This window comes from Periplaneta americana, chromosome 3 (genome assembly GCF_040183065.1).
Source record: "Periplaneta americana isolate PAMFEO1 chromosome 3, P.americana_PAMFEO1_priV1, whole genome shotgun sequence".
NCBI classification, from domain to species: domain Eukaryota; kingdom Metazoa; phylum Arthropoda; class Insecta; order Blattodea; family Blattidae; genus Periplaneta; species Periplaneta americana.
The window spans coordinates 98230973-98362281 of NC_091119.1; the positions used below are offsets into that span (position 1 = coordinate 98230973).

Here is a 131309-nt window from a genome sequence, read left to right on the forward strand (position 1 = left end):
ATCTTATTATCATAGAACACTGTGATGTCTGAGTAATGTCTGTGCTATCATCAACTTCAATAGCAAAAAAAGTTGTGTTATGAATCTCAATTTCCACATGGTCATTGATGTAGTCAGATATACAGTCTAGCACTTCATTTTGTATGGTCTTAGAATCACCGGTGAACACATTGCTAATTTTAGAGTAGTGGTTTTGAATTTCCAGCTGACTCCTAGATATTAATAATGCAAGTAGTTCCTTGAAATTGCCTCGATTTATTGAAGAAACACTTTCATCGTGACCCCTAAATCCAAGTTCTTGTTTGCTTAAATATAGCACTGAATCAATTATAAGTTGGAAAAAAATCCTATTTAAGCGAACATTTTCATTGAAATGGACAAGATGTAACCTTGCATTTTCCCGAATGGCGTCAGCAATTGTATTCCTATTCTTCAGGAAAGTGTTGAGTTGCAATTTGCATTTCAGATGTTGGGCAGAATCTTTGTGTTTGTTTAGAGCCCGCGTTATGTTCTTAAAATCTGAAAATCCTTCTTTATTCCAAACATTGTGATTATTGCTAAAAAGCAAACAGGGCCAACAAAATAATTTCCCTAAATAGGGGCTACTGCATAGCCATGGAAATTCAGAAAACCAAGAGTTTTTTTTTAAGTTAACATTATAAGATTTACCGGTTTTTTTTCTTTTTTACACTAATACTTAATGATGTCAAAATGTCTTTTTTGTCTTCGTCTTTCCATCTGGAAAACGGTGTCTCAAGTAACGCACATACAGTATCACTAACTGGATTCATTATCACAGACACACACTTAACAAACTTTCACTTAAAACTAACACCCGCACAAGGAAAAAGGCAGAGCCATACTGTGTGTGTGGGTGGAGGCGTCAAGGCGAGGAGCGAACAATATTGAGAAGGTGGCCTTTGCTAAAAACTGGTTCGGAAGTCCACAGCACTGATGCGGGGATGCTTAGTTGTTGAAAACATCCCTTCACACGGGTAGTAAAATCACAGTTTTCTGAGAGAACTTGACGTCACGTTGTCATGGTAACCAGCTGTTAGGGGAACGACGAGGTTTGGAGGACACGTTCTGTTCATGTCCACTGACAGGTATACTGCTAGAGAGAAAGAGCATGATGAACCCTCGCTCGCTCTTTGTCTTCTTCCCTTCACTCGGTAAGTCGAGTCTCGCTAAAGAGTGTCACAAAATACAGTAGATATACATTGCAACAGTATTATAAACAAGTATACTGAGACTTAGGAATGAAATATTACATTTGCGATTCGTTAATGTATCTTATAGCATTTAATTTTAAATTTTAGGTGAAGGGCCCCTTCACTCCCTGCACTCGGCGAGCCGCGCCTGGCGAGGTGGATACTGTAAAAGATTATGAATAACGAGATGTTCTATGAAGAGGTATACTTAACGCGCCACAGATAAGTGATCTGGTATTTGCGTTTTGCGTCGTGGTTAGAGTATAGATAAGAGAAACGAGACGAAAGGTAATTTGGTGTTAAAGTGTGCAGAATTCGAAAGAGCAATGACAAGGAGTGTAAAGTTCTACGTTCTTTAAGTCGGAGCCACGAAAGACTTGCGAAGGACGGTGATATGTGATCATATAGTCGGATGTTGCATACGTATCTGACGCACATATTCTGAACTCGCTATAACTTGACTGACAGTTCAGAACTTAGGTCACTTAACAAAACGTCACAATAATCGAAATGCGGCATTACTAGGGTTTGTACTAGGGTAAGTTTTAGTTGCTGGGGCAAGAAGTTTCTAAGCGACCCAAACAGTGAATGGAGGAACAGATTTTTTTATCGTTTCTTTAACTTGAAAATTCCAATTTAGATTATTATCGAAAAAGAAGCCAAGATTTTTTTACGACAGATGAATAAGGGATTAGCGTGTTGTTAAGGGTAACAACTGAAAGATTACTGTTATTAAGAGGGTTGACTAAACGCTTATGGCCAATAATTATAGCTTGAGTCTTACTTGGATACTTACTTATATTCAGATGAGGAAAACCACGGAAAAAACCTCAATCGGATTGGTCGGCACCGGAGATCGAATTCGGGACCTTCCGGCTGCGAGTTCAGTGCGTTACCAGTGAGCCACGTCGCTCGAAGAGTGGCTTTTTGTCTGTGATTTACAGAAATCATTACTTTATAATATGAAATTCGCTTTTAATTGTGCGTTTTGGAAATTAAATAGTTAGTAACCTCATATTTTTATGGATGTATTAAGGACCTTTTCGTTAGTATAGTTATCTTTCGCAACCATTCTTTTTATTCTCCATAAAGTAACCTCATTTACATTCTTTATATAGCCTTTGTATAGTCTATTATATCAAGCGATCCAAATTTTCCAATATTCAACACAGAAAGCTTGTATCTGTTTCTTATATAGATATGCAGATATACGAATATTATTCAGTGTAAGGAATATAAGTGTCATTATTTTAACTGATTATTATCATAAGGAAGAAAAAATGTCCTTACAATTTTTTTATAATTGCAATATTTAACTACTTATTAAAGTTTACAATATTAGACGTTTTGCAACGTTGCTGGATGGGAGGCTAGGGTTTGTAAGTACACAATACAGCTCAAGCGGGTACAGACATACCAATACAGAACAGATGCTCTGTTCTATTGCAGGAGTGGACCATGATAATACTGTTGTTTACATAAAAGAAGCAACAAATACAAACTTTCAATCTCATTAATAGAACATTATGGTAGATTTACATTTTATATAACAATATTACACCATTTTTATTGTACGTCTAAAAAATAAACAATAATGGTTTTTTGTACAAAATCACATGAACTTTTTTTCTAATGCAAAATTTTAATCTATCCCGTTTCCGTAAAGCAGTATCATAATAATCGTTGAGAAACTACTACAAAAGTTCGCCGATTAGATAACCTTCTTTGAGGAAAACGTTGATGGTACATCCTTCTTGCCTCACTTGAATTACGATGACTTTCTCCAAAAATTAATAACATATGATATTCCTAAACTGAACTGTCATCCGCTCTGCAGTAGAGCTATGGACAGGGAGCATGAACTCAGCTAACTCGTACTTACGTCTGTGCAGAGTACTGCCTGCTGAACACGTTGCCACGTCTCTCATGCCAGAATATTAACAAATCTAAGCATGCATTTTTATTTAATTTCACGAAAACGTAATAGAACACACAACACACACACATATTTATTTTAGCTAATATTAACTCTTTTCTAGATATACATACTGATGTAATTGTTTTCGTAATTTTACTAACGATATAGGCAGTATAACGCAAATAAAATAAGAAAAGAATTTTTTTTTCTGGAAAAACTATCAAGTTTTGACACTATGTTGTATGGACATTTTTTGATCCTGTAAACAGTCACCGACGACTGTGGAAAGGACGGCACTTATACCCCTTACCCCCTGTATAATTGTGGGCCACTGCCTTAGCGCGTTTGATTGCTGATCCGGAGTTGCGCTTGGGCGTGGGTTCGATTCCCGCTTTGGCTGATTATCTGGTCCGTAAGGCGAATGCCAGGTAATATAATCTATGGCGAATCCTCGGCCTCATCTCGCCAAATTCCATCTTCACAAAATAACCCAGTAGTTGATACAGCGTCGTTAAATAACCAAATACAAATAATAAATTGTGTTTAAATTTTGATCTTCCAAATACACTATATTTCCCTTAAAATTATTATCGTATAATTTCTGTGATAGTTAAATGCAAATTTGTAGTTACAATCTCATATAAAATGGCAACTGGACAATTGTTGTCAGTCAATGTTGTTTCTGTTGTGTACGAAACACTACCTGGGTACGAAAAGTATGAGTTTTATGTGTAATAGGCTATGCCAAGTGCCTCGTGGGTTTCCAAACGGTCCGTCTCGCTCCAATAATAGGGTATATTTGGACTATTACGGTTGGGAATTGATTTCATTTATTTAATTTAGTACCCAGACACTTGGCATAAGGCCATTAATCTTCGTACTTCCCAATACAATTTCTTCAACCAACTTGTTCAAATGTTGATAGTTAAAAATCACAAACCACATATATGAGAATTTTTTACGTAAATATAGCTATATCGAAGGAGCACTAGGCCTAACAAGTAATTTTAATATGAAACATACTTAATAGAAAACTAAGGTTCCACTGTCAGTTTTCCCGTCTTCTTAGAAAATACCACGTCTGGCAAATGGTGTAAAAAATGAAGCATGAATTTGTGAACTGTTAAATTAAACCGCTTCACTTTACTTGTTCGTTAAGACTGGTTAAAGCTGGTTCACAATAAACCAGGAATGGAAACGACAACGAGAACGGAAAAATTGTTAAAATAAATGTATTTCCGTTCTCGTTGCCGTTTCCGTTCCCAGTTTATTGTGAACCAGCCTTTATACGTGTACGAAGTCATTATCTTCCATCTAATCTTTTATTATTCAAAACTGATGGATGAAAATAATACCAATTTCGTGACACATAACAACATTTGCTCCATTGCTCGAGAAACGTCATTTAGGCTACGTAAGTCACAATTTACGTACGAGTATATGTTATATAAACATGGCGCATTCTACAACTTATAGCAATGCACTGGTCCAAATTCAAGCAAATTAGACTTGTTACTTTGTTCTGTGAAACGTCTGACACCCAGAATCCCGATGTCTCGATGCTGTCTGGTTCGATATTTTTCGTGTGCTTTTTATACAGGGACATCATTTTATTTTTACTAACATTTTTAATATTAACCTTTAACCTTTAGAGAACCGGAAACACCGTTCGCTACCCCCTTCCACGACTGGAATTCGATGATACTGGCGTAAAACACAAACAAATCACTTTACTAGGTATAGGAGGGAAGAAAAATACTTCATCTATTTACGTAAACTAGGAAATATCGCGATTTTGAGTTCGATAATTTTCATTAGGTTTTTGTTTAATCAAAATGCAGTACTGTATTAAGAATAACTGTTTTTACTCCCGAACTGAGCTATCCATACGAACATATTCATTATGCAGTGTATATTATACTGTCTATACTGTCTACAGCACATTAGCGTACAATATAGAGAATGAAGTTAAATTGAAAAATAATCATAATATGGATATTTAAACACATTTTTGAAAATGGTGGCCGTTCATTTCGATACAGGCTTCAGTTCTTTTGTGCATATTATCGCACTATAGACTATTGCATCTAATTCCAATTGCCAGTTTCGTCCTTCGTACTAGTAACTCATGTTGAAATAATTCTGCACCTACTCTATAAAAGAGTACCTTACTTACTTACTTACTTGCAAATGGCTTTTAAGGAACCCGAAGGTTCATTGCCGCCCTCACATAAGCCCGCCATCGGTCCCTATCCTGTGCAAGATTAATCCAGTCTCTATCATCATACCCCACATCCCTCAAATCCATTTTAATATTATCCTCCCATCTACGTCTCGGCCTCCCTAAAGGTCTTTTTCCCTCCGGTCTCCCAACTAACACTCTATATGCATTTCTGGATTCGCCCATACGTGCTACATGCCCTGCCCATCTCAAACGTCTGGATTTTAAGTTCCTAATTATGTTAGGTGAAGAATACAATGCGTGCAGTTCTGTGTTGTGTAACTTTCTCCATTCTCATGTAGCTTCATCCCGCTTAGCCCCAAATATTTTCCTAAGCACCTTATTCTCAAACACCCTTAACTTATGTTCCTCTCTCAGAGTGAGAGTCTAAGTTTCACAACCATACAGAAGAACCGGTAATATAACTGTTTTATAAATTATAACTTTCAGATTTTTGGACAGCAGACTGGATGATAAGAGCTTCTCAACCGAATAATAACACGCATTTCCCATATTTATTCTGCATTTAATTTCCTCCCGAGTATCATTTATATTTGTTACTGTTGGTCCAAGGTATTTGAATTTTTCCACCTCTTCGAAGGATAAATCTCCAATTTTTATATTTCCATTTCGTACAATATTCTGATCACGAGACATAATCATATACTTCGTCTTTTCGGGATTTACTTCCAAACCTATCGCTTTACTTGCTTCAAGTAAAATTTCCGTGTTTTCCCTAATCGTTTGTGTATTTTCTCCTAACATATTCACGTCATCTGCATAGACAAGAAGCTGATGTAACCCGTTCAATTCCAAACCCTGCCTGTTATCCTGAACTTTCCTAATGGCATATTCTAGAGCGAAGTTAAAAAGTAAAGGTGATAGTGCATCTCCCTGCTTTAGCCCGCAGTGAATTGGAAAAGGATCAGATAGAAACTGACCTATACGGACTCTGCTGTATGTTTCACTGAGACACATTTTAATTAATCGAACTAGTTTCTTGGGAATACCAAATTCAATAAGAATATCATATAATACTTCCCTCTTAACCGAGTCATATGCCTTTTTGAAATCCATGAATAACTGATGTATTGTACCCTTATACTCCCATTTTTTCTCCATTATCTGTCGAATACAAAAAATCTGATCAATAGTCGATCTATTACGCCGAAAACCGCACTGATGATCCCCAATAATTTTATCTACGTACGGAGTTAATCTTCTCAAAAGAATATTGGACAAAATTTTGTACGACGTCAACAAAAGTGATATTCCTCGAAAGTTACCACAGTTGGTTTTGTCCCCCTTTTTAAAAATAGGTACAATTATGGACTCCTTCCATTGTTCTGATACAATTTCCTTTTCCCAAATAGCAACTACAAGTTTATAAAATTCGCTATATAATGCACTTCCACCCTCTTGTATTAATTCTGCTGGAATTTGATCGATACCTGGAGACTTGTACTTTTTCAGATTTTCTATCGCAATTTCGATTTCTGAAAGCGTGGGTTCGGGCATAAATGGCTCAGCAGTTTGTATTTCAATTTCGTCCCGATCATTTCTATTTGGCCTATGTACAGTTACCCTTAAAAGGAATGAGACGACTCTTGGTCGTCGGAAGTTAAAGTTCTACAGCGCGGTTCACTCGATATCGACGTAACGATACGTTTCATGACAATACAACAAGAATTGTCACAAGGACCACAACAAGGACAAGGACCAGAATAAGGATCGCGAAGAAGACAGCCATTTAAGGCCAGGATTTCACAAGATAGCTCGGGTCACAAAATATCATTGCTTCTCTGTATCGAATGGCAAATGCCTGCTATGGGATCTACATTCTAGACTGGTGCTATCACTGTCTTTTCTCGGTAGCTCATATAGTAGCGTGTCGGTTCCACTGCTTAACCGAAATGTCTCGTGTTCGATCCCAGGTAAAACTTTTTTTTATTGAGGTGTAATTAATTCCTTCACAGTTCCTCGACTATCTAATTTGTCGAAAAATATGAATAATTTATGCCCAATTTCTGGGTCTTACAAGTGGGCTGAACCTCGTCAAAAAAAAAAAAAAATCTTACTTGGAAGTTAAAAGTATTCTTCCTCAAACAAAAATCATACGAAACAAAAAGAGACCTGTTAACTTAAAATCTTGTCCACATGCCATCAGCTTCTATTACAGCTCTAAGTCAGTCCGGCATGGATGTCACGAGATTGTGGAATAAGTTCTAATCCCCGGCGAGATCTTCCCAGGTGTCAACAACTTGATCCCACAATTCGTCTCGAATTTCGATGGCGTCGGTGGGCATAGGTGGCTATCCTTCTCTTTTTAAATTATAAAAGAGGGAAATAGAATACATTTGAATAGAAAATTATAAAATTCAGATAATGCAATTAAAGCTATTCGGAATATTATTAAAGTTGAACTTGTAGATATCCTAAGAAAGAAAATATTTTTTCATTAAAACCAGTGATTATAAAGTAGAGGATCCCAAATCTATTGAAAATTCTTTTAACGTCTTATAGTATATAGTACAGAAATATTATTGACAACTTAAACATTCAAGATTTTGTAAAAGATACTGCAATTAGTTACTTAACAGATGCATTTAATAATTAGTATTAATATATGTAATCAGTCAATAACTGCAACAGTCCTTTTTCATTCAATCATAATATGAATAAAGTTGAAAGCACATTAAATTAAACACTGTTGCAAACACGTAGATAAAATAGTTAAAATCAACTGAAGGGGTGAGAATAAAATAATCCAAAGCCACACTTTTAACAAAAATTGTTTCGTGCGAGTGCATTTATTACACATTTGGGAAAGCTACTAATAAAATATTGTAATAATTACTCAACAAATGACATAGCCTAAGGACTCTAAACCTTTGTAAAAGTTTGTCTGTGTGGCTTAGGAATATTTTTTAGTTTCATTTTAATTGTTAGTCTTTTAATATATATGCATTTACATTGTATATGTGTGTATATAAATGCATTCATTAGATTAACGTTTATAATATTATAACTTGTAATTTTGTACTGTCTGTGATCATTAACACTTAATCTCAGGACTTTGTAAAACTCTATTTCAACGTTACTTAGCTATTTCAACGTTATTTAGACAAAAAAAATCGTTGATGTAGACTAAGAATCGAACTCGCACTCTTCTACACGAGACGCAGAAGTCTTAGCGTCTGAGCTATTGAAACGGCACGAAAGTTTTTCTTTCTGTGCGGAGTATCGATCTAGTCATGAAGGTCCATTGTCGATTTAACTACACGATTTATGTATATAATTATCTTTTATTTACGTAATATTATCATATTTTTTGCCGTTTTTGAAGTGAATTTCGGAACGATGCTAGTAACAAACCAAATAGCCTGAATCTAAGTAACTCAATATTCGTTATCTTGTGTATCAGTGCTCTGGTCTCTGATCATGCGCAGTGTTTTACATCTGAGACTTAGGAATATTCAATCGTCTCATTATTTTCCAGGGAAACTGTACATTTAGTAGTTGCGCAAAATAGTTTTCCCATCTGTTTAGGATTGATGGAGAGTCTGCAAGCAAGTCACCATTCTCATCCTTGATCACGTTTACCCTTGGCTGATATCCGTTCTTAAATTCCTTTATACCAGTTGCGGCTCCTACTCAAACAAGGAGGTGAAGGGCTAAATGGGGTTAGTATAGCATGATAATAGAGTTTAAAAATACACTCCAATAAAAATTGGACATGCAAGACTCACCTATTTCTTGTATATTAAGTCAATCCTACGGTTCTTGAGAGCAGCAAACCTATCCGTGATGTCTTCATAAAATGGCTGCTCTTTCATCAGTTCACACAAAAGTTCTTTCTGAATAGAAATATTTGCCAATGCTGTGAGTCTTTCTTGTGAAATTGTATTCCTCCTAAAAGACTTAATTCTATTTAAACACGAAAAGCTTCTTTCCACAGATGCACTTGTAGATGGAATTGTTAAAACTAAGGCAAATAATTTGTATGTTTCCTCAAATACGTCCTTATTTTCTTGGCACAATTTGAAACACTCCGCGGTAGATAACGACCTATTCACCTCATCTGCATACAGTAGCCGCAGTTCGTTCTTCAAACGGTCAATTTTGTTGAATATCAATGGATAGCAGTGTTGTAAATTTTCAAGTGCTGTAGAAGGGAAATCTTCAGCATACTTATCAAATTTTGAAGTATCCACAAGGCCGAGAAATTGCAAATTATCACTTTCATTTCCATTGAAATAGTATCCAAAATCTCGAAAAACAAAATTCTGAAATTTCGAAAAATCTCATCCTCTGTCATGGTACTGTACTCTCTTCTCCGAGTTAGGCTGGTCATTCCTTTAACTTTCTCAAATAATTCCGAGAAATACTGGTTATTTCTTTTATTGTTTATTAGAGCACAAGTACTTTTTATCTTGGATATGCAGTATGTAATGTCCAGCGATTTTTTCTGTAGAACATCAAATAGAACATCGGTCAATGAAAAAATATCATTGAATACTACAGCCAGAAAAGTAAATTCAAAATTATTCATATCGCTCAGAAACCCCTTACTAAATTGAATAGATTTCTTGTCAGACAGTTTGTCATTCATAATTAGCTCAAAAGCTTGTTTCAAGTTTTCCCAGTCCTCTACAATTACATTGAGTAATTTTGAATTAGAACACCAGCGAGTTTCTGCTAAGGTTGGTATACGTCTAGCTGAGAGTGAATCTATAACGTGTGTTCTTCTTGATGAATGGTGGAAAAATGACGGAATCCCACTGATACTCGCAAAAAATATGCGACATTTAGAATTGCATTCTAAACTCTGCTGCAACACCAAGTTTAACCGATGGGCTAAACAATGCACGAAAACAGATTGAGATGCTTTGTCCTTAACTTTCTTCTGGAGACCGTTCAAGTGACCCGCCATTACGCTTGCTCCGTCATAGCACTGTGCTACCAATTTGTTCTCATAACCAAATTCTGATAAAACCCCATTCAAAAGGCTGAACAATGCTTCAGAGGATCTATCAGCACTAACATTATGAAACCCCAGGAAACGTTCAACAATAATTCCTTCAGAATTTACATATCTTATTATCATAGAACACTGTGATGTCTGAGTAATGTCTGTGCTATCATCAACTTCAATAGCAAAAAAAGTTGTGTTATGAATCTCATTTTCCACATGGTCATTGATGTAGTCAGATATACAGTCTAGCACTTCATTTTGTATGGTCTTAGAATCACCGGTGAACACATTGCTAATTTTAGAGTAGTGGTTTTGAATTTCCAGCTGACTCCTAGATATTAATAATGCAAGTAGTTCCTTGAAATTGCCTCGATTTATTGAAGAAACACTTTCATCGTGACCCCTAAATCCAAGTTCTTGTTTGCTTAAATATAGCACTGAATCAATTATAAGTTGGAAAAAAATCCTATTTAAGCGAACATTTTCATTGAAATGGACAAGATGTAACCTTGCATTTTCCCGAATGGCGTCAGCAATTGTATTCCTATTCTTCAGGAAAGTGTTGAGTTGCAATTTGCATTTCAGATGTTGGGCAGAATCTTTGTGTTTGTTTAGAGCCCGCGTTATGTTCTTAAAATCTGAAAATCCTTCTTTATTCCAAACATTGTGATTATTGCTAAAAAGCAAACAGGGCCAACAAAATAATTTCCCTAAATAGGGGCTACTGCATAGCCATGGAAATTCAGAAAACCAAGAGTTTTTTTTTAAGTTAACATTATAAGATTTACCGGTTTTTTTTCTTTTTTACACTAATACTTAATGATGTCAAAATGTCTTTTTTGTCTTCGTCTTTCCATCTGGAAAACGGTGTCTCAAGTAACGCACATACAGTATCACTAACTGGATTCATTATCACAGACACACACTTAACAAACTTTCACTTAAAACTAACACCCGCACAAGGAAAAAGGCAGAGCCATACTGTGTGTGTGGGTGGAGGCGTCAAGGCGAGGAGCGAACAATATTGAGAAGGTGGCCTTTGCTAAAAACTGGTTCGGAAGTCCACAGCACTGATGCGGGGATGCTTAGTTGTTGAAAACATCCCTTCACACGGGTAGTAAAATCACAGTTTTCTGAGAGAACTTGACGTCACGTTGTCATGGTAACCAGCTGTTAGGGGAACGACGAGGTTTGGAGGACACGTTCTGTTCATGTCCACTGACAGGTATACTGCTAGAGAGAAAGAGCATGATGAACCCTCGCTCGCTCTTTGTCTTCTTCCCTTCACTCGGTAAGTCGAGTCTCGCTAAAGGATGTCACAAAATACAGTAGATATACATTGCAACAGTATTATAAACAAGTATACTGAGACTTAGGAATGAAATATTACATTTGCGATTCGTTAATGTATCTTATAGCATTTAATTTTAAATTTTAGGTGAAGGGCCCCTTCACTCCCTGCACTCGGCGAGCCGCGCCTGCTTTATACCCTTATATAAATCTCGAATGTTTTTATTCTTACTATTTGTTTCTACCTCATTCAGTTTTTCCTTCAAGTAATCTCTCTTTTTATTCCTAAGTGTACGACTTGCTTCCCGTCTTTCATTGAAATAATTATCTCTCTTCTCCTCAACTGGATCCTGTAAGAATTTCAATTTTGCCTGTTTCCTTCTTTCTACTACCATGCAACAATCTTCATCAAACCTCGGTTTCTTTTTCTTAGTTTCATAATAACCTATGCTCTGCTCAGCTGCAATTTTGATACTATCTCTGATATTTTCCCACACGCTATTAACATCTAATTCTTTCTCAACTTCGTCGGAACTTTCTAAAGTGGCAAACCTATTCGAAATTTCGACCTGATAATTTTGCTTAGCTTCCTCGTCCTTTAATTTCAAAATATTGAATTTAGTAATATTAACTTGTTGCTCTACTCGCTTGGCTACTGATAATCTTTCTCTTAATGTTCCAATCACCAAATAATGGTCAGAATTACAGTCTGCACCCCTGAAAGTTCGAATATCTACTATACTAGTATGTCTCCGTTTATATATCAAGATGTGATCTATTTGGTTGTGTGTCAATCCATCTGGAGAAATAAAAGAGTACCTTATGTACTGTAAATTCAATCTTCACTTCTGCCCGACCCGCACAGATAAAATTACTCAGACATGCTATCTGCTGTCCGTCCAAGTGGTTATGCCGCAGGATCGTAGAAAGGGGGGAAATCACGTGACAGTTAATTACTTAACGAGATCCTTTTTTTTTAAGTTATTTTAAACAGTTGTATAATATTACGTAAACGTCAAATTCCTAACAGAAATTAATGTTTTCAGAAAAGAGCTAAGACAGTCCATCTTTTACAGAGGGGCAAGCAGAAGCAGGTGGGGGAAATCGGGATGCGAAATAGGCAAACGGACAGTACCTGTGCGAAAATATGATTCAATATTGAAAGCTCTTTCGTCACTGGAAAACGCGAACACATTTCTGGAACGTACTATAATCACTAACTCAGTGCCGTTTACTACATGCGGCTTTGATTCTGTGTGGACAGTTGGAACTTCATTAGTAGAAGGGATGGGAGTGAAGTACATTAACTCAGGTACAATAAAAATTGTAGTAAAAATAAAATGATGTCCCTGTAGAACATGTACTGTACTTGCATTAAGAAGAATATGTTAAGAGAACTTCTCAACACCTTCATCCACAACATATTTAGTGTTGCTACTTTTGATTCACGACTTGAAAAAACGTTACTTCCCAGCCAGATGCAGCATTAGCATTTTTTAATTTGGAGATTCTACAGAGTGATTTATATAGAACTGACACATTTCTTTCATTAATTGTTTCAAAACGAATTGTGTTAGCGACAACTTATGATACCTAAAATGTAGAGGAATTTTGGGAGATTATTTACCTCTATAGAAAATGTTGAAAATGTCCTCCATCCTGCATAAGGCACAACTCAACACGTCGTTCCATGTTACTGGCCACTCGTTGGAGGACTCTGATGTCAATAGCTTGAGTCTCCTGTGTGATGTTGTGCTTCAGATCGTCCAATGTCTGGGTACGTGTGGCGTAAACCCTGTCTTTTAAGTAACCCCATAGAAAGAAGTCCGGCGTTGTCAAATCCGGAGATCTCGGTGGCCACAGGTTCCTGGAAATTATTCGGTCGTCAAAGAAACTTACAATTAGTTCCATGGATTCATTTGATGTATGGCATGTAGCGCCATCTTGCTGAAAATATCCTTGACTCAGCTCTACATCGTCCAGTTGCTCAACAAACTCCATGAAAATCAGTCGGTACTCTGCAGTGTTCACAGTCTGGTTAAAAAAAATGGCCCTTTTCACTCACCAGAGATCCAGTTGTTTCCAATTTGTTTACCAGTCCCAGTATTGTGTTTCTTTTGGGAGGATTGCGAACACCAAATTCTCTCTGGTATGCCCTTTGAATAGCTGTAATTGAATTCGTAATCCAGTATTGCTTCACAAGGAAGAGTCGTTGATTTAATGTGTACTGCATTTTCACGTTGACACAAAATGTCGAAAACAGCTGCCAACAGTAGGAATAAAACATAAACATCTGCGCATCTAGTGACAAGGTATCGAAACTCCAGAACATTCTGCTTAATTTGGTGCTAAAATTGGGTCAGTGCTGCCAACAATAGGAATAAAACATAAACATCTGCGCATATAGTGACAAGGAATCGAAACTCCAGAACATTCTGCTTAATTTGGTGCTAAAATTGGGTCATTGAATGAATTTCCAACGGAATAATTAAAGAAATAAATGTGTCAGTTTTATATAAATCACTCTGTATTTGTCCGCCTAGAGGGAAGGGGCACGGGCTGGGGACTGCTGATGCACGTAGGCCGCTTGGGTGGGTCCATTGTACTACCCGGAATGGAATGATGTGCATGCCCTAAGGCCCCCCGCACTACAGATTCTCCTTCGATCCGTCCCTGAACTCCCCTACAATCTGCAGAATCCTTTAACTTTCCACGTAGGCATCACCGCTGTCCCAAAACCCCGATCAAACGAGCTACTTTGAGCCCCAGAGAAGAGCCCATGGCACTATCACCAGCAACCACGGGTTCCAAGTTCGGTGGCCGACCGACTCTAGATCGGAGCGAAGCCTGAAATATGGGAAAGAAACGGAAATGATTATGAAAGCGCGAGAATGCAATTATGATGGCGAAATGACTCCGAGATCCAAAGCCGAAAGTTATGCTTGAGTTAATTGAGGAAGAAACTCGGGAAAATCCCCAACCAGGTAGTAGTAACTTGTCCTGTTCGTTTCACGGTCAGACGAGCTAACCATTACTCCACAGCAGTGGACTAATTTGGGAGGGGGGGGGTCAAGAAAAATGTTTACAATATTATGAGTAGGATGACAAATTGGAACCAAATGTGGATGAATAGTGAAAATAGTGAACTAACAAAAACATTATTTTTTCCAACGTGATGCTGGTTAATTAATAAGATATGATAGTAAGTAGACTTCGTTGAATTGCCACACGCAGTATGCAATCAGGTTGCCGATGTACGGCAGTATAGAGGAGGTGAGCGACCGCCCGGTCTCGTAGGATAAGCAGTTCATGTTATGAGTTGTGACCGGTCCAAATAGATAGAGCACCTCAGCTAATGTATACCTAAGTAAGTACTTGTTTTTGCATTACTGTCAAAGCTTAACATTTGTTCAGTGCAGACAAGAATTCAATCAAAGATACTACAATGAGAGTGTTGCCCCTGGAATACTCTTACCCCCGCAGCCAGTCTTGACCCGTTGGGGAACGTGGTTGGATGCTGTTAATTATTATGCAGAACATTACGGCAAAATAATGGAGGTAATTGATGCATTGGATAGCACAGACAGTTTCGCTGTTGCAGCTGTAAAATCATTGCCTTCTGAACAGCTATTGGAATATATTCTGTTCATTGATTCTAATTTTAAAATTGTGTCGAAAAGCATCATCCTGTTAGAATCGTCTAAACTACAACTCTCAGAAGCCCTTAATATAGTGGATAAAGTATCAAAAACCGTTATCCAAAATAACAATTCACTAATTTCAGAAAAAAATGAAATATAAGTTGAGAAACATTATTACTAAAAATTCTGTCTATTCACAACCTCGTACTGTAAATGATGTACCATCAGGTCACGACAAGACGTCTGAAGTTGGTGTACTAAAAAGTAGTGACTTCCCGTTCTTCAAATATGCACCTACTACATCGTGTGATGTTGAACGTACATTTTCCCAAATTAAAAACAGTTTAAGTGACTATCGGACGAGGTTACTTTGCAGTCGCTCAAAATGTACGTAACTTTTCACTGCACTATATCTCACTATAAAATAATTGTGTATGTACATGTTTAGACATTTCCTACTTCAATGATCATTCATTATATTTCTTGAATGCATGGTACAGGTTTTATTGGAACCGCAGTATACTGCTCAGTGTTTACATCAGAGGCATACTCCATCCTTTGCTCGCCCGCTCCTCATACAGTCTATACCGCGTGCGCAGTAAACCTTGCGATTCTCGTGGCAATTCCACGAAGTCTAATACGATAATAAGTTATAGGAATTTTCATATACGAAATATTAACTCAATTCATGACAGGCCATGGCAAATTCAAGTCATATTTTGTCAGATTTAATATTAACTCTCCTGATTCACTATGTGTTCATTTGGGCATCTGAATGTAACTGTTAAATCTTGTCCTACTTGAATACTTTCAGTTTCACCGGAAAAGACAAGCACTTCTATAACATTTGAACGTCTTATATACTGTATTATTTTTGTTTTTTACATTAGTATTTATACTAAAATTAATTATTTATTTATTGTCCCATGTCTTGTCTCTTTCGGTCATGGAGAATTACTTCGCTTCAGTCGCCACAAAACAGTTCTCTCTTTGATTCCTGGTTCACTACGTCGTAATTGTATTTATGAAGTTTACAAAGAAATTGCCTGTCTTTCAACTGATGGTTCTTAACGTCGAGTACAGCTCATGCATTTTGTGAAGATACTCGCGATGTGCAGTACGGGAACAACGTTTCTGTGGGGGGGGGTTAGGAGTAAGGGAAGGTTCTTAACGTCGAGTACAGCTCATGCATTTTGTGAAGATACTCGCGATGTGCAGTACGGGAACAACGTTTCTGTGGGGGGGGGGGGTTAGGAGTAAGGGAAGGTCGGGCGTGTGTCTACTGAGTTCAAGGTAAATGCTAACCCATTCCCCTATAATTCGTAAGTAGACTCATCCGATCTCGTGCGTAGCTCTGCAGGAAGAGTGGGGGAATGTCTTGACAAAATGCATGAACTGTAGATATCATTGTACTAGATCACCAGAAAGATTTGGGCTTAATTCTCGACCCCAAAGTTCGCTTCGTACTGAACGAACAGCAGCCAGCGAAGTCTGCCGTGAGAAGCAATAATTTTATGAGCCTTACACTCAACATTTGAGTAGGATATCGAGTACATTTCCACCGAGAAGGTTTATTGGCCTTATGTGTGAGGCAAGAGCATGTGTTCTTAGAGAACTCTGGAGGTTCTCAAAAGGTTTAGAGCGTATTCCGAATCTCAGCACTGAGCAGTCTGATGTCATCACGGTGTTCCGAATTTCAACGATGACGTCACTGATGCTCCACCGGTGTCGCACAGGTTCCATCAGCTTGCAGAGGTGGTGATAGTCTCCATCACAATCTAATTGGTTCTTGTATACGGCTGGAATTAGCAGACGAATGACATCGTGCACTATTGTGTCATGGCGGTGTGTTCTGCTTGGTTGTGCTGTATTGTTTGTAATGAGCACAACGTAAAACACAACATGTTAATGACTTATGAACGAACATGTCAACGGACCAGTTATTACTACCGGTTCAAGAAATAAATTGTTTATGCTCTCTTTTCTTTGAACGAGATGGCAGTAAAAAAATTTCGCAAAATCTTGCTAGCGTAGCACAGACAACAACTTGTACAGCCCCCATGATAGCCATCGAACCTTCCAGCAGTTTTGTTCCTATTTCGCTACAGCGTGACGTCATTGTTGTCCACCGGTCCAGTGAGATTCGGAATACGCTGTATAAGTCTGTGATAGGACTGTTGGTATTATTGCGTCATCATTCTTGAAGTCATCACTGGCTGTCATTAGTCATCATTAGAGTCCTGCATTTGGTTACTTTGAATATAAGTTACATGTACATTGATCATACTACCTTCGTACGGAGAGCAAGTTGGAAGTCAAATGCATCGATACAGTGTATCTACATCTGTTTATTCGTGTACCTGTGTGTGTAAGTCGGTGAACAACAGGAATACCACTTGGATTTAATAACAATAACGAATTATATGTGTTTAAAAGCAGCTTATATGCAGTAAAAGATCAGTTTTACTACGGATAGACGAAACAAAAAAGAAAGGCGCCACTACATTTCGTCATCAGACATGCAATAAGGAAACCATTCAAGCTAAGATAAAGAAACATTTACTGAAATATATTAAACAATATTAAATATGTGTGCAATGCGAACACACGCTTTCAAAAACGCTCTGAAGCAATAAATTTGTAACAAATATAACAATATTAATTTAAAAAACGCATTCGAATTTCTTTGTACAACCACTTTTCTTAACATTATGGCATGTATTATAGTCATAGTGACATAAAAGAAATCGAAATCTTAAAATATTTTGAATTTAATAGATTATTCAGGCGCTACATACAGTTTTCAGTCGCCATGGCTACCTGACGTCCGGAATTTGTCTAACCCTGATTTTTACAATAAGTCAAACGCTTCTAGATACTTTAGATCAGGGACGCCCAAACTAGGGCCCGCGGGCCACATACGGCTTGCCATGATCGTTTCAGTGTCTTGCCATGATCTGAATATTAATTCGTTAATTTTAAACAACTTTATAAAATTCAATTTCCAGCAGCATAATATGTTTTGAGTATGACTCGTAAGTTTGAAGGCTGTAACTGTTACTTCCTGTAAAATGAAGACTATCGCATTCGTTTCATTGAGTAAGCTACATATATACCAGAACCTTACCGAATTAACCAGCATCATTCATCCCATACATTCCGTTATCCACCATCTCTACAACTTCCATTGTCATTCTTCGTCAGTGTCCCACTGTTCGTGCGGTAGTGTGGTGTCAGGTTTACTTAAGTACAGAATGTTTTCGAAACAACGTAAAGTCGATAGTCAGTATAGAAAGTATAATGAATCTTGGATCGGTAATTATTTTGTGAAAGAACATGGAAACAAAGTGAGCACATAGAGCAGAGACCGTATATCGACAATTTATTCTCTTCAAAACACCAGGTCCACACTTCTCATTAGGTGATTAATTATGCATACCCTTTTATTTAAGTATTTTTCAAAATTAAGTTATCCAAATTTTATAAAATTAATTAATTAAATTATAGTCTGTTTTGTAATGAATAAATAAATAAACACATAAACAAATAAATAAATAAACAAATAAATAAATAATTAAATAAAAATAAATAAAAGTCCACTACATCCTATTAGGGCAAGGGCCTCCTGCATCAAGGAGGGTGAGCTCTTATACTCGCCTGGGGAGCTATTCCTGACGAGTCTATTGTACTAGTTAAAAAAGTTATTACCCTCATGCTTAACGATTGTTCATTTATTGCAGTCATGTCAACTGACGCCCACAGGCGCAAGCGCGCGCTTTAGAGCTCAGGAGAGCCTGAGCGCTTTACAGCGGAAAGGAAAGAGACAGACGAAAGATATAGTAATGCATTTTTTAAAATTACACTGTAATGTGGCCCGAGGTCAATCACTAGAGTAATAAATTATTGGCCCCTCATGGTAGAAAGTTTGGGCGCCCCTGCTTTGGATCTAATTAAAGTTTGGAATTAACAAATGGAAGAATTATAAATTTCACCACGAACTTGATCTCTATTACAATCAATGACTCTAAATAATTCAAATGATTTTTTTTCCTGATAAAATACATTTTCTTCTTTCCTAATGACGTGCTCGCTACCAAATCCTTCTGTTGTAGCGCTCATTTCCAGTCACCTAGCTTTGCTTTGTTTTCTTAAGCTCACTGAACAGCAGATCTGAACTACTGTAAGTAGCGTTGAATGCCGTCAAGCTACACTCCGTACATATCTACACTGTTGCGGGTTGCTTCGAGGCTTTAGGTAACCAAACGCAGGACTCTAGTCATCATTATATTCTCCATGACACTTTTCAATTATATTTGACACTTTTTTCAAATTGTATTTTTGACATTGTTCTTAACCCGAATTGATAAGGAGGTCGTTCTTCTGGAACCCTATTAGAGACGACTGTAATATTGTATGTATATTCTTTGTAATTATTTTTTTAATAATTATAGTTGATTTTTACTGTGTAGGCCTAATCTACATTTCTATAATATGAAGAGTACAGGAAAAAAAACTGATAAGTCACGTTTTACTGTTTTTACAAGAGAGAAAGTCAAACGTTTCAAGACCCATTATAGTCTATTGCAGCCATGTCAATTGATGCCCATAGACGCAAGCACACGCTCTAGAGCTCATTATGCCTGCTCTCTTCGGGAGATTAGACAGGAACAAACTAAACGAACGGGCTAGTCTACTAATAGGGGCTAGTGAAAGCCGTAGACCAGGGGTGTGCAACACGTACATAGATTATATGCAAGAGAACATACAGTAAATTTAACCCAGTATGGAGATTTATTTTTGAGTAAAAAAAAATGGTGGGGCACACAGTGCATAATATGCAGAAAATATCATCACCAAAAACTGTAACCTGGAAAGACATTATGAAAAATGTTACGAAGAAAATTATAAAAATATTGAAGGTGATCACAAACTGTAACTTAACAAAGAATGTACTTTGAAAGTATATGAAATGAATTACGATTTGTATTTTCATTTCTAATTATTTTTAAATATTAATCATCTCATAATGTTTTATTATGTACTTTCCTTATTTTGCAGACTGCAATATCTGATGAAATCTGTATGACATTATCAGTTAGCTATGATATATCCCTCAAACTTGCAAAGACGTGTCATTCTTTCTCTGATGGACCTTTTATTAAGAGATGTATTCTAGACTCTGTAGCCAAAATATCTCCCAATGATATAAGAAGGTATGAAGAAATATATTTTTTATCCAGAAACATTGTAGACAAGAGGATACTGAAGAAAAAAGTAAATAGGCTACTTATGTAAAGAATCTATTATTTTGTTTCTCATTATTTCTTGATGAAAGCAGAGACGTGTCTGACAACTCGCAGATTGTAGCTTTTGTTCGCGGTATAAATTAAAACCTCATGCTTACAGAAGAACTATTATTGTATTTCGAAATCGGTGGAAAAAGATAATTTAGAATTTATGTAGTGCAAATACAGTATAGTGTATAACTGTTACGTTAAAGTACTTGGTATGTTATAATGTGGCATTATTATTTTTGAGAGAAAGTTGTTTATTTATGTCACTAATTTCAATCGTGTCATATTCAGCTATTACTTATATTTTTACAAAGCAATGCAGAAAATAGCCATAGATATCTACGTATTTAGAAATGCTGTTGTTCTTATCACAATTTGTCTACACGCATGACGCCCGCCTACTATTTGTACACCAGTGATTTCCTATCCCTCTGCAATCAGAAGGTTTCTGCACGATTCATCTTGTCAATCTCCTGGCCGTGTCCTAGCGCCTGGCGCCCGCGAGTGATTTCAAGGTCATAAAATGTGCTTGCTTTTGACATCACTGGTATTGCCTTTGGGTTATCATTTTTCAAATTTCTTGGGGCTAATGAGTTTGTTATTCTGTATAGTAACACTAGATAAATCTACATAACCTGAGCTATTACATAACATCTAAAACAGAAAATCGATAATTTTGGATTTATCAAGGTTTTCCCCCGTGCTCAAATGTTAAGGGAAATATATTACTCAAGTCGTTTCGTTGAATTCGTTAGGAATATCTGGCGATTAATACAAATTTAGCCTTTTAAATTTATTATTTTTCATTGCTACCATTTTAACTGTTATTTATTTACTTATTAATAGTGTTTTCAATATGTATTCTGTACGATATTGTGTTTCGTATGTCTTTGTAAACTAAATCAAAGTCCTAGGATACAGTTTGTGAAACAATATTATTTTAAGTTGGATGATGATGATAATAATAATAATAATAATAATAATAATAATAATACTAATAATAATAATAATAATAATAATAATAATAATAATAATAATAATAATGGAACATGATGGATTTTCTAAAACAAAAAGAAATAAGTTGAAGCTAAAATTGAAAAAATTACAGAATTAAAACATTGTCAAATTATGCTCAATTGTAAAAGAAGTTGTGAAGTAATTTCTAAGTAAAAGTAGAGAGTAGTTAGATAAATATAACAATAATTACAATAGTATGTAGAGTTACAAATTTGTTCTGAAGTGGGGGGAGCCAGAAGGGTGGACATGATGGTACCGGTATATACCTGCGGACACCCCTGCGCCTATGTTGCTTAGAGCAGTGGTATTCAATATATAGTAGGGTGTTGTCTCAAGTGGTACGCATCCCACTGATTAGGTATGTAAAAATGCTGACATACTATATTTATTTTACTTCTTGATAATTATTGCAGTTTACATATTTTCTTTTACAATATAAATTCTTGTTTTTCCTTGCTTCAATAACATTTTTACGTAATTCATTGGTAGGCCTATTCATACTACTGCATCAATAACTACTACATTTGTAATAATAATAATAATAATAATAATAATAATAATAATAATAATAATAATAATAATAATAATAATAATTTATTTTGCATACATCAATCATAGTATTTTGTTACTTTTTATACGTACAGTATAACTGCCATGCAGTTTGAAGGTACGGAGGTAAAAAGAATGTATTTTGGGGATACGCAAGCAAAAAAGAAAAAAAAAATACCACTGGCTTACAATACTGTACAGTACATTCTGATATTGCGTTTCCTCACAAATCTGGATGCAGAAAGAAACGATTTAAGGATCATAGATGCTAGCATTCAGACAGAACGATCTAACCATCTTATCAAGTGCTCCGGCCGACCGAAACGGATAGGCAGAGCTCAGTCCCACGCACAGGGTAAACAGTCGTGTCAGTCTTTCCTCCGATAGAGCACAAAAATATGTTTATGTAACTCACGTGATAGATCTCGTCTCAGTTGATAAACAATCAACAGTCGGGATCCAGAACTGCGCGCAGATAAGCGTTGTGTGTGGAGATGGGACCAGAAACAATATTGTGGTAACAATGTAGGCCGTGTCTTTTGTGCAATAAAGGGGCAAGTTGTGTCCTCTGTCCTGAGTTCTGTGTGCTGTAACGGTGAATATTTCAAAATGACACAGGCAAAATCAGTTACCACTAATGTGGGCTACTATCACTCGTACGAGTACAGCTCTCTACAACAGCTGCAACGTGAGTACCCGATTTATATAACGTGTTGTATCTTGATTGGTCGAAGGTACCATTTTTATCTATCACGTTGAATGATTGCGGGCATGTACATTGATTCTACTAGAAGATTAAAAGGTTCCACCTATGAGATCGAACGGGGTTCATTTTAAATAGGCGGCTGATTAGCATTACGGGTACCTCCTTCAGCAGGACGCTGAGCCGACCCCGCGTCGTTCTTAAATTGAGATTAAGAGAAAAATCCTTTGCCTCCAGACTAGGTTAGAAACTGTATTCAATCGTTCTATCAACTGAGTAAACCGTCTGTAGGCCTACTTAATATGTTGAGTGCAAAGAAAAATTAAATTTAGTCATTATTAGGATCGTGACATCAGTATATTTGTATTAGACTGAAGGTGAACACACGACGCCGGACAGAATGTAGCTTAGTCGACGTGTTTCAAGTACAGGCAGCGAAAGCGAATTTGCCACACGCCTAAGCGAGCACGTTCCGTGTTTTGTATACGATTATTGCGTATTATAACATCAAGACAGTACAATCAATGTATATCGTCGTTGTTCCTGCAATAACTTCTATGTGACATATTTATTGATTTTCAGATTTTTGCTCTATTAAGTAACTTAAATAGTGATAGAGCGAATAATAAAATATCCTGTATGTAATTATATTTCTTTGTAAGAATTCATAGTCTTCTATATACGGCTGCCATAGGATGAATAAATAATGTGTATTTTCTTCCTACTGAAAACGTTTATATTTTGCACATAGGAGTTATTGCAGGAACAACGACAATATAAGGGTTAATATCGGAAAGGTTTAAAATGCTGGTGAGAATAATTGTTGGAAATCATACTTTAATTTTCAAAAATGTGGTAAAACATAAGGCTGAAATATTTTTTTTAATATTTAAAGTTTTGTATTACAGTTTTGCAATGCCGAAAACGTATGTGGCGTACATTACTGTTACATTAATTTATTATCGCATCTATTCCGTACCTTACTTTTCTTGTATATTGTTTGCCTGGTTTCGTTTCCTGCTGCAGTAAACAACAACATTAATTTTCAAAGTTTCAAATGAAAATGACCGCCGAGTGTCGGATAGTGCAACCTTGTATGCAGAAAAACTGCGTTCAGCATCAGCTGAAACCAAGGGCGCATATGTTAAATATTTCAAATCATCCATTTCTACATCAAGTTGATAACAATCGCACTTGTCAGCTGACAAAACTGTTGCAATTTTGCATAATGAATTGAAATCACCGGTTTTTTTTTTTTTTTTTTTTTTTTTTTTTGTACTGTGTTCATTTTCGCATACACCTTTTTGCTTATATATCATCTTGCAGATCATTCACTTTTGAGATGAGATTAATGAGATTATTTACTATCGAAATTTGCTCCACCAATTTCACACCAGTCTTTTCGAGACATTCGATTGTAGAGGGGATAAATCCAAAATTAGATGAAATATATTCATTTTTTAATATTTGGGTCATCAAGAAGAGTTTAGGCATTACTTGTGGAAGCTGCATCATTTCCGTCAAAGATCTGTATGACTCCTCTTACCCTTATATACAATTATTGTATTGTCTTGATTTTATAATACGCAATAATCATATACAAAATGCTTTCTTAGGTGTGTGTCAAATTCGCTTCCGCTGCCTGTACTTTAAACACGTCCGGCTTCTTGTGTTCACCTTCAATCGCCCTGAAACTAATACAAATGTACCGATGTCACGGCCTTTGTCATTATATCTCCAAACGTACTCTGGATGAAGAACGGGTATACTTTGTCAAAGGCACATATTTCTTACTCGAAAACCAAACAGTTATTTTATGGAAATTTTCTTTATTTTAAAATTTCTTAAGGAAGCCTGATGAATTACATTGTCACTACAAAAGTACATCAGTTGCAAGAGTGGGTCGTGTGTAGACAACCTTCTACTAGAAATTAGTTCCAGCTCTTAAACTGCTAACTTGTGTTAGTGTTTGTTAAGCAGTTACACACAATTACGTAATATATTTGGTAAATAGATTGTAGAGAAACAGCAATGCGACAACTTGGCTCTCGGTCGCGCCTCTCGCAGACTCTTCCTAGGCACACACCTTGTTATCGGTGATAAATACGCAGCGCAATGTCAGTAATTAGACACATCTTACTTGCTTACTTACAAATGGCTTTTAAGGAACCCGAAGGTTCATTGCCGCCCTCACATAAGCCCGCCATCGGTCCCTATCCTGTGCAAGATTAATCCAGTCTCTATCATCATACCCCACATCCCTCAAATCCATTTTAATATTATCCTCCCATCTACGTCTCGGCCTCCCTAAAGGTCTTTTTCCCTCCGGTCTCCCAACTAACACTCTATATGCATTTCTGGATTCGCCCATACGTGCTACATGCCCTGCCCATCTCAAACGTCTGGATTTTAAGTTCCTAATTATGTCAGGTGAAGAATACAATGCGTGCAGTTCTGTGTTGTGTAACTTTCTCCATTCTCCTGTAACTTCATCCCGCTTAGCCCCAAATATTTTCCTAAGCACCTTATTCTCAAACACCCTTAACCTATGTTTCCTCTCTCAGAGTGAGAGTCCAAGTTTCACAACCATACAGAAGAACCGGTAATATAACTGTTTTATAAATTCTAACTTTCAGATTTTTGGACAGCAGACTGGATGATAAGAGCTTCTCAACCGAATAATAACACGCATTTCCCATATTTATTCTGCGTTTAATTTCCTCCCGAGTGTCATTTATATTTGTTACTGTTGCTCCAAGATATTTGAATTTTTCCACCTCTTCGAAGGATAAATCTCCAATTTTTATATTTCCATTTCGTACAATATTCTGGTCACGAGACATAATCATATACTTTGTCTTTTCGGGATTTACTTCTAAACCGATCGCTTTACTTGCTTCAAGTAAAATTTTCGTGTTTTCCCTAATCGTTTGTGTATTTTCTTCTAACATATTCGTGTCATCTGCATAGACAAGAAGCTGATGTAACCCGTTCAATTCCAAACCCTGCCTGTTATCCTGAACTTTCCTAATGGCATATTCTAGAGCGAAGTTAAAAAGTAAAGGTGATAGTGCATCTCCCTGCTTTAGCCCGCAGTGAATTGGAAAAGGATCAGATAGAAACTGACCTATACGGACTCTGCTGTATGTTTCACTGAGACACATTTTAATTAATCGAACTAGTTTCTTGGGAATACCAAATTCAATAAGAATATCATATAATACTTCCCTCTTAACCGAGTCATATGCCTTTTTTAAATCTATGAATAACTGATGTACTGTACCCTTATACTCCCATTTTTTCTCCATTATCTGTCGAATACAAAAAATCTGATTAATAGTCGATCTATTACGCCGAAAACCGCACTGATGATCCCCAATAATTTCATCTACGTACGGAGTTAATCTTCTCAAAACAATATTGGACAAAATTTTGTACGACGTCAACAAAAGTGATATTCCTCGAAAGTTACCACAGTTGGTTTTGTCCCCCTTTTTAAAAATAGGTACAATTATGGACTCCTTCCATTGTTCTGGTACAATTTCCTTTTCCCAAATAGCAAGTACAAGTTTATAAATTTCGCTATATAATGCACTTCCACCCTCTTGTATTAATTCTGCTGGAATTTGATCGATACCTGGAGACTTGTACTTTTTCAGATTTTCTATCGAAATTTCGACTTCTGAAAGCGTGGGTTCGGGTATAAATGGCTCAGCAGTTTGTATTTCAATTTCGTCCCGATCATTTCTATTTGGCCTATGTACATTTAGTAGTTGCGCAAAATAGTTTTTCCATCTGTTTAGGATTGATGGAGAGTCTGCAAGCAAGTCACCATTCTCATCCTTGATCACGTTTACCCTTGGCTGATATCCGTTCTTAAATTCCTTTATACCCTTATATAAATCTCGAATGTTTTTATTCTTACTATTTGTTTCTACCTCATTCAGTTTTTCCTTCAAGTAATCTCTCTTTTTATTCCTAAGTGTACGACTTGCTTCCCGTCTTTCATTGAAATAATTATCTCTCTTCTCAATTGGATCCTGTAAGAATTTCAATTTTGCCTGTTTCCTTCTTTCTACTACCATGCAACAATCTTCATCAAACCACGGTTTCTTTTTCTTAGTTTCATAATAACCTATGCTCTGCTCAGCTGCAATCTTGATACTATCTCTGATATTTTCCCACACGCTATTAACATCTAATTCTTTCTCAACTTCGTCGGAACTTTCTAAAGTGGCAAACCTATTCGAAATTTCGACCTGATAATTTTGCTTAGCTTCCTCGTCCTTTAATTTCAAAATATTGAATTTAGTAATATTGACTTGTTGCTCTACTCGCTTGGCTACTGATAGTCTTTCTCTTAATGTTCCAATCACCAAATAATGGTCAGAATTACAGTCTGCACCCCTGAAAGTTCGAATATCTACTAAACTAATATGTCTCCGTTTATCTATCAAGATGTGATCTATTTGGTTGTGTGTCAATCCATCTGGAGAAGTCCAAGTATATTTATGTATATCCTTATGGGGGAATGTTGTACTTTTGACAATTAAATTTTTCGATGTGGCAAAGTTGACTAATCTAACTCCATTGTCGCTACTAATTGCGTGTAGGCTCTCTTTTCCAATAGTTGGTCTAAAAATATCCTCCCGTCCTACTTTAGCGTTGAAATCCCCCAATAAAATTTTCATGTGCTATCTAGGGAACTGATCAAAAATATGTTCCAATTCTTCATAGAAGCTATCCTTTATATGGTCGTCTTTTTCTTCTGTAGGGGCGTGAGCATTTATAACTATGATGTCGCACTATCTACCCTTAAGTACTAAATATGATAACCTGTCACTGATAAATTCGACCTTTTTTACTGCTGATTTTATTCTTTTATGAACAAAGAATCCTGTTCCTAATTGGTGATTATTGTTTCCTTCCCCATAATATAACAAGTAATCTCCTATTTGTGATATGCCATTCCCATCTAACATAACAACTTGTACTCCCACAAAGTCTATTCTATATCTAGCTAGTTCTTTTGCTACTAATGTTACCCCTCCTGTTCTATAAAGACTAGTTACGTTCCAAGTGCCAAATGTCAAAACCTTATTCCTTTGCTGTGGTCGTGCCAGAGAATCAGTCCTATTCCGAGACTTATTGTAGGGATTCGTAACAAGCTGTTTTTTACGGTGATGGGTTGTTAGCCCTTCGCCCAACCCCCAAGCTGGAGGACCACCCCTTATCGGCTGTCCACGACTGCTTATTCAATATATTCGCAGCTACCCTCCATATCTGGAGGCCATCTCCTCTATCCGCAACCTGAGGATGCGCCATGCCGTGGTGATAGGGACCCACCATACATGGAATTAGACACATCACAATTATTAATATAAAATGACTAAACATAATCAGTTAAAACATCTGTGTCGGCAATTCGGCACATCACAAATTATTAATGTAAAAATTACTAGATATAAACAGTTGTAGTTAAAACATCAGTGTCGGCAATTCGACACATCGCAAATTATTAATGTAAAACTCACTCAATATAAGCAGTTAAAATATCATCCTCTCACCAAGATTAAGAAAGAAAATGCTAAGAATGTCTGTGTACGTGTTTCAAACATTTGTCGAACCTGTTGTCGAAGTAACGCATCACTCGCTGCAGTTTCCGTTCAGAAATGGATATTTTCCCGGGTGTTATTTTTCTGTTCTTCTAGACACTGTGAATTATTTTTATGCAAAGAAAAATTAAATTTGGTCATTATGTCTCCAAACGTACTCTGGATGAACGGGTACATTGTCTTTTACAGTTCTCTGGGGATTAAAGTCACAAAGGATTAGTCGGGGGATTGAGAGGGCTACACTCCTGATAATTTTATCCTCGAATATTCTATGAAGCTCGTTCATAGAATGCTGCGTGTGCTGTCACAAAATCAGGTAGGAAAAAGGTAAAAGCTCGCTCTCTTTCCAAGAGGATTCTGCAACACCACTTACAGCGGACTATTTTATGGACAAACTTCATAGAGCATTCGAGGATAGGATTATTATTAGTAGGAATGTGTGGTCTTGTCGTCCTCCCGATCTAAACCCTTATGACTAAGGCGAGGAAGTTCATACCCTGAAAATCTAATAAATATGCATGCAAGTATGCATTTAAAAACGTTAAAATATGCCATAAATATTAAATATGCATTAATAAGATTCTATATTTCTTGACATCACTAATAAATGAGTAATAAATAATAATAATAAAAATAAAATAACAATAATAATAATAATAATAATAATAATAATAATAATAATAATAATAATAATAATAATAATAATAATAATAATAAGCAATAAATTTAATTATATTATTGATCAAATAAATGAGATTAAAACGTACATTTATTGTTGAGAACGACACACTACTATGCCGTGAGATTCTTTAGGTGTGCCACGAAATTTTCAATACTTTTCTGGTAAAAATAATACCAGTTTTCAAAAATAGAATATGATGCTTTTGTTTTAAAAATTCAGAAATGCATTTTTATGCAACAAAATTTTTACTGAGCTTAAAAGTGAAAATATGCCACATTAATATAAATATAATGAAATATTATGCGTTTATAAAAAGGCAAAATACAGTGTTGCCAGAAAAATTAGGGACACTTTATAACTTTTTATAAAATGCTGCCCTAGCCTTAAATTATTAGAGAAACTAACAATGTTCTTAACTGTTCATTAACAATAGGAAAGACTAATTTTTAGTACAATTTTGGTATTTACTTATATGATGACTGTTAGTCCTTGTAGAGAACTTATAAGTTTTTCAAACAAAATAAAAAATATTACTTTCTTAGTATTAAAGCTGAAAATGAATAACTAATTGGTGGACGATTCTCAACTGGAGGCAGTTATAGCTATGAGGTTTGCACAACTGCGTCCTTCTTACCACTGTAATCCAAAGGAACGCAGCTCCATTCAACAGTTACAGATAAACCGACCAATAACAAAATTTCCTCATTTTTTTTAATCTTCAAACCTTAGAAACTGCTAGGACATTCACAAAGAAAATTTTTTACAAATATTTGATCTTTACTAATTTAAAGAGACATATCCTACATCATCCAGCAACAAAATATGATTTATTTGTTGAAAGATACTCCGAATTGTGGTTAATGGTTTCCTCTTGATGAATACAGATGTTTCATTATATCTCTGTTAGTCAGTGACCGTTAAATTTTAAGTGGCTTATCTTAGTCATGGGTATGAGCATATTAAAAGCATACAACCTTTTTGCTGTCTCATTTCCCCCTCACTGTAAACTGTGATGTTGCACAGAGGCAGAGATAAAAGGTTTGTTCCAGCAAACAAGTTATTCATTCATTTTCAAACTAGTACTGAAAATGTAAGATTTTTTATTTTATTTGAAAAACTTATAAATTCTCTATTATAAGGACCAACAGTCATCATATAAATACCGAAATTGCACTAAAAATTAGTCTTTCTTATTGTTAATCAACAGTTAAAAACATTGTTAGTTTCTCTAATATTTATAGGCCAGGGCAGCATTTTATGAGAATTATAAGGTGTCCCTAAACTTTCTTGCAACACTGTATGCAAATATATGTAACATAAAATTTGGTTAGATAAGCTTAAATGTTGATGATTCGTGAAGATAATTAATCAGCAATTAATTACAAGCAATGAAAACACATATACAAATACATGTACTTCCTGGCCCTACTCATGACATATATTTATAATCCACATACTCAGAAAGAACTATAACGTATACCGAGAAAAATATCGTCTCCATATATTAACGGAAGCTGCAGCGAGTGATGCGTCACTTCTTAACAGGCGTGACAAAAATTCGGAAGAAGAAGACAAAGAGTTTCAGAGTCTCCTTTCTTAATTTGGATCAGGAAATTACGTTTTTAGTACGGTAATACTTTACATTAATAGTTTGTGGTGTGTCGGAATACCGGTTCTATATTGCGTATCGTCGATAACAAGCTATCTGCATGACTGGAATATACTGGCGGCTCGGCCGAGAATCGGGTCGCTGGTTTAGCTACTATCTGTTGACCCAGTGTATGTATTTTAATTAACGCCTAATTTGCTTGAGGTAGGCCTGCAATTTATCTATTTCACAATATGAATAGGCCTACTCATAAAGCAACTTTTTGAAGACATACCCTTTTATGTTATTAGGCCTATTTCGAGGCTTTTTTATGTAAGGAAGGAACATTGAGAGTTGATTATTTATAAGAACATCGTTATAGTGTACTGATTTGCTAACGACTTCAAATAATCTACTGTTACTCTATGATATTAATGTTTGACATTATAGCTAGTAGGACCTACCTGTGTTCCTAATAAATCATATTGTAAATATTTAATAAGAATAAAAACATATAACCAGTGACGTCGCCAGGATCAGAGCTAAGAGCAAGGGGGATGCGGATGGGGTGCGAGATTTAAAAATGGAGTGCGAGCTGTAAAAATGTGGTACATAAAAAATCCAAAATGTTCCTTCATGCACTTGCGCGCATACTATACATCTGTTTATTAATATATTACTATGTATTATTATTATTATTATTATTATTATTATTATTATTATTATTATTATTATTATTATTATTATTATTGCTCATCACATCCATTACGATACACTAAGGGACGTAGTTTTTTCACATCCAAGAAATTGTTTGTTTTTGTTCTTCAAAATAATTTATGCCTAGTATTTTGTTAATAAATTGCCCTTTGGGGTGCAGAAAGAGGTGCTCCGATTTTTATGGGGTCCTTGCGCACCCTTTTGCACTCCCCTAGCGACATCCCTGCATCTAACACATTTTAAATAGGTTGTATACATATCGACAGACAGTGTTCTAAAAATAGGTTTTCCTCTCTTCGGTGTGCTGATTTCTGTACAGGTTAGCAAAGAAATAAAAGTACAAAGTTGTTATCTGACTTCCATAATTTCTTCATTGCCGTCAAATTATAGTGAGGCCTACATAATCTGAAATTGTAATTATAATTATATAAGAGATTTAAGCTCACTTTTCAACTACAGAGACTCTTGAGAGGCACTAAAGTAGCGTACTTGAAGAAAACGTACCCCACAGTTCCTTTTCTCGCTACAAATCTCGGATGTCGTATCGATTACATCGTCAGCTCAGGTTATCTGTCACCGCTTCTGTGGTTCAACGCTATCACTTGGTCTTCTTTCTGGGTTCGATCCTTGCCCCGTTGCAGGGGATTTTCTTAGGGTACTCCCGTTTCTCACTTTCATTTCACTAACACTTGCCGCTTTCCCCTCACTTCATCTATCATCTGAAATAGTTATAGGCCTAAACAGGCTGAGGTGAAGCCTTGTGGATGGAACGAGTCTCTGATGCTGATATAGAATATAAGGTCTTGGGGTTCCGTGCCCTCGGATTTGTTAGGTACTCGTCTGGGAATGGAATCTGGCACTGTCAGGACTGAGGCAGATGACCCACCTGTCGGACTGAAACAGTTACGCATATATGATGCATAATGAGCCAATGTGAGCCTAAGTGAATGAATCCGTCCCGGATCTGTCCCTCGAAAAGCCAGCCAGATTATTTGTCTACTGTGAAAGGATCGTATGGAAGAAAACTGCCGTCTAATATTAATACAGGTGAAGCAGAAATAACTATGCGAAAACGTCAAATGAATCCCCACATATTCATATTGTCGGTATAAAAACCTGCGCTAGTCAAACGGCACGATATAGCGTGTTTGCAGAGTTTCGGGATTCAGTCTGTGGCGTATTTCTCTTAAATTTTCATAGTCTCCAAGAACAATGTAATTAATTTGTGTGGAAAAGTAACCGTGATGCCAACCACTTTAGACTTCCTTGACTTTGACATTCCGCCTTATCAGATCATCGTCTGTGAATAGGCCTAGTCTTTGTTATGAGGCAGTATGGCGATGCACCTTCACCTTATCTCCTCCATTTAACGCATGTCTCATGTTTGCATTCAAGTTCGCAACTTGTTCATTTTATGAAAACTTAAAACATTACCCTTGAGATTAAAGATTGTGTTTTACTTGTCTTGCCTTGGCTACCCTGAGATTAAAGATTGTGTTTTACTTGTCTTGCCTTGGCTACCCTGAGATTAAAGATTGTGCTTTACTTGTCTTGCCTTGGCTACCCTGAGATTAAAGATTGTGTTTTACTTGTCTTGCCTTGGCTACCCTGAGATTAAAGATTGTGTTTTACTTGTCTTGCCTTGGTTCTTCTAGGGCTGAACTTGTAACGGGCCTTGCACTTAGACACGCTTTGGCCTATTATGCGCCCTATATATGCGACGAATGTCTAAGTCCGACAGGTAACATGGGTGGCATTCGTAAATCCGACGCTGAAAGGTGGTCATTCTGCCTCAGTTCCTGACAGAACCAGTTCCAATCAGCAGACAAGTAGCCTTATAAGCCCCAAGGGCCCGGAGCCCAAAGCCCTTCTTATATCAGCATCAGAAACTTGTACTACCCCCAAGTCTTCAGTCCAGCCTATTTTTACTATTGCAGATGATAAATGAAATGAGTACCCCGAGAAAAACCCTCTGCAATGTCTGCTTTGTCCATCACAAATTCCACCACGTCTGTCTGTTATGAGTTATATATATTCGTTAGTAACATTTGTGTACTTATTTGTATCTGAAATGTATTTAATTATAACCCTAATATACATTATTGTAAAATAGGGTTCAATAAATTTGAATATAAAAAAAAAAAACTGGCCAGGATAGAACACGGGCCGCCTGGATGGAAGACTAGCGCTCTAGCGCTCGAATCACAGATGCGGCGAAGCTTACATCTTATAGAGCAACGCAGCTTTATTTACAATGTCATTGCCACGATAACTGATATGTACAGTATATTAAGTAGTGGCGAAGCGTAACAAAAAGTATGGGTAGACGCAAAATATCTAAATCATTCTGAGAGCAATAATATCTTTTCCTTTACAGCATTAATGACAGACTGTATCAAATCGTTCAGAATATCTTGAGATGTGTCTTTATAAACAGGACTGCTTTCAAGTTTATCTTTCATGGAAGGCTTCTTCTATTCCCATTAAGACCCTTCTAAATAACTATATTTACTTACTGATTCTTGGTCTTCTTGATTTCCTCTAAAACCTAATTTATTCTTGCCGTCCGAGGTGCCATACTACTCGTATATCAACAGTGTGGGGCTGAATGGATTGTGGCATTCCTTCTCTTCACTGTACGCCACCATCTCTGTACAAGAACAACGAAATTCCACATTTCATAGCGTGCAGCAATCTGCACTTGCTAGCGAACAGACAGGCGATCGGCCATCTTTGCTATTGTTGCGCGTACTTCCACTCACGGCCACCGTGTATACTACCGACGTGCGAAAGTTTAAATTGTATTTAATGACCTATATGTATACACTATTTTCATTATGATTCCATCGATATTAAAAATTCTACAGCCATTTAATAATACCTAGTTACTTCCCGCCCACACAGTATACTCAAAAAATTTGGCGTGAGTATTAGAACTAAACTAATTCCCGTCATCAAGACTCCGGCATAGATTGTCTCACTCCGAATGTAAATTATGAATATGTAATTGTATTAGGCTCTAAAATTTATTAGTTGGAAACTAGCAAATATATTTTATTGAAATTGTTTCGTGAACTAAATAATACCTGTATGTTTTTTCCTAATAACACAAACTGGGTCATTCAGCTTCACTTTTGTAATCATGATGATTGCAAGCTTACCATATTTGAAAAGTGAAAATCCGGAACATTTTACTTCCATCTTTAAAATGTGCGATATGAAAAACGGGCAAAAAAACGTTATTTGACTTCTAGCATTGGAGAGTATAGTAATTATAAAATTTTTCCCAGTCTTCCGCAATATCTCTGCCAGGATTCACTTCTTAAGAGCACTTCCAAGGACGCTTTGACACTTTGGAAGGGCCGTTGGAATGGATTCTGTGTTGCTTGTTCACCTTGGCGGTATGAACTTAGAGCGGGGTAGGGTGGGAGAGCCTCCCATTAGATGAGCGGATGACGGATCACATGCGGCCGGTGAGCTAGTACACCCTCATTCTCATTCATTCCATATACTTTGGGGTGCACAATAGACCTCAGTATGGCCGATGTGCAAAGGGTCGTCCTAACCCGTCCGTAGCCACCGTGACCTAATCTAATTATAAAATTACGCACAATTCTAAAACAAACCAAGTATTTTCATATAGGCCTATTAACATACAAATTCATATATAGCATCAATACAGAACATATTTCCACCTCATAATTTTCCGTTTTTCAATATTTTCCAAAATGTTTCATTGTTGCGTTTCCGACATAGGCTAATAATAAATGTGTAACTAAAATTTTTCTGGTAATTATCGCTTTTTAAGAAATAATTGGTGTTAACAATTGGAAGAAGAGCAGTTTGGCTTCAGGAAGGGAAAAGGTACGAAAGATGACATTGGACTGCTACGGACAATCAGTGAAAGATACCTACAGAAGAATAAAAAAGTGTATGTAGTATTTGTGAACTTAGAAAAGCTTTTGACAGAGTGGATTGGAATAAATTGATGGGGATTGTAAAGAAAATTGGTGTGAATTGGAAAGAGAGAAGACTGTTCAGTAATCTTTATATGAAACAACGAGTCAAAGTTAGGATAGAAGAAGAAATGTCAAAAGGAAGTGAAATTGGGAGAGGAGTACGTCAAGGATGTCCTTTATCACCTACCCTGTTCAACATCTACTTGGAGGATTTAGTAAAGACCTGTTTTCAGAACATTGGAGGAGTGCTAGTAGGAGGAAGAAGAATGAAGTGCATAAGATTTATTAATGATATGGGTTGTTAGCAGAAGAGGAAATGATACTAAAGGATATGCTACTGGAGCTAAATGACAGCTGTGAGCAGTATGGGATGAAGATAAATGCAAATAAGACGAAGACCATGGTCGTAGGAAGAAAAGTACAGAAGGTAAACTTGCGAATTCTAAATGAGGCAGTAGAGCAAGTGAACAGCTTCAAATAGGCCTACTTAGGGTGTACTATAAGCAGTAACATGAGCTGCTATGAGGAAGTCAGAAGGAGGATAGCAATGGCAAAGGAAGCTTTTAATAGAAAAAGGAGCACCTTCTGCGGACCTCTGGAAAAAGAACTATGGAAGAGACTACTGAAGTGCTTTGTATGGAGTGTGGCATTGTATGGGGCAGAAACGTGAACATTACGACGAAGTGAGGAGAAGCGAATAGAAGCATTTGAAATGTGGATATGGAGAAGAATGAAACGTGTGAAATGGACAGAGAGAATACGAAATAAAGCTGTGTTAGAAAGAATGGGTGAAGAAAAAATGATGCTGAAACTGATCAGGAAGAGGAAAAGGAATTGGTTGGATCACTGGCTGAGAAGAAACTGTCTACTGAAGGATGCACAGGAGTAATGGTGAACGGGAGAAGAATTCGGGGTAGAAGAAGATATCAGATGATAGACGACATTAAGATATATGGATCGTATGAGGAAATAAAGAGGAAGGCAGAAAATAGGAAAGATTGGAGAAAGCTGGGTTTGCAGTGAAAGACCTGCCTTTGGGCAGAACACTAAATGAATGAATGAATGAATGAATGAATGAATGAATGAATGAATGAATGAATGAATGAATGAATGAATGGCATGTATAATTAACTATCCTGAGACCATAAGTCGCATTTTTTACATTTTTGTCTGTCTGTCTATTGTCCGCGCAACTTATCTAGGCACCTGGGTTCCCTAGTGCTCTCTCGCTGCCCCGTAGCTATCTGCTGGCTCCTGACCGTCGCTGCAGTACTAGTACGTAATTTCAGTGCATTCTATTGGATATGGTAGGTGAAAGTATATGGTTTCACAAAATAGCAGACATAAATAAATTACATTTTTCTTCTTCTGTGTGATATACAGTATGATCACAACTCCAATTATTACAATATTCGTATCTGGCCATGAGCTCCTGATGGTAAGCGATGCATGAAGTCTTTAATTAGAAGCACAGATCTGTGTTGTTGGGTTTCCAAAAAGTTCACTTTCACATACAGTCATTATCAATATTCTTCTTCTTCCTTCGCTTCCCTTCTTCTTCTTCTTCATCATCATCATCATCATCATCATCATCATAGTCATCACTGCTGGTGTAGTCTAGACGTATTATAAAATCCATAAATTATTAGGGAAAACACTTGAAGCAAGTAAAGAGATACGTTTCCAAATAAATCCCGAAAAGACAAAGTATATGATTACGTCTCGTGACTAGAACATAGTACAGCAACAGTAACAAATGTAAATTACACTCGGAGGAAATTAAAAGCAGAATAAATAGGAGAAATGCCTGCTATTATTAGGTTGAGAAGATTTTGTCATCCAGTCAGCTCTCAAAAAAGCTGAAAGTCAGAATTTATAAAACAGTATCGGTTGTTCTGTATGGTTGTGAAACTTGGACTCTCACTTTGAGAGAGAAACAGAGGTTAAGGGTGTTTGAGAATAAAGTGCTTAGGAAAATATTTGGGGCTAACAGGGGTGAAGTTACAAGAAAGTAGAGAAAGTTCCACAACACAGAACTGGACGCATTTTATTCTTCACCTGACATAATTAGAAACATTAAATCCAAACGTTTGAGATGGGCAGGACATGTAGAACGTATGGGCGAATCCAGAAATGTATATAGATTATTAGTGGGATGCTGGAGGGAAAACACCTTTGGGGAAGCCGAGACATTGATGGGAGGGTAATATTAAAATGGATTTGAAGGAGGTGTGATATGATTACTGTAGAGACTGGATTAATCTTGCTCAGGATAGGGACCGATGGCGGGCTTATGTGATGGCGGCAATGAACCTCCGGGTTTCTTAAAAGTCGTAAGTAAGTAAGTAAGTAAGACATTTCTCTTTTGCCTCTTGATCGCAACAAACAACCACTGAACTTATTATCTCCCATTCCTTATTGTGTACGCTATATTAAAATTAAATTGTGGTTTATTTAATGACGCTCGCAACTGCAGAGGTTATATCAGCGTCGCCGGTGTGCCGGAATTTTGTCCTGCAGGAGTCCTTTTACATGCCAGTAAATCTATGACATGAGCTTGTCGCATTTACACACACTTAAATGCCATCGACCTCGGCCGGGATCGAACCGGCAATCTCGAGTATAGAAGGCGCGTATAATCTTGTTGCATCTCGTATTACTATCGGCCATTGCATAAATATATCTTCACAGAACGCAAAATTACTGTAAGTATAGATCACACTAAGCAAGCAAATGTATTTTACCCGCCTAGTAGAACATCCTTCCCTCTCCTGCCCCGCTACCGCTACAAGCAACCCCGCTACACCCCGCTGCCCCGCTCTTTTAGCTGCCCAGATAAGTTGCGCGAACAGTAGATGTCTGTTACCTTTTCACGCGATAATGGCTAAACCGATTTCTATGAAAATTGGTATATAAATTAAGTTGGGTCTCACTTAAAATTTAGGCTATATTGCATTCAAAATACTTTATTTAAAAGGGGGTTGCAAGGGAGCCTGAAGAAATATCTCGCTTATTATTGATTTTTTTTAGAAATAAAATATTATATTACAAAAGTTGTTTTAAAAATGTTTTTGATCAGTTTTATTCTGTAAAGAATTTCGAAAGGTAGTTTGTAGTATTGTAGTATTAGTAAGGAAGCGGATTTCGAGCCTCATCCCAGCGAGTTTTTTATTTCCTGAATAAAGTTAAAATGTAGTTTTACAGTCTTGGGCTTGATGTTTCAGTTTGTTTAACAAATATTTGAATGATTACTGTCCAACTTCTATGGACTGTTATTAGGCTAGACTTAGAAATAATGTTACAGAGATTAGTGGTAGAAAATTCAGCTGCATCTTTTCGTCACTTTCGCATATATATTCATTTTCAGATTTAGGGGCGCAGATTACTCGTAGAGAACTGTTATATGCTAGACGAGGACAAAGTGGTTTTTCTGAAAGAAAAAAAAAAAAAGAAACAAGTTTTTGATTATATATAGTCGTATTGAAAAAACAAGATTTAGTGAACTGTACTGATGAAATTATGTCATTATAAGGAATATTAATAATAATTTATATAAGAGTATTTGGAAAAAAAATGTATCGAACTCTTAGGAAAATTTTAGCAAGACAGGCCAGTGATTAGATTGTACTGTAACTTTCCTGGAAACGTGTCAAATGCATTATTATACCTTGTGAAACTTGTCCTGAATTGACATTTGGTTCAGTTGAGATACGTCCTAGGTAACTATTTGAGGAGAGCATAAAGAAATCTAAGAGACGAAAAGTGGAGGCATTATTAGCAAGTACGAGTAGATACAAACTAACTTATGCTGGTCAGATTATATTATTTTCCGGTCGGAATAACGTTAAAATGGTGTTTTAGATTACTTTTTTTTTTTCGCAAATATGTTTGTTTATCTTTTTTTTTTTGTTTGAGGAAGACAAACTATTTCCCAAGTCATAGTTTTTTTTTGGGGGGGGGACAAGTCATGACTAATGATAACTGATAGAGTTGAGCAATAATTAGTCCAGTTTTTGGTAAGCAAACTGAAACATCCCATCCTATCACCAACCACTCCTCTTCGTTCTCTCTTCTTTTTCATCACTATTTCTCTCCGCCGGCCGCCATTGCATGCGGAACGCCCACCACATCATCACAACCATTTTCACATCTCCATCCCCGCTGTTTGTTTTGCCACGTCCGCCACCATGACGGGATTAGTTAACAATGCCTGTTGAGGCTTCATTCTTCTTCCCCTTCTAATTCTTATATCTATTATTAAGTTAAGTTTCTTAGGTTTATAACTCCCGTCTCACCAGCGGGGATCTTTCCTATCTCCGTGGTCCTGTCCCACGGTTTCGAGCGCGACTTCCGACTTGTGTGGCCCGACAGGGCGCCCAGCAACGAAGAAATAGTGGACCCTTGATACTGCCCCTATATGCAAGTCTAGGTGCGGAGCCCGGACCAGTAGTCATGTACACTCACGTAGAGCCCCAATGGGGGCTCGGAGCGACTTAAACGTCCCGGTGACCGAATCTGCTCGCCGGGGCGGATATATCGCTCCGACGTGTTACCGCTGACGTATGGGTGTCGCAGTGTAATCAACCACAAGTCCCCTGAAGCTGCGTGCGATCTCGGATTGCTCCGGCTTTGGGAGGGTAGGTCGGAGTTAGCCGAAGTAGTCTGGCGGTTCACGGGCGGTTATTCCCGTGGTAGGGGCATAAAACTGCGACACGTCTCTGGTGTAAGACTTGCCATTAGGTGTGTAATGACCAGTTTGAAGGGTAACTTGCGTGAAGTGGGTTGCTTGGGATCGGGCTGTGGGGGGGTCCCCACGGCCGGCACAGACCGCGAAGAATTCTTAGGTGTCTTTTTCTTCCGCCCCCCCCGGTGGCAGGCTGACGCCGACGGTTCCATAGGGGTGGCCAGTTCAAAATGGCCTCTTCGCGCTCCTCTTCCCCTCCAGAAAAAAGCAACAAAAGAAAATGAAAATAGTAAAAGACAGCACAACTGAAGTTAATAAGACGAATGCTGCAATGGAATTGGACCCTGAGAAGGTAATAATTAAAGTGCCGCCTACAAAGTTTATTAGTATCACGTTGGATGGGACGGAAAAAACAATGAAAAACATTAGTCCATTTTACGTGAGACGCGCGCTCGACGGACTAGTAGGCAAGGTCAGAAATGCAACTCGACTCCGGAACGGCAGTCTCCTTGTTGAGACTGCATCTGCAAAACAGAGTGAAACACTGTTGAGAGCGAAGTTGCTGGGATCATACCCAATCAGAGTAGAGCGACACTCCTCGCTGAACACCACGCGAGGAGTTGTGCATACGGATTCTCTAGATGGTATGTCCGATGAAGAGATCCAATTAGAGCTGGCGGAACAGTCCGTGTCTAAGGCTTACCGTTTACTGCGTAAGCGGGACGGACGGACTGAACCACTGAGCACAGTCTTTCTGACCTTTGAAACGTCTCTCTTGCCAGAATATATCTTTGTTGGGTACGAGCGTGTCCCTGTGCGTGCGTATGTGCCGAATCCAATGCGGTGCTTTAGGTGCCAACGGTTCGGACAAACGCAAAAACGTTGCACAAACAACATCATATGTGCAAAGTGCGGCGGTGCTGACCATGGGGAATCCCCATGTGCCGGCCCCGAGTACTGTGTGAATTGTTCTGGGGACCACGCTTCTAATTCCAAAAATTGCCCGAAGTATTTGGTAGAGAAGAATATCCAAGAGCTCCGAGTCCGAGAAAATATTACTTTTTTTCGAGGCGCGTAAGCGTATTCTAGACCAACAAAAACAGCGACAGAAAAATCTTATTCCTCAGTATTGCAGAAGGCAACAGAGAGAATTGATGCATCCACGCAGACGCCACCTCTCGCAAGTATGCATGGGAAGCGAATTGAGACCGCGACCCAGACATACGTTGACTCTGCGACACAGACTGCTGAGTCAGACGACTCGTGTGGGCTGGATATCAGGCCTTACGTACCTAGAAAGATCGCTGCCGTGACAGCAGAGAAAGATTCTAGGCCTGGTAGAACACCGGAACGTCGCGCTCCTAGTTCGGGTGGCGGATCGAGATCACGCTCTCGATCACGTCCTCGATCAAGATCACGATCAGTAGTGCAACGATCTGCGAGTGAGTCGCCACAGTCCAAGATTAAGCAGTCGCAGACAAAGGCATCAATCTATAGAAAAGAAAAAAAGAGAAGATCGTCTGTGAAGCCACCATCATGATTTAGCTTCTCGCGATGATAGATATTGTACAGTGGAATGTGAACGGTGTACGCAGCAGATATACAGAACTACAACAATTGATCTATCATGAGAACCCTGCTATTTTATGTCTTCAGGAGACACACCTCCGACCCGAACATTCCCTGAATATTTCAGGATACAATATTTACCGGTACGATCATCTTGCCGGTATTCGGGCCAATGGAGGTTGTGCCATCCTACTCCGTCAAAGTATCTTTTCCTCCATCATCAATATTAACACTCCTCACCAATGTATAGCAGCTAGAATATCTTTATCTAGCGTCCAGTTCTCTATAGTTTGTGTCTATATGCCCCCTGATATACCTTACACAGTTAATGACGTGGAACACATTCTATCGCAGGTACCTGCTCCATATTTGTTAGTCGGAGATTTTAATGCATCTCACCACTCTTGGGGCTCTAATTCTGATGATGACAAAGGAAATAAAATAGCAGAGGTATGTACCCGCCTTAATCTGATTACCCTAAATTCCGGGGAAGCAACACATCTATCCTCGGCTTACGGTATTTCTCCATGATAGACATCTCCATTTGTAGCCCAGTTTTGTCCACGCATTTCGAATGGTCAGTTATTCATGACCTTCATGGTAGTGACCACTACCCCATTCGAATGCGTATGTCCGCTTTACGTCCTGCGGAAACTCGCTCTTCAAACTGGGTTATTAAAAAGGCGGACTGGGTCGGATTTTCGGAGTCCATATCATTCGATGATATTGGATATGAAAGTGTGGACTCCGTCGTAGAGCACTTTTCAAATGTGGTTATTAAGTCTGCGGAATTATCTATCCCCCGGTCGTCCTGCAGGCCAAAACGCTTCCCTGTCCTTTGGTGGACGGACGCCTGTAGAGATGCAATCCGAGACCGCAAACGTGCTTTACGCCAATTTGAGCGCCATCCGACCCAAGAAAACTTTGTCCAGTTTAAACGTCTTCGAGCCATAGCTCGTCGCACTGTATGCTATGCTAAGAAGACGTCCTGGACAAATTACGTCAATTCATTGAAAAAGAAGGTCCAAGCTAACATCGTGTGGGACAAAGTCCGTCGGATAATGGGGAAACGTAGTTCTGTAATTCCGGGTCTTCTGAACAACGGCGTAACGACCACCAGTCACATAGAAATTGCAGAGATATTCGCTCACTCATTTGCACAGATAAGCAGCTCAAACGATAATTATGACCCGGAATTTTTAAAAATTAAGGATACTGCGGAGAAACTAACTCTGAACTTTACATCTAATAACACTGAACAATACAATGCACCGTTCACATCCGAGGAGCTGGAGGCGGCACTGGACGCATCCCCTGACACCTCTCCTGGCCCTGATAACATCCATGACCGTATGCTTCGCCATCTTCCGCCAGCTGGAAAATCCTTTCTTCTGGCAATGTACAACAAGATCTGGACTGAGGGTGTATTTCCATCTGCTTGGCGTTCCGCCATTGTAATCCCAGTCCAGAAACCAGGAAAGGATCCTTCTTTACCTGGCAGTTATAGGCCAATTTGTCTTACCAGCTGCGTATGCAAGGTTATGGAAAAGATGATAAGCAAACGCCTGATGTGGGTACTCGAAACGGAAAACCGATTATCTAATATCCAATGTGGTTTTCGTAAGCACAGATCAGCCGCAGACCATCTTGTTCGGCTAGAGACCGCCATTAGAGATGCTTTCCTCAAGAAGGAACATCTTGTGGCGGTCTTCTTTGATCTAGAAAAGGCTTACGATACCACATGGCGGTATGGCATTCTACAAACTCTGCATGATTGGGGACTTCGTGGCAGTCTACCAACATTTATTGCGAAGTTCATGGCAGAGCGGTATTTCCGAGTTCGAGTAGGCACCACACTTTCTAACGAACATCTCCAAGAAAATGGCGTTCCACAGGGGTCTGTATTAACTGTTCTTTTCTGCATTGCGATCAATGGGTGGCCGAGTATCTTCTCTCTTGTACGTTGATGACTTCAGTCTATTTTACAGCTCCCGATATCTTCCATCCATCGGTCGACAGTTGCAACTGGTCATCAACGTACTATCAGAGTGGGCTGTTCGCAATGGCTTTAAATTCTCCACTCAGAAGACGCAGTGTGTCCACTTTTACAACCAACGTGGACTACATCCACATCCTGAACTGCGTCTTAATGGAGTGGAGTTGCAATATACAGACACTGCGACATTTTTGGGCCTTATCTTTGATTATAAATTAACGTGGGAGGCTCATATACGTGATTTGAGAAGGCGTTGCGAGAAATCCTTAAACGTTTTACGCCTTTTGTCAGGGGTTCGCTGGGGTGCAGACCGTACAGTGCTTTTACGTCTTTACCGAGCTCTTATACGATCAAAGCTGGATTATGGCTGTTTTATTTATGGCTCAGCAAATAAATCTAAATTACGTCTTTTAGATACTATCCATCACCATGGGATACGACTCGCTACAGGGGCCTTCCGACCTAGTCGGATAGCGAGTCTTTATTGTGAAGCAGGAGAACCATCACTGTATCGGCGACGTAATGTGTTGTTGTGCTCATATGCTGTTAAGTTCCGCTCGCAGCCTGAGCACAATTCTTACGACTCTTTCCATCATTCGTCTCTTTACGGCCGATACAGTGAAAATCCACGGAGACTTCGTCCAGCAGGTGTGCGGTTTCGTGAACTGCTCTCTGAGCTGGATATACATCTACCATCAGTTCGCACCACTCCACCGTGGATTATGCGACGTCCCATGTTTGATGTAAGTCTGAGCCGTTGTTTTAAGAATTTTACACCAGCTTTTGTTTATAGACTTCGTTTTAGTGAACTTTTATCCCGATATCCAAATTATTCATTAGTTTTTACTGACGGATCCCGGATAAATGATTGTGTTGGTTGTTCCTTCGTTACAAATGGATAGATATTTAAATACAGACTAAGCCAATATACTAGTGTTTTTACTGCTGAACTCTATGCTTTTTACAGAGTTTTATTGTTTTTAATTAGGCAACCTCGAGGCAGATTCCTTATCTCTTCCGACTCTTTAAGTGCCATCCAGTCCTTGCAGTCTTTTAATTTGATGATCCGCTTGTCTTAAGAACTCAGCAGCTGTTCCATACTCTCCTTTGCTCTGATTATGAGATTGGAGTAGTGTGGATTCCTGGTCATGTAGGGATTCCAGGAAATAAGGCCGCGGATGCTGCAGCCAGGGCTGGCGCACTGAATGGCTCTCTGGTATATTGGCGCGAGATGTGGCAGGACATTCGAAACTACTTGAAATATAAAATATGGTGGCAAGGGGAAGGAGAATGGTCTGCACAAGAGGGAAACAAATTACGAAATATAAAGAATACTGTTCGAGTTTGGGATTCGTCTACAAGAGCGTCGCGACACGAGGAGGTTTTACTCACCCGGTTGAGAATTGGCCATTGTCATCTGACACACGGCCATCTCCTACGTGGCGAACCTCAGCAGGAGTGCGATATGTGCCATGTTCCACTTACGGTGGAACACTTTTTATTGCGTTGCAGGAAATATGACCATGCACGGAGGCAATATGGAATTCGGCCGACATTACGTGACGCTCTTGAAAATGATTTTATTTGTACAAATGCAGTTCTGAGATTTTTATCAAATACAGGTTTGGATAAGGTGATTTAGTTTTTTATTGATCCGTTTTACTTATCCTCCGGACTCTTTACATCCGGAGGTTACATTTGTTGTTTTATATTTGATTTTACATTGTTGACATTTCGGACTTTATACATCCGAATATTTTATAAAATTTTATGGTTTTAAAATATGATTCACAAGTTATCTCTGGTGGCCTTAGTTTTATTGTTTTATTTGTTCGTCTTGAATACCACCTAGTGTGGTAGAATTGCTCACTTTTATGATTGTGTAGAAATCACCTTATGTATACTGCATTTGTGTGCCTCGTTTTATCGTGACAACGCTTTTTAGTTTGTTTATCACTCTGATTATTATATTATTTATGTCTTTGTTATAGTAAGAATTTTAGATAAGGGCGCAAATAGCCTTAGTAGCTGACGCGCCCTTATTAAACCCTACTACTACTACTGAAACATCCCAGTATCGATTTTGTAAAAACTCCATTTTAACGTTATTCAGGAAATAAAAAATATCTCTGGGATGATGCTCAATTCTTCTCCCTTCTCCCTTCCGCATGATGTTGACAATAATTTAATAGTGAAACATTTCTTTTACTTATGGTGAGTAAGTACTTGACTTCGTCATTCACCACATAAAGCCAATCATGTAGAGACCATTTACCAACAGAGTCGTTGCCAAAAGTCCACCATAGGAGAGCTCAATCATAGTAATGATTAATTAATAATTTATAAATTCATATTTGTATTTATAATTTACATTTTTTTTTTACTATACCATAATCATTCAAATCGAGCTTTCAGGTATAACTCCCTGTGAAGTTGATCTGTATAATTTCGAGGGAAAAATTGTTTCGGGACCGGGTATCGAACCCGGGACCTTTGGTTAAACATACTAACGCTCTACCAACTGGGCTACCCAGGAACTCTACCGGGCACCGACCCAATTTTTCCCTCTATATCCACAGACCTCAACGTGGACTGACAATCGTCAAACAACCAACATTGAGTGCACACAATCTCTGTGTGACTTAAATTGTGGTTTTACTTTTAACGAACAGTGACGTATTATGCAAATCGAACTTTCAGGTATAACTCCCTGTAAAGTTGTTTTGTATAATTTCGAGGGAAAATCATACCATAATCATATTTATTAGGCCTATACTATTTTTAAATGCATGTCCATTTTCAACACTGACTTGCTTGTACTGTGCTGTGTGTTACCACGCCCAGAAATGTTACGCGGGAATGAACGACCAATAAAATATATCAGAAATGACCACGTGCGTTTGTTGATATGAGGTACCGAGCATGAGTTACCGTTCTAAGAGCGTGTTAACTATACATATATACAAGCAATAATTTCATATTCGCATCTTTGTATTTTTATCAGCCCTTCAGAATATCATAACATTGTTATAGTACAGAAATGTTACTAAAGAATCTACCTATATGAAATTTGAGTCATTTAACATCTACTAAGGTTCAATATTTCAAAGTTAATAATTTTCTTCCTTTAGGAAAGCTTTCATTCTTAAAAGCCTACATTTAATAGCAATATTTGTCAAAACTAATTTAATTCATATTTCATTACTACGAAATACTCTAGGAACTTTTATATTAGCTAGTATTAATAGATGAGTAGTTCCAATAAACATAAATAGGCTATTAATAGTTTAAATTAACCCTTACGAATTCGCGCATTCTTCCTATAACCCTACCATCATATCACACTTCCCTCAAATCCATTTCAGTATTAACTCCGGACTCCCCAAAGGTCTTTCTATATTAGTACTCGCGTGTGGTGTCATTACTTCTCTATAATCAATGTCTTGGATATAATATTTTTATTTTATTATGCGATATTTGTCTAGATAATGTTAAAATAACTGACTTGCAGTTAATTTTCAAATTTTAAATATATTTCTATAGGATTAATTAGCAAAAATCTATCTATATACCTAGCAGACACTGTTCCATCAAGTCGTCTTTGTTGCCCATGCATACTTAGAGAATACATGTACACATAAACAGGATAATTTTATTAATTACAAGCGAATATCACTAATATCCTTACTTGCAGGACAAAATCCTCCTAGACTTCAGCGTCGGCATCATCTCTGTCTTTCTTCTCTTGAAGGACGCATTATAACAAAATCGAAGAAAAGTTTCCGAGATTCTGTTACGCACTTAACACATGTGTATTGTACAGTAGCACTCAAAAATATTTTGTAGAAAGCATGTCACAATTACATAAAGATAAGTATTGAATAGAAAAAAGTCATTGGATAATTGAAAAGTATGCATTTCTAATCCATTTAGTATGAAAATACATTTAGTTTAAATAGAGTTATCTTGCCTAAAAAATAATTGAACATTCTTCTGGATCAAAAGTAATTTGTAAGTCCAAGTATGTAATAATAAAAAAAAAAAAAAAATCAGTATTTCGTTGCATTCCCCGAGCTTTGATCACAGCAGCACATCTATTTGGCATTGAATCCACAAGATTTTGCAATTGCTTGTGTGGAAGTTGTGACCATTCCTCCAATAAGGCAGTAAAGAACTTATCCTTATTTGAGTAACTTCTATGACGAACACGTCGATCCAATTCACCCCAGAGATGTTCAATAGGATTAAGATCCGGATTCTGACTTGGCCAATCCAAAAGTTTGATTTTTTTTATCTGCAAAGAATTTTTTAATTGGCTGGAAGTGTGTTTTTTTATCATTGTCCTACTGAAAAATCCAATTACGTGACATATTCTTCCTCCCATATGAAACCATATTTTTTTTCTAAACTGTCACTATACATGAAACCATCCATATTACCTTCTGTTTGGACTAGAGGACCAACTCCACTTCTAGAGAAACATGCCCACACCATGATGCTACTACCACTGTGCTTAATAGTCGGTACCTGGTATTTTGGTCGACGTACATACTATACACCATCAGAAGAATATAAATTAAATTTACTCTCATTACTCCATAACACCTTATATTATCAGTCTGCAGTGTTGCAAACTCTAACCTAGCCTTCCTATTTTTTGGATTTACGAGTGGTTTTCGTGATGATCGTCTACCATTTAATCACCAGCTACTAGACGACTTTTCGCAGTAGAGACATGTAGGTTCAGTCCATGGTGCTGCTCTTGATCATCCCTAATTTTTCGAGCCGATTTTCGTCGATCAGCAACCGACTGCTTACAAATCATTCTGTCCTCCCTCACTGTTGTTTTCTGAGGACGACCAGACTTTGGCTTATTGTCTACTGACCCTTACTATAGTAAGGTATTTGGCAGTGGCGTAGCGTAATGTATGCTAAAAAGCTTAGCTTCCCCAGTTAATAATAATTTCATAATAAACCTGCAGTTTATGGAGAAAATTATTTATTAATTTTAATAGAATTTATATTGACGCGTTAAATATTGTCATGCGGCAGCTCAGGATGATTTGTGATGCAGCAGTAAACAAGAAGCCTGCACACACCAGCTTCCAAGCAGACTGGTTTCTTCTGTGTAATCCACCCCGCAGATTTTCCATCCCTTTCTAACTAAACTACCCTAGTCGCAAGGCTCGCAAGAAGCTAGCTTTAACATTTAAAATAAGTAGTTTCCGAGTTATCCCTTTTCGTCAGTTGTGTTCAGTTGAAGTGTTAGTGTGCATTGTAGCTGATATAATAAATAATGAGCGAAATAACAGTTCCTGACAATAATTTACTTGAATTGTTTTAGGACAATTGTATTATCAAGACTGACTTACGAACAAAAGTGTGATTTAAAAAACAAATGACCGACTCCCTTGCTGTCAGTGAAGGACACAACCAAAAGACAGACGCATACTTACGTAATGATACTAATATTGTGATTTCTCTAAGTATGACAGGGAGTGAGCTAATGTTATACGTATACGTGTCTATTTGTTAAGAGATATGTGTAAACCGTGAAATCATATTTTACTACGTATCATTTGAGGTCATGCCTTATTTGTGTTACTTACGATGTTACAATCAATCAGGGGCTGCTTTCGAAGGGGGGCTGCGGAGCTGCAGCACCCCCAGACATTCGTGGCTCTTGTCTCGTTTTATGTTGTAAAATACATTTATTATACAGTCTCTATTTAGCGGCTCGAATTTTTTTTTAATTTCGCTCTCATTGACATGCACGCAATCGTTAGTGAAGTCACTTCCTTCCCTGGTGCTGCCAGAGCGAAACGAGAGATAAGGACGGATTGGTGAAGCCACTTTCTCCTCTGGAGCTGCTAGTCACGTCTCGGATGCTTTGCGCGTAGTTTTACTCCTCCCCCTGCTACTCCCCTCGCCGTGAATCCAGTTTCCAGGCGCTGCAAAATTTGCAGCAGTTTGTCAGTAGTGCGCAGTTTTAAATACATTTTCTTTAATGTTGTGAGTATAACAAGTGCAGCTATGTTTAATTCTGTACATTATTTACAGTCTATTCAGTTCAGTACCTTAACAATTCAGGAGAAATGTGAAATTAAGTGCCCATCAGTTGAATCTCATAATGGAAAGAGCCGCTAAACAAAATAGCCTACAAACCCCGCATATTTTTTGCTAATTTATCCAGTATCCCTGCTTTCTTCTCTCGATCTCCACACAGTCTATATTAGATTAATGTGTTTCAAAGACAATTCCATCAGCTGGGACAACAAGAAGGAGTTTTAAAATAAGTAAATATTGTTCATGAGAAGAAGGAATCATTGCTAGAATGTTTTCAAACCATAATGGAATCTGAAACAACTATCAACAACACAATAAACGAGGCAAGCGCCCTGGTGCGTACTCTTGAAGATCCTGAATTCAATTTCTGGCTCAGTTTTTTTTTTATTGATGTATCATGTAGATATATTATACAGCCAACTACAACATCGCCAGTTAGACATTTCTAAGGTTCAAATGTGCATATAAAAAATTAAATTATGGTTTATTTCACGACACTCGCAACTGCAAGGGTTTAATCAGGGATCGAACCCGCAACCGATTAAGCTACGGAGGCCGACTCTGCATATCAAGCTTCGTTAATGCCATACAGACAATACGGAACAGTGCACAGTTGAGCAGCGAGATCTGTGAAAATGAAAACCATAAAAAGCGTCGTAAGGTCGAAGGGATTCAGACAAGGGTTGCGGCAGCCAAGGAAGTGTGTGACCTCATTATCACACAAGCTAACACCCAGTAGCGGCCGGTGATCGAAATCCTCGGTGAGGCCAGATGCAACTAGTTTAAGTGCCTCCGATAGGAAATGTTTATTTATGATATTAATTATTGTTATATTATCAATATCATGATTACTGTATTATTATTATTTTTATTAGTCTATTATTATTAGCCTACTATTGATGAAAAATAATGTCACTCACCAAATAAGCTGTTATGCTGTGAGTTTCAGTGATTGTTTCAGTGTGATGAAGCAACCCACATTATGTGTTGAAAATCCCCTCCTTTCTGTTCTTTTTATTTTTTTCCCTTGACTGCAACGAACAAGGCCAACAGAGAACTTTATTTTGCACCACATTACCACTTAACCATTTATGTTGCCCATACCAGGATGCAATAGAAACTCGCGTTTTAAGATTATCTGTCAGAAAAATTGTCAGCGATGTCGTAGGTATCTCGGTAGACTCTCTCTTTATTTAAAACTTCCTTTCTTTCAATATTATTTCTTCTTGAAAAAAGGACACTTTAACAATGAATTAACTACACCAGCATTATTTCTCGCATTTGTTTCTGTTTATATTTTCCCGAAATACATAACAACATTGGCCCAGATTCACTACTCAAGTACAATAGTACAACACCCTCGCTTAAGTCATAAACTGAGACATAAGGGGAGGGAATAGTGTGGGTCTCCGCCTGCCAAAGAGCTGAATTTGTGTTATTTATGACCTATTTAGGAAGACAAGTCACCATTGCTATTCCCACCCCACTCTACCCTTGAGGTCGGCCCATGGATGTGAGGAGTGAAACCTGACCAGGCCACGAGGCCAGACGAATTGTGCCTCGGCTACAACGCTTTAAGCGCAAGCTCAAACCCCGCGAAAATACAGAAAATTTAGAAGAGAGACCCGGCACGAACGATTCTGGCCTCAGGAACAAATTTTACTGCAAAACAGGTCTATATACACCACAACCGGACCCGGCACGAGCGATTCTGGCCTCAGGAGTAAATGTTACTGCAAAACAGGTCTATATACATCACAAAGTTTTAAAATGCTTCTACAGCGATGCTTCATTCAAATAACTAATACATTATATAAAAACACAAAATTTGATTTCTGTTAGCCAAGTGACTGAGGCCCGGCCTCACTTGCCTCAGTCAATCAGCCGCCACTGCTAACACCCGATTCCAGTTCAAGATCATCTGACATTATCATCTCTTCTGTGTCAAGAAAAATTTGAATGCTACAAAAGCTCATTTCCTGAAAATGACCTAAATGTATGTGTAAACCTTTTTCCAATGTTCGATAAAGACAAACTCAAAACGGAACTCACTGTGTTGTATCAGAGACAAGAATTCAGAAATATCAGTGACGCAGTCAAACTCTTACAGTTTCTTCTATCTGAGAACTTGCAGGCCTCATTTTCAGAAGATGTGGAACTGCTACGCATAGCTATCACCATACCAATGACAACTTCCGAACCAAAACGTTGCTTTTCGTGTTTGAAGAGTAAAATCCTAGCTCAGAAATACGATGAGAGAAGAGAGACTGACCGCATTAGCTATGTTTTCCATTGTAAAGACTATGTTAAACGACATATCGGATTTTAATAAGATGATTCAAAAGTTTATAACCCACAAGACAAAGCGCATGGAACTAATCTATACTAATAATAAATCTGTAGCCAAATTTGTTCTGGTAATTTTAGATTTTCCAAAAATAATTGGTGTTAACGTGTATAATTAACCATCCTGAAACCGAAAATCGCTTTTTTGAAATTTTTGTTTGTATGTCTGTCTGTCTGTCTGTTTGTTACCTTTTCACGCGATAATGGCTGAAAGGATTTCGGTGAAAATTGGAATATAAATTAAGTTCGTTGTAACTTAGATTTTAGGCTATATGTCATTCAAAATACGTTATTTAAAGGGGGGTTATAAGGGGGCCTGAATTAAATACATCGAAATATCTCGCTTATTATTGCTTTTTGTGAAAAATGTTACATAACAAAAGTTTCTTTAAAAATGATTTCCGATAAGTGTTATTCTGTGTAAAATTTTGATAGGACTGATATTTAAGGATATACAGGACTTTTAATATAACAATACAATACATTTTCACCGCCGCCTCAGATTATAGCGTTGTTGTTCCTGCAGTAACTCCTATGTGCAAAATATAAAATTTTTGAGTAGGAAAAAACACGTTTAGTCATTCCATGGCAATGGTACATAGGAGATCGTGAATTCTTACATTTTCAAAAGAAAGAAATATAATCACATATCAAATGCTGTATCACTATTTAAGTTATTTGAAGGGTTCATAACCATAGTGGGCCAAGCGCCATTTACTGAAGATGTAGAAAACAATGGTTAAAATTAAGTTATTACCATAATTCAATTGAAACATATAGCAAGTAATATAAAGTTTACGCATTAAAACTAAATGATATGTCAATCTTCATTAAACTATGGTTGCATGTAATAACAAATAAGAAACATGTTAAAGGAATTGTCATTGCACCAAATGAGTGCTCTCTGGGCCAAAATTATCTCATTTTAATTATTTAAATACAATTTAAATTAAGTGACATATTAAACGATTTATCCTTCTATCAAACACGAATGTTCCCTGGATCAAACGTCCTATTTTAATTGTGTAAATACTTTATATATATATATATATATATATATATATATATATATATATATATATATATATATTTCTAACAAGTGCAGCGGAGCGCACGGGTACGGCTAGTCTTTAAATAAGGTAAGTTGCATGGTTTATTTTTTTATGCAGCCCCCCTGAATTCAATACCCACGAGCCGCCACTGCAACCAATCTTCGACTGCTGACTTGAAATTGACTACTATTTATTTTAAGACTGTATTTTTGTAATACGTTTTCTCATATTGCATGAAAGACAACTTGAGTTAGCTTTCCCTGCTCACAATTTCATGCTACGCCACTGGTATTTGGCTAGACTGCAATTTTCCCTTCTTCAGAGCGTTTAAAACGTGTCACATCCACAGAATTGTAACTGCATGCAAACAGTACTGACAACATATACGAGTACTTTTTAGCGCTACTGTAGGCTATATTATTTTTGCACGATCTACAACTGCAAATGTATAAATTTTACAATACCTATTGTTTGCATTGAAAATGCATTTTAGTGAATGTAACTATTATACAATCAAGGGAGTATTAGTTTGTTAAAAAGCTTAATAAAAATCGGTATGGTTCTGTTTTTGTGTCTAATGATGAAAATTAAACACTTGAAAAATATGTTATTGAGGGGGGATTAGATGCATTACATTACATTATAATAGAAACACGGACATTTAAAGTAAAATAATTGTTTCACTACTAAGATTTATTTAAAACCATCCGTCCTCAAGTGAGGTTGACCACTGGGATCCGGAATTAACAAACATAAAAAGATAAAGGGAAATGAAACGAGTAAAATAATTATTCGATTTGTACATTAAAACGAAAATCTATGTGTTAACATATAAATGATAGTGTAGAATTTGAAGAGAGGCCTTCAAAATTTCAATCACAATTTTCTGAACCTCATAAAAGGGAATTTTAAAGGATTTAAGGATATTACAAGTAAATTTTGGTAAACAACCCCTCGCTCCAAATAGTAAGCCTGTAACATCCTAGTTGTAAAGCGAAATTCCATATTTTTCACTGAGAAGACATCATTTATCTGCAGTGCCTGATTCGTGTCTCGTTCAAAGCCAATCGTAGGATTTAAGACCATCGCTTTCTGGTTTCTTCTATTGACGCCAATTATATCCACCCTTCTATGGGAATCATCTTCAGACTCACAATGAATCTCCTCATGTATTTCCCATCCTCTGTTTCTTAGCAGGTTGGCAATTGCTGTACGGCATGATAGTGTCCGTTGTTACGCAGTAGCTCTCTCTCAGTACGTGGCCACTGGCCAAGTGTTTGTCTCGCTGCAGCCGGGATGGCGACAACGGGTAGTACTGAAGGTTCTGCCAGGGACAGAACTCACTGCGGTGACGTTGCAAGATATCTTGATGGAATTGATGTATTCCGAGGACGAAAGACACTTTTTAGAGGAGATCCAGGAGTTCGCTTTGGGGCATTCTTCATATGTATTGATTTTACGGCACTAACATGATTTATAGGCCTATCGTGTTAGAAGTTCGTTGAACGCATTCTCATCAATTCCCAGAAAATTCCTAAATGATCGAGAATCTTCCAATGCCATTTCTCTGAGTAGGAATAAAAAAATATTAATAAAGGATCTTCTTTCATTTGCATTTCACTATTTTCAGTTATATATGTGTTGGGATGATAATTCATGTTATGAGAGATTCTCAGGATATTCGTTTTATAGGTAATTTATCTTTAACTTTTTGTTTCCGATGCACATATTATTTTTCTACATAGACTCGACTTTCTCACCAACACATTTCTTTTCTCTACATGTTCTATCCTCCAGAGCTATCAGTTCTTTGACAATATTTGCAATCGCAAGCACAAATTTATTATTACATTTCAGAACTCATGATTAACTATATATATATATATATATATATATATATATATATATATATATATATATATATATATATCGTAAGCCGATTTGAAATCAACGCGAAGATTTCTGTAACAATCCACCTTTTCTTTCCTTTAACAGACGAAAGGTTGTCTTGAGTTCTTCGCCAAGCGAAAACGCTCGTTTAACTCGCCGTAACTCGAAAACCAGCTTAAAGATTTTAAATAGTGGCAAGTTTTAAAAGTAATTTCCATTCTTCCTCAACATTTCACTCGCTTTGACCCCCCCCCCATATAACGAGAAAAATAAAGAAGTTTGCTGGTAACCAACTTTTGAAAGTGTACATGTCTATTTTTAACAAATCACTTCGAAGTTAGTAATTTTTTTCCTCACGTTTCAAAAAAGATTTTGATTTCGAATTTTTTCCTATGCTTTCCTCAGATATTAATCTGCCAATCACAAAAATAACAGTACGATTGATTGACTATCATAGGAGCTACGACATGATATGCCCCTGCATACGTGAAATTTTCGTCTCCGTCACCAAGGACGTTATAGTTATTTACCGCCACCGCTGAGAATATTTCGCGTTGGTGTGTGGAAACGTGCGAATTTCGTTTCCACTGTACATGCGAAATATTCGTCGCCGACACCGTTTCGAATATTTCGCGTTGGTGTGGGTAGGCCAGTGGCCGCTACTCCCTACGTGCTAACGTGCTGTAGCACGCCATAAAATTATCGTCGAAATAATACTGTTAAAAAAACGCACATAATACAAATTCTACTTATAATAGTTCACTATTTTCGATAACTTGGTGCTATAGACTCGATGGAATCCATCCTTACTTTACGTGCTAATTCCCAATTTAGCCCGGCTAGCAATGTCTGCTCATTCGCAGAACAGCACTTCACCTCGCCCCTCCTTGATATTTTATCCTGCTTTTTGACACAACACCGTGAGCTATAGACTCGATGGAATCCATCCTTACTTTACATGCTAATTCCCTTCAAAAATTAGGAGAGTCTAAAAATATTTTTAGCACGCTATTATTTTCAGGTACGAGCCGCCACTGGGGTAGGCCTACAGCATTCTATACAGAAAACTGGTTTGTTCAAAGATCTTTGATGTAGTGTAATAGCATATATATATATATATATATATATATATATATATATATATATATATATATATATTGATTCAAACTTCGCGTCAAATCATGGTCAAATTTTTAGTCAAAATTTTATCAAAGAATTTTGATAGTGTAATACCGGCCTAACAAACACGAGAGCCAGCAACAAGAAAACAAGCACCATGGGAACCGGGCTGTCTTCCTACTTCACCTATTTGTAAATTTGTCCCTGAAGGATACTGAAAATGGATGGAGACTTATTCTACAGTTGAGCCGATGATGTTAAGAAACATGGATCACAGACCAGATTACTAATTTATTAACACAGAGCAGGATCTTCTAAAAATACTATAGAAGTTGTGTTTAGTTTGATTTATCATTTTCTGCATAAGAAGGGGAAATGTAAATGTCATTTATAAGAAGTCATCAATAGTGAATATTTTTACTGTAGAAAGCCTTTCTTAATTTCATCAGGATTTACAATGGGCTTTGTACATTACTGCATTCTGTTCGTTCTTTATACCATTTTTATCGATGTTGTGCAATTACTGAATTTATTAATGTCATTGAATAAATATGATTTCAAATTGAACATTTGCACATGAATAATTTATATATCCCGCAACTTGTAAAATTAATGCTGCCAATGTTTGTCCTGAGATAATCACAGATCATATTATCGATTCTATTTTGTTTTTGGCTGTTTAATGTTTGCAACACTGGTAAAGACGAGCCAGACGATCAGATGGGCTGGAGGCTGGCGGTATTGCGCAAATTTTGTGGTGTGGTTCTTATCACAGACTAGATCGAGAATTGTTGCTGTCTGCTTTATGTTCATCTCCAATTATAGTTATTGAACTAAATACTTCTGTGACGTTGGATCAAGTTTATGCGTCCATTCTTTATGTAAGTTTTTTACTGTAAATACGTATAATGTCCAAATGGGTATCTAATAATTATGTCACAAACTTGCCACTCCTGCATTGATTGTAATATGACAAAATATAACACATATGAGTTAATTTGTGTAGTAAATAATTACGTATAAATCCTCATGTACATTTTAAGGTTATGTCGTATGATCTTACTGCAAAATGTTAACTGCAGTTATGAAATATTCACTAACAACGCATATATATATATATATATATATATATATATATATATATATATATATATATATATATATATATATATAGACCATACCGTTCGTATCCATTATATCCATACTTCTTCTTGTGTGATTTCCGTCTAGCTATGCTTTAGTCTACTCCTCACTCTCCGGAAGTTAGGTTAATTTAGGTTATGTTCGCCCTGAAGCCTTCCAATCACACTTTCTCGATTGGCTTTTTGGCAGTGTAGGCTATAATATTTGCCGCTGTGTCCGGAACTCAGTGTCTTGCTGGTAAGCTCCGTCTAGTATCCCCTCCACCAGACAGTCAGACACCGTATGGAACACGTTGGAATTAGGTGTATATACAGGATGCTAATTAACGGGGAGGATGGGGGATTTCCCCCCTGTTGGAAAGTTATCCCCCTCACATAAATTCATATTTACATCCTTACCAGGGATAACTTCTATCCCCCTCACAAAATATAATTGTTTTAATACGAGTATGCTTTAAAAAAAAGTTAAAGATATCCCCGTAACATGCCATGAAGGCACTTGGGGGGGCATGGAGGTAGAGCCCCATGCTTTCCATGACCTCGGCACTAGAATGAGGTGATGTGGTCGGCACCGCGCTCTGACCGCCTTTTACCCCCGGGAAAGACCCGGTACTCAAGTTTATAGGAGGCTGAGTGAACCTTGGGGCCGTTCTGAAAGTTTGGCAACGAGAAAAAATCCTGTTACCATCTGGGATCGAATCCCGGACCTTTCAGTATAAAGGTGTAAAACAAGCAAATAAAATAATATTGATGTATTATCATCACTGGCAAGCTGACAACAATCACTAACTTAGGAATTGGACCTACACATCTTATCTTAAGCCTGCTCATGGATATAATAATAATAATAATAATAGTAATAATAATAATAATAATAATTATTATTATTATTATTATCATTATTATTATTAACTGCACGCATTGTATTCTTCACCTGACATAATTAGGAACATTAAAATCAGACGTTTGAGATGGGCAGGGCATGTAGCACGTATGGGCGAATCCAGAAATGCATATAGAGTGTTAGTTGGGAGACCGGAGGGAAAAAGACCTTTAGGGAGGCCGAGACGTAGATGGGAGGATAATATTAAAATGAATTTGAGGGAGGTGGGATATGATGATAGAGACTGGATTAATCTTGCACAGGATAGGGACCGCTGGCGGGCTTATGTGAGGGCGGCAATGAACCTTCAGGTTCCTTAAAAGCCATTTGTAAGTAAGTAATAATAATAATAATAATAATAATAATTATTATTATTATTATTATTATTATTATTATTATTTTATGTATGGTATTCTCTATCTAGGATTCTATCATCCCCCTCATCAGAAATCTTAATTCGCACCGTGGGTATATATCATCTATGTAGTAGGTACCCTATTCTGGTCTAAGAGGTATTCCCTTAGCTGAGAAATCAGCGTTCGTCTTTTGTATTAACGGAGTCAGGGTAAAATTTCGCTATCCTTCAGTGAGCCACTGTTTTTACTTTTCCTTGGTAGGCCTACTGTAATTCAGTGAATGGGAGAATAAAATACCATGAACCGAAAATACAATACAAATGGAGTAAAAATTGCTATTTTATCATGGAACAAAAATAATAAAAATAGACTATTTTCCCTCTGCATATGTGCTAAAACGATGTAAGTGCATATTTTCATGGATCACTGAAGCTGTTCCTAAAATTATTTGAAAGCCAAGTTATGGACAAAACCAGCAGTAGGCTCAGGTTTTCGCGGATACTATAGTTTTTTTTTATCATTCCACGATATCTTCAGAACCATTTTATCACACTATCCAGAAGAGAGTAAGACTAATTGTTATACTATCATGAACATTTCATTTCAAATGAAGCTAACGACTGAAGAGTACTGCAATTTCAAGAAATTCATGTTGTGCGCGTTATATTTACTGTTTTAGGGAAAAGTAAGTTGTAATAAGCCAATCCCAAATAAAGAAGGATACTATACTATTAGACTCTACGAAAACACGGTAAAGCTTCATACTTTTATGTCCTTGGCACTAAAATAAGGTGCCTTTTATCCCGGGAAAGATCCGGTACTACAGTACACAATTGACAGGAGACTGAGTGGACCCGGGGGCAATTCTGGAAAATTGGCATCAATGAAAATCATGCTACAATCCAGGATTGGATCTGGGGTCTTTCAGTTCATAGCCAGTTGCTGTACGAAACTGATTTATTTGACTGCCGACATCCCAAAAGTAAATCTGAATTAAATAAGATACGTATGACACATATTTCTTGTCATTTATATATTGTTTGAAATGTTTTCTGGAATAAGCCAATACCGGTAAAATTTTTTGACATTCCTGCAGCTGAAACTACCTATAATATTCTTCTCTGCCTGCATTAATTGCAGTAGCCATTTCGAGCTACAGTTGGCCTGGGTAGTGTAGTCGGTATAGTAATAGCTTCTGTGCTCGAGGTTGCGGGTTCAGTGGCATTTAAGTGTGTTTAAATGCGACAAGCTCATGTCAGTAGATTTACTGGCATGTAAAAGAACTTCTGTGAGACAAAATTCCGGCACACCGGTGATGCTGATATGACCTCAGCATTTGCTAGCGTCGTTAAATAAACCATAATTTAATTTCGAGCTACACATATTTTTAGTTAGATTGATATGTAAATACTTAATAAAATGTTACTGGTGATTGTAAAACTTGGTTTACTTTCACTGGACGACCTTCGACCTTTAGGTTAAAGTGTACAAACCAATGCGATCCTTAGGCCTTTTTGCATTAAAGATTAATATTTTCCCTGGATTAAAAAAAAAAAAACATACTATCAGTTTGTGAATAAAAGATGAGTATCTCCACTAGACCAAACAAATAAAAATGGATATATTTTCCTCGATATAATTAGTGACGTGTATACTTTTGAAATCTTTGATGCTGGTTTCTTTAGAAAAAAAATGACGCATGTTAATTTGCTTTCTTAGTTGTAATATCACTGTAATTGCCTTATGGTTGCAGGGCGTGGCAAGATGCATGGGGCACGCCGTGTGATCATGTTCTGTCTGCTGACGGCTGTACTGCCCACCATCCTGCTCGTCATTCCCCTCTACCTGCGCCACAGTGTCTATGCAGATGTCACATATGCTGTAGCTGAATCTGATGTGCTGGAAATTGTCGATGGCATATCCACGGTGTTTTGTCAGGTCTGCATGAAGCAAACAATACTTTGAAAGTATTGGGCATTATCATAGAATAGATTTTTCTTAAGAATTCAGTTATAATAACAACTTTCTGCTGTTCAATGTAAAAACTAAGTCTTAAATTACCTTGGCAGACTAGTTCCGACCGCACTGTTAATCATCTTCGGAACTATAGGTAATTATCTTCAAAAAGTTCTGAAGATGACTAACAGTGCAGTCGAATCTAGTCAGCTAAGGTAATTTACTACTTACTTTTCAGTTCAACACTAGAAAGTTGTTATTATAACTGAATTCGTAAGTGATATAAAGTGTGTAATCAAGGTGCATAGATTTTGATTATATAGGCCAATATGGTATTATGCAGAAAAATTTCGATTAGAGTAAAATCTTTAAAGTCCAAATCAAGCAAATTTGATGTAGATACATACTGTTTTGTTTGGTGAATTAACTTCACATAGACCTAAAAGTACTATTATACCTCGATAAAATTTTGTCTAGTATTTGAATTCATTGTTACAGCCTTCACAATAGATGTATCATCACAATTCTGTAAATGATCATTACAAAGTTTATGAGAAATACTTTTATCATTGTTTTGACTGTAGTCACTGGCTGCTGATAAGGTTTCCCATTCAACCTTTTTTGTTGAGTATTTACAACACACTGAATATTTTAATTTTTCATTAGATTGGCTTACAACAGATTGAATACTTCTGCTTTCACTAGACTTTAATGACAGTTAAAATGGACTGATTTTCCTCTTGCAGACATAGTAATTTTAAAGACATGATGAAAGGTCCTTGATATCACGAACATGTATGTAACTAATATGACAGCCAAACTGAATTAAATATAGTCGCCATTTTCTTACGGTAACCAATTTTATGAAATTCACAGGATATAAAAGTATACAAACGTATTAAATTATAAGGGGCTAAACCTAAACCCTCAAATATACATTGCACTAACAAAACTTCTAAACATCATAGACCACAACATAAAAAAATACATCACACAAAAAACAAAACAAAAATCATGTGGTTTTCATAAATTTGCTTATGAAAATGACGACTATATCAAATCAATCCAATATGACCACCTTATAGGATATAAAAATATTCACGATGTCAACAAAGTCATGGCACTCCATTTTACACAAAACACATGTGAAAGCGGTAGGCCTACACAAAAAAGTGAAGAAAAATTACTCAGCCATAACAAAATTCAAAATCACTGTATTAATATTTAAATCAATGTCAAAATATGCAACTTCTAGCGTACACTAAACAATGCATCTATGTACAAACCAATGCATTATTCTATTGAACATAAAAAATCCAACAACCAAATCATCCTTCCCAGCCCACCCATCACACCCCTACTTCTGATACTCTTCTTGATATTATTGCTCTTGAAGATCATAGGTAATAGGAAATGGGGATCAGATATCACGACAATGCGTCTGTTTTATAATGCTTATATACGATCAAAATTGACCTATGGATGTGAAATATGGGGAGGAGCATCAGCAACTCATCTACGAAAAATTTCTGTTCTTCAAAACTCACCCTTAAGATTATGCCTAGGAGTACCAAAAACCACGTCAACTGTTTCCCTAGAAAAACCACTCAGACACTATATATTACAAAAGGATCTAAAAATACAATTAAAATTGCAAGCCTCATCCAGATCTCAGATGTTCTTCAAACTGTCGGATGATATCCTGTGTAATTTCTATAAAATAAAACAAGAAGAAATATCAATCTATATCATAGACACACCCATTGCTAAAACTCCAGTTGTGAACGAAATTCCTCCATGGAAATGCGTGATTCCAGAACATAGCATACAAATTCCAGGAAGTCATTCCAAAAATGGTCCTCCATACATTCTTAAGTTAGATTCCATGGAACTACTCTGCAGTACATATAAGGATCACCTTCAAATTTATACAGATGGATCTCTAAATCCTAATGATGGAACATCAAGAGCAGGGTATTATATTCCAAAATATCGAGAAAGTTATTTCATACCATGTTCATCCTCCTCCAGTCTTGACACTGAATTGCTAGCTATTGATGCTGCTCTTCAGTGTGTTACTCAAATTTCTGAAAAATCTATTTGCATACTTACCGATTCCAAGGGGGCTATATTTAATATGATTAAATATGTACCAAACCTATATGCACATAGAATTATTCCAATTCAGAAACAACTAAGGAAACTAAAAGAACTCCATAAGGAAATAACATTTCAATGGATACCTAGTCAATGTGGTATACCTGGAAACGAGAAAGTCGATAATATTGCAAAACAGGCAACATATTTGCAACCAAGACCTCTTCTAGTGATATCTCTATCCAGTGCTTTTGCTTCAGTAAAGTCTAATTTTACAAACCTATGGATCAACAATTGGCTCTCTTCTGACAAAGGAAAAATTTTACAGTCTGTACAAAAGAAAACAAATGACCTGGAAATGTACAAAAACTTACCCAGACATGTTCAAACATTTTTAACAAGAGTCAGAACAGGTCACATTGTCACTCAATTGTACCTACACCGATTTCACATTTCTGATAATCCTACTTGTCTGTGGTGTAATAATCATGATGAAGATCTGGAACACATTCTTCTATACTGTCCATCCATAAACCACAGAAGAAGTACATTAAAATCTTCAGTACCAGTTGCAGAAGACATTGCCCTGCAGTATATATTGACTACACCCCACCTCTGGCTACTAGCAACAGGCATCTATAATGAACACCGATCAAAATAGCCCTCATTTCTTGTGAAAAACAACTGAATAGACTACAGTGGACTATAGTGGACTTTATGTTATCAGCAAACAGCTGGATACATTAAGAAGATTGATTGATATTATTGCCACGACAAATTCTGACAAAGTACTTTTAAATGGTCATCAAGATGCTCCTGGAATATCAGGACATGACATCATATATATATATATATATATATATATATATATATATATATATATATATAGAGAGAGAGAGAGAGGGGGGGGGTCCTTCTTACATTGCCCCAAGAAACAGTAAAAAATTAGGGCATACAAAGACATAAATAATATTAATCTTGATCAATTATTAAACAATGCAAGTAACCTTCCCTGGAATTTAGTTTGGACATCGCGAAGAATAGATGAAAAAATTGATAAATTCAACAAGTTACTTATCCATCTTTATGACAAGCATGCACCCCTAAAAACTAAATGGATAACCAAACCCCTGGCTCCATGGATGTCCGAAGCCTTACATTCCTTTATGACAGCAAGAGGTGCCGCTTATCGCAAATATCACCGGAGCAAACTATTGACTGACTTCGAAGATAAACACCTGCATAACAAAACTAGCCAAACTATCAGAAATGCAAACTTACATCACGGGCACTCTCTTATTCATCCTTCTGTTAGTATGAAAGAAACGTAGAAAAATATCAACTCTATGGGTTAACGAAGGAGAAATCTTGGGTAGAAGCCACTAAATTGCCACTTGACAGCTTGAATGAACATTTCACTTCCCCTCCTCCAGATCCCATGTTGAAAGAAGAAACTCTTTTGGAATTATATTCTTGTCCTGTACCTGACAGAGAAAAATTCTTTTCCAAGTACATAACCCTAGCTGAAGTGAGAAAATCATTGAGAAGTATTAAGTCAAAATCCCAAGGTATAGACAACTTTTCTGAATAAAATTATAGACGTAATCCTACCCACTGTAACTCACATATTTTATGCCTCTATTATATCAGGTTCTTATCTGAACATACGGAAAAATGGAAATAATATAGCCTTTACCGAAAACTAATCTCTAGATAAAATTATAGACATAATCCTACCCACTGTAACTCACATATTTTATGCCTCTATTATATCAGGTACTTATCTGAACAAATGGAAAATGGCAATAATAAAGCCTTTACCTAAAATCAGTTCTCCTTCTACACTGAACGAGTACAGACCTATAAATATCCTTCTCACTCTTTCGAAAGCTCTAGAAAAAATCATACATCAACAGCTGACGGACTAGCTGAATGAATATAAACTTTTAGATAGACTTCAATCTGGATTGAGATCAGGTCACAGCACTGCTACAGCCCTACTTAATGTAACTGAAGACATTCGAAATGCAATGGACAGAGGAGAGGGGACGGCTTTATGCCTCCTCGATCTGAGTAATGCTTTTAATTCTGTGAATATCTAATTACTCTTAGCCAAATTAAAGACCATACACTCTTCGACAATACTATGAGCTGGATGGAATCATACCTGCATGGCCATCAACAATGCATCACTAATGACAATCGGTTTTCTTCTTGACTATCCACAAAAGGAGGCATTTAACAGAGCTCAGTTCTCGCTCTGCTACTCTTTTCAATATAATTATATAAATGATGTGTCAACGAACATAGTACATTGTCACTACAATCTGTATGCTCTGTTTACATTTCCGACCTGATACGTTAAATGGTTCAATCCACAAATTAAACAGCATTCTCATTTCAGTTTCGACATGGGCCAGCAGACTCGGACTTAGACTTAACACAGTTAAGATGCAGGCCATAATCATTGGAGCCAAAATATTATTGAACACTTAGAACAATAGTCAAATTCCAGTCACACTTAATAATATTGAAATTCCCTACTGACCTATCGTGAAAAATCTAGGAATATATTTTGATAATGAATTAAGTTGGAATTATCAAGTAACTTGTAAAAAAATCTGCTCGTCTATTCATTTGTTAATCCAGTTCAATAATTTCTTTCCCACACCACTGAAACAGACATTAGTTCAAACACTTGTAATATTGCACTTTGACTATTGTGACGTGTTCATTGACTTAAGCACCAAACTCTCGAACAAATTACAACGTGTTCATAATATGTGTATAACATATGTGCCCAATGTCCAATGATATGATCATATTTCACCATTTTTCGAATCTTTATCTTGGTTCTGGCTCAACGATGCCAGAACTTTACACTGTCTTCCTCTTCTATTTCAAATTCTGCGCACCTCAGCCCCAAGTTATCTGTCGTCTCGTCTTGTGTATTTATGCTCCAACCATAATCTAAATACTCGATCTCAGATCACCAGTACATTGAGTATACCTCATCATAACACTTCCTGATACTATTCATCATTCACTGTTTCAATTTCTCATCATTGGAACTCCCTACCTCACACCTTAAGGGGCTGTCAGACATTTACTAATTTCAAAACTCGGTTGTCAGTTAGACTGCCTAGTCTGTGAGCTTTCCTAAAATATAATTTTTTCTAATATATGATTTTTATTTTTAATATATAAATCGTCTTTATTATTTTAACAATTACTTCGATTCACATTATTGTAATTATTTGATTCTTAGAAGTACATGTAACTAAACTTGTTTTCATTTTGTTGTTGTTGTTATTATTATTATTATTAATTGTATATTGTTCCTGTATTTCTGCCATTTTTTATATTTGCTATTCTTAATAATGGTTGAGGGAAGAGAAGGTTTTATGGCCTTAACTCTGCCAGTAGAAATAAATCTACTAAATAAGTAAATAAATAAATCATATATTTTTCATAGCAGCGATTCTCTTTCCTCAAACAACACAAGTACATTCATAGAGGTATAATGAAACCTCGATTCTGGGTTTTTCAGGGGACCAGACAAATTATACCCAGAGGTTTTGCCAAAATTGAAAAAGAAACACATGAACATATTTAAAAACTAATTTTTATGGTGTAACCGTAACTAAAAGAACAAAAATATTTTAAAGAGCTTCACAACATTAAGTTCACTGGTTGATTGCATTAAGTTTACCTGTCACTTCTTGAAGAAATCAAGAATGGATGTCTGCTTTGCAGTCCAGGCAGTCTTGCTCTTGTAACTGCATTGCAGTGTGTGAACATTTTTAAAACACCGTGGTTTTTCATATTTGCCAATTACCAAGGGTTTCAACTTCTCAGAACCATCTGCATTTGTACAGAGAAGAACAGTAAGCCTCTCCTTACTTTTCTTCCCACCATGGCAGGTCCCTCCTTTCATGTGGAGGCTCTTATCTGGCATCAGGGAGTAGAAGAGTCTCGTCTCATCGGCATTAAAGATATCTTTGGCATCATAGCCTTCAATGAGACATGGAAGCACGTCATCTTTCCAATGATCCACTGACTCATCTGGAACACCTGCACTTTCACCACACACATTGTATGTGATGTCATGTCGCTGCTTAAAGCGATGTAGCTATTCCTTAGAAGCCTTAAAACTGTCCACTTTCAATCTTAATGTGATGCTTTGTTGTGAACTGATACTCACGCACTGCAGCACATGATTAACACATAGTTTGTGACTAGTGTGTGACATCAGGTATCTTGTGTGGGTATATGTGGCAGATAAGGAGAGAGATGGGAACTGTTACTGAAACGATCTTAAACAAGGATATAAGCATTTAGGGCTGGAAAAACACACAGTCGAAGCTAGTTTGCCTTGTTAGGACAAAAAATTTGTTTCTTAAATACCGGTAAAACACGAAATCGAGAAACATTAAATTGGGATAAAAAAGTATTGAATATATGGGACTTCTGCCAGGACCGCAAAATAAGAACGCAAAATGGGTGTAAATCTTAAATCGAGAAACCCAAAATCAAGATTCCACTGTAGTTACATTTCTCAGACCGCTTGCAAACCTTTACCATGCACTTCACTGCACAAAACATAAAAACCTTCAGATATTACGATGCAATAAATTCCATAGACCTTTCGAAAAATAAAACGCTCTCCACACTCCTCGAATTATGAGTTGACCTTAACTAAGTAATCAGTCCATCAAATGCCATGTCCAACTCCCAATCAACGAACTTCCGAATGTTAAAATCATTCGAACTTCAAATATCAAAACGACTGCAATATACCATGCATCTTCACTTACTGATTATTATTGATCACAATACCACCATCTTATAACATATTATCTTACATCGCCAACGATGTCATAATTTCCATCGTATCTTTACATTTACCGCAACACTTAAATAAGTAGTTCATTATGACTATTTAGCAAACTTACTTTTCATTTATTTATTACAAGACCCTTGAACAGCATTCATAATTAGGGCAGTACATATAATTTGTAGCGGCTACACAATTTGAGTGTATTACATAGGTATATAACAAATCTATGAACTACTGTAATATTATAAACAATTTAATTACTACTAATTTACCAATATAATTTTAAATATAACCTTAAACTAAATTATCATCTGTATCAATTATTTTGATTATATTATTTCCAGCAATACTTAACAAGTTGTTCTTTACATTTATCATTTGTATTAATCAGTCTCATGCAATTTGGTAATGAATTATATTATTTTGATGCTACATACTTTCTCACAAAGTGAAGCAATAATATCTTCTTTCGGCTTAATAAGATCATCTTATTGCTTAAAGATAGATAATTTGTAGAAACAAAAGCCGCCCTAAATAAGGGTTCGATAGATCGGCCTACTAATCAATTCATAAAGAATAATAAGTAAACAAAACAATTTTGTGACACTTGGAAAGAAAAAGAAAAAACATTAAGATAAGAAAACGTAGGAAATCATTTACAATAAAAATTTTGTTGGGTACAAATGATTACTAATTATAGCTAAGGATGATTTTCTTAAGTATGTGAACATCACGTTTGTTACCAGATACTTAAGCTTTATTAAGAGCATTAAAAAATCAATATCAATAAGTTGTCACATCACAGTCAGAAATATCACAACATTTTATATTATTGTCCTCCAGAAACTAAATATTATTCATTAATTTAGCACAACTAGCATGTAGAATACTTTGACAATTTGTACATTTCAAGGCATTTACGATATTAGCAACTTCAACCTTACAGTGTATAATAATGAGTTTGATGCATTAAGTAGACCAGACATTCCACCCAGTGCAACTAAAACAGCGTGAAGCAAACAGAACAGTAGGAAGTATCCAAGCATCTCCAATGCTAGGTCTAGACACATTTTCAGTATTGGAGAATACTTTAACATAGTGCCAGAATAGGCATGTTTAATTCGTATGTGGAATAAATTCTCTCAAGTATTTTTAGTGAACATCTGAATGGAAGATTACTTCTGTGGCTTCATTGCCAGCTCAAAGTGATTGAAGTGATGGGCTTTTTTATTATTAATATTTATTATTATTTTTATTATTATTATTATTATTATTATTATTATTATTATTATTATTATTATTTCTCGTGAAAAACAACAACTGAATAGACTACAGTGGACTTTCTGTTGTCAGCAAACAGCTGGATACATTAAGAAGATTGATTATTATTATTATTATTATTATTATTATTATTATTATTATTATTATTATTTACATAAAATCTTGTAAACTTCTATATGAGACGAGTATAGTAGTCCAAGTGGGACTGCTAGGGCAGAAAAGTTTTATTTCATGGGAAGTTATATTAAGCTGTGACTTGGTTTTCCAATATACATTTGATAGGAATTTGAAATTAATTATATAGTAATTATATATTATTGCATACCTCTTGCCAGTCATTTTCATCAGTGTCAGTCATTCTCATAGTTTAAGAATAAAATACTAAAAGATTAAATATATAAAAAATGACATGCATAACTGGCGCACACATAGCTGATGGAGAGCATGCATCTGTGACTTGTGAATGTGTTGTGTTGCAGTCCCATTCCCTGAAGATGAACTCGTCATTTCATGCATTCCAACTGTCGGGACTGCCTGAGCTCAGCTCCAACAGAAAACACATCCGCCTCAAGAAAAGTATGTCGCTGCCAGATGACACTCTAGAGTACTGGGGCTTCTATCTGCTGAAGGGTTCCACTGTTGTGCTGTCTGTGTGTTCCAGGTGATTGATTCATAAATATGTTATTTGTCAATTTACTTTTGATCTAGCCTTTCTGGCCAGTAAAATATCAAGTTACCAAATGGTAGAGTATCAGTTTCTGAGTTCATTGAAGATTGAAATTGATTTCTATTGTTACATTTCTAGTGTAAGTTCATCAATTCTCTACTCTTATCTCATTGTCATTGCCACACATGAAGATGTCAGTCATTGTCACAATAGGGATTTGAAATCTGATCAGCTAACATATTCTCAATTCTAATTCAGATTTATTTTAAACAAAAAACTGCTAGAGAGCCCAAAAGTTTGACTAGTGTGGTGTGACAGGTTCCAGGGATCTAGGGTCATGGTGGTAAAGGGGGAGAAGAACTTGAAGACTTGTGGCTTGCTGGATCACAAAAAGGAGGGAGCAGTGCATCCGCATATGGCAAGTGGACAAGGCCATGTACGCGTCACATTTGATACAGAGGCACAGGAAATCCACTCGAGACAGCAGCCTACAGAACTCAAGCCCAGTGCACAGCAACTTCGTGACGAAGACTTTGAGGGAGAAGATGTATCTGATGGGAATGTAAGTCTGTACGAGAACTTTGCAGTGAACTACATCGAAAAACATTACAATGTTAGCCTCTCACTCTCAAATGAAACTGAGGCTGCTGTCAATGGGACAGTGCATTTGCGACATGCCAGGAAGCGACAGAAGGACCTTGATACAGAACTGCAGAGCAACAAGCACAACAAGAGCTTTGAGAGCAGAGTGAGGAGGAATGTGCAGTTCAGTCCGACACACCTTTTGGATGGTGGCGTGGAGCATGGAGGCAATGCAGGCAACTTGTCAAATGTGGACCGTAAGGAGTCGTCAGTGTCAAGCTTTGAAAACAACTTGCTGACCTGCTACGATGGCCAGATCTTGTTGGCACAGAGCTTCCTTCCTTCACCCACCTGCACTGGTGTGCATGCCATCGATTCCCATGGCACCATGGAGACGGTGCACGAGGTGGTTGCTGATGGCTATTACTACTACATTTTCTATAGTGACAATGATTTTGTGCAGAATGACATTCATGCAATATTTGACATTCACAAACCAACGTATCAATATGCGAAACATGCCCGTTCTTGCTACAACAAGACAGAGTGCACCTTCCCCATATCATTCTGGTCTGACGAGATCGTTATTGTAGAGGTGCCAACACGTGATGGCATTGAACATGAAGAAGATGATATTACATTTCTTGTGTCCAGTTGTTATCCAAGGATGTCTGTGTATATCATATTCCCTGTTGCTGTGTTGTTCCTGATTCTGGGATGTGCATTTATGTGAAGCACTGTAAGTATTGCATGGAACATCCCAGTTAGAATTAGTGGCATAGTATTCAGAAGGCCTGCAGTTCGATATCAGACAAATGTCGAAATAGTATCTTAAAAATATTTCTTCAAATTCTGTCCTTTTTGCCAACTTATAATCATCCTCTTTTCACACCAGTGCTGAATTGTCACTGCAATTGAACGTGTGATTAAATAGAAAATAAACAAGTCCAAGCTTGTACTTGTGTATATTCCAGATGATATTTGACTTTGCACTTAAAAGAAACAATATGTATGTGTATATATATCAGTCAATCCAGAGACCACTAGTCCATAAGTTGTTGTGTATGTTCGGTACTTTTATTTTTGTATATATATTATTTAAGTTCATAGTACATATGTAAATAATTGAACTGCAGTAAGAATTGAAAGTGGTCAGAACCAAAAATTCAGTCTTCAGACTTTGCAGTTTCTAAGTGGAGCCTGCCTGTCTGATAACGTAGACTAGTTCAATGGTATTCAACTTTTTTCTCGTCGTACTCCTAGAGACACTTTTCCATTCAAGCTTATACCCCCAAAATTGTTATGCTTATTCAAATCATGCATAACTATATATAAGCTAAATTAATTATCAATGATTAAATCACTGAATATTAAACTATAAAAAGAGAATAATTCTATTAAATAAATAATTAAGGGAACAACATTACAGATATCACAGAAAAGAAAATTATCTTATTATATTAAAATGGTTCTGAGCTATTAATGAGATGCCTGAGGTTGTTTTCTGCATGCCAGCTCCTCGATTCTTGGCCGAATCTCGTGAGTGCGAGCATAAGATGTGATCTGGATTCAAGCGATTTCTGTGTCTCCTTTTGATTGATGTCAATGCAGAGAAACCCTGCTCATACAAATAAGTAGAGGGGAATGGCAGAAGGTGTGAAATGACATTATCACTAAATTCCATATACTCTTTGCGAGCACAACACCAAAAGTCACAAATTGACAAGTTTTATAATTTTATTGTCACTGAATTATTAACGAACATCTCTAGCAGACATTCTTTCAGTTTCAAGGCAAGTTCAGAGGAATTGATGGCTGTGGTGGAAAACGGATGTGAAAATCCAGTCTTGTGTGTTATCTTCTTTCTCAATTTCTGGAAAGGATTTCAAAAACTGTATTCTGAGATTTTCTAGGTGACATTTGATTATTTCCAAATTCCATCAGCAATACTAATTTTATTTCGTCCTCTATGTTCAAACATAGTTGGGAAAACTGCAGTATTCCCTTTATTAACACAGTCAATTCAAAATAAAACTTTCTAATAAACCACTTTCACTTTGTCATAGGCTTTAAAATATTTTTTGTCGAAACCTTGGGAATTGAAGTTTAAGACAATTAAATTTGTTGAAAATATCCGTCAAATAAGGTAACTGACAAATCCTACCTTCCTCTTCAAAATACGTCACCAGATCATATTTCAGTTTTGTAAGGAAACACTTTGTCCCACGCTGTGGCATCGTGGTCTAAGGCATCTTGCCTAGGACTCACTTTACAGAATGCGCACTATAGTGGTTTCAGAATAAGAAGGCATATGGGCTAGGCCAATAGAATGCTGGCAGCAGTGTACGATATATCGTAAGCCATGGCGAGTGACCGACCTATGTATCTTTTCTTTGTGTGTTATGTTTAACCCTTCAGAAGTCGCGTACCTGTTTGTGACGTTAGTAGTCGCGTGGGGATGCCTGACCTCCCCATTTAATTCTTCCCTATTTATTCAATAATTATTGTCTTTTTCGTTGGAGACATTCTTTACAATTCTTTAAAATGCCTAATTTTATTACAGTAACGTAATTATTGTTTATATAATGTGCAAAACGACAGAGAATTTTATTTTTTTAAGAACACAATGTAAATATGAATACCAATAATAGGTCACAATGCTCCTGGCAATCAATACGATATTACTTTCCAGTTATCTGATACATATGAAAAACATAAAAAAGACTTAATTCTGTGGTTCAGTGCCATAACTCTTTAACTCTCACACAGCTTTTCTGTGCAAATCAAAATTAAACAAATTGTAAGCATTGAACAAATGATAATGCAGTATGTTGTAATCGCTCTTCTACCTCTGATGTTGTAGAAACATAGGTCTTCATAACAACCACAATAAGATAAATGATAAAATATTTCAATCCACATTAACATCATCTATTTTTTTTTTTTTTTTTTAGGATTATACAGTTTTTGCACTTAACCACAGAATTATTAATTATTGTTATTATTGACCTGTTATTCTTCACCAGTTTCAAATACTTCACTTTTTACACCCACATCCATAAAACTAAACATAAATCAATAAGAAAAATACAAATTATAGCAACTGTAAATAACTTTCCTTTTTCTTTAGCAAAATCCTCCATTTCACTCATCTTGCTCGAAGCACTTTTCACAGACATTCTTCATATGTTTCACACACATCACTTCGTAGCACTTGCAACAATAGGCATTTGTTTTCTTGTCCTTCTTCCTTGGGCATATTGTACATCGTCCTGGCTTCGGTGCTCGTTCCCGTGATGTTTGACCTTGGTTTTCTTCGGTAACTCCTGACAACTTTGCTGCTTTTGCTCGTAGGTCCTTGGTCAAGTACTGGGAATTGATTCTCTTCCGGATTCCTGGTTTTACCAAACACTCCCCTACTTCACGTAGAAACATTCTGCGTGTAACTTCATGACTGGGGTTATTAGATGAAAATATTATTTGTGCATTTATTCCGACAATATCTAGAAGGCGAAAGAATAAAGCCAGGGGCCAGCCATCGTCTACATTCTCTTGAGGTGGAATAAGTAGCACACATCTCATCTACTGTGTCCACTCTGGCCTTCGCCATGTTATACATTGTTATTATTTCTGGCTTCTTATCATCACCAGTAGTAGGATCTATTGTATCATAAAAGTGCATTGACGACAAGAGAATTACATTTTTTCCTCTTTTCGGTACATATGAGACTGCCGTAACATTTTCCCTAAAAGCAAATAGGCTGCTCTTTATTTCTCTTTTCTGTGTAGAAACCAATTTAGGTGGAAGTTCCTTCTTGTTTTACGGAGAGTTCCAACAAGGGTGAGTTTTTTTCTTTGTAATTCATCTGTCAGAGGAAAGCTGCAGAACCAATTATCTGCCATCACATTTCTGTCACTTCCTTCTATCGGTCAAACAAACCTCTTCACAACTTCTGTTGGAGAATTGGAAACATTGTAGGGCCCTTCAGGTTGATTACCCAAATAAATTTCCATTGTTTGTGTGTACCATGTTCTTGCATCACACATGGTAAATATTTTCAAGCCATATTTAGCTGGCTTACTTGGGATGTACACCCGATAAATGCATCTCCCTCTGAAAGGCACTAATTGTTCATCAATTGTTGTATATTCGGAGAGAGAGAATAATACTTTTCCAAGTTCTGCAGAAACAACTCGAAAATTTCTCTAAATGCAGCCAGATTGTCGAGGTCTCTTCTCTGTTATCGGTCTCCGATGTCATCAAATCGTAAAGAGCGCAATAAAAAAAGAAATCGCTGCAGGTTCATTGTCGCATGAAATATTTCAACACCACATCCATTTTTATCCCATAAGTCTTTCAGATTTTGGTGCCCCGACCTGTAGCATCGCGCCAATATTAGAAGACCAATCACAGTTTTTATTTCATTCTCATTTGTTCTCTTCGCGTCTCTTTCTCTTGAAAACTTTCCTGAAATACTGTCTATGTAAATGTTTGTGCAAGAAGTTATATGTCTTATCATTATATCATCAATAAACAATGAAAAACACTTAAGAGGCGACTTAGCATTTTTAGCAGCTGTTTTCACACCGGGAAGATGAGTGATGATATTTATTTTCCTTGTCCTAACATTTCGTGGAGGATGACATTTGTTCCATTTGGTTTCTTTATCTTTTCCAATGTAAAAGTCACTCGAGATTTCTGAAGCCACAGACACTTCACAATCTTCATTATCGCCTCTTTCACTGTCACTAACGCCAACATCATCTGTTTCACTTTCACTATTATGATTGAGTTCCTCACAATTATCAGGTTCACCAGAATCGGATTCACCAATATTTTCGCTATCAGTGTCTACCTCTGCCAGCAATTTACGAATTCTAATGACTTCTGACTCATAACTTCACATTTTAGCGCTATTACAGAACAATAGGAATACAGTACGAAAGCATGCTGTCACTCGTAAAGCAACAGGTTACAACTGAACCCTTACATTCACAGAGACTTGCGCTTGCGATCGCGTGGGGATTCCAGGAATCCCCATTATGGAAAAATGCTTGCTATTTCAGTGCCTTTAACTGTACAACAGATTTAGTTTTCTTGAAAGAAAGGTCGATGTGCTATTGAAAGGTACACAGGATCACAGACGCATAGGATTAGTATATTTCTTTTAACAATTCTTGGAAGTGGTATGGGGATTCCTAAACACTCCACGCGACTACTTAAGGGTTAAATACTCTTCCTGAAGTAATTTTCATCTATAATTTTATTAAAGATCAGTAGATCTTGGAGACACTAACATGCAAAATAAAATGACGTATGTAGAAACTTACTTTGTTAATGAGAAAGAAAGAATGTCTTAATTTAGAAAAATAATGTTGCATGTTGTATTGCGTTATCTGACATTGGAAATTATTCTCGCTTGAAAAAATGTAAGCGTGATAGTTTACTCAAATGTCCAGACTTCCTTGTACAGCAATCCTGAATTTATTACTGTTTATTTCTCCAGAGGAAAGAGGAGATACAGTATGATTCTACATATCTGATGATAATACTACATAAGCATATCTGTAAATATGTACCAGTACCGTAATTTGGTACTCATTTTGAGTTGAAAATTATTTTTTGTTTCGCTGTTAAATTAAGCCTATCTAATATAATTTCATCCTCTTAAACCTACCTTGAGGTCTAGAATTCTATATTTTGGCTACGAATACAATATAAGCATATCTGTTCATACGTAATTCAGTATTCATAATTGAAATTGTATATTATCTTCTTTTTCTCCGTTGAATTAAGCCTAAATGATTTCCTACGTTTTCTTATCTTAATGTTTTTTCTTTTTCTTTCCAAGTGTCACAAAATTGTTTTGTTTACTTATTATTCTTTATGAATTGATTAGTAAGCCTATCTATCGAACCCTTATTTAGGGCGGCTTTTGTTTCTACAAATTATCTCTCTAATCCTGTAGCTCAGTGTTCCTCAGTGTGTTACCCGATTCCGCGAGCAAATCGCAGGGATTGTGCCAGTGATAAAATATGTTTAAATTATATTTTATACTCAAAGGATACTATATACAAAATCACGAAAATATTAGTAAATAATGACGTGAAACATCAGCAATAATAATAATAATAATAATAATAATAAACATCTGAATCGGAAAACAATATTATTTATTGTTTATAACTTTTATCAGTAGACACTATAACAATGTAGGCCTACAATTAATTCACTTCGATTCATGTTATCCATAGTTTAAATTTAAAATGACAATAATGTATAAATTTTATTATGTTTCGGAATTGGTTACTGACTCACTCCCTATAATTTTGGTTCCTGATGCTTCCTGATTTTTATTGTTAAATATAACATTTCTACCGACACAGACTAAATGCAGAAGCAGAAATGAGGCTACAACTTCCCGCCATAAAACTGATAAAAATAATCTGCAGGCTTAAAAATACATAAAAATATAACAAAAGTTCTATAAAATTTCATAGCAGGCGTAATGAGTAATATAGAAAATATTAAAATTAAAATTGCAATGTTTTGAAAATGTTATATTATGAACACAGTTTTAATGTTGCAGTAACACTTCAATAAATGTATAATATAATAATAATAATAATAATCATAATACAGTGAAACTTGTGTAATTCGAATCTGAAGGGCATAACAAAAAATTCGAATTATGGAAAAATTCAAATTAAAAAAATGGTACTGCAGAAGGCAAACTACAGGTGTACTGTATGTACTATGTATTACTATAACATTTCAAGACAACAGGGTATTATAATACAAGAAAATATAGTGCTGTATAATGATAGGCCTATTACATAAATACAGTACGGTACAGTAATTAGTAAACATTTATGCACAACACATACAGTAGTTAAAAAACATACCTTACTAGGCCTTTGTTAAGTAGGATGTGATTTTAGTCTGCTTCTTTTTATTGATTTGCTGAGTTACTGTAAAGTCCTCCAGTTTATTTAATGCATCAAACAGAGAACCATGCACATTTTGGTGTCCCTCAATGAATCTTCTTAGCTCTCGGGAGTGAAAGATCGCCTCAGTTGATGTTGGCAGAGGGGCTTCAGGAAGTTCAGATTGGTTTTCTTCTTCTTCGTCTGAGGATGCATTTTTGGCCTTCTTGTTGCGTACTTCAGCCAAGATGTCTTCATCCGTAAGCTCCCCATAAACAGCCAGACTGTCATCGAAGGATACAAAAGTCTCGTATGATAAATCATGGCCCACATCTTCCCAGTACTCAACAGAAGGTGTGATGTCCTTGCTGTGGTTGAGATTCATCGCGTTGATGTACAAATCCGGCTTTCCGGAAGCAGTTGGCAACAGTGTCACATGTAACTTTTTGCCAGGCATTTTGAATCATACGGCAAGCGTCTAGAAGGTCTATTTTTACCATTTCTTCAGTATCGATGCCCGACAAAATTTTCTGGACCACAAGTCCCCAGTAAAAATGCTTCAGGTTTCGAATTACGCCTTGGTCCATCGGTTGAACTACTGACGTCATATTTGGCGGGAAAAACAAAACCTTCACATTTTGAAGCAATGGAATGTTGTTATGCGCTGTGCAATTGTCAATGAACAACAATACCGTTCTATTTTGTCTGTGGAATTTTTTGTCCAATTTAAGTAGCCATTTTGCGAAGAGCTCACCCGTCATCCATGCCTTTTTATTGGCTTCGTATTCCACTGGCTTGGTTCTCACATTTTTAAAGCAGCGAGGATTAGCAGATTTTCCGATCACTAGCAAAGGAAGTTTCTCCGAACCATCCATGTTAGCTCCTACTAAAACTGTAATACGCTCTTTACTATGTTTCCCGGCACTACACTTTTCACCCTTGAATGCAAATGTCTTATCCGGAGTACACTTGAAAAATAACCCGGTCTCATCGACATTAAAAATGTCTTTTGCGTCTTTCCAACAGCTTTCTTTTCCAATCATCAGCTGCTTCCACATTAACCTGTGCACTTTCTCCTCAAACTGATTTGAAAGAAATGCCATTTCTTTCTTTGAACCCATCAAGCCAGCGAGTACTGGCCTTAAAATCACTTTTCCCCAATTTAGAGGCAAACTCTTCAGCTTTCACCCTAATTAGTGTACCACTAAGAGGAATGGTTTTGTTATGCGCTTGCGTAAACCATTTCAATACGCTCTCGTCAATGTCCGGATATTCTGGTCCTCTCACTCGTTTCCTCTCTCCTCCTCCATGCACACCCCAACTGTTAAATATCGCATCCTTAATTTTTAAATAAGTCGATAATGTATTTGGAGGAATGCCAAATTCTTTCACAATCACATTTTTTTTCTTCAAGCCCTTTTCCACTTCCTTTATCACTTCAATTTTCTGCACTAATGTGAGTGTTTTGTATTCACCTCGCGGCATTATGAAAATTCGGAACTAAACAACACACTAGATCTTCACAGAACAGACAACTTCATACAGTTACAGTTAGACCTTAACGCTCGACAAGATGCGGTGTAGGCGAGTCTATTGCAAGGGGGGTTTCGGAGTTTGTGAAAAGCAATGCACAGTGACCGTTTTAACTGAGTACGGTAACTGTACTTTCGAGGTGAATGACACTCCAAGGGTTGTCAACCCGCACTGGGACCACTTTCTCCGAAAAGGAGATACAATGCATTCCCGGTTCCAGCCTCCAACCCCTATGGTCAGGTCAATTTGTTACAGTACTGGCTCGTTCCACCTTTGCCACATTTCACTGTAAAACTCATGTCCATTCTGGATTTTTTTTCTTCGAATTAAACAAAATTATGTTGGAATAAAAGACGATATTTATGCACTGTTTCTATAGGAAATTCAAGGGGACAAAGGAAAACTTCGAAATAAAGAATAATTCGAATTAAAAACGTTCAAATTACACAAGTTTCACTGTAATATAATGACAAGGAATGGATCACAATGATTCCACGGTTGCACTATAGATTGAAAGGATTGGACAAAGTTTGAGAAATACTGCTTTAACTTATACCTACCCAGAGGTCCAGGGTTTTATATTCTATCACTCTGGTATGTGGCAATATAAACCTAAAAGTGAAATAGTTATACATACTGTACGTGAGTATGAAAACCATAACCCAAGTAGTATCATATTGAAATATTGTTGTTGTTTAGTTAACTGTCCGAAGACAGATCTGAACTTGATAAGTGACGCCAAATGGCACCTCTTATGAGGCAACTAGGCCAGGAGATAATGAGGTACTGTGGCCAGTTCCTTTCCTCCTATTAAAATATTAAAGGTAAAAATGTTATATTAGAAAAACGTAAAGTGTAATATAGACATATAATGCAATAGTTTCAATCTATTCAATTTGGAATTATAAAAATGAATCTCTTCGTTCCTTGCTTGCCTATATTTATTTTAAAAGTGAAATGCAATTAAATTGCTTTAGCTTATAAAGTTTTCTAGTCCTTTTAAGGAGACAAGATGTTGATCCTCTTCATAATAATTAATCGAAAAAGGGACAATAGTGTTCATATTTATATCGGCCAAATACAATATTTCGTCTTACACTCTGTGTAATATTACAGTGAAAAGTGAAAATCGTACCTGTGGTTATTTTCAGCTTTGTTGTTGCTTTCCAAGCTCTATAATGGGACTGCTAACACATCTTCTTCTTCTTCTTCTTCTTCTTCTTCCTCTTCCTCTACTACACTGACTTCGGATTCTGACTCACTGTCTTGGAGATTTATGATTATCCTATCAAGTGTCTGATCCCTTGCAATTTCTTTTTGAAAGTCCTCCTGAACCAATTTGTTTACGTGTTCAACGCGAGATATCCAGTCCTCTCTTGTTACATGATCAAGGGCTTCATGCATAAGCCATTCAATGTCCGCAAGTCCCAATGTTTTGCTTTTTTCCACCAACCTCTCCTTTCACTTTAGCCCATATCAATTCTATAGGATTATATTGACAATGGTACGGTGGCAACCTTATTATCTAATGTCCTCTTTCTATTGCAATTTGATCCAATTCGTATGACTTTGGCTGTGTATTGTACTGTCTGATCTTGGCTAAGAGCTCTGTTTTTGTTTCGTGTGGTTCAAATGGAATGTTATTCTTATTTAGCCAATCTTGAATTTGAAATACATGGAAATTTGTAATCGGAGGCTTATTGGTTACCACGGAGTGGTAGCTAGCATTGTCCATGATAATGCTAGAACCTTCTTCCAATAAATTAAGGAAGCTGTAGATAAACCACTCTTTGAAACTTGCGGCATTCATTTTGGAGTGATAATCTTTGTCTTTATTTTGAGGACGCGAATGGAAGACCCATTTGCTCCCAGTTTTTGCAAAACTGGCGTGACAGACAATGAGTCAGCTGCCTTTGCCCATAGGAACACAGAGACCTCTGCTTCTTTGGAGTCCTGCCAGATTTCTTTTCTTGTATGATTTTGATTACATAGGTTTCGTCCAGGTAGAAAATGGGTCTATCGTCGCCTGATTCTGTGATTGCATGCATTGCCCTGAGAAATTTTATTCGAGCCACGACTATGTCAACTCTTTCCATTAGGAACTTGCGACCGTCTGCAGTTCTTTTGTAGTTAAAGCCCATGCTTTTTAATAAAGTGTGCATGGATGTTACGGACCCTTGGTATTGAATTTTCTCTTTCATTAACGCGACAATTTTTTTCATCGTTGGATACTCCCCGTTGTCATACATTTCAAAAATCGTACAACGAAGTACACACTTCTGAAAATCATCCAAATCATTAACACGCTTATTTGCTTTGCGATATTTTCCAGGAGAGGCAAATACAGGTGCACCACCTATTTTAATTGTCTCTTTGTCCTGCCCGACAATACGGGATACCATATGCACTCCTACATCACACGCCTGTGCAGTCAGATACTGCGTTTGTGAAAAATTGACAGTTGCATACACTGCGTCATTAGCCAGTCAGTCCCTTTAAAAAATTGAACACAGAAAATACCATACTCCTCGCATGTGAATGTACAACTTTCCTTTTTCGTATCACAGACGAAACACCAGAACTACTTGCAGTCCCTTCAAGCGACATTGTGACAGAAAGTTACACCTCACACAACTGAAAAGAGTCCACGTCTGAATTTGAGAAGAAACTGAATCTATCTTCGTTTAAATAAAGTGACTCCAGAACAAAATATGTTATGCGTTGATACCTGGATTTCTGTTTAGTCTAGCTAGAGGGATAACTCGAGAGCCAGTTGACATACAACTGCCATTCTTGTACAGTCCGTTTCAGAATCGTTAGCTCTATCCAGTGACACAACTTAAAATTCAGCTCTGGCTATAAATTATGTGAGTGCAAAAAAAGAAAATAATACACAACTGACCAGTAAGACTTTCCAACGATTTAACTAGGCAACACTGCTTCACTGTCACTGGCTAGTCGACGTAGACTGGCTTGAACTAGCTCTGCCTTATATGCCTTCTTATTCTGAAAGTGCTTTAGTTCGAGTCCTCATGGGGGAAGAAATTTTCTCATGAAATTTCGGCCAGTGTATGGGACTGGTGCCCACCCAGCATCGTGATGCACTTGGGGAGCTACGATAGGTAGCGAAATCCGGTTGCGAATGCCAGCTATAATGGCTGGGGGGATCATCGTGCTAACCACACGATACCTCCATTCTGGTTGGATGATCGTCCACCTCTGCTTCAGCATATGGGCGTGAGGCCAGCAGCTGGCTGGTTGGTGTAGGTCCTTCACGGGCTGTAGCGCCACGATTATTATTAAGGAAACACTTTACCTCATTTTTCAATTCAAAAAGGCAAGTCAATATACATTCTCATGATAACCACTGCACCTCAGTGTGTATCTATCCCATCTCCTCACACATTTTCTTAAAAGGACTAGATTCATTTTATCACTTTTATAAGCAATGTTCAGCATTTCGTGTGAATCAGGAGTTATTTTTATCGTGACCAAGTTTTCTCTATATAATGCAATGTTGCCGAACTATTTTGGGGTTAATTTCTGGAATATGAGCAACAAGACCACTTTTCAGACCTATAAAAAAAAAAAGCAGCTTCATCTTGAAGACACTTACACACCAGTCCCAAGACAAGTTTTATTCTGATCCTTTGAAATTGTCAAGAATTTTAAAAATATCCTCTCCCTTTGTATGTTCTGGCAATTGTTTACATGCTATAGAATTTCACATTTTTTAACATCAAAATAGCGAATATATGGTAAGTATAGTAGGAGCCAGCGATTTTGGCAGACGGATTTTGTTAATCTGAGCTCCAGAACGAGTTACTCACTGATGCAAGGTCGGCTGATATCTCTGGAGCAAGCAGACTGAAGCTGGAATGGGTAGGACATAAGGATAAATATACAGAACCGAGATCCGAGTGGACTTAGATGGACAGTCACTTTCAAAAACTAAGCACACATAGCTAAACTATAGAACTATTGTAGTCTATAATGTGTTCATGTACGCACACATTTTTTCGAGATAATTCCAGTTGCCGATGCATAGTCTTTTCCTCGTTACTATATAGTATAAAGACAATCTATATTAATAAAAAAAACTATTGCATAATCAACTGACTGACTGATTTGTCAACTTAAATATCCTTAAACCTTATATGTAGGTTTCTCTTAATCCTTAGTTAAAATAGATAGGACTGAGTTTTACGAAATACGAACATTAAGAGATGGAAAATGGAAGGCAGTAATGCTCAAAATAATTATACCGATTTGTTTTTTTTCAACCAGTAGACGTACACCCTTTAAATTTAAAACAAAGGCTTACTCATAAAATTGGGTTAGACTATCCATTACATATCTCAGAATTGTTTCTAAAATTAATAAGGAATGTAAAAAAAATTCAATTTCATGTACTTTCTTCAAATAACTTTTAAGATCTTTTTTTTTTCTAACAGAGCAGAGAGGAGAGAGAAAGGAGTTGACAGTTTTAAAAATTCACTAAAGTATATTTAACTAGAGACATAAAATTTAAAATGAAGGTTACTCTCTACAATTTTGGTTAAACATTCTTAGATTTTTTAAATACCATCTCCTAAGGTACTGATGAAAAGGCAGAAGTGAGTGAGAAATCTCATGTCATCTGATCTCGATGAAAGTCAGTATCTGGGGATCTTTGCGATCACAGAATACGAATGAGGTATTATCACAGTCTAGTATATATAGTCACGAAGCTTGAGTTGTGAGGGTGCTAGAAACAATAGACTGTGCTGGTACTATTTCGCATTGTCTGTAATGAGGTGATATTAGCGATCCTAGTGGTCAGCAACTATCTGTGGATGCATATTTACTACGTATTGAACTTCGTGACTGTATATACTAGACTGTGGTATTACTTTGTCCGACTTTGTCCCTAAAGTAGTGGAGTGGGACGAAAATGGGTGAAAAATTAAATTAAATATCTCAGGGGTTTTCGAGACGAAAATTACGAATAATACAATTTGTGCAAATTGAATATGGCAGTTTTAGTACTATGAATTATATTAAAAAAAAAAATAAAACATTGGATAACGCAGATAGATATAAACACAGGTAACACATGTACAGTATTTAAGGGGGTAATATAACACCTTTCGATAGTATACATTTAGTAAAATCCAAAAGTGTAATTTCTACATATTCTGAATGAATTTTGTGCTGGAATTTAGTTTAGTCATCAACCAATACCTCTAGATTAATAAACAACTTTTTAGAATCCATAAAATATTTATTGTGAATGGTAATTATATTTTTCAATTGGTGCAATTTATGCAGGAAAATCGGTTTCTCCGATATTTTGTACGATTTTGAATATTTTAAAATGCTTTCTTCTCTGTTTTAATCACAATGTGTGTATTAAAAAATTATTGCCCTTGCAATATCCATTGCAATTCTATTTATTATACCTTTATATAAATCTAACTTCCATGGCAATTAACCAAATTATATTTTGATTAATAAGAAGAATTGTAATTTTACTAACATGAATTGGCGCACGACCAGTATTGTAAAATTATTGCGAACAAAAGTCATTTACATGTATTTAAGGTATTCTTTGAATCAGACTGTACTGTGGTGTGTTTCATAATAATGATATAAGCTGCAGGTATGAAAATATAAATGACGACTCAGAACACTATCGCACTCATTCATGCAGCTCACACAAACAATATTGGCTCGCCTACTGGAAATGTCATTGAGGTCACCTGCCAAAATCACTGCCTCCGACTGTAACTCGGCATTGTCAGACATCGATTCATCAATTTGAATTGCAAATCTTTTGTCCAGTTTACTGTTTCCTACTATTTGCTCAACAACATCTTGTGCCATGTCATGAATTCTACTCCCTACACTGATTTTCATTAGCTCTGACCATTTATGAAACCTATATGCTTATTACATACCCCCTAAGAAGTCATTGCGTAACTCCAGTTGAATACCACTGGGCTAGTTAATACATTACATTTGTAATTAAGGATACTTTTATTAAGTTGACGCCATATTTATGGCACTTAAAAGATAGCAGAGTTTGTATAAGTTACAGAGCCTTCAAATAGACATTTGTCCATGAGTGTGCGGCCACACAGATGGCTGGAAGCACTTTATTTGCCAACAGAGTCGGGTATTCATAACCATTTAAGTCATGCAAATTACAATAACCCTCTACCTTTGTCATAGAAGATGTTGAAAATGATGTCCTTGTGCCAGCATATATCTCTCACACCTTTTAAGAAAATTTACATTAACACAAATTGTTCGTAGTTCCCTCATAAATAGAAATTGCATATGGTACTGCAAGAATATCCACTGTAAGATCACGAAATTAATGTGTCTAATAAAAAATAGCCATGTACCACTCACTTTATTTGCCACATAATAATGTGAGCAGAGTAAACGTCTGCAATTGGGTATTGGATATTGTTAATAATGACTGCATTGATCCACATTTAATTTTTTCACGGATGGAGCCTGGTTTTACTTACATGGTCATGTAGCGACACAGATCAACAGATACTGGAGTGTAGAAAAACCCGACCTTATACACGAAATGTAATTGCATGGCCAAGAAATTGGTGTATGATGTGCAGAATGCTTACAGAATTATAGGGTCTATATTAAAAAAAATACCGTGAATGTCCAGAGGTACACGGATAACATAATCATAGCATACCTAGAAGAAACTGCAACAAGTCTCTACTTCAGAGAATACAGCTGATCTCTTATTAGCATTAATTGCGGAAATTTTTTTAAGATAGGGTCATCAATAAGGGAATATGGCCAGCTCAGTTCCCAGATCATACTTTATCAATCTTCTTAATGCATCCAGCTGTTTGCTGACAACATACTTTATGCGATTTCTATTTGAATTGCTCCTTTCCAGAAGGGCCATAATCCAAAATTGGTAAATTTGAGAAAAGCTGAAAAAACTGTGTTGTGTTGCCCATATTCAATAAATGGCTTTATTAGCATTGTGATGTCATAGATGTGATAATAATATATCAATATAACATAGAAATGACAATAAAAAATTATTTCCTGCTTACAAGTACCTAAAATCCTGGAAAAAAAATGCATTTTTTAATATGTTTACGACAACTCGATACATAACCACAATATAATCTTTATATATATATATATATATATATATATATATATATATATATATATATATATATATATATATGTCATTAATTTCAGGGGGTTATTGAGGTAATCAAAACAAAAAGGTTTAATAGAATCTTGCTTCCTTTTCGAGATATATGAAACATTTCATAGCATGTTTTGAGAAAGCAATTGATTTAATTCCAAGTATGCTTAGTCAATTTAAGAGAGCAGTGTATTATGATAAGAAATGATTGAAAGAATTTTAGTTTTTTTCTTTAGATATGCAGAAATTTGATCCGAACAAATGTAACATTGTAAAATTCCTTTGTAGAACATTTGTAACTTATAGGATTCACTGTCCTCTTTCTTGAAGCATTATCTTGATCCACTTTTTTACTTATAAAATGAACCAGGAAAGTTTTCAACAACGATACAACAGTCAAAATACTACCAACAGAGCATTACAATACAAATCGTTAGATATATTTCGATTATAATTATCAATCCAATCTCATAGGTTGGCAACAGTTTCTTTTTTATCAAATGGGCCACAGACCAGGACTGACGTCCATTTGTAATAGAATAACATTTCTACACCTACATTTCACACATAAGTATCAACCGGACTGAAGTTCTTTTGTTCCAAAATGATGTGCCGACCCCTAAACTGCCAATTCCAACAGAAAACTCTTTTTTCGAAAAAATGGACTGAAGCCCTTTTGGAAAGGAGCGATTCATTTATGGGAGGCTTAAAAAATATTATTGGAATAACCTGCAAGACAATATAAGAAGGGAAAATTCAGAACTAAATAATACGTGTTAATGCAGATTTTCTTGAAAGGTGTGAGAGATGTGTGGCAGCACAAGGACATCACTTTCAACATCTTCTGTGATAAAAGTAGGTGGTTATTGTAATTTGAATGAGCAATCTATGTGCTTGACTTGAAGGACTATGAATATCCAACTCTGCCAGCTAACAGTGTGCTTCCAGCCACCACATGTGGCCACACATTCACGGATGAATGTCTGTTTGAAGTTTGAAATAGTTTCAGGATTATTTCAGGTTTCAACAGTGTAACTGCAGAGCAGGAATGACACTATGATTCTTAGTCTATGTCAAAGAAGACATATTCGTGCCATAAGATAGACTAGTGGCAAGCTAGAAACTTAATACTTCTCAACATTCCATATAATGCATACTAGCAGTCTCGAAACTTATTTGTTATTTCGTAACGTCGTCTACAGTCACAGAATTTGCTTTCAATTGTCTACTCATACTAGCAAGAGTATTTTTTATCACTCTCGTTGACTTTGGAGATAGTTAATTGGTGGTTGGATCCAAGTTTCACAGCTTCAGGCCTGTGTAAGGTTAGTGGACTAGTGAGAGCAATAATCCAATGAAACTTCCAGGTAATATTACTTTACTGCATGCACACATGCAGCGTTTGAAAACAGAATTCATTGTGCTCATGTTCAAAGCACCTACGTATTTCTCTGCTATACAGTGTAATATGTAGCTTGTTGGTGATATATGCAATGAAGGAGGGAAAGGAACTGGCCACCCTACTCCATTATCTTCTGGCTTAATTGCCTCATAAGTGGCGCCTTGTATCTGTCTCCCGACAGTTGACTAAACAACAACAGTCCATGAAGGTACAATAACATGTACATTCTTCTCACTCCCCACTCCCCAGAACATTGCTTCACAAACTCTACTCAAAACAAGTTATTTGCTTGTATATTACCATTTTTCACACCTTATCGAGTTCTTTATTTAATATGACTTGGTTTTAATGAGATAATCGTGCAGTTTGATAACCTGGTAAGAGAACCATGGTACTCCTATAAGTGTTATTTATGGAGCATCTTGAAGGAACTGTCAGACTCAAAATCTGGTGATCCTGATGAGAGGTCAGGGTGGACCTACATGAATTACGTTCTTACTGATCCTGGAATAAAGTGAAGCTAACTTCTGAATATTAGAAATTCTGTTCTCTTTCTGATTTGGCCATATGTTATGCATTAGGTCTGGCAAGAGTCCTAGTTTTGTAAGAAATAGTTAACACATGAAGTAGGAATAAATGTGGTCTTATAGCTGAATGCATCAGTTGCAGTGTTTCATGTTTCAGGGTGGAATTTATAACCGTGAAACATTAGAACAGCTCATTCCAGCTTTCCTCCAAATCATATCTTTCATCTAAGTACCTCTAAATAGGGCATGTACTGTAGTTTGTGTAGTTTGAAAGGATCTATGTGCCTCGTGCACAAACAGATTACTATCTGACATGAATTCTCGCCTCAATTGAGCATAAAATTCCCAGAATGTAATTTATTCTCATAGTACTAAGTCGATTTTACAGTAACTTATATCTTGAAAACTGTTATGTCATTTCATATTCTGGAATACATCAACACAAGTACCTAGTCATAAGAGCATTTAACAAAACATGGTCATAAAACATCAGATCATATTACATGTGTATCTGCACTAAACATTATTCTTGAAATTACTTGAAATTTGCTCCCAGTTAGTTTCCTTGGTATAAACTTTATGGAACTTCTTCTTGACTATAAAGATAAATCATTTTGAAAAATATTAACAGCATTTGGCTGAAACAAGCCAGTAATGTATTTCTTCCTGTATTATAAACAAATATTGTTTCTTATATCATCATTCTTATGAGCTATTATTGGTTGCTCTTTTCCTCAGTGATGGATGTTTTTCATTGTTGTATTGACACCCCAGTCATCTGTGGTCTCAGTGTGCTTTTGGAAGAAAACTGAATGCTAATTTTGGTAACTTGTACTTTTTCATGCACTGTTGATAATCTTTCTGATTTTGTTAGCATTTTAGAATTTTGTTGAAGCCCAGTAATAGTCTCAGAAAACATCCACTAGTTGAGAATTTTTTTTTCTTATCAGATTTCACTCCCATATCCAATTGGTGAATTGTTGTAGCTGTTACCTTGTATCAGTTGTCATTTTTGCCTAAATGTTTCAATAACATTAGTTTTATTATATTGTTTTTATAATTTGATATTTAAGCCACATTTGTAATCTGAAAATATGTTTCCCATATATATAAGAACATATGAAGAGTGGAGGGGCAAAGCAATCTAAGTGCCAGAGGAATGTTTTTAGAGAAAATGAAAACAAAGCCTGTAAAGAAAAAATTCAAACAATTTTTAATTTCTATCATGTTTACAGTCTTGAAAACTACCAGCACCAGAAACAAAAGACACAAAATAGAGGAAACATATCAAATACAAATTTTATGAATTCTTTTATCTAGAAATGATCTAAGTCCCTGTGGTCTGTCATGGAAGGATCTAAGTCCAAGATGTTGATGTCAAGAATATGATCCAAATTTTGGGTGTTCACTTACTATTAGGCACTTAGAATGTCCAGAAAGAAATTATTATTTTCCTCACTCAAAAATTCAAGCATAGCACCGAGATCAGCTTTTTTAGCAGCAGACAAGGGTACAGTCTCCCGTAAAGCTGAAAGTGTTGCTGTATTCAGATGGTTGATGGTGCTACCCCTCGTTTAAACACATTCTGTTGTGCCCAAGCTGCTAGGTCACTAACAGATGTCTTGTAAAAAACCACACCAGGATACTCTTTAGTGATTCGTAGACATGAAGCCTTACTAACTACAAGTTTGGAAGTATCAATATACTTCGACGAGGCACTATCAAAGTAAAAAAAATGTACCCTTTCTCATATCAAGCACTTTATATGGTCGTGAAGTTTCGCAGTTCTAATAGCATTCTGTACATCCTCTACATATACTAGTTTACAGTGCTTTGCGCGTTTTTCAATCAGTGCAAAGTCGCGATCTGATGCAGAAAAACTATGCCCTAAAATGAGATATCTATGTTCATTGGTGTCAAAAGTATCATTAACAACAAGAAACACGTATAGGAATAGCAGCATCCTGTTTTTCAACTGACCAGCGCAATTGTCGCTCTAAACACATAACTTACATTTGTAGGTGTTGGATAGTCCACTATTAAGGGCTTGCAAGAGGCAGGAAGCCATCTCATTCTCCCCTCTACCTGACTGGCCTTCATGCCATACACACATAATTCCATTGTCTGAAGTGTCTGTCATATATATGCCGAAGTTATAACATGACAATTGCTGACTACTAACCGGTATGTGTGAGTTTTGGAAGTGAAAAAACTTTCTGAAGATCTATTGTAATATTGCATGTATCACTTCTGGCAAAGTGCTATTTATAGCACTGTTTTTCATAACCTTAAACACCTCTTCCACTTTTCGGTGGTACACATCAAGTTCAGTTTTGACTTCTTTTGCAAGACTGCTGACTTTACTTCTAGACTTTATTTTGAGGGAGTCGCAAATTTTACATGTGTCCATTCTTACTGTCTGAAAGGAGAATTTAGGAAAATCCTTCATAAAAACAGATCTGTAAAATTTGTATGTGAGGTTGGTATTAGGATGCTTACTCTTGAATGCATGAAAAAGCCTGTTCATGTTCAAGTTCTGATTCAAATACTCCTTTTTTACCTAGCTCGGGTATAATGGCTTTGCTCTTTTGGAAAGCTATTGATATGTTCTTTCACCATATTTCTGTCATGAAGAGTATATTTAAATTTCCTGACCCCAACACGCTTGTCTTTGTATGTTGAAAAGCCAGCTTTCTTCCTCCTTACAAGTGTGGTAATTTTTTGTGGACTAATGTCAGATATTTGCTTGAATGTATTTTTACATACCTTCTTCAGATGTCCCTGTCCGTCCGGTACAGTAAAACATATGGTGCACTGCCTACGACTCTGCATTCTCATTATATGTGCCATTTCGGCGTCTGTGTACAGGTAACATTTCCATCAGTCCCATCAGATATGACCCTTACTCATTTTTTCCTAGTTTGTAGAAGGCTTCAAACAGTTGCATTTTGAATTCTGTCACATTCCTGCATTCGTTTTTACATTTACAGTCACCTGAAATACAAAATATCATTATAAGATCTACTAGATACCGTAATAAAGAAACAATAGTTTCTAATGAGGATAAAATAGTGAAATGTAATCAATAACGAATTTCATACTAACCCCATTTGCTGGTGGACGTTTGGGAGGTATCCCTTTCCTGTGTTTCACAGTAGTGTAAGGATTTCCCCATATTCTAGCTTCAGTTTCCACAATTCTTCTACATTTCCTTACACTATCACTATTATTTCCGAAGACTTTCTCGTCCATTTTAATTCCTAAATGATGAAAAGCATGTACTGCGTTGTCTAAGATGGCCTCTAAACAATGAATCCAGCTGTAAAAGCACTCGGCACATAGATCATGTAGGTATACAAGAGGCTGTGAACATCCGGGCAGCGCCATCTACTAGAGCGCTTATAACATACAAGGAAAACGAATATTGACATAAATCTCTTTGCTGTGCATTGGTGCTGTCATATAGCTCATGTATGTAGAAAAATCTCATTTTTACACTTTCTGGCACTTAGATCACTTTGCCCCACCACTCTTCATATAATCAGTAGCGGCTCGTTGTGAAAATAATAGGTGAAGTGCTACTCACATATACAAATACATCCACAATTTTACTAATACCATAAGTAGTGAATACTATTCGTAGACTATGTAACGTTTTACTAGTTCTAGAACACATTCAAACAAGAAAATAAATTTATTTCAATACTCACCCTATTTCTTGTACACTAACTCAATCCTCCCGTCTTTTAAAGCTGCAAATCTGTCTATGATGTCTTCATAAAATGTCTGAGCTTCACTCAGGGTGGACAGTACATCTCTATGAAGAGCTATGGTGGCTAATGTTGAAAGTCTGTTCTGCGATGTTACATTCCGAGTGAAAGTTTTCAGTCTTTTCAAACAAGAAAAGCTTCTTTCGATGGAAGAATTGTGGAAGGAATGGTGAGAATCAAACAGAATAACTTATATGTCTCTTCAAAAATCTCTTTATCTTTCTCAAGCAGTTGCACTATTTTCTCAGATATAAGATTTCTATAAGATTCATCAGAATAGAAGAGGCGTAGTTCTTGCTTTAATCGTTGAGATTTACAAAATATTTGTGGATAACACTCCTGTAAACTTTCTAATCCATCACAAGGGAGGTCTCTAGCATACTCTTCAAATTCTGTTGCATCAGCAAGGCTGAGAAATCTTAATCTATTGCAGTCTTGAAATCTCAGATGCATTTCCATTAAAATGGTGTCCAATATTTCATGATATATTATTAGATAGCTGCGAAAAAGCTCCTCTTCTGTTGCTATACATCCTCGACGCAAATTTATGTCAGTTAAACTTTTGCTTTTTTCAAATAAAGCAGAAAAATGCTGTTCATTTCTTTGATTACTGATCAGGTCACACGTAAGTTTTATCTTTGCAGCACAATAAACAATGTCCAAGGATTTCTTCTGAAGTACGTCAAACAAAATGTCAATATATCCAAAAATATCATTGAACACAACTGCCAACAGTGTAAATTCAAAATTGTTCATTCCATTTAAGAAACCATTACAGAGCCTAACCGATTTAGTATCGGCGTCTTCGCTGTTTAGAATTAGTTCAAATGCGCTTTTTAGTTTGTTCCAATCTCCAATTATGACATTAAGAAGTTTGGAATTAGACGACCAACAGTATCAGTAAGACTTGGTACTCATCTAGCACCAGTAAGTTCAATCATATGGGTTCGTTTTGCAGAGTGATGGAAGAAAGACGGAATGCCACTAAGACTTGCAAAAAATATTCGGCATTTCGAGATCTTATTACAACTTTGCTGCAGAACTAGATTAAGATGATGGGCCATACAATGTACAAAAACTGCTTGAGGCGCCTTGTCTTTAACTCTCTTTTGGAGTCCATTTAATTGTCCGGACATGACACTTGCCCCATCATAGCACTGAGCAATTAATTTATTTTCATAGCATAATTCCTTTAAAATGTTGTCTTAACAAGTCAAATAAATTTGCAGCAGACCTATCGGAACTTGCATCATAAAGCCCCAAAAACCGTTTAACTACTGTTCCTTCCGAACCTACAAATCGTACATAAAGCCCCAAAAACCGTTTAACTACTGTTCCTTCCGAACCTACAAATCGTACAATGACAGAACACTGTGACTTTTGACGTATATCTGTCGTATCGTCAACTTCAACAGAAAAGAAACTTGCATTGCTAATTTCATGTTTTATATGATCTTGTAAATATTCTGAAATACGACCTAAAATTTCATTTTGAATGGTTTTTGAATTGCCACTAAATATGTTTTTAATTTTATCATAATGACACTGATTTTCCACGGAAGTTTCTGAAATTAGTAGTGACAATAATTCCTTAAAATTCCCACGATTTGTCGAAGAAACACTCTCGTCATGTCCTCTGAACGCAAGCTCCTGTTTACTCAAATATAACACCGCCTTAATCACTATTCTCAGTAACTGTCTGTTTAATCGCACATTTTCATTGAATTTAGTAATACACAGTTTCACATTTTCTTTCAATGCATCAGCAATACTGTTCCTATTCCTTTCAAAAGTTCTTAACTTTAATTTACATTTTAAATGTTCTCCCAAATCTTCGTGCTTGTGCAATGACCGCGTTATATTTTGGAAATCCCCAAATCCCTGTCTGTTCCATGCATTATGTTTTGTACTGAACAGCAAACAAGGCCAACAGAATAACTTCTGCAAATATTTGCTACTACACAACCACGTAAACTCTGAAAATCAAGAATTCTTGAATGTTATTTTGTATGACTTCTCTATTTTCTTAACACTTTTTAAGAAACAAAAATCAAGTGGAACTGTGGGTCGTCCAGAAGTTAAAAGATCTTTCTTATCCTCGTCTTTCCATCTAGGAAACGGCGTTTCTAATAAATTACAAACTTTGTCATTTTCCGGATACATAATGGACTACACATTTCACACACGCTTATAAACATTTTCTGTATAAGTACTGTATCTAACTATTTGTATAAAAAAGCACTGTAGGGTTATATACACACAATGACACTAATATATACACTAATCACCACTATAACCACACTAAATAATAAGATATTAATACACACTCTTTAAGAACACATGTACAAACAACTATGCGTGTTAAACTTCCGAATACAAAAAGCTGGAACAAAACTGGGATGAGACAAAAGAATACACGCTACTACATCCACTATGACCGCTGTCCGAGAACAACTTTCCAACTTTGCAAATGTAGGGGGTGTATTCCTGTTAAAATAACATAGAGCGAGCTAATTTATCGTTGCAAGGGTGGCTGCTTGGGCAAAAGAAATGAGAATACTTTTCTCAAGGCAGGTAGTACTGCAAAATTGTCCTTTAACAGCAGCCTAAGGCCTTGGAGATGAGCTTCAACCCTTGTCGTTTATAAGTACCGTTAGACCTACAATCTGGTTACTCATACAACGACACTCAACCACCTCTCTTTAAATGAAAGACTCAGAAATGCACTTCACAGGCAGACTGTTAGTTCAGTGTGTGACGTCACGTTACCATGGAAACCAAGTGTCGAATGAGAATGGGAACCCAAATAGTTTCACCTACGAGTATACCCTACAGAATTGTAAGCTGCAATAAACACCGCACCACTCCGTGCTCGTAGCAGTTGCCATTTTTCTTACCAGCCACGGGTACAGCTACTGTTTATACAACTAAACGCTGTTCATATAGACTGAAAAAAAAAATTTAGAAATACGATAGCGGTAGTAATTAAAATTAATTATTAGTACCAGATAAAATTAAACGTTACATACAAATAGGGGAAGTGGTACTTCACCTACTTCTCCTGAATAGCCGCCCCTGCATATAATACTGAATTATTGTTACATCTATTATGATCTTCACTCTTTTGGTGTTTTTCCACACATATTGCTACTATTAATTAGATTCTGAAGTAATGATTTTTATATCATATGTACATGTGACTTCATTTAGTCGGTATCAGCTCATATTTGTTTCGTAATTGGTATGTTAAATAACTTGGAGTTTGCTCTTGAAAGTCAATTGTCCTGCATTGTGTTTGAAGTTGTGAAATTCAGATTTCATGACGAACATGGTTACCACTTGAACACTGAGAACGACTGAAGGTACATTCACATCTACAGACATTGAATGTACCAGATGTGTAGAGTGGCGGCCACGACATTTTTTAAAGTATTCACGTTGACAGACACAGTGCAGCAGAAAAAAAAAAATTTGAGATAGAGAATTTATTAAGTAGTAAACTAATTCCTTGACAGAAAGAAATGCTTCACCATATATCTGTTGAAGATTTGATTTTTTTGTTGTCATCGCAACTCTTATCATTTAGGTCATACTTACAAACAGCTTTTAATAATAATAATAATAATAATAATAATAATAATAATAATAATAATAATGATTTATTTTAGCTGGCAGAGTTAAGGCCGTAAGGCCTTCTCTTCCACTCAACCAGCAAAAAGAGTATATACATATGCATGAACTTACAAAGAATTCAACAATTTGATTTAGATGAGAGTTACATGTATACAAGAGTTATTTACGAATTAAACAACAAAATACTATGAACTATTAATTAAACACTGAAATAGACTGTGTAACAGAATTAAGCTAAAATACATAGAATGTTAATATATTTCAAATAATATTGGATAATAGAAAGAGATTATTATGAGACAATTTTGAAAATACAGCACAATCAGGATGATATCTAAAAGAAAGAAGTAACAGTGTAGTCAGTGATAGTTTAAATCAGTATGATTGGAGTGAAATGCTAATAAGGTTATCTTTTAAGCTGTTCTTAAAGGTGTTTATTGTCTTGCAGCCCCTAATACTTTGTGACAAGAATGTGAGGGTCATTGCCGCCCTCACATAAGCCCACCATTGGTCCCTATCCCGAGATTAATCCAGTCCCTGGGATCATATCCCAACTCCCTCAAATCCATTTTTATATTATCCTGCCATCTACGTCTCGGCCTTCCCAAAGGTCTTTTTCCCCTCTGTTCTTCCAACTAACATTCCATATGCTTTTCTGGGTTCACCCATACATGCTACATGTCCTGCTCATCTCAAATGTCTGGATTTAATGTTCCTAATCATGCTAGCTGAAGAATACAATGCTCACAATTCTGCATTGTGTAACTTTCTACATTTTCCTGTAATTTCATCCCTCTTAACTCCAAATATTTTCCTAAGCACCTTATTCTCGAACACCCTTAACCTTTGTTCCTCTCTCAAAATGGGAGTTCAAGTTTCACAACCATACAGAAAACCAGTAATATAAATGTTTTATAAATTCTAACTTTCAGTTTTTTTAAAGCAGACTAGGTGACAAAAGCTTCTCAACTGAATAATAGCAGGAATTTTTCCACATTTATTGTCTTACTGATTGAAGTCATATATAATTATATTGTCTAACTAATTCTATTAATTTTCTGTTATCCATTCGTAACATTGTCAGATCTTATCTGTATGGTCTGGAACATGTATTCACACTGGCCGCATGGATTGGACAGATAAACACAGACATGTAATAGCAAAGACCATTGGGCATATCTGTATGTGTTTGCACTGCTACACTATGTTAGTTATGAATTCTCCTATACATAATGCACTAAAGAATATTTGTCGTGTCTGCCATACTATGATTCTGGCACATTCAATGTCTGTTGATGTCAATGGATCTTAAATCTAAGAGTTTGCTGCCATAGAGCATGTTCCTTTCTCCATTCATTGGAGTAATTGCTACCTACTTATACTAGTCCTATTTCTGGAACATGAATGCATGGTAATGTCACGTTTATGTTGTACATAGGATGTTCCAATTTTAAAATGAATCACTTGTCTGTGATATGAATGGTTGGATGTATTTTGAAGTGGCATCTTGAAGTATTCCAGTTGCTGTTTGTGATTTGTGTATGCACTTGCATACATTCATTACTTTCCAAACTCGGATATCAGAGCTTAATTGAGAGTATATATTGAATTCGAGGGTGTTATTTCCGAAATAGCAGTGGATGTGTCATGTGGCCATCCCCATTCTGAGAGATTTCATGCTCACATTTGCATGTTTGTGTGTGTAAATTGTTTTCTTATATAAATGTGTCAGTTGCATAAATTTGATTCATAAATTTAAAAAGTAACAAAAGTTGAAAATGAAATTAATAAAATCATACCGGAATGTTACATCATGTAGCTGTTTGCTATTGTACTATTTATCATTACTGTTTATCTGTAAATTTTTGTATGATTAAATTATTATGTATTACATTTAATTTATCTTCTGCCATAAGATATCGAGTTGCAGGTATTTCACATATCATGAATTCGGAACTGGATTACTTTTTATATATATAGTATTTTATACTCAACTTAAGTGATATAACTGAAGACTGTAAAAAGGCAAGAGATAAAGATGGACACACTATCTGGCTTTAAATAATAGCCCAGATCGCATATATAACAGATTGCTCATTCCTATGTTAAAATTGGTAGGACTTTGACGAGAACAACAGCTGGGATCTCCACCCGTCTGCCGTAAACAAACACGAGATGGCAGTACAGTCGCTAATGCAATTCAAATAATAGTTATGACGTGACTCCTTATGTAACAACTAGATGACAGCATAGTAAACCTGACAAAAGTTGTTACTGTTAAAGCCTATAAGGCCGAGCAATCTGGGTACTGTATATATGATCTAGGTAATAGCAAGAAGTTGTGCTAACTATAAGGTGAATGCCATATAATTCCATGGTGGATCCTTGGCCTGATCTCGCCAAATAAAATTTTGTTAATACCAGTTTCACTAATGTTAGATAACCTCGTAGTTGATACAGCATCACTAAATAATGTTAAGAAGTGTAATGATGGTCTTGCATCTCCTGCCTTTGTTTTATATGTAAATATATGTATACTTGGTTTTCAGCATGTTCATTTTAGCTTTCCTCTTTTGTAAAGCTGTATTGTAACATTTTTTTTTTTAATTTCTTGCATTTGTTCATTGTCTATGGAAATAGTTTTTCGCCCAATGAGCCAGGGTAGAAATCAGTTTCACCCTGTAGTAGTGATCCAGCTGTAGCTCAGACATGCAGAGAGAGCAGAAAGCTTCTGTGTACCTAACCCATTGGCAATGCAATAACGCTCACTCGGTACTGACTGATTTCCTTCATTGTGGCAATGAGTGGCATTGTTGTGGCGATAGGGGAAGGAGGAAAGAGAATGGATAATTGTTGACCCGTCTAAAGCCACGTAGACCATACTTCCAAGAAAGGGAAGTTTTACTCTATTAATATAGGTGCACAGTGACTTTTTGCGTTCTCTGTTTCATGGCTTCACACACAAAACCTGGTTTTCATTTTTCTCCCACATACTGTGAGATATTTGGTAAAGAAAGTTTGTTTTCCCATGCCATTCTCATTGTCCATTATTAATGTGTCATACCACATTAATTCCAAGTGGGTGCTGTATTTCAAATGGATAGTTAAGTAACTGTTTTCCTACCTTTTTACGTAGCTACTTACTTATCTATCCACTTACCTGTCTTAATAACTGATGAGACATTTAAATCTCAGACAGACAAGAAAATGTCTAAAATTGATTAATTTTTACACTTTTCCTCTTAGGTAGGCCTATTTAGTTGAAGTAATTGAGCCTTTTGCTGCGTGCAGGAGGGCCTGTTGCGCATTATTGCCTGGTACTTTCTTACAATATGGTAATAAGGGAGAATTAATAGAATGTGACAGGAAAAATAATGAATAAATAGATAAACTTCCTCGTAGATTTCGTTCTTCCATAAAATAATAGTTGTATGGAGCTGAGTGTATCAGAATTTTCTCACAGTTTCTGTGTTCACATGTTTCTGTTATGTAGTTTTTTTTTTGTACATATATTATCCATTACTATTGTTTTACACTAGTTCTTTCAATCGACAATAATTTGTTATATATATATATATATATATATATATATATATATATATATATATATATTTTTTTTTTTTTAATTTTATTAGCTTCCTCAAATTAGAGGCTGCCATTAGACAAAGCATACAAAACAATACAAGAACAAACTAGAAGATGAGAGCTAAAAGAGTAAGAAAAAAGGCAAACAAATACACAAACAAAGAAAGGCAATTTACAGAAGAAAAAAAAAATTAAAGTAAAGATTATGAAAGCTAAGAAGGAAAAAGAAAAATGATAATGGTGCGTCAATGATTCAGGACCTCTGCACCAAACACTTAAGGGATGATAGGTCTTGCCTGGAGTACCATATTTTGTCAGACAACCCATTTTTTTCGACACGTCATTTAGGAACTACACTACTTTAGGTTATTACAATAAATTAATTTACTTCCAAATAATTTACAGCGGCTGTTCAAAGTGCATTATATTCACTCATAACACTATTGACATTGACCGTCGAACTCTCTTCAACATGAGGCGTCTCTAATGAAGTAGGTCAAAGACAGCTTCTATCTGCACATTCAGTTCCTCCCTGATGTCAAGGAATGTTAAGCCGGGTGATTGTACTCGTCAAGCAACTTGTCCCCCTCTCCCTATCCACTGCTCCACGTAGGTGTTGTTGAGATGTGCTCACACAGCAAGGGTCAATGGAGCGTGGCTCCATCATGATGGAACCACATGTCCCTTTGCACTGCGAGGGGTACATTCTCCATGAGCAGTGGTATTGTGTTCTGAAAGTAAGCTGCGTAGGTAACCCAGTGTATGTGCACTAAGTTCAAACACAGGCTATGACCTCGGGGACACAGCAGGCACAAAAACAAGTTGAGGGGTTGGGGGTGATGCAATCATAACAAACAAATTACAGCATTACCAGCTTCAAAATTTTTCTTGTGAGCATAGTGTACACAGAGATACAAGTAGAGGCAAGAAAATGGCTGAGTTGAACATTGTAAGTATTGCCACTCAAACCAATGTACGTAGTGATGCTTTTAACAGGGGTGCATACCTCTTAAACAGTATGTCAGAGAAATTGGATTGTCTGACAAAAAATCATCATTCCTTCGAGTTTGGTGCAGAGGTCCTGAATCTCTATGTATATCTATATAATTTCACAAAATATAAAATAAACATAAAACATGAATTATGACACTGATGGCACAGAGTAACTATGAGGAATGAACAGTGTTCGATCTTTGTTAACTCTTCTCTGTAATCCCTCTCATGGGATAGTACTGAAAATCTGTGAAATCTGGAGGTTCATTTATGTTCTCCATCAGAAAGCACTATTGAAGAAAATAGTACACAGTGAAATCTCAAAATAACGTACTTTTCAGTTTAACATATATTTTCAAATTCCCCGCTCAAATCCCTTTTATGAGGTTCAGAAGATTGTAATGGAAATTCTGAAGGCCTCTCTTCAAATTCTACACTATCATCTATATGTTAACACGTAAGTTTTTGTTTTAATGTACAAATCGAATCATTATTTTGCTCATTTCATTTCTCTTTATCTTTTATGTTTCTTAATTCCGGATCCCAGTGGTCAACCTCACTTGAGGACGAATGATTTAAAATAAATCTTAGTAGTGCACAGATATTTCAGTTTTACGTTCTCTGGGTTTAAGGTTTCATTAATTTGAAATTAATAATTGTTAGTAACACTTTTTTTTTTTTAACTTTTACGACTATATTATGATGTATACGTTTATGTGTAACAATGTAAATAACTTATCGATTTTGAAGTTTTATTCGCCTTAACATAAAATGTGATATCTTACTTGGCGATCTTTTACATGCTCAGCAATAACTATCGATAATATCAAATGTGCGTGAGGAATGAACTAATGTATGCATGTATTTATTCGCACTGCAAATGGGTATATACCCAGTGGCAGTGGTAACTAATTACACTCAGTAATGACAATTAATAAAAGATACAATTAATAATAAATTAATAATAATCATTAATACTAACAGTAATTAATAATAACAACAGGGATCATCCTAAATTAAATGAAGCACGATCACTTAAAATAACATTTAATTTAAATCTAATTTGTATCCTAACCCTAAGTTCGAACTAAAACCCACGAGTATGATATGTTCATACCTGCACAAGTACCTTTCAGCACTACACTCATTTCGCTGACAAGTCACTCACTGCACTGGAACTACGACACATTTCACTGTCCAAAATATTCTTTGCACTGCTACTATAAACTATAAAGCTTCACTGACAGAAACACACTTCACTGACACAACACACTTCTTCACTGATACAATACTTAAATAACAAAATATCAATTACACCCTTTATAGTGTGTATAATATACTACCGTCTATTAGTAAAGTCCTTAAGTCTATTTTTAAATACATTTTTGGTTATTGGTAAAGCCTTTAGTAAGTCTGCATTCTAGTCCCTGATAGTACGATTGAGAAAAGAAATCTTTCCAGTGCCCGTCCTCTGTCTTCTTTCCCTCGGTTTATATGAGTGGTCGTTCCTTGAAGAGTAATTTGGTGGCTGCAACCTATTTTTTTATTTCTCTCCAGGCAGGCTCACCTCTGTATGTTTTGAGCATTGCGCATAATCGAATTCACGTTCTCCTGTCAGTGAGTGTGTCCCATTTTAATGGTGAATTATTACGACAATGCTTGAGAACCTGTTTTTGAATCTTTTCCAGTGTCTTAATATGTTCTAATCTGTAAGGATCCCAACATGCAGCACCGTATTCCATTACTGGACGAACTAGTGATTTATATGCAATCTCTTTGAATTTATCAGCGCCTTTTCTTAGTACCCTCATCACAAAGTGTAATGCTTTTCCCGCTGTGTCAGTAACATGTTAATTTGGAAAATCGTCATTTGTGTAGCATCTAACTGCTGTGTCGCCATAGCTGGCGAATCTGTCGATGTGTGACTTGCTGACACGTTATCTCAACTTTGCTGCCCATGATGGATCGATATGGTGTCAAGGAGGTTGAGATTGTTGCCTCCTGCAACTTAGCATGTACATAGTCGAGAACTGCAATGCCTGTCTGAAATGTGGTTTCTCAACTAGGAAGCTGTTGTTACTAATGTTTAAGCCTGTGTAGATCCAGATTATCTTATCCTTATCTCCCACTGCTGCGTCCCATCCCAGTAGATTCCGTGTCAGCCCATTCACTATGGGTACTACTGCTGGCTGAATAGGAGGTGCCTCTAGCCGCTGTGGCCTGTGGGCCCCAGCTGCCTGTGCTGCGTCAGGATGCAGATATCAGATGTCCTCAGGTAGGTCCCAGAATGGATCATCGATCTGGTTCATGGAATAACCAACTGAAGCCAGAATCACTTCTACTGTTATGCGGGGGGCCGGTACACATTCATAAATTATGTGTGTTTGCTCATTCACGCGACCGTAGTCTCCGGTCTCTGTCGGTACTGCTGGTAGAGTGAGATGGTAGTGCTTCTTGTCTAAGTCAGCTACATCTACAATGCAGCTGCCGTTAGATCAGGAAGTGCATATTTGCCTGCCACAAAGGTGTTGTGGAGGTCAACCATGGGACATGTCTTTTAGTCTTTCTGGTAGTACAGAGCTACTATTCTTGCCCAGAAGTGTTGGACTATATAGTAGATGTACAGTTGCTCTGTCAGTTGCTTGGCGATGATGGTGGATCTGTCAGACATGATCCGGAACTCAGCCCTGGCTATGTGCAGTAAGCCTGCATAGTTGTTTGTGAATGTAGCCTGTTGTTCATCAGCAACTATTGATAATTCGGAAATATCACTATAGGCTGGTGCTTCCCAGGGATTCATCTTCATGGCTGATGCCTTTATTGTCGGATACTGAAAGACAAGGATTGACTCATTCTCGGGGGGGGGGGGGGTTCTTGATTACTCCCCTTATCTTGTGTGAGTGGGGTCTTTGCTTCTTACCGCGGGAGTGGTGACAGACCTGGAGGGGGATTTTCCCACATCTTGTTGTGCCCGGTTAGTGTCTTCAGCTGCAGGTAGTGGTCTCGTTGAAGATACTTCAGATTCTATGTGATGTGGTTGCTTAACAGTTGGGGTTGCCATTGTTAAGTAGGATTGGAACATACGTTCAACAACTCTATTATTAAAGATATATATGATATGGTTTATTCTCGCACTAATCTCTCCGGTTCTGCTGGCCCTTCACATTTTTGTATTCCCAGCAGTCCCGTTCTTACACTATTTACAACTTTTACACTACCAGACGTTTAAGACTGACGCATATTCATCATTACATTGTTCATTTATTCATCCACTTTATCCTCCATGTTCATTCACTATATTTGTTACTTACTATATTTCTACATTTATTATCTAACCCCGCTTATCTTCTAATCCTATCTTCTACTATTTCTTATTCATAACAAAACCTAACAATTTCCTTTACTACTCCGTATTTCTACTGTTCCTATTTATGTACAATTTCACTACCCTCATGTTACTGTACTATATATATATATATATATATATATATATATATATATATATATATATATATATATATATATATCCTTACTTTTAGTTCATCTACTCATAACATCTTTATACTATGTTATATTCTTTGCCCACTATTTAAATACAATCATCATGACCTACTCCTAATTCTTAATCACTATTCTTCCATATTTCACTGCCCACTTCTTAACTAATCCTTCATTCTACTAACACGCCATTTTCTTAGATTATAAGCGGGTTTATCCTTGCTACTGCCTGCTCGATTTTCACTATCTGCTCTATTTACCTTTACTATACTTCCTCTTCTTATCCCTAACCCTCCCTTTTTTCCCTATCGTCTTTATTGTGCTCCTTAACCTTTACCAACTGTTGACTCACGTTGCATTTATTTCTTTCACTGACACCACAAATGTCTCCGTCATCGCTCCCACTCTCTTGACACATTTCACTCCTTTTGTGACCTCGTGGTGACATCACTACCGACTTCCTCCCCTTCCTACTCTTCACGGCCTTCCCTCTCTTTTCTCCTGTCAGCAAAAGGTCCCGGGTCTTCATACTGTTGCCTACTGCTTGATCGGAATTTGCTGCATTCAACAAAACTCCAACTTCCGCACTCTCTTGCATTTCTGACTTCTTGCTTTTCACTATTTCGTTCCTCATAGTAACTGAGTTTTTCTTCACTATTCCAATTACTTTATCCTTGATCACTTTTCTTTTTTCTTCATTTATATTCTCGCCTATCCCAGATTTATTTAAGGTATCCAAACATAATTCCATGTCGAATACCTCCCCATTTACTTTTAATTTTTCATGCATTAGTCTCGCGTAGTGACTGTTGGATCTTGCTGCTTTCAAAAAAGGCACTAGCACTTTCCTCCTGCACCTCACTTCGTAGTCAAAGTCATTATCAATACTAATAGTTGAGTCTTTTAACTCTTTCCTCTTGCTCACTATCTTCTTCTTTATCATGGCGTTCGCCAATTGGCTAACATAGACCGGATGGCCCCACGTTCCACTTTATAGACCTCTTTCACTTGTCCGTTACTAATATTGTTAAAGATAACAAATCGATATTAAACTCCAGATCTGGCATTCTAGACTCTCCAATAGTGTTGCCAACCGTGTGATCTGGATCGTACAAATGCGATAATTTGGTATCATCCTAGATCATATAGGGTATCATGTACGATCCAACCTGCAGATAGTACGCAAAATGTACGATCCTGTCGACAAAGAGGGTAAAACATGTCAAAAAGAGAGGATTTTAAACATTTATTACAATTTATGACATTTGAAATGTTATATATACATTTCTGCAGTATTACGGATATATTTCACTTATACACTTGAAGTAGTTTCTGCACGTAGCACTTCTGCGTTACAAGTACTGTACAGTCGACTGTCGCAAAACATATTTCTATAACATTGCTCGCCTATATCTCCAGGTCCAGGCGATATGATAACTTGACTCCCAAAAAATCTACATTCGGTGTACTTAAATATACAGGACGGAAACAAAATTGTGGAAAATTATTGTAAACAATTCCTAAATTTAAAGCTTGGTTTTGCTCTTATTAAACAAAATTTAAAAGGGTTAGATGTAGGTTCTGGCTTTTATGTTCCTGCTGTTGTTGATCCTTCTGAGGATCCTCCCAATGTAAGGAGACAACAAAGTATTTAAAAACCATTTTATATGTTGGTATTTAATTTTTAACAATTATTTCCTTGTAAGAATTTAAAAAAATCGATTGAAGAAAAAATTGTGGAGGAAGTTTACGTAAAATAATCGGAATAGGCCCATTTTGTATGTAGTGTACGATCCTTCAATCACAAGTACGATAATTTGGAATCAATTGTGCGATCCAGTCAAATCTCAGGGTTGGCAATGCTGCTCTCCAAGCAGCTTGAAAACTGAAGAGAAGCAGGATCTGGCCTGTGAAGTATGGAAAGAAGCAATACAGAAATTGAAAATTCCTCCATCCCTCTCTTTCGAGGATTATGTTTCAGTTGATGCCACGGTAGAAACAACACAGCAGCTAACAGAGAGTGAAATTGTGAATGTGGAATCTCTCTTGATACAGCCACCACTACAAGAAGGAAGAGGAAGAGGAGAGGTAGAACAGGAGAAAGTACTAAGGTAGAAACCATCTCTTCTGTGGATGCAATGAAGTGTGTAGACGAACTTGAAGTTTACCTGGAGAAGACTGAAAATGTTCAGAAATAATTCTGATATATTTGACAGAAGTAGAACAATTTTTGGAAAATGAACTAGCCTACTTAGAAAAAAACACTTCAAACAAAAATAAGTGATTTCTTCAGGTCATCCTAGTTCTTACTTTAAGAAAGTTTTTATTATTATTTTTTTATTTTTTAAACTGTTAGTATTAAGTGTTTTATTGTAAAGTTTAGTAGTTCTTTAAAGTGTACATGTGTGTTTGAATTCGTTCTGTGACACAAGAATTGTAATCACAACTGATAACAGTAGATCAAAAGGCATGGTTTTCAGAATAAAGTACTTTTCATTATAAAGTATAAAAGATTTGATATTCTGATGTAAGTTATACTGAGATTTCACTGTATATAAATCGGAAAAATCAAACGAGAATTGTGGGTGTGTTACTGGTGAGAATCAGGGATGCATTTATGGTAAGTACTGTGTGTCCATGCATACATTTCAAAATAGAAATCGTTTCTTCCAACGGAAAAGCTTAATTAACCTAGTCACAAAAAAAGTTGGCTTTTATAATAATTCTGTTCTTTTAATGTTGTTGAGATTTGTTAATGTTATGTTATTTTCAGTTATATATTTAATTTTCTTTCTCTTTGTGAAACGTGTAAAAGGTTATATATATTGATCTTTGTTAAAGATGTCGTAAGTCATAAAATTGTAAAGAATTCATTAGCTTTGTATATATTTGTGAACATAAAAGGTTCAGATAATAGGAAGCATTTTTATATTTGAACATGATGTCTTGGCATGAGATATGTGTAGCTGCACTTTAAGTCAGAGTTGACTATTTCGTGGTCAACTCAGTACACATATCAGTACTTGCAGTGTTCCTCAGATATTCCCTTGCTTTACAGTACCAGTAATTACATAAAAGAGCAAGTTTGGAAAATGAATATATGGAATACAGTGGGCTGTTGACATTCCTTTCTATGTGACGGAATATTTTGTACCTGGCATTGTGCAATGTATCATTATGTTTCTTTGAATATATTTTTATATTAGTTTTCCTAATTAATAAATTTACAGTGAAATTAAATCACTTCATTTACTCTTACATGCTCCCATCTCTTTCTTTCTAACCTTTTTTTTTTGTCAATCTCTTCCTTATGCCGTGCAATCACTCAGTAGGTATTGTTTTCATTATTTTAATTTTTACGTACAAAACTTGTCTAGAATCTGGTTATCTTTTTGTGAACAAGCGAGACGAGAATTTATTCGTCACTTTTCTCAGACATAAGTACCATATTTACACAATAGAATCTCTTTTGAATGACATCTGTGGCCTATTGTGTTAAGAAGTGTATTTGCTATAGTAAAGTGATCGAAAACTGCCACTGAATCATGTTAACCTATTTCTGTTACATACTGTAATTTGTGTCTTAATTCTTATAAATCAGATATATTTCCAGATGATTGTATATGTATGTGTGCACGTATAAGCAAGTGGAATTGACTGAATTGTGTATACACAATGTAGCTAACATACATAGTAATGTTCAAATCTTATTCATTGTTAATAACATTTTTATAGCAGTCAAACTGTTGTGCGGGCACAAAGTTATGCTAGGTTCTAACTCATACACAGCACTGGCTTATGGATAAATAACCATGTGCTATAATTTATATTGTTAAAATGAAACACAGTAATGTTAATTTTAATCTTTTTTGTAAATTATATCTTTTCTTTCGAAATGGTTCTAATACAGTGTGTTCTAGTGGGAAGTTACACATTTTAAATAGGTCCATTGCTCCACTTAGAACTAAACAGTAACTTAACTATATATAAATAAGGTGTTCATATTGAGAGAATGACTTATTATATCAAATTCTGAAAGATTCCTCCCTCTTGTTTGAGACATATTTGCACATGTTTCACCATTTTTTTTTTTTTTTGTAATATACATCTCAATGTTGTTCTTTTCTAATGCCAGGCGTTTGACAATTAAGTCATTTGACCTCTTTCCCTCCAATATTTTTCAAAGATATTGTCATAGTCAGCCACTGAAGCACAGATTTTGAGGTGTTCTGAATCCATTTCTTGGTTTGAATTGCACAATGGGCAGTTAGGGGACTGATATATTCTATGCAGGTGCTTGGCCAAACAGTCATGGCCTGTTGCCAATCTAAATGCAGCTACAGATGATATGTGTGGTAAATCGGGAATCAACTGTGGATTATGATGCAGAGAGTTCCATTTTTTTCCCTTGAAATTGTGTTATCAAATTTTGTTTGTTGAAGTGTAAGTATGTAGATTTAATAAATCTTTTCACAGAGTGATATGTAGATTTAGTAACAGGTCTGCAAGTAGCAGTGCTGTCCTTCTTTGCTAAAGCATCCGCAGTCTCGTTTCCCAGGATTCCACAATGGGATGGTATCCATTGGAATACAATTCTTTTATTGAATGTTATTAATTGAGAGAGGATTTTAGTTATTTCTGCTGTTTGAGATGAAGGTGTGTGTCTAGAGATTATTGATAGAATAGCTGCTTTGGAGTCTGACAATATAACTGCATTCTTAAATTTATTGATGTGGCATAGAAGATTCCTGAGACTTTCACTTATTGCAATGATTTCTCCAACAAAGTTGTTGTTCCATATCCAAGAGATCTGTACATCTCAATGTGACTTTGCCATAATAAGTAATAAGTAATCTGGTGACTTTGGGGACCACAGATTTTGGAGATAACACAGTCCGTGAAGCTTGTGTTGAGTGTCATTAGAGATCTGCCATGTGACACTACCCTGCTGGAAGTATTTCTGCATAAGTGTGATGCTGTCTAGTTGCTTCATGAAGGCTATGAAAATGTTCTTGTACCAATCTTCATAGTGCCCACAAAGAAAATTTTTCCAGTGATTCTCTTGATGGAAAGCGCACATTACATGTGCACCTTTTGCAAATGATGTGTCTTATGGATTGCATGAGAATTTTCTGACACCCAAATCCTCGGGTTTAGAAAATTCACATATCCTAAGAGATGAAACGAAGCTTCGTCAGTAAACTACATCATCACCATAAGTATTCCAGGATTTGTTTCCCACGAAGTTGAGAAACCAGTTTTAGTAATGCAAACGATTTGGTTGTGTGTGATCAGCTATCACAGCCTGATTTTTACATGCTAAGTTGTTCTTTGGCACATTGTCACAGAGTGGCTAGTCTCCTGTAACAATTGGCATTGATTTTCAGGGGAAGTCAAGCCTTTGCTTGTGAACATCATCTGCATATTGCAGTATTCTTCACAGCATGTTATGTTTTCTTTTCTCATTCAATAATGAGCCTCTTTCTTCCAGCATTGCCATGAGTCTTAGAATCGTCGTTCAGTCATGATCATCATGAACACAGTACTCACGTCTACAAGCCCTTTGTACGGCAATAACGGAATTGATAAGGCAGTAATTCTTCATGATAAACACGTGCTTGTAAACTGGTTATGACATCATCAACCTGTGGTGGGAAATGATCAGTTAACATGGAAACAGTGCCATTAAAGTTCACACTAATGCCATCTGCATTAAACTACTAAGCAGGCCGTACGCTATGAGACTTGCCTTAATACATCGGTATCATGCAACATATCCTAACGTGTATGATGTCTTAAGGAATTTGTCTGAATTGGCAACTGAGACAAGTATCAGTGTGTGTGGAGAGCTCTCGAGGCAATAGCAAGCAGTTTATCTTGTGAATCACAACAAAATGGATTCTGATTGTGAGTTTTTGGTGGAATTTATTATTATCATTTGCCCATGCATTGGATGCAAAATCTAAGGTGTATTTGGACAGACAATGATGCTTAAAATGCAAGTGCAAAGAAAAGTATCGTAAGGTCAATAGATATTTTGTGGTTAAATGTGTATAATATCAGATGCAGTTTTAGGCAGGAATTGAAAAATGTTTCGGATTTTCGGAGGAAAACAGAGAGTCCTGGAAAATATACTTCTAGCCCCAATATTTGGTACTACAACGTCAACAAATTCTGAGATGGTATCAAAGTGGGTGTTTGTTTGACACTGTGATACAAGTCTCATGAAAGCCAAGGAAAGTCTTCATGTATGTCCCCTACATTTCGCGCACTATTTGAGTGCACTTCATATATGATTACCACAGTAGAATTCCTCGTATCTGGCAACTGTGGGACAAGGCCAGTGCCGGATAATTGGAAAATACGTTTATGTTATGTAAAGACACACTGTATCGCACAAACATTTTTTTTCCATGTCGAAATTTAGTAATTTTCATATAGATATTTAACCCCTTTCAGCATACTGGGACAGATATGGCACATATTGGTTTTATATTCATATAACTTACAATAAGTATATAATATTTCAAACTGCATACTGGGTCAGATATGGCACACTGTCAAGAATAACTGGATTTGACCATATGTGACATCAGTTGAGAAAGAGAGAACTACTTAAGTTATTGAACCAGTGTGTGCAAAACTGTCCTATGCAGTAAGGCAGTCACTTCCAACTCAATGCTCTGTGACGTCATAGCGAGTTTCTCTCGTTCTCCGTAGCAATCCAGACTTTCAGAGCAAACTGCAACGTCAGACCCTATCAAAGCAGTGGTGTATGGCAATCCAGTTTAACTTAGCATTTACAGTACCTAATAATAATAATAATAATAATAATAATAATAATATATTAATGTCTTAGGAACGAGATAGGTACACGTTATTATACTTGAATAATGTTGGTATCTTTCTGATATTTAATGTACAGTGGAAGCTCTTAAGTTCGACATCCTATAGTTTGACTGCTTACATAGGAGAATTAGACACGCCCCTATACAGGCACTAAGAAATGGGTTTGCCATTTGAATGGGAATTGGTTCTGTCTTCTGTAGTGATACTTTTGTTAAAGGAAAACAGAATATTTTATTGATTAGGACATCCATATTGATCACTGATTCTAAATTAATGGACTCTTCTTTTTCTATTTGAGAATTGTGCCGTTTGTGAGACAGAACTGTCGAAACCCACTGTGGTACTAGAAACGCATACACAAGTCTCGGGGTGGACAGGAAAAGTACAGTACTGTATTCGTTGATGGATAACCAATAAGAATTTGTATTCATTTCACCTGCCACACCCACTATCCTTATTGGCCTGAACTTTCAATTCTGCTCTGTCGAACTCTAAGTTCATGTGGACTTATTTCTAGACTAAACTGTAGTCCTGGGCGGCTTGGCCTTTTATTAAAAACTCTTTGTGTCAACCCAAGCTAAATGCAGTTATTTAGTAGATAGGCCTATTTTACTTATGTAGAAAGTCACCTGATATAACGTAGATATCAGAACTACATATCTTTAAATAATTTTATATCTTATACTAGATTGAAGATATAATGAAAATGCAAGTAATTGCACCAACCCTGAAATTTCTGTTGGAAGTGAAGTTGATTTATCAGCTCACAATCCTAAGAAAGAAAGATTGAGGGAATTAAAATGACGAAAAAAACGGCATGTACAGTACAAAGTAAAGTATCCTCATTGTATCTATAGGGGAAAACTTTAATGATTCTCAGCTTGCAGGTGGAAATAGCGACCAATTCAAAATTTATGTGATAAGTTTTTAACTACCGTAAAGATTTAGCACACACTGTGAAAATTCAAGTGGAGTTAAGGGATCGTAGCAAGAAAGGAATATGATACCCAAAGGAACTGAAAATGTGGCTCTAACGATGTTTTTAAGTTCTAATATTTATAAGTTTATGCAATACTACAATTGTGTACAGTACAACGTGCTTAAGACAAATGATAGAAAAAATGGCAGTACTCTCCTGCCCCACATGAATTTATATTTTCTGGTGTAAAGTTGAAAGTGGATAATTTAAGTGAGATAGAGTAATATTGTCTCAATTTCAGATGAAATGTCATTTTTTTTACTTCATATCGAATGATGAAATAGTAGGATTAAGGAATACAGGTACTGTACAATGAAATATGTAATCTATGTTTGGCATGAACTTGTAGGTCTACAATGTTGTTGTTGTTGTCTAGTGCCTTGCATCTGGCAATGAAGCCATTAGCAGTCGTGCTTTCCAATACTTTTGAACAGGTGGCTTTCATGTAACTGTTTTCTTAACGGGCACCAGTTTGTACAATGTGGCAGTTACACCACCCGACTTAAACCCCCATTATGCAAGGGGGACTGCACCTGTCGTTGGTCAACGGGTCCTTCAGACCTAGCCGGGAGGACTAAATAGATGTTATTTAGATCCACCGACCTTTCCCTCATGTGCCGCTGAGGGACACTGTTGTGCTGTGATAGGCCAGCACATATGTAAATGGCATTTCCTCCATTTTAGATGAAACAGTTATACCGCTGTGACTCGGTCCCCAGATCCTCATCTGTTAAAAGCAGGGTGTACCACAGGCAGGTTGAGGTTGGGAATTGGGTAGGAGAGGCTATAGGAGATGCATCACTACCCCTTACACCCCAGGTCTACAATGTAGATTCTACATATTTGTAGTTGCTTCATAAATGAATGGGAATTTTAAAACATGAGACAAAAGGCATTGCCCATTTATGGTATTCCTTGCGTACCGTATAAAATATAATAGCCCTATGTAAATATAATTAGTATCATTATTACGCTATTATTATTACTACTACCACTACTACTGTACTGTATTTTTCTATTATGTATAATAACTCTAATTCTGTACCTAATACTTTTTCATTTTTATATTTTTCTTTGTACGAGTATTACTGGTATGTATAGCAGGCCTGGTTTCAACATGGCTTCATCATAATCAAAGGAACCGATATCAACTTTCCTTTCTGTATATTACTTATTCTCTACATTACATTATTAGACTTATACATTCAACCAGAGCTAGTAGCTCTGACAATCTATGAGTCACCGCAGCTCCGAGCTCGGCCCTGACATCACAACTCGACCAGTTGGTAATGACTGCAGTAAGGGGTTAAAAATAAAGTTTTGAAATACGTACAATGTTTATTTTTAGTACTCAATACGGTAATGTACATTAATCAGTTCATAATTATTGTAATACAGTTAATACATAATAGTGTAAAAAATACTAAAAGTTTTCGTAACCTTACGACAATTTTGAATGGTGGTCATGTGATGTGAAGAGCAAAGTAACGCAAATATGAGATGAAGTAATGCTCGATGATTTGAGCATAAGAATATTTCGCTTGTGTTTTGCAGAATCCACTGTATAACAGCAGTGCTTAGCGGTAATAGCCATGATACTATCTATCACTCAAATGAAATTTTTGTGCGCTGTAGGAACAGAGAATTTCACACTTTCCTATTTAGACTCATCCAACACCCCTTCGAAACGGGCGAGTTCAAGTGGTAAATTTAAAGATATCGTCTCTGTGCATTGTTTGCAAGGTCCAAGAGACAGCTTACCGATACTACCTGATATACTCCAGGGCTATAGCGGGTTTTTTGTCTATGTTTTCACATGTCAACAATGTAAAGCGTAAACATAATATGCGGCATGTGCAATCCATGAAATTCACTCACATCTTTGTCAGACTCTTTCCTTTCACAGGAATGACTTTTTTTTTTGGTCTAGCCAAAAGTGCCGTTGTTTTGGTATTGCCGGATACGAGAGATTTTACTGTACCACTGCCACAAAGTTATAAATTAAAATGTGGGACATCCCACTGAAATACTACTGTACAACAATAATTATTGTAAGATTGTAGAAAATTAAGAACTACTTGAAGTTCTAAAATAATCGTGTAATAAAAGTGTAGCATAATACTAAGTTCATCAACTTGTGCCTATAAATCTTGTAGCACATTAGTTCAATGCATGCTGTGAGCATAGATAAGAGGATGTGGTAAGTCAGGGGGGTGCACATTTGTTTTGAGTGTGTGACCTCCTCACAAGAACATTACTCTCTTGAAGGTTGATGTGAACATGAAGGTGTGTCATAACAGGTAGATGAGAGTACATAATGAAATGTCTTCCTTGTGTCTTTTCTATGAAAAGTGGAAAGAAGCGTATTTTTGTACAAAGTAGGTACAACCACAAAGCAAAATGCCTTATTTGTGAGAATCTGCTATATTTATCATACCAGCGTTGAGAGACAGTTTAAAAATGTCCATGAAAATGAATATGGATTTCTAGTGCTTACAGGTAGGTATTATTTTATTGTGAAATATGTATTATATTGCTTATATTTTTACTATAGGTGCCAATTGATTCGTTTGAATCATCATCATCACCATCATCATCTTTTCAAAGAACTGTTACGATCTACAAGAAATTTTCCTTCTATCTCTTCCTAGGGCAACCCAATGATCAATAATAAGAATGTACTTGATTTTTTGTTTCTGTTTTCATTATGAATATATTTTCAGAGTTATAACAAAGTAAATAGATATGCGACTAAACATTTATGGCAGATTTGTGTACTCACTCAGATGCTGTGAACACAGCACTACAGCACTCAAGAGGAAGATCAGAATACAATAATTGGTTAAATATGTAATGAAGCAATTTAAATGTAACATATATTTAATTTCTTTATTAGAAAATAGAGAATATACCTCCTCTTTAATTTTTGTAGGTTACAGCTAGTCAAACTGAGAAATTCGTACATGTAAATTCAAAATAATTAGTTCACATTAATTAATAATGAATTCACTTCTGCTAAAAATATTAAATTCGAATTAATTTTAGAACATCAGAATGAATGCAAAAGTACTGAAAGACCAGTGGTCCACAGGTAAATCTTTTAAGTTACATTGGAAGGGGATGCACAACTAATTACATTATACTTTTCCAAATGTTCTGTTGTCATGCAGTCTTTTGTCTGAGAATGTGTTTTTATACACAGGAAGATCGCTCCACATCGCAAGATGACACTGGTGCGTATTTACAGAGAGGAATTATGCTAACAATAATATTCTCAGAAGATTCTACAGTTTCACCATGAAATAAGCGAGACATTTAAGAAGATTTGACTATTTGGGGTTCTTATTCAGTACATCCTGCATTTTACACTATCCACTTCACCCGGTACAATACTAACATTCTGAACTGCATCTTCGATTATTCCCATGGCTTCTTTGAAAGGCATACCTGAAACCTACAGTTTTTTTTTATGCTATCGGGAAGCCAATTGAAATGACATATGGAACTGAACTGAGCATTTTAGAACTCAGGGTGTCCACTTTCTGTGTGTCAGAAGTTAGGGAAATTAAATTTGGTCATGTAAAGTCATGAATATCGTTCTAATTCTTGAAAAGTCGAGAAATTTCCCCAATGATGAAACTTGAGGGGAAAATTTAATGCTCTAACCTGCCATACCCAGATTATAGTAGCATATTTATTCAGGTGTACGATGCAAGTGAATTCATTCATATGATCACTTTCTATGAATGCACTCTTACTTCTGCTTCAGTTATGCAGTATTTTTTTTAATTTGTTTTAGGCTTTCATTGTTAAAGTTTGAGAAACAATACCATTATGGGTAAGCACTGTATATTTTCCAATTATGTTATTTCTAATCTCTTCAGTAATGACTACTCCAAAAATCGGAATCAAAACTTTTGGAGTGACATGGAATCATTTATTTTCTATCATTCTGTCATGTTTTAACACTTCACTGAATAAAGTTACGGTGTTATACTTGGCAGCCATTCAACTTTTGCTGTGTCGGTATTTAATTACAAATTGTTTTGTAACTTGAAGTTTGTAAAATAAATGTAAAACAAATCAAAAAGAAAAATGAAAGCAGGAACTGAAGAGATCTAGGCCAGCTATGGGGATGATCGATGCTGGGTTTCCTTGTTTTCTTTTTTCTGAGGAAAAAAAATCATCCAGAATAGAGAGCTTAACATTTTCATTCAGGTCAGTGGTGGTGAAGTGGGCAACTATAGTTTACCATCTGTTGTTAGAGTACTTCAATAGAAATCCAGTTCTTCAGAATGGATGATAATGAAGATGTGACTGGTACCATGGTTACATAATAAGTGACCATTGAAAATTCTTATGCGTTTTGAAAACAACAAAGGAAAACTTTTGAAACGAGTCATTGTTGGTGACAACTAATTCCTGGAATTTCACTTTGAATGTAAAACTCCATGCAATATATAAAATTATATCGTATGTTGTGAAATGTGTAATATTAAACCGAAATGTAATAATAATTTTGGATTATTGTTAAAATATGTAAAATTATGTTGTATGATGTGAAGTATGAAATATACGAAATATTTAAAGACGTGTAAAATAAAATTTATGGAAATCATTCTTACATGTGTACCTCGTCAACATTTGTCTTTTCTTGGTGTGTACATATGTAGCAGATGTTGTTGTTTAGTCAACTTTCCGAAGACAAGTCGAACCTCACAAGTAATACCAACAAGGCACCACTTATGAGGTAATTAAGCCAGGAGATAATGGGGTCAAAGGTTGATACTCATTTATTTGGAGGCTGAGTAAATCCCAGCACCATAGTATGGCTGGAAGGACTAGATCAATGGAGAAAAAACATGACCCCATTGGTAATTGAACCCACGACTTTCTGACTTTGCAACACAATGCCTTAACCTCAACACTACCGTGTTAATTTCTCCCCCTCCCCCACCTCTCTCTCTCTCTCTCTGGAAGAATAAAATGTATAAGATTTGCTGATGATATGGCATTGTTAGCAGAAGAGGAGATGATACTAAGGGATATGCTACTGGAGCTAAATGACAGCTGTGAGCAGTATGGGATGAAGATAAATTCCAACAAGACGAAGATCATGGTCATAGGAAGAAAAGTAAAGAAGGTAAACTTGCAAAGAGGCAGTAGAGCAAGTGGATAGCTTCAAATACTTGGGGTGTACTATAAGCAGTAACATGAGCTGCTGCCAAGAAGTCAAAAGAAGAATAGCAACAGCAAGGGAAGCTTTTAATAGAAAAAGAAGCATCTGCGAATTTCTGGAGAAAGAACTAAGGAAGAGGCTAGTGAAGTGCTTTGTGTGGAGTATAGCATTGTATGGGGCAGAAACATGGACACTAAGACGAAGTGAAGCGACTAGTAGCATTTAAAATGTATGGAGAAGGATGGAGAGTGTGAAGTGGACAGATAGTATAAGAAACAAAGCTGTGTTGGAAAGAGTGGATGAAGAAAGAACGATACCGAAATTGATCAGAAAGAGGAAAAGGAATTGGCTGGGTCACTGGTTAAGAAGAAACTGCTTTCTGAAGGGTGCACTGGAAGGAATGGTGAATGGGAGAAGCGTTCGGAACAGAAGAAGATATCAGATGATAGACAACATTGAGATATATGGATCATATAAGGAGACAGAGGAAGACAAAAAATAGGAAAGACTGGAGAATGTTGGGTTTGCAGTGAAAGACCTGCCCTTTGGCAGAACACTATGAATGAATATATATATATATATATATATATATATATATATATATATATATATATATGGCTGTTTCCGGGCTGGTGTTACTAACTTTCAGGGATGATGGGGAAGGGCTCATGTATCAGTTTGAGATAAGAAACCCTGGTCCGGAAATGACTGAGTCGAAAGTTATAAGCAAAAATAGTTGTGTAGAAATGAAATAATTTTATTCCTCTGTACACCTTATTTATCTGTACATCTTACACATACTGTATTCATCTGATGTTGTTTACGTTGTCTACCTACAGTATTGCATTCAGTGCGCTGTCTGAGAGGTGGGGACAGGAAACTACACTAAAGCAATGCAGATGGTGTAATGTGTAACGGACATGGTCGGTCCTGATATGCACGTCTGTAGACAGCAGTGTATTAGTACAAGTTGCAGTGTCCAGTCGATCAGTCCTAGTGAAATGGAGGAGTGCATGAGAGCGGAATAAGCAGACATAATTTTCGAATACGGACGAACAATGGGAACAGTAGACAAGTTCACAGATTGTATTGGGCCAAGCGCCCACATAGGAGACATCCGGCCCATACCATCTTTCCACGACTGTTAAAAGTTAAGGGAAGAAGGGCACATGATGCCCAATTACAATGAGCAAGGAGGAGGTCAATGCACTGTGCAGACTGCAGTCATGGAAGAAGACGTGCTTGCTCATGTGGAGGAGGAGCCTTCAATCAGCACGCAATCACTTGCGCATGCGCACAGTACTGTGTGGAAAGTATTACGGGAATAGCAACTAAACTTACCATCCTCAGAAAGTGCATGCTTTGACTTCAGCGGACTTCGGACCTCGCGTCGTGTTCTGTCAATGGCTCCTGCAGTGCTGTCTGATCGATCGTACCTTTCCTGGATATGTACTTTTCTCGGATGAAGCCTGTTTCACCAGGGACAGAATATTTAATAGTCACAATAGTCATGTATGGGCTGATGAGAATCCCCATGCTACTGTTGTCACGAGCCATCAGCACAGGTTTTCAGTGAACATGTGGGCGGGCATAGTCCTTGATTATTTAATAGGCCCATACCTTCTTGTTCCCTGCTTAACTGGACAAGTGTACACAGCGTTTTTGAGAAACGTACTCCCCGAGTTGTTGGAACATATCCCACTGGATGTTTGTCAATGTAGGTGGTTCCAACATGATGAAGCCCCATCCCACTTAGCATATACTGCTCGTGACACCTGTGTGCGATGTTCCCTGAAAGGTGGATAGGAAGAGGAGGTCCTGTTTCATGGCCACCTCGTTCACCTGATCTGAACCCACTTGATTCCTTCTTGTGGGGTTATGTGAAAAGTCTTGTGTATGAGACATCAGTCGACATGGAAGAGGATTTCCGAGCACGAATTCTCACTGCCTGTGACAATCTTTGAACAAAACCGGAGTTGTTTCAAAGCATATGTCAGAACCTTGTGTGACAATGTCATGCCTGCATCGAAGCTGGGGGACGCAACTTCGGACACTGTTGTGAATACAGTACAAGTATGTGTACGATGTACAGATAAATACACATAAATAAGGTGTACAGAGGAATAAAATTATTTTAGTTCCACACAACTATTTTTGCTTATAACTTTCGACTTAGTCATTTCTGGACCAGGGTTCCTTATCTCAAATTGATACATGTGCCCTTCACCATCATCCGTAAAAGTAACACCAGCCCAGAAACATCCTGTTATACACGAGGCGCATCCAGAAAGTAAGTTTCCCTATTTTTTTAAAAAAAAGAACACACTTTCAGGAAAACATTTATTGGCAACAGGTACAGCAATGTTTCAGCTATTTTTCAACATAGCCACCATCAGAATTGAGACACTTGTATCATGGGATCAACTTTTGTATCCCTCTGTCGTAGAACTCTGCTGCCTGTGAATGGAACCAGCGTGTGACAGACGTCTTCAGCTCTTCGTCGTTGCCAAAATGCTCACCGGAGGACAGGAATTTCTTGAGGTGCAAGAAAACTTGAAAATCGCTGGGAGCAAGATCAGGACTGTAGGGTGGATGATCAAACAACTCCCAGCCAAATTCCGTCAAAACAGCTGCTGTGCGCCGAGCCATATGTGGACGAGCATTGTCGTGGAGGAGCACAACACCTGTAGTAAGCATTCCACGCCTCTTGTTTTGAATGGCACGTCGCAATTTTCGCAGTGTTTCACAGTAACGGTCAGCGTTCACTGTTTCACCTCTTGGAAGGAAGTTAATGAGCAGAATTCCCTTCCTGTCCCAGAACACAGTGCACATCACTTTCCGTACCGACAGCGTCTGTTTGAATTTCGTCCTGACCAGAGATCCACTATGCCGCCAATGCATTGACTGCTGTTTGGTTTCCGGGGTGAAGTGCGAAATCCAAGTCTCATCGCCCGTGACGATCCTATCGAGGAACTCGTCGCCGTCATCATGATACCATTGCAGAAATGTCAGTGCTGCTCCTAAACGTTGCATTTTGTGTTCGGGTGTCAGGTTTTTCGGCACCCACCTGGCACACACTTTTTTGAACAGCAAGTGCTTAGTGACAATCTCATGCAACAAGGATCGCGATATCTGCGGAAAATGGCTGCTCAGCCCCGTAATCGTGAAGCGACGGTTCTCCATGATGCACTGCTGCACCAGCTCAACACGATCATCATTGATGAGGGACGGTCGCCCACTGCACTCTTCATCATGGACACTTTGACGACCTTCGGAAAACTGCCTACACCAGCGACGCACCATCTGCTTACTCATGATGTTCGGCCCATAGACCTGACAGAGCTGCCGATGAATTTCAATTGGCGCAATGCTTTGTGCATTAGAGAACTTATTAGCAAGTTGCAGTCCGTCATCTCGACTCTTCTGTACAGCAATATCTCGAACGGATAAATAGAGAACTCTGGGTAATGTACCCAACACGTAGTTCTAATGTTCACCACCTACGACGTTGGGCGCTGATCATCTTATTTCAGACCCCCAAGGTGCTGACCGCAGTTTCGCATCCTATTATATATCCGTGCCAAAGAGTTTGTAATATATAACTAGAGACACCAACGGCGCTAATTTCGCGTACAAAATTGAACCGCTGTTCTGCCGCCATTAAAGGGAGTTAGTTGATGCTTCGCCGGGAGTGCGAGCAGTTCATGCCTCTTGAGGAATACGAATAAATATAAGTACACTTGAAGGGAAATAATAAGAAAATGGTGAAATACTGCGTCGCAAATAATTGTTCGAACATAGCTACTATTGTAGGATGCTCAGGAAAGCATGCATAATATCTTAATATTTGAAAGAATGTTCCAAATGCAGTTCCTCCTTTGAATGTGTTTACAGAATGTCGGAATATTTCTTGGATAAAGTTTTTCCAGAAACACATTAATCGGGTTTATAAGGTTGGTTTCAACAATGTCTGTCTGTAAGGGTTAGGTGCCATCATATTACAGTGGATTATAATAGCAGAGTGCATACGAAAATCCTCAGACTATATCTGTCAAAAACGGTTTTGTTTCACAATAAATGAATTAATCATGTAATTTCCGTATTGTACAGTATGTACTTCTAGTTTTTGGTTGTATGAAATGCAAAGAAATTAGTGATGGCCTAGTTATGCCTATTATTACCACTACTACTAGGTCTACTATGACTACTACTACTAGGCCTACTATTACCATTACTACTAGGTCTATTATTACCACTACTACTACTAGGCTTACTAATACCACCAAAACTAGGCCTACTATTACTATTACTACTAGGCCTATTATTACCACTACTACTAGGCGTACCATTACCACAAAAACTAGGCCTACTATTACCACTAATACTAGGCCTACTATTATCACTACTACTAGGCCTATTATTACCACTACTACTAGGTCTACTATTACCACTACTAGGCCTACTGTTGCCACAAAAACTAGACCTACTATTACCACAAAAACTAGACCTACTACTACCACTACTACTACACCTACTATTACCACTGCTACTAGGCCTACTATTACTACTGCTACTAGGCCTACTATTACCACTACCGGTACTACTAGGCCTATTATTACCACTACTACTAGACCTATTATTACCACTACTACTAGGCCTACTATTATCACTGCTACTAGGCCTACTATTACCACTGCTACTAGGCCTACTATTACCACTACCGGTACTACTAGGCCTATTATTACCACTACTACTAGACCTATTATTACCACTACTACTAGGCCTACTATTACCACTACTACTAGGCCTATTATTACCACTACTACTAGGTCTACTATTACCACTACTACCAATAGGCCTACTATTGCCATTACTACTAGGCCTACTATTGCCACAAAAACTAGACCTACTATTACCACAAAAACTAGACCTACTACTACCACTACTACTACACCTACTATTACCACTACTACTAGGCCTACTATTACCACTACTACTAGGCCTACTATTACTACTACTACTAGGTCTATTATTACCACTACTACTAGGTCTATTATTACCACTACTACTAGACCTATTATTACCACTACTACTAGGCCTACTATTATCACTGCTACTAGGCCTACTATTACTACTGCTACTAGGCCTACTATTACCACTACCGGTACTACTAGGCCTATTATTACCACTACTACCAATAGGCCTACTATTGCCATTACTACTAGGCCTACTATTGCCACAAAAACTAGACCTACTATTACCACAAAAACTAGACCTACTACTACCACTACTACTACACCTACTATTACCACTACTACTAGGCCTACTATTACCACTACTACTAGGCCTACTATTACCACTACTACTAGGCCTATTATTACCACTACTACTAGGTCTACTATTACCACTACTACCAATAGGCCTACTATTGCCATTACTACTAGGCCTACTATTGCCACAAAAACTAGACCTACTATTACCACAAAAACTAGACCTACTACTACCACTACTACTACACCTACTATTAGCACTACTACTAGGCCTACTATTACCACTACTACTAGCCTACTATTACTACTACTACTAGGTCTATTATTACCACTACTACTAGGTCTATTATTACCACTACTACTAGGTCTATTATTACCACTACTACTAGGTCTATTATTACCACTACTACTAGACCTAATATTACCACTACTATTAGGCCTACTATTACCATTACTACTAGTCCTACTATTACCACTACTACTAGGCCTACTAATAAGTTACTATCGAAACTAGGCCTCCTATTATCACTACTACTAGGTCTACTAATAAGTTACTATCGAAACTAGGCCTCCTATTACCACTACTACTAGGTCTATTATTGACTGGATGGTCCGGGGTTCGATCCCAGGTGTTGACAGGATTTTTTCTCGTTGCTAAACTTTCAGAACGGCCCCGAGGTTCACTCAGCCTCCTATAAAATTGAGTACCGGGTCTTTCCCGGGGGTAAAAGGCGGTCAGAGCGTGGTGCCGACCACACCACCTCATTCTAGTGCCGAGGTCATGGAATGCATGGGGCTCTACCTCCATGCCCCCCAAATGCCTTCATGGCATGTTACGGGGATACCTTTTACTAGGTCTATTATTACCACTACTACTAGGCCTATTACCACTACTCCTGGGCCTACTATTGCCGCTACTAATTAAAAAGTCTGTACTGACCTCTAACTTGGTGGTCATCAACTACACAATGAATAGATTGTTTTATGATAAAATTTATTCTCATTATATTTTAAATCTGTTTCCAGAATGTTTATGATCTCATATTTCACCACTAAATATTTTCTAAGCACCATATACCTTCCTCTTCCTTTGCATGAAAGGACTGAAATATAGATCATTTTAAATATGACGGTAAATATCCATTAGTATGTCCTTAAAACAATACTAGTAATACTGAAAATTAATGCTGACATTGCCGTTATTCAATATTTCACATAATTGTCCCGAGTGTATATGGGTGATTTAATTTATTTTTTAGAATATCGCCAAAGATGAACCATTATAATACTTTAATAAATATAGCGCTCCTCTGCCATTCATGTTTATTTCATCACGACTCATCATTTGTAAAAGATGTTTAAAACAGTGTCTATCACCAGGCTACATCAATGTATTGTGGTACCGTTTTCGAATTTTGCGCCGCGAACACTCCCTTTAATGGCGGATGCTAGCCGATTCAATTTGTGACATTTTTCTTGCCTGCCACTCACGGGTGTGTGTCTCTAGTAAGTATTACAAACTCTTTGATCCGTGCGATTTTTTTTAAAGCGCTTCAGTAAAGCTTCATGCCTTTGCTGCAGCAAAATGAGGGTCGAAAAAAAACGTAAGTAGGTCAACTGACTGCAAAATGGTGGTCAATTAATATTGGTTTCTATTTCTGCTGTAATTAATTTAACCCTAAAAGAACCAAACATGTTAAATAATTTCGACTTCCATGATAATGACATGGAATTATTATTACTAGACGATTTTGACAATAATAAACGTTGCAAAAGACCAAAACACACATTCCGCCATGATGGATCGTGCAGCAAACTCGTAAAGCGAAGTTTTGATTTGCTCAAAGACGTTTTATAGTTTGCTGCACGCTTGCTACAGCGCTGCTGCAGCGATGGTGAAGCAAATGCAACGAGTTAGAAAGAGAAAGATATAGAGTGGTCATTGCGCCGCCATGTTTGAAGAAAATTGAACGACCGTCGGTAATGAACTTATGCGCCCAAAACAAAGTGGGCGTGGTGATAACTGACATTAGAATCGTCAGCTGTCTTAATTTCGTTTGCATAAATCAGTTAAACTGAAGTGGAAAAACCTAGTATTTCGTCAAATACGTGCTAGGAACTTAATCTAAACTTATGTACGCTAAATTTAAAACACTTGAGCTATTCCTAGAAGGAATGCTTAAAAGAATAACCTAAGCAAAATTGTCATGTAGTATGACAAGAAGTCCTAGCAAATATACTGAAGAAAATGTTAATATTCCTAGGTTCTTTTAAATGCGACCTGCAAGATTTCCTATAAAATGAATGAGTATGATTCGGATGATTTTATTAAATTGTTTTACCAGTCTCTACACGTTGCAAAACTATTTACTATACCATAAGATATAGAATGAAAGTAGGCCCTGTATGTAGTAAACAACCTTTACCTCCAAGCTTGTAACGTGGGTGAAACATGACAAAACACGCTTTCAGTTTTTTTGTTACAGTAAAGTATAATTATTATCGAAATGTGAACGTGAGGCCAACAGCCGGCTGGTCTGTCTGAGCCTTTCAAGGGCTGTGGCACCACAGATAATTATTAGTGTATAATTGAGCACCCACGTACAATAATGGGGTAAGTAGTTACGAAATATATTCATACTTACCCCATTATTGCACGTGGGTGCTCAATTATGTTCTTTCATGTCCTTCCAGTCAAAATACTAACAACAATACGACCTACCCCAGAGTTTTGCGTTATTTTGGATGCGAGTGTCGAAATACAATTTTAATATTTTATTGCTATTACTAGGTTTGAAACGGAATTGTAGCGGTTTTATCCGTATTTAGTTTAACTTTATTACTAGTGAACCATTTATTTGATTAATCGTTTGTCTTCGAAATAGGCCTACTTCTTATAAGCTACAGCTCATCGTCTTCTTGTATAAGCAGTAAGGACAGAAGGAGCAGAAATAATAAAGGATGCCGGTGTCGAAATACAGTTTTAATATTGTATTGCTATTTGTTTTTCACTGGGTCTGAAACGGAATTGTATTGGTTTTATCCGTGTTTAGTTTAAGTACATTACCAGTGAACCATTTATTTTGTTTATGCCGGGCGTTGATACACATTTATGCATGAAAAAAATGCTGCTAATTAACAAAACTATGGACTTAACTTCATAAAATTTACATGAAATATGATATTGTGACAGCGACGTGAGAATCGAACTCACGACCAGCGTCCCGCAAGAAAGCAGATCGCACAGGCTCCACGGAACATTGAGTGACGTCGCGCGGTGGAGAGAAGAGAGAGGGTGTATTACGTCACGCGACGAGTCCGCGCGCGCAGCTGCTTACGGAGGGAAGGGGGAACGGACCTTCCCGGCCCTTCCAGAAATGTCGATGTAGAGATATTGAGATAATTCTCTACACACCTGTAGAAGGTTCTCGCAACTATGATTTTGCTATAAAAGAGCAGGCGCCAGCGAACTAGAGAGTTGTTGTAGAGTTTTCAGTTATTCAGTCAGTGAGAAAGCCAGAGCAAGCAAGCCAGCCGGAGTTCGACTCGAGTGTGCGTCCGCATCTGCGTCAGCATCCGAAGGCCTGAGTTCGAGTGCAGTGGACCGCAGTTGGAGGGACCTGAGTTCGAGTGCAGTGGACCGCAGTTGGAGGGACCCGAGTTCGAGTACAGTGAACTGTCTCTGAAGGTCTGTGGTTCGAGATACCGTGAACTCGAGTGACTGAGATAGAAGAAGAACTGTGAACTGAGAACTGGTAGTTCTGATTTGTAAATAGTGCTTTGTAAATATTAGTTAAGATTAACAGTTCATTGTTGTGCGTAATAGTCCAAGTCAATTGTCATTGTCGTCGGTGGAGTGCTATAACGAATACTGTGTTGAGTGAAGATCCAATTGTTGACGAGAGCGTTTAAGGTGAATTGTAGAAAGGAATTATTGTTGTGACAAATAAATTACATTGTTGTAACTAATAAAATTCACACTGGTGTCAGAATCGGGACATTATCGACAATGGAGAACCTACAGCTGATCCTGCAAGCCATCGCGGAATTGAAAAGTGACATAAGCGGAGTGAAAGGCGACATAAGCGGAGTGAAATGCGACATAAGTGGAGTGAAAGATGACGTCACTACACAAATCGAAAGTGTTTCGGCCCACGTAGATGGAATTGTCGCCATTGTGAAAGACGAACTTAAGGCCGATCTGGATAAATTAAACCAGAATTTTACAACTATAAACGAGACAGTAGCCGAGTTGAGACAGGATGTAGACCATTTCGACGGAAAAATCCGCGATCTCGAGCGTCGTCAAGAGCAGACGAGTGAGGTGATGGACCGACAAGCTGAAGAAAACAAGCACATACTCACGTTGATGGACCGACATGCTGAAGAAAACAAGCACATTCTCGCGTTGGTGGATCGCCAGGCTAGAGAACAAAAACAGATAGTTGCCGAGGAGGTTCGACGTGCCATGCAAGAAGCGGCCACAGAGTTGAGGACTCCATATAGTGGCCCTGCGGAATCATCGCCTTCAGCCAGACATCACAACGTCAAGACACCGAAGTTCGACGGTACGACGTCTTGGGCGATATTCCGTCGCCAGTTCGAGGCCACCGCAGCACATAATGGCTGGACCCCAGCGGAGAAGACTACTCAGTTGCTGACCGCGCTTCAAGGACAGGCGTCGGAGATTCTTCACAGCGTTCCAGAAGATGGGACAGCCGCTGAGATAATGGCGGCCCTGGAGGGACGTTATGGTGACCATCAACTTGCTGCAGCATTTAGGACCCAACTAAAAACGAGGGTCCAACAGTCAGGCGAGTCCCTACAAGAATTCGCGATGGCGGTGGAACAACTGGCCCATAAGGCCATCAGGGGCCTACCTAATGATTTCATCGCTGGAGAGGCGGCCTACACCTTCGGCAGCGGAGTTCGAGACCCGGAAATAAAGCAACAGCTACTCTTGGCAGAGCATCGCACCATCAATGCAGCTCTGGCAGCGGCCCTCAGGATGGAGGCAGCCAAGTTGACGGCGAACGTCTCGGCATCGCACCGGATTAGGAGCGTCGCGGCGGCCGATGTCGAGGAACGTCAACCGAAATCACCCGAGCGACGAAGACGAGGAGTGCCCACCTGCTGGTCCTGCGGTGAGCCTGGACACCTGAGGAGGGACTGTGACCGATCTGGTCACAAACAGGAAAACTAAAAGGGGCCGATGCGATGAGGGGCACGTCGGCGCCGTCATCACCATCCCCTCGGCTGATCTTGAAGACGGTTAACAGAAGATGCGACGATGGGCTGATTGCTGACGGATGGATAAGAGGCCGCCCATGCAGAGTACTGGTAGACACCGGGGCGTCGCTCACTATCGCCAAACCGGAAGTCGTGCGTGGACTACCTGGGAGGACGCCGCTGCGCCGGTATGAGCTACGTACTGCCTCAGGCGAGAACCTGCCCATCCAAAAGGAGGTTTTCCTGGATCTGACATTGGGAAAGAGGAGACTGGAGATGTGGGTGTTCGTCGCCAACATCACTGAAGACGTCATCCTGGGACTCGATGCCATGCGGATTTTCGATGCAACGGTGGACGTCCGGCGCCGTATCCTGCGTTTTGGTCAGGATGAAGTGTTCCTGAGAGACGTCGAAGACCAACCCATGGCCAGCAGACTCACCTTGGAGGATCATGTGACAATCCCAGCAGGCTGCGAGATGGTGGTGACGGCAAGACTGGACGGACAACCTAAGAGAAACCTGCTCCTCGATTCGCAAACAACTCCGATAGATGGGGTTTATGTGGCCAGATCCCTACTCCCGAATCAGAAGGTGGTACCGGTGAGGGTCCTGAATGTCACCAATCGGGACAAGGAGATGCCTAGTGGAACTGTACTAGGTAACGTCGAGCCGGTGGTGTCTGTGACGTCGCTGGCAGAAAACGAGGAGTGTCACCGACCACGTCCAGATCTAGACCCATCACTGAAAGAGCTGGCTCCAGAATTGCCGGCGAATTTAAGCAAAAGAGAAAGAAGACAAGTCCACGATCTACTGACAGAATTTCAAGACGTGTTCAGTCTGTCTGAAAATGACTACGGGAGAACGGAGAAAGTTCAGCACCGCATCGACACCGGAAATTCTCGCCCAATCAGACAACCTCCTCGACGCGTCCCTCTAGCTAAACAGAGGGAGATTGACAGCCAATTGGAGGGCATGAAAGCAAGAGGGGTCATCGAGGAATCCGACAGCCCTTGGTCATCACCTGTGGTGCTGGTGAAGAAGAAGAATGGGGACCTGCGTTTCTGCGTGGACTATAGAAGACTGAATGACGTCACCAGGAAGGACTGCTTTCCGCTTCCACGAATTGACGACAACTTGGACACCCTGGCCGGAGCAGAGTGGTTCTCGACGTTGGATCTCAAGTCAGGATACTGGCAGGTGGCGCTACATCCTGAGGACAAGGAGAAAACGGCATTCTCTACAGGCCAGGGACTATGGCAGTTCACCGTTATGCCGTTCGGCCTCTGCAACGCCCCGGCTACATTCCAGAGACTAATGGAGTCCGTAATGAGAGGCCTGACATACGACACCTGTTTGCTGTACCTTGATGACGTCATCGTGGTGGGCAAGACTTTCGGCGAACAGCTGCTGAACCTGAGGAAAGTGTTCGAGAGACTGCGACAAGCCAGACTGAAGTTGAACCCGAAGAAATGTCATCTATTCCAGAAGAAGGTCAACTACTTGGGACACGTAGTAGGGACCAACGGAGTGGCCACGGACCCGGGGAAGCTACAAGCCGTCAGAGGATGGCCTAGACCGAGGGACAAGCAGGAGCTGCGCCGCTTTCTCGGCCTCTGCACTTATTACAGAAGGTTCGTAGCTGGGTACGCCAACATCGCTAAGCCTCTAACCCAGCTGACCGAGGAGAAACGACAATTCCAGTGGACAGACGAGGCGGAGTCATCCTTCCAGTCGCTGAAAGAAGCGCTCTGCACTGCTCCTGTACTGGGATATCCCATCCCGGGAAGGAAGTTCACGCTCGACACGGACGCTAGCAACGTAGGCATCGGCGGAGTACTCTCTCAGGAACAGGACGGGCAAGAGAGGGTGATTGCCTACTTCAGCCGAACATTGTCCAAGGCTGAGAGAAACTACTGCGTGACCCGTAGAGAACTTCTTGCTATTGTGGAAGCCCTGAAGCAATTCCACAAATATTTGTATGGCCAGGAATTCCATCTGAGGACAGACCATTCTGCACTCACCTGGCTATTGGGCTTCAAGAATCTGGAGGGGCAGACCGCCCGTTGGGTTCAACGTCTGCAGGAGTACAACTTCACCTCTGAACACCGACAAGGGAAGAAACATTCCAACGCTGATGCCCTGTCACGACGTCCGTGCCTGGATGGCTGCAAACACTGCCTGAAAGTAGAAGAGCGGGATGGCGCCCACGCAGTCCGAGCAATTGCCGCCCAGCCGAGCCCAGGATGGGATAACGCCGCCATAAGGAGGGAGCAGCTGGAGGACCCAAACATTGGACAGCTACTACGTGATGTGGAGTCCGGCCAGAGACCAGTATGGGCCGATATCGCCAACCGTAGCACCACTTACAAGAGCTACTGGGCCCAGTGGGAATCCTTCACTGTCAAGGACGGTATCCTGAAGAGGATTTGGGAGTCGGCCGATGGAAGGACCCACATAGAACAACTTGTCCTGCCCAGGAGCAAGGTGAAGGAAGTGCTGGAGGAGACTCATGCTGGAGTGACTGGAGGCCACCTGGGAGCCAACAGGACGCTGGACAAGTTAAGGCAGAGGTTCTATTGGTTGCATCAGAGAACCGACACGGAACAATGGTGCCGAAGATGCGACACCTGTGCAGCCAGTCGCGGACCAAGGACCCGCAGCAGGGGAGCCATGCAGCAGTACAACGTGGGAGCTCCTTTTGAGAGGATCGCCATCGACGTTGCTGGACCGTTCCCGGTCACGGATCGCGGGAACCGCTACCTGCTAGTGGCCATGGATTACTTCACAAAATGGCCAGAGGTGTACGCGATTCCCAACCAAGAGGCTTCGACGGTGGCCGACGCGCTGCTTGACAACTTCATCTGCCGATTCGGGGTGCCCCGGGAATTGCATAGCGATCAGGGGCGCAACTTCGAATCCAACCTGATGGGAGAATTGTTCGAGCGTCTGGGGGTGCATAAAACCAGGACCACTCCCCTCCATCCACAGTCCGATGGTATGGTGGAACGCTACATCAAAACCTTGGAAGAGCATCTGCGGAAGGTGGTGTCCAACCATCAACGAGACTGGGATGCCAGAGTCCCCCTGTTCCTCTTGGCCTACAGAGCTTCGGTCCACGATACAACAGGGATGACACCGGCAAACATGGTCTTCGGGAGAGAGCTGCGCCTGCCCTGTGATCTGCTGTTTGGCACGCCACCCAGCGCCGACCAGCCAGCAACTGACTATGTGGCAGAACTCACCGAGAAGTTGAATGGAGTTCACCAACTGGCCAGAGAGCACCTCAAAATGGCCAGCGACAGGATGAAGGTGCGCTACGACAGATTGGCCAACTCTGCAGGATTCCAGGAGGGCGACCTGGTGTGGCTGTATCGACCTACCAGGACCAAAGGGAAATCACCAAAGCTGCAGCGTGCCTGGGATGGACCATACCGCGTGGTGACCCGGATCAACGACGTGGTGTACCGGATCCAGCGACAACCTCGAGGGAAGATGATGGTGGTGCATCTGGACCGATTAGCCGTCTACCAAGGGACTGCCCGGGACGAGCAGCCCTAAGGAGGGGGCAATGTGACAGCGACGTGAGAATCGAACTCACGACCAGCGTCCCGCAAGAAAGCAGATCGCACAGGCTCCACGGAACATTGAGTGACGTCGCGCGGTGGAGAGAAGAGAGAGGGTGTATTACGTCACGCGACGAGTCCGCGCGCGCAGCTGCTTACGGAGGGAAGGGGGAACGGACCTTCCCGGCCCTTCCAGAAATGTCGATGTAGAGATATTGAGATAATTCTCTACACACCTGTAGAAGGTTCTCGCAACTATGATTTTGCTATAAAAGAGCAGGCGCCAGCGAACTAGAGAGTTGTAGAGTTTTCAGTTATTCAGTCAGTGAGAAAGCCAGAGCAAGCAAGCCAGCCGGAGTTCGACTCGAGTGTGCGTCCGCATCTGCGTCAGCATCCGAAGGCCTGAGTTCGAGTGCAGTGGACCGCAGTTGGAGGGACCTGAGTTCGAGTGCAGTGGACCGCAGTTGGAGGGACCCGAGTTCGAGTACAGTGAACTGTCTCTGAAGGTCTGTGGTTCGAGATACCGTGAACTCGAGTGACTGAGATAGAAGAAGAACTGTGAACTGAGAACTGGTAGTTCTGATTTGTAAATAGTGCTTTGTAAATATTAGTTAAGATTAACAGTTCATTGTTGTGCGTAATAGTCCAAGTCAATTGTCATTGTCGTCGGTGGAGTGCTATAACGAATACTGTGTTGAGTGAAGATCCAATTGTTGACGAGAGCGTTTAAGGTGAATTGTAGAAAGGAATTATTGTTGTGACAAATAAATTACATTGTTGTAACTAATAAAATTCACAATATATAAGTTGTCTTTTTCCTTTTGACATTGCAGTTATATGCAGCACACACAACAGGCATGTTTTTTCTTCGTTTTTTTGTACCTCTTACCTCCGTTATACAACATTGTAAGCAGACGAATTTTTACAAAGGTGGGCGCTTAGCTCAGATCTGCCGTGTTTCGCGGTGGCACCGCAAAGAGCGCTGTACAGGACAACTTGGCCACTCTATAGTCCTCTTTCTAACTCGTTGAGCAAATGTAATAAAAGAACGGTCTTGCTGCAGCGCTTTACGTCTTGCTTAAAAAAAAAGCACGGTATTTATCCATGACCACGCTATGTGACATTCAGTTGTTTTTTCGATAGCAACCAACGAGCACAGAATTCTACGAGCACAGAATTCTGTGCTCGTTGATAGCAACGGTCCCGCCATGTCCCATCTTAAAAAAAAAAACAGGTATAGTTATTCCAATATTTACATGTGAATATACAAATATGTCTGGTAT

At 37.5% G+C, this 131309-nt stretch overlaps 1 protein-coding gene across 5 annotated transcripts; it reads left to right on the forward strand.

Moving 5' to 3' along the window:
* Window positions 1–22574: 22574 nt before the first annotated feature.
* LOC138696308 (uncharacterized) lies at window positions 22575–115385 on the forward strand. 5 transcript variants are annotated; one of them, XM_069821084.1, is made up of 5 exons: window positions 22575–22804; window positions 60237–60421; window positions 69137–69318; window positions 69643–70645; window positions 113988–115385. In XM_069821084.1, the coding sequence occupies exons 1-4, from the start codon at window positions 22726–22728 to the stop codon at window positions 70637–70639; spliced, it is 1443 nt and encodes a 480-aa protein (XP_069677185.1). In that variant the 5' UTR covers window positions 22575–22725; the 3' UTR covers window positions 70640–70645; window positions 113988–115385. The 5 variants fall into 5 exon arrangements, with proteins under 5 accessions (XP_069677185.1, XP_069677184.1, XP_069677183.1 ...); XM_069821083.1 differs by lacking the exon at window positions 113988–115385 and adding an exon at window positions 104926–106197; XM_069821086.1 differs by lacking the exon at window positions 22575–22804 and adding an exon at window positions 56811–56983.
* The last annotated feature ends 15924 nt before the right edge of the window (window positions 115386–131309 follow it).

Coding starts and splice junctions, on each gene's coding strand:
- LOC138696308 (XM_069821084.1), top strand. CDS start 22,726: ATGACACAGGCAAAATCAGTTACCACTAATGTGGGCTACTATCACTCG. Junction 60,422..69,136: donor TATCCACGGTGTTTTGTCAG/GTCTGCATGAAG, acceptor GTTGTGTTGCAG/TCCCATTCCCTGAAGATGAA. Junction 69,319..69,642: donor GTGCTGTCTGTGTGTTCCAG/GTGATTGATTCA, acceptor GTGGTGTGACAG/GTTCCAGGGATCTAGGGTCA.